Genomic DNA, 144,179 nt, shown 5'->3' with positions numbered 1-144,179 from the left:
CCGACCTCAGCCCTATACTGTTTGCCCCACACCCTCATTCACCATCGACTCTCTTATTCAGACGGCCGTTACTCCCTACCGCAAAAAAGAAACCTCAAAGAGACGCTGTTAATTTTAATTTAGCTAATGACTCCACTAAGGAGAACTTAGAAAGACGGCTCTCCTCGACTTCTTTATCATTTTTGCATTTCAAAAGGACAGAACCTGGCTGTACAGGTCCGCCGGCACACACGGACCCGATTCCGTGTTAACATATTCACGGGTCTGTATGGCCGTGGAAGTAGCTCTCGCTAGAGGCCGCAAACAATAAACACGAATCTCACGTCTTGACGGCGTTTGAAACATCTTTTGTGATGAAATCAATATGAACTCTGACCGTTTGTCGTCTGTTTGCTCTGATTTCTCACACTGATTTAACTGCTATCACGATATATTGATCATAACTATACAAACCTCACGCCGACAGAATTTTGCGGATCTGTTACACTTCTGTTGTTCACAGAAATATTATTCATTTTATAATGATTCAAATGTCCAGATGTCACAAACTGCGCCTGTTCCTTTTATTTTCAAACACGTATTATCTATCAGCCACGGTATCTACTCTACTTGCGTCCGCATGAACAAATGTTCAAATTTAAACACTTCTGTCAAAAGAATATACGGAACATAAGGGTTAATTACAAGTCGAAAATAATTTTTAAAAAGTGACCATTTCGGTTGGGTATATATCTGGACCTCAAGAAATAGTTGATTATTAACAACTTCTGGACGGTTGACTTTTTGAGAATGAATAAGTCCATTTAAGTTTTTTGCTTCCTTCGATCAGAGAAATAATATGAATTATAGAGAAGTGGCCTTGTGTGAGGCCCATTGCCTTAATTCAGCTATGCTTATTACATTTCTCATACAAAAACTTTCTAAGAAAAATTTATGTCACAATAAATTCCTTGTGTTAAAATCAAAATGTTGTCTCACGAAAGTATTTAGATTACAAACTTTAAGAACCGTGCACTGGAAGTACAAGTTGTAAATATCATGTGAGAATGTAAATGAATATATTTAACTTTGTCTTTATGGTTTGATACCCCGTGCATTGCTTTTTTCTAGTGTTGTCATTGTTTAATTAATAACGAGTATTTATTATTACAGTCACCATTTCCATATGTTAAAAGTGTTGTACAATTTTCATTCGTAGGTCTTCATTTTGCTGTTTCAGCAAACCCGAGAAAACAGCGACGAGAGCGTACAACCTTCACCCGGGCCCAGCTGGATGTGCTAGAAGCCCTGTTCCAGAAAACCAGATACCCAGACATATTTATGAGAGAAGAAGTTGCTCTCAAAATTAATCTACCAGAATCACGTGTTCAGGTAATTATCCTTTTTTCCCGAAATTCTAATCTTATGTTCGTTCTGAAGCTAGGAGTGCATAGAACTAAGCGCGACTGTTTTTTTTTTATCATTTTGTAAGGAAATAAAGGAAAGCACAAGTCAAGTATTTAGTTGGTTTCAGTCATAGCTATGATATTTTTGTTATAAAGCTACTGGTAAATTATTTAGTGCTGTAGATGCAGATCCGCCATGCCCCTCTCCTGCCCCTTCCCCCCTCCCCCTGATAAGTATAGCCCTGTTTGTGTATACAGTGTTTATCACCCAGATGTAGAGTCTCGTGCGCTCTAAGTGGACACGTAGATCGGACTATTGACTCTTCCTTGCACAGAACAAACCTATGGGAGGGCGAATGGCGCTCCACCACGCCCACTGTCGTAACATTTTATGTGAAACACTGGCTGGCAGTTTCCGGACCTTAAGTAAAATCTTACATCTTATCGCCTGTCAAGAGGGCAATATAAACTCTAAGCGATAACAGTAGGCATTGCACATCCTCTGTTTTCGAAACGGACTATATGGCTATGGTGGCGGTAAAAAAAAACCTCGTGTCAAAACGGTGGGAGGGGAAGTTTTTTGTAAAAGGAAACCTTATATACAGACAGACAAAAGAATATGAAGTCAGTGGATGAGAAAATGACGTGCCAAACGGCTTGAAATCTCGGGCATTACGTAACACGGCACACATAAGTCACGGGAACAGTACGGCTGGCCTGGGTACAATAGGTCCGGCCAATGTCCAGCAGAGAAAGGGTCAATCCTTGTCCGAGTTGACCAATATGGCCTCTTCCTGTCACGGTCCATTATGACAGCTATTTATGGTCGGGTCGGTGACTTGACCACTACAGGCAAATACGATCCACTACAATGACCACTCAGCGCATCATGCCATGTAACATTCCTCATGTCTGCCAGTATAGGCTTCACACGTGATCGTCAAGAGAAAATGTTATTTTAAGGAAATTATATTATAGACGAAAATTGATAAAATGCCAAGTTGTTAAAGACGTTGATGAAGCTGCAAAAACTGTGAAATTTTTAGGGTGGATATTGGATTTACGGGAAATGATTAATTTTGTCTCGTCGCTTTTTGTCTGGTTTCTTGGCGTAATAGAATTGGCGGGTGCTGTGTGGGATCTGCTTCCATCAGACATTGACAAATCACCGGCATTATCCTTTCACTCTGACCATTACTTCCTTTGGGCGGAACAGTAAAAAGTTTCGAAAACACACTGGCCATCTCTTATAGAAGCTTGCAAAAACATTCACAAACACCTATAAATATTTTATTTTATTTTGTGCTAAGTTCGTGGGAAAGTAGGCGATGATGGTTATTTGCGCCGAGTGTACATAACTTTCTGGTATAGAGCAGTCAAGGGAGATTCCCTCGTTGTTAGGGGCAATGCAATACCCTTACGGGAACATGACCGAAAAGGGCAGTTTAAACATTATTTATAAATGCATAAACTGGATTAATCTCACACGAGTCTTGCATTTGAGACAATGTGAATCTACCAATGGTTGAAAATTATATATAATTTTGTTTCGTCATTGTAGGTATGGTTTAAAAACAGAAGAGCGAAGTGTCGACAACAGCAGAAAGCACAGGAAGCTAAGAGCAAAGGTCAAGGTCCACCTCAGAATCAGGCTCCCAAAAAGTCCAAAACCCCACCCCCACCTACGACGTCGCCGGGTGGTAGCGTGTACAAGTCTCCAGTGGTAACTAGTCCTTCAAACGGTAACGTCAACAGTCCATCGTCCATCTGGAGTCCAGCGTCCATTCCGACCGTCAACGACATAATGAACACAAGTAGCTGTATGCAGCGATCAGCCTACCCGATGAGCAATTCCCACCACCAAGCCCCACCGTACTCAGCCCCTAACTACGGACACTCCGGCTACTATAGCAACATGGATTACCTCCCGCCCATGCAGCTTCCGGTGATGGCAGCCAATCAGATGTCGAATCCGACGACAATGTCGAGCATAACGAACAGTCACAGTGCTCAGATGTCCTCACCCTACGGTCCGATCCACCACGGCAGTCAGGCAGCTCTCTCACGGACAAACCCTGCCGACTGTCTCGACTACAAAGACACATCCTCATGGGGAAAGTTTCAAGTGTTGTAAAACTTTTTAGCGGTAAAGTTTTAAAAGACGTTTTTAGGGGCAAACATTCCAGAGGATGTTGTTGCATTTAATAAATGCTTGTGTCGAGACACAGGCTGTAGGGATGCTCTAGCATGCGCCCTGAGGTCCTCCCGGAATGCGCCATGGGGTACTGGACCCCAGATTTCTGGCCACGGGCTCAAGGACCTTAGCTATTTATACTCACACCCGGGGTGCCGCTGGACCCCTGTCAGGCCCTTGACCCCACAAGACCTCGACGCCTGCGAATTCAACCTCGGCGTTCTCATCAAATGTGCTCACTTGAGAAAACATCATCCGTTCTTGTTGTGGGAAATATCTGCATAATCTTGAACACCATCCTCTGTGTGGGAGATTCCCCCCGCTATTTATATGCTCGTTTTACCATTCCTTTTATTTATCTTGAGGGCATAATTCAGTGTACATAGTCATATTGTTACATGTGTTTTTAGTTCCCATTGCAATATTTCTGACTGAACTTTATTTGAGATGAGTCGGAACAAATGGTTACAAAATGTTTTTGTTGTTGCACCCTGACCCAAGAGAGTAAATTATGTGAGCTCAGTAACTGTACCCTCCGCAGCCTTTTGTTAATATGTCCCCGTACCCTTATAACTGGTGAAGGCGGCGACCTGGCGGGTGTTATAGGTAATAGCTGGCATTTACTGATGATCTCAGTCTACAGGGTCATGCAGGGCAACGAATTGAATTTTATCACTGTATATAAGTATATAGTCATATACGGGCAGTTGTGCATTGAAAATGTCCAAGCTGGGCCTGGAGACAGACAGACAGACACTGGCGAGATAAGCTTGGACCTAGCCTCTTTGCGCATGTGCTCGGGTGCACATGGTTACATATCACTGTAAACGATTTACCTCAATGCAAACAGTATTTTATACACTTGAAAATTTTAATTCCTGTGTTTAGATCATGTGGTTTTAAAATCTGGAATCTTTCTTAATGTTTTGATGAAATCCACTTGCCAGGGTATATATATATATATATATATATATATTTAAAGAGTTTGCGTCGTTTTATCCCTGTTCTAATGAAGTCTGTGTGGATTATGTCAGTCTATCTGTCCAGTACGGCGCAGATGTAAAATGCCATGGTTTTATTTACGTTTAATTTTAGAGTTTTGATTTTGTGTGTGTTGTACACGTGAGCCGGAAATTATTCCTTCGTCTGATATCGGTGAAAAAAAAAACAGGTGGCACATTGCGCTATACCCTAAATTATTCCATTTTTCACCTTGCGATGAAAATTAAATATATATGAAATATCTCTATGTGCGATTTATTCGTCACTGAATAAACCATTGTTTTAAAATCATGTCTTGCTTTGTCTCATCTTATTTGAATATGGACGCGTTTAATCGCTCAAAGATACATTTCTGGCTCTTAAGTAATTACCTATGTCGCATATTTGCCGAAGTTTCTGGTTATACTTATCCCTTATTTTTTGGAAATGTGTTTCGAAACAAAGCCGGGAGTATTTTGGCGGCTGTGAGGTTTTCGTTTGTGATAACACAGGAACTCGCAAGACAAGCGAGTCCGTGCTGTAAGTTGTCTGTCTCACATTTGATGTAAATCGATTGGTTTATAGCTTGGCGAGAGGCGGAGCGTTATCTCTTAGACAGCTAGTGCTCCAGCCACGCTGCATTCATTGGGAGATCCAGTCTGCAGCCTGACTGGCTAACACCCCGCTCTCACAGATCGTAATGCACGCCCCGTGAAACAGGGCAGCCGCCTTTGTGTCAGCCGGCAGTAAATCTTGCAACAGAGCATGAGCAAAAATATGGCTGATCAAACATAAATGATGTACAAACGGTACAAGAAGTTGAGACATTATGTGAATCGTAAACTCGGACATAAATTGATGATGTGTTTTCTAAAATAAATCTGCGTGTCATTATACGTTTTTTCCCCGCTATTTCTAGGAAATGATATGATATTTTAGCCTATTTACTGAGAACAATTTCGGCACATCTGTATTGCTAGAAATGTGCAATATCATGTAATAGTAACATATCAAAGAAATCACAAATTCCTATCCTGAATTTTGTCGGCGATTTCATTCCGCTGTTAAAGGTAACGAGGCTTGCCAAATAGACTAGTGCATCACCCGAGAACAGATGACAACTCAACATCGCTACCTTGCTTGTTCCAGACATTCATTTTCATGTGAAAATTAAACACGTGGGCGAGTTTAAACGCAGAAAATTAGCGAAAAGGCGACTCCCACTTTTTCCAACTTCATGACGAGGGCTTAGTAAACACATTAGGATTTACCCAGCGGATGGTTACGTCGTTTGGGTTGTGTCTATTTAGCACTACCCCAATATGTTTTGACGACGCACGTTGTAATGTACTGCCCACTACCTAAGGCGTCATACACCATCTCTGAAATGCATGATGACATCATATTGATAAAACACTGCATCATTAAATACACACGAAATGAAGTATACGGACATCCCACGTGGTTAGTGTATATATAAAGACATACCCCGCCTTGTGAATACAGCTGTATGGATAGGGGAATGATATTGAGCTAAATGCAGCTGGGTTGCTTTTCACGCTAGCATATAGTCACATTCCCACGCCAGCTGTACCACAAAGCAGATACAGGACGTAAAATGGTGTCCCTAAGCAAAGGGGAAAAAAGACGATCCCAAAATGACCACTATTACGTAGGCCTACATAATAATACCAAACATGTACTGGTGCCACAGCATATTCTTATGTATACTGCACGAATTTTTTATTAAACCTGCAGGCAAAGGTAAAATAATTAGGAAACTGTGTCAATACTGCCACGTGAACTTCAGGGAAACTGACTGCAGTACTACCACGGGAACTTAAGGGAAACTGACTGCAGTATTGCCACGGAAATTTTCAGAGAAACCAGTCACAACATAAATGTAGATCGCCTTCAAAATAAAATAAGACATTGGAAGAACTGGTTCGTGATTAACCCAAGGCATTTTCTGTATTGAAAATGGTTTCTGTAAGTTCGCCAAAGAATACACAATACCATCTACAGCACAGTGCAGTGTTTTAACTACACTCGACAAGAACACTCTAAATGGTGGCACAACATGCATCTGGTGGAAAGCATGTCGAAGAATAATTTCAGATCAGATTCACAGCACACAACAGCACTAGGGATAACGAGCCCCTTTGATGTGTGAATGAACAGCCTCAGACGGTCAGGGTAAGATTATCGGGGCGAACAAGTCTCAGCTTCAAATAGTTATACATCCCCACAAAAAGACCTTCCCACTGTGCTTGTGTTATTTCAAAGCAACGTACTTTCAGCTTCTTCTGTCATTAAAAACAGAAAAGGTGTGACAGTGACAGACATTTTGAGAGCCACCCACACAAGCATATTACTGCTACGCAATTAAGGCGGTATATATAACAAACTACATCTACATTGTGTTATTTTGTACTGTAGTTATCCATATTCAGAGTAAAAATGAAATATACACATTTGTCACACATACTGTATGGTGAAAAAATAGCACATTTGTATATCATCATCTCCCCTGTAATTCTTTGAAGAAACAAAAAATCGTAAACAATACAGATCATTATGTATACTGTGTATACATTATCGTTATGTACGCAATATTGATTAAGCAAAGAAAAGGATGTTGTAGTACAGGCAGTCCTGATATCAAGTAACCTGAAGAAGTCGTCCATGTTAGAAATACCAGGAACTCTGTATACCTTTAGACGATGCATTTCGCAATAACGCTTCTCTGGTCATCAACCTGAACAGGTAGTAAACTATGTATAGAAAACGATCACATAAGTGTCCGTCCGATACACTATCTAAAGAAATGCACATGCATTTTCACAGGCGAACAGATGCCGGTATATACAAACAGGGAAATTTCATAACGTACATGGTCTTTTCCCACGACTTTTACAGGCATACTTTCATCTGTATAAAGCGGACGTAAACCATAACCCTACACGCTTTTGATTTGTTTCGCGTATAAAATAGCTCCTATAACATATAGAAATATACTTAAGTAATGGTTTTGCAAAACCAACATATCTGAAAAAGTCAATGTGTGCTAGAAGGCATTTGTATAAAAACCCGTTAACTTTGCCACACTGACTGAATGAATTATTTTGCAAGCGTCGTTCAATTAACCCTTCCAAAAGTTCATAAATGCATGAGATTAAATACATGTGTATATCTAAGCTAAACTTGTATAGGCTTAGTGTATGTAGTGTGATCAGGGAACAGGGTATATTCCCCACCTCTACTGTCCGTGCGTTACGCCTTGGTAACAACAATCGGTAGTTGTATATATTTGGTGTTCATATCTGCACGTCACACGTGGAAAAGTTCGTCAGTAACTTGTCCAAGGTCGGTGGTTAATGCAGGACAGTCCCGTTTCCCCCACTCATAAAACTGACCACCAATGAAACATTCTTTCATTAATATCTGAAAACTTGCATAAAGTGAAACAGACATTTTCGAGAAGATTCTGGCATGCATGAACACTTGCCATCCGAATCCGATCACATGATTTCTCATTGAAAGCTAAGGTCCTAGGAGAAATCGATCAGAGACTTGCAAAAAAAAACACAGAAAAAAACCCTCCAGTAGAGACGGGTTGGAGGCAAGACTTCAAGCAATGAAAAGTTCGCTGAATTATAATGAAACCCTTGGAGAAAATAATCACATGTAGCACTGTCTTGCCTGACGACATCCATTCATGATGATGTTCGGGAAACCATCCACGAGAGCGCTGTCATGGTGAATTCAAGAAAACTAACTGTTCATGTAAGCTTTCCATGAAAATCTTTTGGGAATTTGAATGTGTTATACATGAAGATTTGACGGAAATTAACCACGTAATGGACTGTCATAAAGACTTGAAGGAGACCAATCAGAGAACTGTCACGAAGACTTGAAGGAAACCAATCAAAGGACTGTCATGAAGACTTGAAGGAAACCAGCCAAAGGACTGTCGTGAAGACTTGAAGGAAACCAACCAATGGAACGCCGTGAAGACTTGAAGGAAACCAACCAATGGACTGTTATGAAGACCTCAAGGAAACCAACCAATGGACTGTCATGAAGTTCTGAAGGAAACCAACCAATGGACTGTCACGAAGACTTGAAGGAAACTAACCGACGGAACGCCGTAAAGGCTTGAAGGAAACGAAACCACGAACTGTAATGGAGGCTAACAAACAGAATGTCATCAAGGCTTCAGGATAACTACAACTGAAAAAAAGCCAAAGAAATTGGAAACTGACTGCAGAACTGGTAGTGGGGGACTTCAGGGGACTGACTGCATTAGTGCTACGGAAACTGCAATGTTGACATGGAGACTTCAGGTAAACGGAATGCAAACTTCCCACTGAAACTGATCACAGAATTGTCACGGAAACTTCAGGAAACTGACCTCAGAATTGCCACGGGGACTTCAGGAAAACGTATGCTGTGCTCCCAAGGAAACGTAATAGAAACCGACTACAGAACTACCATGGAGACTTCAGGACAACATACTGCATTAGTGCTCCGGAAAATTCAGGAAACGGACAGCAAATTTTCCACGGAAACGTCAGGGAAACTGATTACAGTTCAGTCACGGAGACTTCTGGGAAACTGAATGCAGTATTGCCACGGAAACTTCAGTGAAACTGACTGCAGTACTGCCACGGAAACTTCAGTGAAACTGACTGCAGTACTGCCACGTAGACTTGCGGGCAAACTGACTGCAGTACTGCCACGGAAACTTCAGTGAAACTGACTGCTGTACTGCCACGGAACCTTCAGTGAAACCGACTGCAGTACTGCCACGGAGACTTGCGGGGAAACTGACTGCAGTACTGCCACGGAGACTTGCAGGGAAACTGACTGCAGTACTGCCACGGAAACTTCAGGGAAACTGCCTGTAGTACTGCCATGGTGGTTTCAGAGAAACTGACTGTAGTACTGCCCCGGAAACTTCAGGGAAAGTGACAGTATAGTTCAGCAACGGCGGCTTGAGAGAAACTGACTGCATTATTGCCTCGGGAACTTCAGGGAAATGGACTACAGAACAGCCACAAAGACTTTCAAAGAAAATGGTCATAATACAAAAAAAAACATACACATGTATATCTCCTTCAGAAGTCTTACATACAGTACTCACTCCTTGAATCTCAGTATTCGTCGTTCAGAAAACTGTTTAATCTCCCGCCATTATTTCCCGATTGACCTGTTAACTTTAATGTGCTCTCTATATATGTATAGCCTCATCAGAGAAAATCTGACGGGTAATTGATTAAGCGGTTTCCTTTTACTAGAGATATTTGTATATAAGCTGTAGTTCTGGAAAATCTTTAATCATCATTAAGAGCTCACAATGTATGATTGCGCCAATCTCCTTAACAAGTGGTATAAATATGTAAGACTATATGGTGCATTTGAGCCACAGCTTATATATCCTGACGCAAATAGGCCTGTATAAGTACCCAGTACATATGACATAGCTCATTCGAGGGCAGAGAGACGGTATCAACAAGGTAATTAAATAAATTAATATCTTTACATATATAGGTGTGTATGTATTAATCTCTATATTACTGTTAGCCGTCAAGTCCTGGTTGATACTTTCAAAACCGAATAAATATGAAACTAGTTAATGTACAAGTCATTACAGTAATATACTTATATATTCCATATAACATTATTATAATATTACATATTCTGTAATATTCTATTCCACAGCATGTCAAGGTAAAATATCAGTTTTCTGTTTTATATATTGTATAAAAACGTCTAAATTATTAAGAAGGTTTTTAGAGATACAGTGATACAATAATAAAAGACATCTTGTTAGAAATGGAATCAGTATAAGATAAATACCGTAAATGCACAGGGTATCAACACTTATAAACAAGCTATAACTTCGTAAATATACACGAATGTGTAAGAAACGCTGGATAGAAACATGTGATTTCATTCTACAGTATTCTGTTGTTGTTGTTGTCGTTCTTGTTTTTCTTTGATAATATGTATGTATATACCTTAAATAAACTCAAATTTCACTCACAAAATTGCATTTTTACAGGTAAATAAATGTCACAAAATATTATTTTTGGTGCTGAAACTTTCATTTTTCCAGTAGAATATCATCTCATGTTCCAAGCAAACCTCAAAACTCCATTCTGAAATCAACAGAACTCTCGGTTAGTCATGGACGAAATTCATGGGTATATGGACATAAAAAATTGCTTTTGTGGATGTTTTATCACCTAAACTGGGTACAAAAAAACAAATTAAACCTTTGCTGCATATATATGCATTAAACTTGCGTTTGTTTTTACCTAATTCTCCAAGAGATCTCGCTCTACATGGGCAAAGATGCGTCTCTATAGCTGGACAAAACAGGCATTAATTTCGCCAAACGAAATTTCTTTTTCGGAACTACATGCTTGTTTTTAGTTTTAATAGGTCTATATTTTGGTCGAGAGAAAAATAATATTTGTATAGCTTTTAGTATATCGTTTTATACATATATATTGCAAGAAAATGCTATGTGTTCTTTGACACATTTTCAGCTCGACACGTAAACGGCGGATAAATTTTATTCTGATGACATTTCTATATATACTTATGATGGGTGACTCAGTACTACACATATGTTTATATATTCTGGATAGATTCTCGGGTATATTTAACACAGAAAACAAAACATTTTTCTCATAAAACGATAACAAAGACCATCTTATAGCATGGATCAAGTGCACTCTAGTAATCTACAGGGCAAGTTGGTTCACGACCTTTTTAGAAATCCTTCTCCTTATATAATAAACGCTGTACGTTTGTTTTTATGACCCACCTATATATTGGTGTATTTCACTATACATGAGCTGAGCAGCGTATAACGGGACAAATATGCACCCCAAGACATGATCAACCAGGATTAACGTTTCCAGTCCACAAGAACGTGTTATGACCGGCAACAGCCTTTAATCCTCTCGGATATGGATTAACGTTATAACAAATGGGTAACCGCAAATCCGTAAGAACCTGCAAAATGCCCGATTAAAATTTAGAGCAAACTTGGCACGGGCTGGTATTTTTGCCAGGACGATAAGTAAAATCCTAAATTTCTCCGCGGAGACTCTTGGGCTTTGTTATGATCACAGAAAACTAGTCTTGCACAATTAGCCGACGTGCTCGAACCAGGTCTAAGGGCTTAGCAAAAATACCCCAGTTTTATAATGCTTGGGATAATCTGCTGTAATCTGGTTGGGCTGGTAAACAGCAGTTCTCCAGGGATATGGGGAGACATAGGTCAGTAGCGCCTTACAACACCACCCGTGCAATAGAAGGAGTTACCCAAAAGCTTGAACCTTATTCTATTGTTAAAATCACCAACATTTAATTGTATAAATATACTTATGCAGATACCTTTACTACATGAATTTGGAGTAAAAACATCCGGTGAATGTGTCTCCATATACATGCATGTATAGCAAGGAAAGTCCTAAAAAAGCAAGAGTACCGAACATAACAAACCAAATTAGATATACTTGTAAATAGGCACAGGGAAATGGAAATCGTGTGAATGTTTTGATAGATTAAAACAAAGGAAATTAATTGGTTAAGATAACAATTTTAGGAAATACATCAAGTTGATGATATTAACAAATACTTCTCTGTGTAATTAATAGGACGAATTATAGCAGTTTCACTCTCTGAAACGATCTAAGAAGTATTCAGTGTCATTCTTATTTTAATAAATTTTGCAACAGGTATACTGTATATGGACTGTACATGTAGATAAGCATGCAGACATATTGGAGGGCTTTGAAATTTACAAATATATATTGTTGTATCAATAGTACTGGACCTTTAAAAGTGTGCGTGCTTAATAAAGCGTTCATGTACTGTTTAAAATCATATACTTTACCTCAGAAAAGCAATTTCCCGAAAACGTTTCTCCGCGATATGTCCATGGTATTGCAATAACAGAAACTATTTATTTCTTTTATTTATTTATTTGATTGGCGTTTTACGCCGTACTAAAGAATACGACGACGGCAGCATTATGGTGGGAGGAAACCGGGCAGATCCTGGGTGAAACCCATGACCATCCTCAGGTTTTTGCAAGACCTTTCCACATAAGGCGTGAGAGGAAGCAGCAGGAGCTGGACTTGAACTCCTGGCGATCGCATTGGTGAGAGGCTGCGCCGCGCTGGCGTACTAACCCTCGCGGCCACGGAGCCCCCTCCCTCCCATTCCGAAATTGTTGTGAAATAGTAATGTTGTATATATACCATATTTAGGTATACCATGTTTAGACGTTTTGAAATATATCTATATATGTACCGAATTTTGAGGCTTATTATTGACATATGTGTATTTGCCAGAGTGTAGTACGTGTGTAAGAATAACATGGTTTACTTCGGATTCATGGAAGCAGATTGATGGGTTATACACATGTACCTTATACACCAATACAAAGTGATGGGGCGTTCTGGAGACATTCTGGATTATAGAGTGTCCCAGTAAGTATCACGCTTTAGGGATGACGGCAGCGACCGATAAACCATGTAAATTATCCACTCATATGGTTATTTATTAAAACTGTCCCGCAGAACTTAATTTAACAGGTTATTTCATGAGTTTCCCACGCTTCCAAAGTATGCCTCGTGAACGTTGGGTCTAAAAAGTATCATCATCCGATTACCCGATTAACCCTTTTACCGGCACTTATGGGTGAATTTCGCATGTGTGCATATACCCGGCAACTTTGGACAACTCGGTATTTGCATCGTTACTTTCACCGACACTTTCCTTGTTTGATTCCAGTGTAAACATTGTCGGTTACTGAGCGTGTTACGTTACACTGATATTATAAGGTATCGATGTTTACACATGACAAAATGACAGGCGTGTGCTGTCACTTCCGCGTGTAGCCACATACGATGGAACCACTGGCTGGGGGTGAAGAAAGCGGAGAGACCTAGGGAAAATTGTGCAGTGCCGAGTTGGGACAGTCACGTATACCTTGCCACTACCATCACTGCGTGTCACGTAGACAACTGTAGCCTTCCCCGCAACCATCAACCAATCAGAAATCTTCAGCCATTAAGACCAATAAACGTTGTCGTAACAACGGCGCTGCATAGTACTTCATGCATTTTCTTGCAAAAATAAACACAAAAGTGGTTTCAGTCATAAACTTCCATACTATATTGGTGAAAAGCAAATGGGCAATCATCGTCATGACGAGGTTGAACCAATTGCATGGTGAGAAGTCGAGCACCTAAATGCCACAGTGCTATGTCCCGCTACCTGTTTTAGTAGCTGTTAAAACTGCATACACTGAAAAAGCAGATGTTTGGCATTTAAACGCGCGATAAACCTCTCTTTGCAACAGAAAGTAAACGTGCTTAATGTTTAATTGTATCACACTTAAACATTTTTAGTCGACAAGACTTTTAACTTGTAAACATGTTAAGCATACATTCTATTAACACCTATAGAATATTATTCACGTTTATATTCTAAACACTTCAGAATGTTTATTTTAGGCAACAGATAATAAACACTCCCAATATGTTTATTACCTGTGTATAAACATCTAACGTGTAACATACAAATAGCTCATATTCAACATGTTAAACATATAACATTTAAATACTTCTATCCAACTGTAATCTCCAGTCAGGCATCACTTAAAAGTTTTAAACCTCAAATCTATGTGTACTTCCTCCATTATTTGTGGTTTGGTGGTGAACATTCTTAAGCAATATGCATGATTGCATTTATACGATAAATGTAAGTATTTAAGATAAAATAACTGTATGTATTTATAAATTCAAACAATGTATTTATGAAATAAACACACTTATTTACCAAATAAACACACTTTGAACATATCATACGTTAGCAATTACAGTGTATGCCAGTTTTAGAAGCAGTGTTATGGGCGATTTTCGAATAAATTGTCGCCTGTTGGAAATAAAAGACAGCTCTTTCTTTAAGATATTAAACATTGCTTTTTTTATATTGCAAAGCGTCATTCAGTATTTTATCCGATCAAGAATTTCTCCGCTTATAACCACTTGAATGAAGAAGCATCAGCAGATTCCAATAATGTCATGAAGACTTTGGTATATGTCATATTTAGATGCTTCAAACAAGTCTTATATAGCCCTTAATACAAGATGTGTTCACTAAATGCATCGTGTTCGCTGTATTATAGTGAGAGTGAATTATATAATTGAGTTTAGTCAAGTTTTCCTTGTGAATGTGCACGTGAAGCATTCAGAAAAAGCTGGCAGGTTATGAAATAGTCGGTATTCCTGCCAACTTTGAGGTACTTTGAGCGGAGAGAATTGGTTGTAGAACACTTACATAAAATTTCTGCAACAGCAGGAGCTTTAAAACATTTTTACACATAAATGGAAGAATTCAGATGAAATGTTTTTCGCCAGTATAACGATAAAGACATAAAGAGTAGAGACATATCGACTTTTTTTTTCAAAATTCAAAGAGTTTTACAGAGAAAGGCCCCATAGACAATGTTTTCTGTGGTGTATAGAGATAAAGGTTTCGCCTTTTAAAGGTAAGGTGTTTCATCACAGAGAAAATATATGTTTCCCGCAGTCTATATATACAAAGACTGTCTACGTTATACCTTATATCTGTTGAAGGAATGTGGTGAGTCTATGCGTCGAAGCAGACATTCGTATAACAGCCGTCAAGCAGGATCGACGTTGCAAGTCAATAATCACAAGGTCCTTCCTAAAACGACGTTTAACACCAACTACCAAAGTACTAAGAAAGTATATAAAGTACGAAACAGATAGCTTCAAGTAGATTTCCTGAAGAGATTTACATCATTTACATTTTCATGCGGATGCTTAATAATCCGTTTGATGCAGAGTTAACACGATTCAGTGAATCCACATTCTAATTTCTCAACAAATTCTTCTATCGACCATCTTTGCTGGTATGCCATATAGTCTATATATTATATACATGGTTGTGTGTCGTCCCCATTCAAGATCAAACAGGTAAATTATCTGATAACTTCAGTTTAAGTCATAGAGTTCTTAAGGAATTACAAGGTATGAGTCAAGGAAAATGCATCAAGCTGTTCACCTGGAGGGCACTTAAGCGTATAAATAAAAAGCACCAGCTAAAGCTGGCAATCCAAGAGGGATGATAAAGATCTTTCTCTCTTCGGTGTAATTGGTATAAGTAAGGACCGTAATTGGGTTATGAAATGGCCATGCCATTCTGAGGTTAAAATGGACTGTGTAACATCTGCATATACATGTATAACCATAGCTTTACCCGCCCCCATCACACTTCTGACAACTGGCAGATCCATGAGCAAATAAGTGATTTTTTTCATCTGTAGCTCTTTTATTCTATTTCATCCGATTTGTGAGCTGTAAGTCCGACATTCGTATACCACGCGAAAATCGTGCATTCCGAATTGATGATCACATGTCACGGTTCCAAATCCATATTAAATCTTCTCAAAGGAATATGTAAGACATCATTATCTAGTAAAAAGAAATATATGGACTATATATATGGACTATATGGAAAATATATTCACACACACACACACACACACACACACACACACACACATATATATATATATATATATATATATATATATATATATATATATATATATATAGCTATCTCAGTCGCGCTTTGATTGCCACTGTTCAAAAAAGTGTCATTTCTAAGTATTAAACATTATACAGATAGTGCATTCGGACATCAGGAACTGTCAGCTCGAGAGAGGTGATATTCAACGAGGGCCAAGCCCGAGTTGAACATAACTTCTCGAGTGATCACAGTTTCTGATGTCCCACCCTACAGCATGAACTATCTGTACAATGTCAGGAATCAGAAATTGTCAGCTCGAGAGAAGTGATATTCAACGAGGGCCAAGCCAGAGTTGAATATAACTTGTCGAGTGATGACAATTCCTCATATCCCACCCCACAACATGCACCATATGTTTTATTATACCGAAAAAAAAACAGTACCTTTCCGAGTTGTACTTTAAATCTCCGAATTTGTACGTCGATGAGGGAGCTAAAACCACCGCCCGGTTGTTTACTTTGCGAACAAGCAAACACCAAAGAGTTCTCAAAGGGAGATAGCTTCTGTGGAATAAACGCACGTGATCGTTGGATATTAGCACGAGATCGTTGGATATTACGTCGTGAACGTGGGATTGTGAGCGGGACGTTGGATTCCTTGGCGTGCGTGATCATTGTACATCATGTTTGCGAAATATCATGTGACCGTCTGTCGACCAATGGAAACCGAGAATTACCCTATGAGGTATAATAAAGATACTTGCATAACCCCATCCACACGTTTATATATAAGCATCACTGTTGTCTTACCTCGAGTACATATTTTCTCTTCAAGATGGATATTAATATTACACTGAATACCAGTTTTATCTTCATTCACAATATCAAGGAAGGCTGGCCACCCTTAGCTTCTCTTTGCAGTATGATATCCGCATTAATTAAAAACGTATAATACCAAATTTCCTTTATATAATGTATGAAAATGTATTAAATTAAAACGGCTAATTCATTAATTCTCAATTTTTAACATTCATAACTTGAGAAATTAATGTGTAGTATTTCAAAGTTGAAGAGTGACACTGACCGTTTGAGGAGTGACATATACAAATGTACAATTTTACTTAGTTTCCATTTATAAAATTGAGGAAGCCCTATTTTTTCGTGCATCGTGTAGTGGCTCTAGATGTTCAGATAAACATCCGCGCACATGGGATAATGGTGCCGCAAAACGGCCAAACGTATTTGAACAAATATACACACGTGTGCCTTTTATGTCTTTAATGAAATGAAATTATCCTAATTGATGTGGTTGATTGATGATTAAACCACACGTCAGCGAGCATATTGTGCGGTAAGTCACTCCGTCTGTTCCCCTCCGACCAGGTGGGTTGGGATTGTTTGGCAGCCACTTCCCCTGCTTGACGTGACTCGAAAGCATTGATTCCAGAACTAATTTGTTAAAATGTGTAAAACAAGTAATTAGGACAAGATTCATTACCGTTATCAGCTAGAGATCAATACGATGTTTGGCGTTACATGTCCATAACGAGCATGGCGTTTTGAATGGTTCGCGGACCACTGTGCATTGGCGGAGCATCGCAAAGAGCAACATCTACCCGCGTGTGACGGGCACTAACCCGAAGCATGGGCATGTTAGAAACTCTTAACAGAGACGATCCCGTGAGACGGGGATCGGTCAGGAATGGGGCAGAAGAGTCGTGATTACCAGAATTCAGAAGGCGTGTAAAGCTGCTGTACGAGTGTGTAATCCGATGTGATAACGCTGGGCCTTCGCCCGCACATCGGCTCCCCTGAGAGGACGACAGAAATCCTCCGTACTCCATTCAACTGAACGCTTCAGTTTATAACAGAGCATTTGACATTCTGTTAATAGAGACGAGAAGAGGGCTGAACAGATGTTCTCTTCAAACTGATAAGTTAAGAGGTTCTTAATAAATAGGAGTATATATTGATAACGCTGTTAAATGATAAGGGCATAACAAGCCTCTAGCTGTCTCCCTCGGTAGCTCTGATCTTGGGAAGTAGGATGAGGTTGTAGATAACCGCAATACTCCCACCTCAAGGGATCGAGCTGTTTTCGGTAATCAGCAACTCTTTCTCACTCCCTGACTGCATCAGTTCTCTAAGTAATTAGCAGATAACGGTAAGGCGCTGCCTACCTGTCCGTGTCGGCGTTCATGTGTATGGTAATCAGCATAGCTACAAAATCCTACCCGTGTACCCATAGTGATGGTGTTGTTGGCAATCCACATAACACATAACATTCACATACAAGGACATATATCTGACAATTTTTGCTTACGTTTAGCATAAATGATTCTAGATTTAAACAGCCAGGACAGCATTTCAGCAATTTCGTGGCAATAGTTTGTAAAAAATTAACCCTTTATGTTCAAACTCTCTTGATTGTGAGCATGTTGATGCAAAACAGCATATAACAACAAAGCTCTCTCTACCTGGCTGCACCATCTTCGTCAGCAGCATACAGATGCAATAATCTTTCTCCCTTGCGGGTTTAAATGCGTAATCAGCATATAATCACAAATCTCTCTCTACTTGGCAGTACGATCTTCGCCATCGCCATATAACGACAAAACTCTCTCTGCCTCTTCGTAATCAGCATATAAGGGCAAAACTCTCTCTACCTGTCCGCGTTATCTTTGTCATCATCATATAGATGCAATATACTATTTCTACCTGGCGGGGTAATCTTCATCATCAGCATATAACGACAATCGCGCGTGAATTCGTTTTTTCTGATATAAATGTATTTGCATTAAAGATTTTGATATCTTTCAGGCCATAGTCGCCCTGCTCAAACCGTCTGCATTGAAACCATCTTCATTCTCCAGATGAAAACATTCTGTTTAGTTTGGTTGGCTAACAATGTTGCCAACTTCATTTCATAAATTCATCTGTTTACATTTCTTGGTCAGCAAAGTGATAATGGAAAAAAAATTGATGTCTTTGTGTTGGCAAGGAGTTTGTAATTAGTCCGTCTTTAGTCTAATCTGGAAAAAACTCTAAGCGAAGTTTGTGGCCAGGAAGATGTCTCGTGCAAGGGTCATGTGACCTGTACGTCACTGTTTGATCAGTAAACGCTCACGTGAGCTGTCTAATCAACAGGCAAACGTTTTAATTTATATCATCATTACTCGATTTTGTGAATCTTTTGTTGCCAACCAGTACAATGTGTTTTCATTTTCAAATTCTGAGTAGACTGTGTGACTATGAATATATTAGGTTCGTTCAGCAGGCGGGCTTGTTTGGTCAATGGATTTATGAACTGGGTAAAGATTTCTCGCTCCATTCACGAGTCTTGCGTCCTCTTCGGAACTGTTTCTTGACAGCATTTGATACAGGACCAGAATACTTGATTACAGACGTTTGCCAAATTTCCCCACACGTGTGCGTCAGTTCCCATGCGGACAGAACATGGCTGAGAAGTCTTAGGGGCCGCCGTTTTTCTATTTCCGAAACGTATCCCAAGTAAAACCTGTACGACGTCGGCGTCCGTAACTTACATCAACCCTATACCTTCTGATTGCCAGGTATATAGTGGACCAGGATATAGAGCGCGGAAGTAGACAGACTAAGATGTAAAAATCACGCCGATCGGCAACTGTATTCCTGCGAGCGTTGACATTAGAAGATATCCCCTGCGATTGTGTACAATTCAAACATATCATAGCAGACGGACTGTCTAAGCGAGTGGCCGTCCGTCTCTAGCTGGCGGTGAGAGAATAGTCGACGGTATCGCGTGTCCTACCCTCCGACACACATTGTACACTTCACATTTAACTATGCTCCCTATCACTTTCCCTAGGATCGCCTTAAATGGTATTTGTATGTGACATTGGGGAGCGAGGGCCGGGTGAGAAAAAGAAGATTGCCGTCTCCCCGACCTAGGTAAATACAACACGGTAAGATGACACCGTCGAAGAGCGTGTTGTCATACAAAGATAATTGAAGGAGAACGGTAAGGATGTGGAGAATATAGCCGGTCCGAGAGGGAGACTTCATCAATCACGGGGGCCGGGGTCTAGGGTTCACCCATCTGACGACGACACGACAATCAACCTTTAGAAAACTGTCACCTTCGGAAAGCGCTGAGCAAAATGTCCACACAAAAGCATGAAAGGGCGCGGCGTTGTGAGGACGCTTTCGGAGAACGTGATTTCTGTAGGGTTGTTCAGGTGGGTGTTGTGGAGAGAGACAGGTTGGGAGCACCTCTACCGAAATCTACGTCTCTCCACCTCTCAGACGAGATCAATTAAGTCAGGAATAGCAATGAGGTTTGTAGATGCCATACCTTCGGCAGGTAGACGAGCGAGGGTGGGGACAAACGAACCTAACGGAACAGGTATAGAGATCAGAGCCGACATCGCGCGCCTCCTGAAACACGAAGCCTTTTTATCTGTGCCGAGAAAGAAAAAAAAGAAATGGTTTCATTAGGAAAGCTGAGACGTCAGGAATTGCTCTGGGACTTAAACACGAGAGAGACAGGGAGATGAGAGGGCAGTGGAACCGGAGAAAACGGGGAGAGGAGTTGTTCTTCTGATCGACTTGCTGCTCAATGGGGACTCGTCTTCTCGAATAACCCCGCTACTCTATGAGCAGGCTCGCCGAGCACGGAGATTTAATACGCGACAAGGTCTTCAGGGAGCTAACTGCCTTTTAGTTTTCACCGCTTGTTTATGAATATTTCATTGGTTGTTTGGCTGACTGGCTGTAGTGGTGCTCTGATGAGTGGCCTGGATACAAACCACTAACTGAGGATCCAATTAGTTAACGTTTATTGATCTGCCGTAAAATCTCTGCCGCCTCACAGACAGCTAAACACCCATTTTCTCTTCTCCGCTCAAGTCGCAATATTGTAATTGCTTGGGGAATTCAGCGCTTATGGAGCATGTCAAATAGCTCTCTAACAAGCCATCAAACCCCTCCCCCTTCTTTATAGTCTTAAGCGCAGAGAGAAAACAAACCAACAACTCCTCACCAGGTCCTGGTGACTAATTCTCTCAAATATATACCCTATCCCCGAATGATTCGGTACGAGCCCTCTAAATCACCTTCTACAAGCTTCCAAGGACGTTGTACAACAATATATACTGACGCCTTCTTTTGTCTTCTGTTCATCCCCCAGGCCTGGTTTCTCTTTTCATGTTACTGTTATTAAATGTGACGACAACACTGCATTTTCTTTCATTCTAGATCAGTGACATCTAATAAATTGCTTTTATCATCAATGTATTTTTTTTTACCTATAATTTTGCTGAAACCATGGTGCTATGGGGCGTGTAAGGTGATAGTATTCAAGAATTTACTTTAACAGTTGGAATAAAACCTTACATGAAGTAAACTGGTATGAGCTCGTATTTCACAGGTTACGTGTGGCCAAGTGACACACCTGCGTGGCTGCTCTGGTTTTACTTTCAATACTACTGTTTTTATATCACTATCTTACAACTCCTGTTTTTTTTTAATTTGTCTGTAATACAGGATTGCGAGATAATTGTGATCTGTAACTGGCTATAGTTAGACTGGGGCATAACATACATATGTAAATACTTTTTAAGGTTTTGAATTGAATTCAGCAATTCACACTCTGGAAGTGTTTTAGGCATGCAGCACTAAAGAGTTCGCCAATGCAGCAATTTCCCACTTAAGATTATTGAGCAGAACCTAATGTCGTCATCATGACAGTAGGGTAGACCTAGCTCGCAGACCTCCAAGCCAATGTCACATATTGGTGCCTTACGACAAAGATCGCAATACATGCGCAAGATCGAATCCCGCTGGGGTGAGGAAATATTCGATATTTCCCAGCTGGTCATTTCCCGTGGCCTTGGTGACAACAAGCTGTAGACGAGGCTCGAAGGCATCTAGCGCACATTTAGGCTTCTCTGCTTTCGTAAGAGCATCTATGCGATTCTTCTTTGGTTTTGTCCTTCAGCTTTATGACGTACATTAGTATACAACTGCGTCACATGTGGGAAAGTTTCCTTGACAAAGGTTTGTGGTATATAGCGTGCACACCTGTTAGCTGTATTCATGAAACGTACCTTCGTCACTGAAATACTATCGAATCTGTGCGTCGAAATAGACACCGTATACCAGTCGTCAACCAACATAAGGACAATTGTTTCAGGTCAATAATCGTAAGGCCAATTCCCAAAATGACGTCAACACAAACCAGCAAAGAACTAAGAAAGTATACAACGGTCAAAAAAGGATGGAATGATTCAAAGAAAAGCAGTCATTAGTTTTCAATGATGTTGGAAAGACACAAGGTATGTTCTAGGCAAGTGAGTGAGATCAGTATTCAAATCGTGTACCGTACAAGAATATTAGTTGTGGACAACAAAATATGTTTCCCAGTGGCAACTGTTAATATATCCAAAGTCGCCATTTAATTCAACAAGATGAATGTACAGCCCCTATTAACCCGGGTTAAGTGAAATTAGACGCCAAAGGAAAACAAATTGGGCAGTAACTATTCTAGAAGGCAGAATATCTCCCTAATATTACAAAGTTAAAGTGATCAGAATATTTATCTTTGCTTTGAGTGTAACTGTTCATATGTGCAATTATGCTTGGTGATTTAATTCAACACGACAAATATATGGTCTGATAGTAGTATTCCCCTGGCATGTGAATCGTAAATAACGCTGGTAACATGTCAGTGAGAAGAAATCATTAGATTTTAGTGATACACTAAAAACAGTCAGTGAACAATTTCCATGTCAAATATATAGATGTATACAGTATGTATTTCAATGGCAGTTTTGATTGTAGCTTTTCATATAAAACCACCATGTTGATGTAATGAGCATTTTTGTATGTAAAAACTGTTTCTTTTTAGATATACATTCCAGGATTTTTTAAAAAATGTTTTAGAAAGCTTTTACGTCGGTTTCCGACCTCTAGGTTCCCTTCGGCGCCGGTAAACGTACCCCTCGTAGCGATCAGACAACAGACTTTACAGGTATATATTGTTACGTAATATGTTTAGGTCAGTGAGCCTATTTTTATTCCCGTAACATGTCCTTGGTTTGCTCAGCTGTTAGTTTACTTAACATTTTAATACTTTGTTTGGCTTTATACTAATGAAACACATTATGATGTCGTATTATCCACGTAAACGTATTGCATTTCATGAAGTTTTCCAAAATTTGCAACTATGCATGTAATTGCATTTTGTTGAAACCACAAACGCCTTTCTTAAATGTACCCTTGAATTCCTCGATTATGAGACATTTTCTATGACACGGTTTATGTCGCAAAACACTGCCTTTTTGGCTAAAAATACTACATTGAGGTCATGAAATAGTTTTCTTGATACTCTGACATTTAACGGCAGTGTACGCTATCAGAGGCTTTTCCCTAATGAGACCACGTGGCATTTTCCGAGACGCGTAACAATTTGTCGCCGTACAAGATTATCTAAAGGGCCAGCACTCTCGAGCGAGGTAAAACTTTCATTTAAAATCTTCGGATCTCTCCTTTATGGAACTCGGATTTGCTTTTCTGCTCAACGGGCGCTGGCCTGGATTCTTGTGGCCGGCTTGTCAAATTCTGAAAGCAAACTCCGAGAACGGTGAAGGGCAGGACGAAGACTCCAATTCTGCCGTCAATTACAGGCTGTTAGTAACGGTCTTAATCCCTCAGTACACGGAACGGATTATCGGCTGGGGCTGGAAATCGGTGATTGGGAGTTCACAGGGCAGACGGCCACGTGGTGCCACACGAAACCCCCGGGCTACATCAGCCTCCCCTCCTCCCTCCGTCCACCACACAGCCTCCCTCCTTCCCGTCTCCTGCTGCTAGGGATTAAGACATCACTGTGATGGTTAAAAAGGCCTTTCTGTTCAGTTGCCTATGTAATCAATGATTTCCTCTGCCCGTCCGCCACCACCAGGCCTCATCCATGCTCTCTTACTATTGTCCTCTGTGACAGAGCCAAGCCAAACCTAGCACATCTTCCGCTACAACACCGAAGGCTTTCCGCCAACTTATCCCCAAATCGGGCTCCAGGAAATCCACAAATGAATTGTTTACTTAAATCGCTAATTCGCTTGAAATGAGCCTTTTGCAACTGAATGGCTCCATTTGGCAAAAACTTCACGCCTTTCTTAAAGTAACTATTATTAATCGAAATAAAGTTTAGATCAATGGCGAATAAGTGTCTACATATGTATTTTTTGGTATGTTAAGTTACAATAAACCGCTTTGCATATATCCTATTAAAGGAAGCATTTAAACAATTCTCTGAAGAAATACTAACATTCCATCAAATTTGCGTGAATAGAAGGGGAGGTAACTCTGACCATTTTAATCACGTACACATATTTTTATTATAACAGGCACATGTAAACGGCTGCATACAGAAACTTTCATCTTTCGTCGTTTAAATATGTCTACACCATCATATGCATGTATGTTATAGTTGTATAATCGCATGAGGAATTTAAAAAATAATCCCTAACTCGAGTTACAAAGCAAGTATATAATAAATGTATACACAATATTTATTCAATATGTGACATGTAGAATGGACTGTCATTGGTTTTTCGAGAGGAGATAACCGATATTTGCGGCGTGAAATGTAAACAAATTTCCTACACATAATCAATAGCTAGCACCTAGGTCAAACCAAGAAGTTATATTCAGCCACGTTTTAAACCCAACATTCTTGAATACTACCTTTTCCATAAGTATAAGTGAAACATTCATGAGTATTTGAATATTTAAACAAATAAATATTCAGAAATTTTGGAAAAAGGATGGAGTTGTCCTATCGATCTTATTGATTTCTACCGATGCTGACTAAAAGCTGACCAAAACCTGTCTCCTCTAGATTTGAACTGTGCTGCCCTGCCGCTTCTAAGCACAAGCCTACGTCCGTGTTCTACAGTATGAGCCGATAATCACCTATATGATGGACATATTTCAGTGACATCATAATCAAAGATTTGTAATTGACAAAATGTAAAAGACATTACGCTAATATCATGCAACAGTGTGGCAACCAAACGTTCTTAAGGGTGATTGTATACGTCACTGGTTATATAATTCCTGTTACTCTTGAAGCATCCAGATGAATCAATGACATTATTCTATGGTCGTGGTAAGGCTGCGGCTTTTAGTCAGGATTTCGTCAGCCGCATAGGAGACGGGTTTCTTCAGGCGCTGCCTGGTTTCCTCCGGCAATAAAGCTTACCGCTGTCGCATATACTTGGAGAGAAATATTCTTGGAAACAGAGTAAAACGCGATAAAAAAATTAAAAAATAAAAATTATCGTGAAGTTAATTTGCAGAATTAGGTTTTAAGAAATGCTGTGATACTATAAATGCAATTCATTAAAAATCACTGGCCTAGAATTATTCAAAATGCTGTGTCGTCATCATATTTAATAAACAATAACATGAAAACACGAATTATGCTCACACGTAAACTCTTTTATTCTTTTGTCGCTCTTTTGTCTCAAATGTCACATAGCCTTTGTTGTCATGAATTTATTTGACTTAGTTTATTTATTTAATTGGTGTTTTACGCCGTACTCAAGAGTATTCCATTCATACAACAGCGGTCAGCATTATGGTGGGAGGAAATCGAGCAGAGCCCAGGGGAAATTCCTGACCATCCGCAGGTTGCTGTCAGACTTTTTGCCATAAATGTCATTTATGTTACTTCTACGGGCTCTGTATGTGTATATTTCTATTTACATATCGAATTGCTAAAATTTTACTATTTTATTTGCATATCTTAACTAATTTTTTTAGCATTATTCTTTAAGGATTTATACCGGTCATGTTAATATTCTTTATTTAGACAAATAAGTCAGCATGCTCTATACATCCACTATATGTACGCTTTCATGTTTCTAGCTTCGCCTCTTTACCTAGATTAGAGGCAACTAAATATAAGTGTAATGATTAAAGGTTTTAGATTGAGGCAATGTGTTCATATCTCATATAAGTGTGACCATTTGCCAAGAATATATCATTGTCGTCGCTGCTCTGTTTTTGCTCTCTGTGCTGTAGAATGTTACATATTATACTATCATTCAAATAAACATAACCCGTGCACTATGTTAATTTTCTGTTGACATTTGTCAGTACAGCTCAGATATAAATCTAGGGTTGAAAACAGGCATTTTGGTTTGTTTTACCTAATGTTTACCTAAATTGCTACTATTTATGCATTTACATGAACAGTTAGGATAAAACCCTGACTGAGGTAAATTGACAAGAGGCTGTATTTCACCGGTTATGCGTGGTCATTTGCCATTTGTCGTCGCTGCTCTGGTTTTGCTCTCTATACTGTACGTCTTTAATGATATTATTGCACGCGCCGCCAGTCAAAGTAGACGTTCAGGGTTAATAATCACAAGAACAGTTTCCAAACCAACGTTCAACACAAATCACCTAATCAACTTACAATACATATAAAGTAAGAAATTATGACGGATTCATGCATGCAAAGAGATATCCAATAAATTTCATGTCGGCTTCACGCGCGGTCTCGGAATTCATTCGGCATTTTTAGATTGCCCCGCTATCAAGTTCAATGAATAGACAATATGTAGTGAGTAAATAAATAAACAAATAGATCCAATGAAGGCGAATATATTTGATTATACACCACAATACAATAACCCGTTATATAGTCAACTATTCCAGCACCCATCCAATACAACAGTTGGTCTGTTTCGAGTAACGGTCAAAGAATCCTCGCTGTGTTATACTTAAATCAATGTAAGATAAGAATTCAAATTATCATTCTTTTTAATCATGACTTCACTTTATTTAGATGTCACGCCGTGCGATACTTAATTTTAACAATTTAAATCCGTTAATACACGTATTGTCCTTTATTACGGCGCTGGTCAACAAGTTAAACATGGAATTTACATACAAATTCAAGAACAAATTCAGTTAGTTGTTAATATCCAGTTATCGTCAATCAGTTATTGAACCAATTACCGTTTTCTTTACTATATATGATATGTTGATATATGATAACCTAATAATGTGCTACTTGCAAGTTTCTTATTGCGTACATTCAGTGTACATGAATGTGTCACGGTAAAGAACGCGTATACGTGCTCGAATTGTGTGTATACATATCGTACATTGTCAGTGTGACTGACGAGGACTGTGATCAACTCTACCTTAAGCCACTCTGCGGAATCACCATAGCTTAGCTTTGTTCAGTTTATTACTAATATCAGGTAACGAGATTGATTAAGCGACCGAGACTGAAACTAAGCTCTTTTCCTGAATGAAGCACGCAGATGAAATCGCTGCGAAGAGGGCTTACTTTACAAGGCGGGATAATACAACCACCGTTTGCAGAGAACAGGCCATATTTCCGACAAAGAATACTGGAGGGAAATTGATCAAAAATGTAAAATTGTTTTGAGATAAAAGGTGGATCATAGACACTGGAGAGTTCTGCTGAAGAACTAGCTGAAGAATATGAGGTGAGCGTAGAGAAGGAGCTGTTCGCCCGACCCAGTCTATCATTTCACATAAAGAGATCCATAGCTCTCCGTTTTGGGGCTTGAACTGCCATCGATTGGCCATCTTACCCAGTGTACGACTACAAAGGTGATTATTGGGCATGTCATTTTAGCGAGAAGAGCTTAGGGAGGATTAAGACTCTTCGCTCTGGGGTCGGGTGGGGAGACATGGGAGGGGGAAGAGTCTCGGGTCGTATACGCTGTCAAATATGTCACTTCAATGAACAACCAATAATAGGACGATTTCCAGGTTCTTTTGCTTTACTATTTTCTTTTTAAGTTCTTATTTTATTCCGTGTAGATAAAGTAATGGTTTGCCAAATGTCAGTGGAATGACTTATCATAAAACTCTCTGTCCGGTCTCCTTTCACCATAATGTTGACTGCCGTCGTATAAGTGAAATAATGTTAAGTTCGGTGAAACACCAATAAAATAAATAAATAAAATATAATGACAGTCTATAACTGAGGTATATTGACAAGAGACCGTGTTTCATGGGACCGGTTATACATGGGACCATTTGCCAACTGCCACACTGTCGTCGCTGTTCTGGTTAGTTTCGACATGCTCTAAAGATGTTATGTTGTATTTTCTGCTTGAACAAGGATCCTGCTGGTAAGCATCCCCGAGGCCTGGCATCTTGGCATTGTTTTCATGTAGTTGTTGATTGGATGTGAAATTAACACAACATTGCTATGAGTAACTTTGGACCAATCACGTCTAATACATTACTGTTAACATCACTGCATTTTTTTTACCTAATTCTACTTAAGCCGTGGTGTCGGGGAAGGGGTGGGGTATACGTTTCTGTTTTATATTTAACCATTTAAGCCCTAACTGGGGAAAATGACATCAGGCCAGATTTAACCTTTTACGTGTGGCCATTCACCAACTATCCCACTTTTTCCCACACTCCGCCACGTGGCCTGTTATAAATCTCTACAGTGCATGTTATATCTACACATACAGATACGGTTTCTGCTGATACTATACGTCTCTACAGTGCATGGTATATCTACACATACAGATACGGTTTCCGCTGATACTATACGTCTCTACAGTGCATGTTATATCTACACATACAGATAGGGTTTCTGCTGATACTATACGTCTCTACAGTGCATGGTATATCTACACATACAGATAGGGTTTCTGCTGATACTATACGTCTCTACAGTGCATGGTATATCTACACATACAGATACGGTTTTTGCTGATATTATACGTCTCTACAGTGCATGGTGTATCTACACATACAGATAAGGTTTCTGCTGATACTATACGTCTCTACAGTGCATGGTATATCTACACATACAGATAAGGTTTCTGCTGATATTATACGTCTCTACAGTGTATGGTATATCTACATATACAGATAAGGTTTCTGCTGATACTATACGTTTCTTCAGTGCATGGTATATCTACACATACAGATACGGTTTCTCCTGATACTATACGTTTCTTCAGTGCATGTTATATCTACACATACAGATAGGGTTTCTGCTGATATTATACGTCTCTACAGTGCATGGTATATCAACACATATATATAGGGTTTCTGCTGATGCTAATGCCATTCCCTTAGCTCTTATTCACTAGAGAGCCAATATTGGATGGTGCATATGTACAGAAATAGCTTTAAGAGAAAGGCAAGAAAATTTGGGTTGAAATTTCGATATAACTGTAAATGTATAAGATAAAAATTGATGCTGATGATAAAGGAGATGATGTTGATGATGATGATTTGTTTTGATGACACATCTATTCTAGTGAATTACTACAAATATAAAGAATATATATATATATGGTCATATTATTCGAAAAAGACAATTGTTATTTCAAGGCGTAAAGTGTGATAACATGGTTTAAAGATATCAAATTCCTTTGTTTCAGACATTTACTATTGGAATATACTCTTGGCTGTAATTACCCTGAGTGTATGTAGTGTACGGAGATTACCTCTACATTGACATTACATACTGTTAAAATATAACGCAATAAAAACAGGTAGCATCCAATTATTATCGTTGTTGAATACAACTTTTATTCGTGATTAGTTTGACATATATCTGAAAATTATCATAAATTGTTTCCATTGTCGAATTTTAAGGTGCTATTTTATCTCCATCATCTAAATGTGTTTTTTGTGTTGTTTAATCATTTTACCTACTGAATTCAGAAAGATTTTCCGGCTTGTGCTTTTGATATTTTATCACATGCACAGCCTCATTTACGTACAATTTTATAGCCTACCAATATGTAGAGACTGAAAACCTTATGGTGAATTATCAGAAACCGTGTGAAATATTTGAATAATGAAAGGATTATGCTTTTGATTGGTTGGGAAAGTTGTTTCATTTAAATTAGAGGACCATCACATTCAGAGACAACAGATTTTTGGCAACGTTTTCCAAATCGTTCAATGACCTTAAGTAAGTTAAGACCTTATAAGTGACTTTTTTGAGAAATTTCGTGTATATTTTGCAGCTGTAGCGAATCGTTGCCCAATATTGTGTAGAAGATTGTGAGTTGACTTCTTTAATTTAACTTTCATGATGAAGTCCTCAGTAATGTATTAACGTGTTACAACAAAATTTGAATCACAGAGAAGTGGTCTGTTAAGAGTGGACTGAATTACAGGCATTGTGATTTATAAAAGCGAATTGCATGACTTCGTGTTTGAAAAGAGCAAGTCATTGGGCGTGTGGTAATAGAAACAACGCTTCTTAACGAAGCGAAGGATTTTAATTTTTCGTCGTAATAAAATTTGTGATGAATAGAGTTACTATGGAAAGGCCTGGCTCTCTTAATCGTTGAATAGGGAGAGGAAAACAGTGGGCAGGAAATGGACATGGAGATTTCGCGGTCTCGGAGTTAGAACTAATTACCTTATTAATCATTGAGATGTTTCCGTTTTTCAGTCTCGGGTTTCAATGGGGCTGGGAGCAGGGGCAGGGCCAGTCACGGCGGAACACGGGGCTCATCAGTTAAACCAAACACCGCTCCCTGCTGAGCACAATTCATAAACTCTCCATCGAATGGGAGCTTTCGCTTCTAACTGTTGCAGTGTTTAAAAAACAAGTGGCATAAAACTGCCGGGAGGTAATGACGGTAGAGGGTCGAAATGTGACAAAATGTGAGGATTTAAGGCCCCCGAAAAGGTTTCTCTTCTCCTACGGCTGGGCTGGTCTCATCAGGCCGGCCATGACGGAGGGAAACTCGTTCACTGCTCCCCAGGACGCCGGCCAGCCGCTCGAAGCAGAAGCCTTAAGATCGTTGATAGATCTGGCCGTTTGAAATAATGAGTCTGCTTCTGGCGCTAGAATAATATCATTTACTGTCCGCTATTGTCCCATAACCGGACTCCCCTGTCACTTCACTTTTTTTTTATTTCTCTGCTGTCCGGCGTGACGTGTCGAAGAAACCCAACAGGGTCAGGGTGAGAGGATGTGGCTTTTCGGCGGAGGCTGCAGCACACTGATGGGTTGCACTATTTGACCGGGACAAAACTGGTATCTATACCTCGTTAGGTCACCTCACCGGAAACGCTTTCCATTTGAGATGAGATGGGCGTTAAAAGGGAGACAGTATTACAGTTTTAGAGTTATAATTTGCATTATGAATATCAAAGATGATAAATGTGATCGTGCTGTACGGAAGAAATGTTAGGTGCAAACACTTTCCTCAAGACATGAAAATATACCCTGCCCTATATCCATGCATATGCGTGAATAAAAACCAAAGCAGGAAATGAACAACACCATACTGTCATTTAAAAATAGAAGTTGCGGAATTCTTCAGAATACGTCGATGAATTTTTTTTTTCAAAAAGCGCCCACAGAAGAAGGTCATGATTTGTGTAGTAGATCTATGCTCAGTTGAGACGAGGTCAATATTGACGCGTTCTACTGCAGAATAACGTTGATGATGTACGACTGGATCTTTTAAGTCATCGGAAAACTCGTGTCCAAATGTCATTAATCGGTAAACAGCATCCTGTTTTTGTTAATTTTCTGAAGATTTATGTGTGGCACACTTTAAAGCGAAACGCATATACTGTTAGTTTATGGACACATCTTGAGGGCTTCTCTAGCCGTGATTTACACACACCATGTTTACTGACGAGATGTCTTCTTTGTATTTGCGATGGCACAACGCAGAGCCGTGATTTGTAAGTTCGGCATCGCAGAGGGCGCTTGTACTGTTCATTACACCATCTTCTACGGTATGCATTTCAAGAAAGTAATTGTGTGTGGGGGCGAAGCATGACACTATTTCAGAACTTAATTTGAACATAAGTTGAATATGAGTTCATAACTATTTTATGTATTTTCAATGACATATTTAATTTGAATATCGAAGATGACGATTATGTTTGAAAACCTTTACACAGCTTCACTGGTTTGTGTTCCATAATTTTGATGTCACAGTGTTGGAATTATTTTCCAAATGTCGAATTAATTGAATATCGAACTCTTTAACTGAATGGTTTTTACTTCAAAAGTTTAATGTCACAGTTTCAGAACTATACTTTTAACGACGAATATCGGAGATGACGATGACCTTTGAGGTTTTCCCAATTTGACTGGTTTTATTCCAAGATATTTGATGCTAGACATTCAGAGTTATATTCTATGTAATATGAAGATAGAAGTTAATACTTTGAACTAAAACATAAAAGAGTCTTTCAAAACATGCTCTGGGGATGACCTTTAAGACTATTCAATGAGCTTCAGTCGAAATCGCAATTTCACGGCAACAAGGAGGCACGTTGCATGCACTCTGAGGATTCCTTCGTCGTCATATGACTGAACAATTGCTAAATAGGACGTTAAAGCCCAAGCACTCATTCACTCATTCTAATTTCACGCCACTTTCTGAGAAGTGCGAACTGTCATTTTTGTATGACACCCATTGCTGGACTTGTGTCATTGACGGTATACATTCGACTTTAACGATAGCGTAAATGCGATGCATGTATACGCTGTGTGCTATTTAGTTACGAAAAAATATACATCGATCAGGGAAAGGGCTTGTCAGATTTGAGATGTGCTATCAGGGTTCTGACAATTAGTGACTGTAAACATTGTAGAAGTCATGCCAAGTTCTGGATGGCATAGATCGTCAGATTGGTTCTGTAATTGACAAGCGTGGATTTGAATTCGGGTAGATGTAAGCGACAGAGCGATGTGGCAGCGATAACATCAACCCAGCTGACCCGTACAAAATGATAGGGAAAAGATGATCCCCGTCATGTTATCGCTACAAATTAATTGGTGAACTGAATCAATAGCTAATAAGAGTTGTAGCAGTGCTGAAATCCCTGGCTCTTTTGTCGCTGGCCGGTTGATCAGGGCAGAGGCAGGGGGAGATAAGAAGATTAGCTCGTCCTGATAGCCGACTGATTGGGTGCTTCCGCCTGATTTCCTCTCCCCTGCTCCCTACCATGTAGCTGATTAAATAACACACAACAACTGGCCGCAGAGGACACACAGGACACCGAGGAAATGAATTACAACGGAAGCTAAACAGAAACGCATCTCCGACAAAGAAATAAGGAGAACGGAAATGTGCTTATGGCGGGCAGAGCACATCACCCTTACGGTGTCCTTATAACTGCACGACGGCTCATCGTCACAAGGTGGTAGTGTAGCAGTGTGTTGCACGTATATAACCAGCAGTGTGTTGCACATGTATACCTCGTTGTGTCTTACACGTATATACCCCGCAATGTGTTACACGTATATATCTCGCAGTGTGTTACACGTAAATCCCTCGAAGTATGTTATAGTTAATTTCCTCACTGTGGTGCACGCACAGTGTGGTACTTGCACAAACCTCATGGTGCGTTACACGTATATACCTCACATGTATACATCCCACTGTGTACGCGCATATATACCCCACAGTGTAGTATACGTCCAAACTTTATACAGTGCTGCAGATGGTCGTGGGTTTCCCCAAATAAATAAATAAATAAATTTATACAGAATGTTACACTTGTATATGTCATAGTGTGGTACACATATATACCTCGCAGCGTTTCTCACTCATATACCCCACAGTATGGTATACGCATATGCCTTATGATGTTGAACAGATATAACATATATATATACATAACGCTGTTGTACATGTATATATCCAGCGATTTACACTATATGATACACGTAAATACCTCACAGTGAGTAACACGCATGCTCCTGACCGAGTGGTACGCGTCTATACCTTACTGGGTGTACATGTATACCGGTATACCTTAAAGCGAGATACGCGTATTTACCTGGTTGTTTACTACCCATAACCTATATTGCTGTATTTTCCAATTACGAAGCAAAATAATTGGGTTAAAGATTATCTTATTAGTAATATTTATGGAAGGAAACGATATGTACATTATATAACGTTGTTAAAAAAGGATATTGAGACAAGAGCATTGTAATCTTTAAAAAGATGTGATAAATCAATGAAACATCTCTTTAAGAGAAGAGGGAGAAGTACTTCCGAAAGAAAACACCGGTGCTTTGACAGCGCCTTGAAATATAAGATACGCGTTCTACAGATGTACCAGAGAAAGGCGATTCTCGTTTATCACATGTTGTCAAACTTATTGTTCTTTACATCTTTTCTCAGGGTTTGATGGTTTTCTCCATTAGCATGTAACCGGTCGAAGGGAGACCAGACAATAGTAAATGTGGAGCGGCGATAGGTGTAAGAGGAACCTCCGCCCACAGCGCCCTCTCCCGGGATTCCCACAATTAGCGGGTTACATTTCTCTCCGCATATACAGCCACGTGTACTAAGAAGACCTCCCCACTATTTACATCGCTGTGTAATCTTCCTTTATCGGTCCCAAAGTCAGGAAAGTAAAAATTGTTTCTCAGTAAACACTTAATTCGACATAATACACCTTTACGCACTGTAACGAAATCAGCAGTTAGCTATTCTTTGATGTCAGCGATGTGGGCATAGATATCTAAACGGAAATAAAATGTCCTGAAATAAAATATTTGATTACCTCAATATAAATTGGAGAAAAAAAATGGTAAGTTCTTTTTGTGGTGCATTTATTTGATTGTTCCGAAATGTGTACTCATTCGAAAAATTTATAATACAACGACGGCTGTACATTTACGGGTGGAGGAAACCCAGAGTCTGTCATTACGTATTTCACAATTAAACCTTCTTACTTAAAGCCACACTAATACCATCAATAGACGGATTCGAACCCCTGACCTTATCGGTCAGAAGTTGTTTGGCTGCGCCGAGAAGAGTAGCTAACTGAATGAGCCAATGTTGGTCCTGTTATTTTTCACCACAACTCCTTATCAAATGCATGGTTATATCGTGCAGTCGACTATTTCCGCCTTACTATGTGAACAACCTGTATATAAAATATCAGGGTTGTAGTTTTGTTTATAACTTGCGTAATTTGTGCCAAAATGTTACGTATAGAAAAACTTGCGAAACAACCACTTTAGAGATGAACAAAAAATAAAATAAAAGGAAAATCTACTTTCAAAAAGCACATCCTATACTAAGAGCGAAATGATATGCTTGCCAGGTGACTATATATAGAATTTCGTGTGTAGGAGGCCCAGGGTTCAGTACCGATTGTATATATACATGGTAGCTGATCACGCTAGGATATGTGTGAACAATCTTTCTTCACGACATTTCCACGACTTCAGGAGATACATCTTTACCCAGTAAGGCCTTCACGTATGTACTGCATATATCGGCACTAACTGTGATGAACGTTCTGCATAAGCACACCAGGCGCACTACGAGTTGCCAGCGGACATAGTGCGTCAATAACAAACGCTAGCCAAAAGTTATCATTTTGATAACTGAAAAAGGTATTTATAAGAAAAAGCAGTTTATATTCCTCCCATAGTTTAGTCGTCAGTAATCACCTAAAAGCTTCTCCGAATATGGGCACCAGAGCTTCCGGGGTCTGGGCGACCGTTGAACCCTCGCCTAAATTGGACTCCTTGATCGGCCTATAGTCAACACCACTCCTGAAAATTCCTGGCGACGCTATGATCAGCATGGGAATACGTTTTTTTTTTATTAAATCAAATAATAACAAAAAGATGACGTGTGCAATAGGAGGAAGTGCCTTACATTGTAAAAAACATTCTCTTCTGGGAATGAAACCTTAAGTTCTTTCAAATTTAAGTATCGTGTAACGGTTTTCCTCAGAGAATTTATGATATGCTTTTTACTTTAAGGAACGAAATAAATTCCCTGTAATGCAACCTCATTCCCTGTACAGACATACAACTCACTCATATAGACGAATCCGATTCTCAAAGCACCTGTTCCTATAATTCCGTTTTCCGACCCATATATGTGTAGTTGCCTATTTACATGTACCGATAGGTAAAACCGAATTTCTTTCCTACCAAAAAAAAAACCAAAAACAAAAAAAAAAAAAAACCAAGGAGCGGTCCTTACCTATGTCGTTAATGTATTTATATATGTATTTATGTATACTTGGGGTATAACGTCGAACTTAGCAATTTTTCAGTCAAATAACGAAGAGGAGTCGTTAGGTGTGTGTACATATACATTGTCTACTTGTGGCAGGGCGAGTCCATGCGGGCAAAGTGCTACCGCCACTGAAGCATCATGCCGAAGACACCAGGTATGACACCCCACCCAGTCACATTATACTGACACTGGGCCAACCAGTCATGTTTCCTTGTGCTAACGTGTCACTGCTGATCGGCAAGCGCGGCAGTAGCAAATATCATTTTTAAAGTCTTTGGTATGCCTCGAACCGGGTTTGATTCCAGGGTTTCCGTGCATCAGACATGCACAGCTTTTTTATATAAACAGAAGCCGGGGCCGCTACGGTCAACAGGATGGTCTCCCTTTGTTCGCCACTGGGTCACCTGAATATAGATGGCATCCCGAACAAATCAAGACGATGTCAGGTCTGTAATCAGTCGGGATACCCAACTAAAGTCGACATTCCGGGGAGCGGAAATTGCTTCCAAACGCCCTAAAGTTTTCCTCTCGTATCACAATAAATCAAGCACACAAATTCTTTTTTGTCATGCATAGTGTCCAAAATCTCATCTTGGTGCGCTGCACTGGGACAATAGATCAGAATCCAACGGAAGAATACAGGGTATACGATTTCATAATCGACGTACGACATTTCAATTGTTTTTGCCATGCTTGTATATCTGGCGCGGAAAATTGGACGTAAATTAGAACACCCGAAAAATGATTTATCCTATAACTCTTGACATTTTATACAACGCTTGAGGGGCTTCCAAACGCTGTATTATGCACTGAATGAAGGCAAGAAACAATTGTTTTGAGGTCAACTAGGCATAATCATGGCCTGGTCATACCACCTGTACCATGATGTAATGTGATCATTCAACAAACCACACGTTCTTGTAGAAAAGTATAACAGGGACGGTTACTTTTGATTTATTTATTTATTTATTTCATAGGTGTTTTACGTCGTACTCACTTTCACTTTCACCATGGCGGCCAGCATTATGGTCGGAGGAAACCGGACAGAACACGGGGGAAACCCACGACCATCCGTAAGTGGCTCACAGGCTTTCCCACGTACTGTAGAGGAAGCCCGCATGAGCTGGACTTGAGCTCACATCAGCGACTGCATTGGCTCTGTCATTGGGCCGCGCTGGTACGCTAACCACCTCGGCCACAGAGTCCAGCCTTCATTTTTAGGCACAACGCATAAAGAGTGCATGGCGGTATGTAGTCATACACTACGAGTTAACGCTTCTTGCTTCTTGGAGGACCGTAATGTAGTCATACACTCTATGCATGTGTGTAATAGTGTGATCTTACATAATATATATTCTTAGTTATTTGGTGCTTTGTGCTGAGCGTTGTTTTGGAATTGGTCAAGCGATTACTGGCCCGGAATGTCCATTTTGGTGGGGCCTCCGTGGCTCAGTTGGTTAGCGCGCTAGCGCATCGTAATGACCCAGGAGTCTCTCACCAATGCGGTCGCTGTGAGTTCAAGTCCAGCTCATGCTGGCTTCCTCTCAGGCCGAACTTGGGAAGGTCTGTCAGCAGCCTGCGGATGGTCGTGGGTTTCCCCCTTGCTCTGCCCGGTTTCCACCCACCATAATGCTGGCCGCCGTCGTATAAGTGAAATATTCTTGAGTACGGCGTAAAACAGCAATCAAAACAAAAAAAATCCATTTTGGTTGACGTCTGGCTTACGGGTGTCTATTTTGACACCTCGACTGAAAATATGACACCTTCTATTTCCTCTATACGTCACTTTTTTCATTATTTCGTTCATATCACGATTAATTTTCTTTGTATATGCAGCAGGGCAGGCTCAATGGGGACATAAATATAGTACTGCCTCAGTGGGACACCATTCTGAAGACACCAGACATGATGCATCACACAGTGTACTGGTGGCGAGTAGACAGGTACTTGGTCTATCCCTCTTTGCTGAGGCGGCCTATCTAGGGAGAAGGAAGAATGTCAGCTTCAGAATCTAATGTGGTGTTATTCCATTCCGACTTGAATCCAGGTCTCTCTTTTATAAGGCGGAGGGTTCAACAACTCGGCCACAGCATTGCGGTCCATGCGATTTAAAGCGCCCTCGTTAAGACTTGGCTGTATTATTTAATTAATTTATTAACTGACTGTTGTTTAAGGCCGACCTTGAGAGTTTTGTACATGTTACACGAGTAAAGTTCATGATGGGGAAACCGAGGTACATCACCGCCCTTCGTGAACTTAGTTACCCGACAAACCAGCGGATTTAATGCCGCAGCCTAATACAGTCGCAGCGAGCCAGCCCCTTGACCAGCTGAGTAAGCAAAGACACCTGCTGTATGATGTAAGTTGGTATACTGCAAATCATGTCGTATGAATTGGGCTGAATCCCAATATGCATTGTTATCAAGTTATGTAGGTCTATGTTCAGTAAAGTTATACCCGATTGCGGGCTTAATAAAATTGCATTCGACAGTTTATAAACAAAGAATGCAAGAATACTATTTGCGGTATTTTTTAATAAGTGTTTTTAAGGAGCAGCATTAAATGTGTCATTGTCTTTCGCGTTGGGTTTCACGTCTTTGTGGATGGTTTAGTCTGGTGGCTGGCGTAATGAGACGCGTGACGGCGCTTCATCTAACTGGCCTCTATATAGGCACGGGCAATCCTAACACCCCTTGCTGTCAGACAGACTGATGACACGAGCGATAATTCCAGGTAACGGTGTCCAGGCCCGGGGGTGAAGTCTGAGGCTATGGTTGACAGGTATCAGGTAACATCATCCTGACTGAGCCCCACCCGGGTAACTCTGAGATAACGAGCTACACGTACTTTGTACGGAGCAATCCGCCTGGACGGCTGATGTGGCGGAGGACTTTTGTTATAATTATACAGTTACCTTCTATAATCAGGTGTGTCCACGAAATCTTACCTGATAAGATCAGACGTAAGCCCACAGGTGTTAGCTCACATGCCAGCCCATCTACAGGGGACGGTATAACTCCAACACAGGGGCCAACATCCCAGTTATCAGGTGCGCTAATTGACATAATTACAATTAGTTTTATCGGTTTCGTTTATAATTCCTTAATTTTGGCATGACAGAAAATTACTTTAGCTTACTTAATAAAGACTACCCATATATTGTTACCTAAGCCTATGACAAAGCCATGGGGGTTTAAAGGAATAACATGAACGCCATTCCAAACCGAGATCGTCACTATTGACCTGTTCCGTCTATTTGTAACTTCAAAAAAACCTACGCACGTTGACTGAATTAATAATAAAATTTAAGGCGATCAAGCCGAACTATCAATCACCGTGATGGAATATGGTCGTCGTCTCAGACATTTGTATGATACCAATCATATAGGACGTTCCAGGTCAGTGATTGCAAGATAATTCGCTACTGTTTAAATCAATTTAAAATATATCATAATGCAAACAACGAAGTTTGTGATAGTTTTTATTCATGCAGTGCATTGCTTTTAATTATATCGAAATGGTATCCAATTCAAAGGATTAAATATGCCAGGCATACCTCCCTCAGCCCCATTCAAAACATGACCAGTCCAATTAGAATATTTTTTTGAAATGTTCTGTATTTTCAAAAAAAATAATTAATCGAAGTTAAAATTATCTGATTCGAACATTTATGTTCCTCAACGATCTTCGTCCTTTAAGCATAGTTTCTTTTATGTATAAATTTATCAGTGGTATAACCACGATGTCATCCATTGTTGTCGTTTTGTTTTAATGTGTTTATATATATTGTTATCGCACTTTCTGGACTCGTTTCGATGAAATCAAATCTCTAATTTAATTGGGGATAAGTTTATTATGGATGTTATCAAACCAGTATTTCCGTCTTTCAGCGCTGTCAGTCACTTCTCTTGATAATAGGAAAACAGCCTGCCTTGATCGCGTGCATTGGCTCTGGAAATTTTGTCGCGTTGTCGCTCTCAAGTGGCGTCAGAGAAAAACAAAATCCGAAAGTGTTACATCCCCACCACCATGCAGCTTCATCGAGAACGACTTTTGTCAGCCTAACTGTACCATAAATTGTTAAATGCATGCATGGCATGTCTGTTATACAATTAAACTCGGGCACAAATTTGACACTTGCGTGATTGCTTGGACCTTTCGTGGTGTTATCGGGGCTATCTATAGTAAAGTAATAGCCAAATCTCCACTCACGACTTGATGCGCTTCGTCCGGAGAAAACAATAATGTTTATAGCGATTTTATTTTCTGTAATGAAGTATAGTGCCTAGGCGAGAGGATGTCTTGCTACCCCTAGGCAGGTAATAAAGAATAAATCCCATGTGGTTACTCGTCCCTAAAAATCCTTTAGATTGTTTCAATCCTCAATTTGCCAACGACTGCCGCAGGTGATCCAAGTTCGCTATTTTATTAACTGTGTCCGGAATGGCGCCCCGCTTAACCCGGACTGTAATTACTGACGTACCACGGCCGGGTGGCGCGGGGCTGAGCCCGTCCTTGTACCTTCCCACGACTGGACAACACACGTGCCTGTACTCGATCCTAGCTCCTCATACACCAGTCTCATCAAGACACATGCACCAGACCCATAATCTTCACGGTAATTTCAAAGAGATCTTGAACGGGTTAATGCCCCTGATCCACTAGCGATTATAACCCCAGACATGGCCCAGGTTCTGATTAAATTTTCCCCTTCCTCGTCGGTCGCACGCAGGTATAATAAACCCGTCTGTGACAGCTACTGCTGACGTTCTGAGAGACCCTTACGGCGATGCTGTGTGTATCATATCACAAACCGGCACATATCTATGTACACTCACAAATTAACCACTTTGATCATTAGTGTTTCCTTCACTTTTTTTCTTCCTCCATTGAGAGAGCAACAGCGCATGCGTCAGCTGAAGGTGTCTTTTAGGCGTCATTTAAAACTACCCAACGATTCCCTTTGCTTTGAAGCGAACATGAATTCTTAGTTCATATTAATTTGCCTTTTCTTTGGATAGACATCAATGCAATGGCCGAGACGTTATAGCCAGGTGCAAACCTAAGACTTCACAGTTGGCTTTCTTGGTAAATCGAGGTTCATACCCAAAACTTTGAAGTTGACACTTTTGGTAAATCGAGGTTCATACCTAAGAATTTAAAGTTGGGGCTCTTGGCAAATCAAGATTCACATCCAAGGCGTAAACGTTGACACTCCTAACCAAATCAAGGCTCATGCCCAAGCCGTTAAAGTTGACAGTTTTTGGCAAATCGAAGTTTATACCAAAAACGTTAAAGCTGACACTCTTGACAAATTGGAGTTCATGGCCAAGATGTTAAAGTTGACAATGTTGGTAAATCGAGGTTTATACCTAGGTCGTTAAAGCTGGCACCCTTGATAAATCGACGCACATACCTTAAGTATGTACTCAGCAGATAAAGGCATACAATGTTAAACGTTAAACCATAAGCAAACAAACAAAAAGAGACTGTGTTTGTAATTGGAAATATCTTCTGCAGAACATGTCCGCTCATTCGCGATTATAGTTGTACGATCACAAATATGTGTACGTGGCACAGACGCTTGCTAACAATCTACACCTTTGTACATGAGAACATACTAAGCAAGCCGAAAAATCTCATTTATTTAATTATTTGATTGGTGTTTGATATCACCAGCATTGTGGTGGGAGGAAATCGGGCCCATCCGCAGGTTGCTGCACACCTCCGCACGTACGACCGGAGAGGAAGCCAGCATGAGCTTGACTTACTCACAGCAACTACATTGGTGAGAGGCTCTTGGGTCATTGCACCGCGCTGGCACGCTAACCACCTTGACCACGGAGGTCCTCAACTCTCTTTGAGTGAGTGAGTGAGTGAGTGAGTGCTTGGGGTTGAACGTTTTTAATCGTATGACGACGAAGGAATCCTTAGAGGGCATGTAATATGCCTTCTTGTTGCAGGACTGATTTCCACTACTCTTTTATCTATCGCTGCTTCACTGAGACGACTCACCGAAGTCAAGCAACGCGCCCCGCCCAAGCCATTATACTGATACCGGTCTAGTCGTTGCACTATCCCTTCTTGCTGAACATCAAGCAAGGAAGCCGCAACTTATGGAAGACGCATTCTGGATCCGTGTCTTTTAATACACGCGGGTCGAGAACTCGAGAGTCGATGCTTGGGCATGAGTGTGGTTGGTCGAGAAAAACCGCGCGCAAAAAACCGCGGGATTTTGCTTGATCTCGACCCGTGGGTTTTATAACGGGACACGCAAGTCGACAACTCGAGAATGCGACATTATATAAAAATTTTTACAATGAACTGTCAGACTATCTAACATCACTCAACTTTCGTTGACTCAACAGCCAGGTGAATGCTGCACACCTCAGATGGGTCAACTTTGTCCAACACTGCTGACGTGAGTTGAACGATGCTGAGCTGTTTTTTTTTTTTTTCGATAAATTGGAGTGAAATCTCCATATTTTCTCTCCATTGCATGAGACGCAATGGCGGACAGCCGGAAGAATTGTGTCGTGAGTTTATCGGCTGCGCTTATTGACATGGTTGTTCGGCGTTGAAGACGTCTCAGCACGAGACTAGTTTCTCTCTTTTGTCGCCATTTTGCCCAGGTCGACGGTCACGTTATTTCTACACGCCCGCTGATTGGCTACTTTCACTCAACTTCACTCAACTTGTTGACAAAAAGTACACATGCAAATTTCCGATTCAACCGTGTTGGATAGTGTTGAGTGTTGAGGAACCCGTCCAGACTACTCAACACGTCTCAACTTCTTCACTCAACTTTAAGTTGACTCTTGTTGAGTCAACAAAAGTTGAGTGATGTTGGATAGTCTGGGCGGGGCTTAACGTATAGTTATCATCAGTTTAGTGCCTATTCGTTCATCCGCAGCTAAAGTAATTAATTCAGGGAAGTATGTGTTCATAAGAGAAACAGGAGTGTTCTTCCGCGGATAGACTACTCTCGTGCAAATTAAAATAAGAAAAGAGTGTATGGAAATAAATATATATATCCGCGGAGAATTAGGCTCGCTCAATCAAGTGCACTTTATCGCCCATTCGGTCGTGCGCAGCAACAGTTTTCCTGTACTATATTTATAGAGATACAGGCGTGTGCAATCAAGTGTACTCCCTCCCCCCCCCCCCCCCCCCACCCTTCGGTCATCCACAGCAAGAGTTTTTCCCGTGGTTAATGTATAGAGATACAGCCGTGTGAAATCAAGTGTACTTTACAGCCCATTCGGTCATCCGCAGCAAGAGTTTTTCCCGTAGTCTATGTACAGAGATACAGGCGTGTGCAATCAAGTGTACTTTACCACCCACACCACCCACCCCGCCCCATTCGGTCATCCACAGCAAGAGCTTTACGCGTGGTTAATGTATAGAGATACAGGCGTGTGCAATCAAGTGTACTTTACCGCCCATTCGGTCATCCGCAGCAAGAGTTTTTCCCGTAGCCTATGTACAGAGATACAGGCGTGAGCAATCAACTGTACTTTACCCCCCCCCCCCCCCACCCCCCATTCGGTCATCCACAGCAAGAGTTTTTCCCGTGGTTAATGTATAGAGATACAGGCGTGTGGAATCAAGTGTACTCTACCGCCCATTCGGTCATCCGCAGCAAGAGTTTTCCCCGTAGTTAATGTATAGAGATACAGGCGTGTGCAATCAAGTGTACTCTACTGCTCATTCGGTCATCCACAGCAAGAGTTTTTTCCGTAGCCTATGTACAGAGATACAGGCGTGTGCAATCAAGTGTACTCTACTGCTCATTCGGTCATCCACAGCAAGAGTTTTTTCCGTAGCCTATGTACAGAGATACAGGCGTGTGCAATCAAGTGTACTCTACCGCCCATTCGGTCATCCGCAGCAACAGCTTTTTCCGTAGTCTATGTATGGAGATACAGGCGTGTGCAATCAAGTGTACTTTACCGCCCATTCGGTCATCTGCAGTAACAGTTTTTCCCATAGTCTATCTATGGAGGTACAGGCGTGAGCACTCAAGTGTACTTTACCGCCCATTCGGTCATCCACAGCAACAGTTTTTCCCGTGGTTAATGTATAGAGATACAGGCGTGTGTAATCAAGTGTACTTTACCGCCCATTCAGTCATCCGCAGCAAGAGTTTTTCCCGTAGTCTATGTACAGAGATACAGGCGTGAGTAATCAAGTGTACTTTACACCCCCCACCCCCATTCAGTCATCCGCAACAAGAGTTTTTCCCGTCGTCTATGTACAGAGATACAGGCGTGTGAAATCAAGTGTAATTTACCGCCCATTCGGTCATCCGCAGCAAGAGTTTTTCCCGTAGTCTATGTACAGAGATACAGGCGTGTGCAGTTTTTCCCGTAGCCTATGTACAGAGATACAGGCGTGAGCAATCAAGTGTACTTTACCGCCCATTCGGTCATCTGCAGTAACAGTTTTTCCCGTAGTCTATGTATGGAGGTACAGGCGTGTGCAATCAAGTGTACTTTACCGCCCATTCGGTCACCCGCAGCAAGAGTTTTTCCCGTAGTCTATGTATAGAGATACAGGCGTGTGTAATCAAGTGTACTTTACCGCCCATTCGGTCATCTGCAGTAACAGTTTTTCCCGTAGCCTATGTACAGAGATACAAGCGTGAGCAATCAAGTGTACTTAACCACCCCCCCCCCCCCCTCCCCCATTCGGTCATCCACAGCAAGAGTTTTTAACGTAGTTAATGTATAGAGATACAGGCGTGTGCAATCAAGTGTACGTTACCGCCCATTCGGTCATCCGCAGTAACAGTTTTTCCCGTAGTCTATATATGGAGGTACAAGCGTGTGAAATCAAGCGTGCTTTACCGCCCATTCGGTCATCCGCAGTAACGTTTTTCCCGTAGTCTATGCATGGAGGTACAAGCGTGTGAAATCAAGTGTGCTTTACCGCCCATTCGGTCATCCGCAGTAACGGTTTTTCCCGTATGGAGGTACAAGCGTGTGCAATCAAGTGTGCTTTACCGCCCATTCGGTCATCCGCAGCAAGAGTTTTTCCCGTAGTCTATGTATGGAGGTACAGCCGTGTGAAATCAAGTGTATTTTACCGCCCATTCAGTCATCCGCAGCAAGAGTTTTTCCCGTAGTCTATATATGGAGGTACAAGCGTGTGAAATCAAGTGTGCTTTACCGCCCATTCGGTCATCCGCAGCAAGAGTTTTTCCCGTAGCCTATGTATGGAGGTACAGCCGTGTGAAATCAAGTGTATTTTACCGCCCATTCAGTCATCCGCAGCAAGAGTTTTTCCCGTAGTCTATATATGGAGGTACAAGCGTGTGAAATCAAGTGTGCTTTACCGCCCATTCGGTCATCCGCAGCAAGAGTTTTTCCCGTAGTCTATGTACAGAGGTACAAGCGTGTGAAATCAAGTGTGCTTTACCGCCCATTCGGTCATCCGCAGTAACGGTTTTTCCCGTAGTCTATGTATGGAGGTACAAGCGTGTGAAATTAAGTGTACTTTACCGCCCATTCGGTCATCCGCAACAAGAGTTTTGCTGTGATTTATATTAATTCTGGATGTAGACCAACGCTATTTTTTGGACTGTGAAATTACCTTTAATGGTGCCTTGTCCAGGCGATGCCACCTGAAAGTTTCACTCTGACACTAGCATGGACTGAGGTTTTTACTCTTATATAGGTAAACATTATTCTATACAGTTGGAAGCTGTGTGTGTGTGTTGGAGGGCTGAGGGGGAATAATCAGGCTGTATAACGACTGGTGCAAATTGTTTCATTTACAGACACAACTATACGTTCTGGATATGCTGAGATGGTGAGCTACCTGTGTGTTTATGAGATAACGCATATCAAAGGGCTTAGATACGTTTTGCAGATTTGCGTACGTTTGATTTCAAAGTGAAGAGGTGCTCCAATGTCTCAGACACAGCAACTTCAAATGAAGGCACACCTGGAGTAGGATTGCGGCTGTCTATGACATGGTATAGGGGAGACAACTCCGTCGTGCTGTGTTACATTTCCATCAGGAATTCTCGCTGATTGAACGCTCTTCTGGCTTTTGAAGGAAGTCCAGTTCCAGTTTAACTCGCTGAAGCTTATTGTTAGGACGTTTATGAGCTACCTCGTGAGGCAGAGTAACATCCACTAGCGATTCCCAGTTTCGTCCACCGTTATACATTTATTTATTTATTTGATTGGTGTTTTACGCCGCACTAAGTGCACGTCGCTCATACGACGGCGGCCAGTATTATGGTGGGAGGAAACCGTTAGACATGACCAACCGTCATAAAAGCAGGGCGCTAAACAAGAATGATAACAATATATGTACGCAGCACACAGCAGCACAACACAACCAACTGTTTAGTCGTGTAAACAATATTAAACAACGCGAAGGGGAGGGAGGTGGTACAAGTGATGTAGCACTTAAGAAGTCATAAAGCGATGACACCCATGCCTCCAGTACTGATATATATTTATTTATTTATTTGATTAGTGCTTTACGCCGTACTCAAGAATATTTCACTTATACGACGGCTACCATCATTATGGTGAGAGGAAAAGGGACAGAGTCCGAGGAAACCTACGACCGTCCGCGGGTAGCTGACAGACTTTCCCACGTACAGCCATAGAGGAAGCCAGCATGAGCTGGGCTTGAACTCAGAGCGATTGCATCTTGGATCAATAACCAACAGAGCCACGGAGGCCCCTATATATTTATTTATTTATTTGATTGGTGTTTTACGCCATACTCAAGAATATTTCACTTATACGACGACGGCCAGCATTAGGTTGGAGGAAACCGGGCAGAGCCCAGGGGGAAACCCACGAACATTTGCAGGTTGCTCGAAGATGTGGATGTTTGATGTGGCTGAAAATTAAATTTCTTCTCGGGACATAAAAATGGCTTCCCGCGTTCCCAGTCTGTTCGCAGACGACGATTGTCCAATATTTTCGACCTTCGGCGGAAAGATATACATAAAATAAATCGGTAAATAAGAAATATAAAATATGCCTGAAAAATGAAAATATTTGTTCCAATTTTTTGTGGCATATCTTTCTCCATTTTCTTTACAAAAAAAAACATACCCTACGTTCTGCTTTTAATTTATCCTCTAAGCCATAATCAATCGCTCATTGTGATGTGTATGCGTTTTATTCATAGCTGACTTATTATAAATAATATTTCATTTAGGGCTATGCGTTTTTGTCTGCAGTCGCACAGGTTTATATACGGAGGAAAGCGGCAGTTATCCGGATAAAACCACTCCACCTCAGCAAGTATAAAACCTACATGACAAACCTCCTATACAGTTGTGGTCTTCAAAGCGACTCTGTAGAGCACGATCACAATACATATAAAGGCCGGTTTACAATGACGTGATCACATATACAACTATATGCGTGCATGCCATAGACACAGACAGAAAAGCGGAAGGATAAGGCCACTATATATTGCTTAAACTGATTTAAAAAAAATATAACAGACAAGTTCTATCCCGGAATCTCATTCCCAAGGCCTTATATTCTATTTTATCAAAACAGTCAACCGGAGAAGTATCGAAGGAATTGATTGTCCATGTGTATGTTAAACCCACAAAAAATGCTGCACGGACCTGTTTACTGAGTGGCATATTGCAAAACATGCGCGGTGAATACAAAAAGTCTATGTTCAGGATATTTCGGCGCCCAAGGGATATTTCCCTCTTCCTGACGGATTTAGATTATAACCGGAGCAACGTCAGTCATATATCCGCTTGTTCACTCCGGCGTCAGCAGAGGTTTGATGTCGTCACATGTGATATATAATATTCACCGGATACATGCTATATACCATCCGCGTTTTTCGAACAGTGCCATTTGTAACAGGTTGTGATGACTCTAATGTACGTGCGAAGTACACGGATGTGTATCTGACAATGGTATTTATAGAGAAGGGTATAACCTTCTGATCCTAAGCACAAAGGAGTATTTTTAGTATCAACGACCTAGCTGCCCCCATATAAAATCTTCATCTGAACTTAAACTTGAAATGTATTGTTAAAGTCATCGTATTTTGATGTTCACGTTAGTAGTAACGAATTACAATGACTTTCTTCAAAACGGAAGCGAAAAAATATCCAATATCTCTATTGTACCACAATATTCAAATTAGTGGCTGCTTTTGTTTTGTATGGGTATTGCAGGTTCGCCTATTTTATTCTTTGAATGAATACACGTACCATTCCAGGATATAGTGCGAAGCTTTCTCCACCTATATATAGTCTTCACCTCCAAAGGTTATATCCTGTCCCTTCGAATATTCATCGCCCGTGCATGCTCACTATTTTATCATATTGAAAGACACAAAGGGGATTGTTTGGTCTTCCAAGACGAGATCTATATAGCATAGTGTTAACATGCATGTATAGGTCATGCATATAATGTAAAAATGCGTCACGGTTAGAACTAGCCACACGAACCTTGGTATAAGCCTATTAAATATACTTGAAACCCATTATGGAAACTTCGTGTGGGCCTATCATCCCGAGTACAAGGATAGCGCTAGTATCAGACCGTTCAGTCCACCCACACCATGCAGGCCACAACAGTAAACAACCCAATCTGCATGAGGACTGTTCTTCAGTCAAATTAAATGAGAATTTTCGATCAAAACTGTTCGACACCTGCATGCATTATGAGAACTAAATGAAGGCTTCTAAACCAGAACACGCGTATTGGAATTCGCCACTTGAAAACTAGAAAACTCGTATCATTTTTATTAGGTTTAATTATGAGTTAACCCCATTGGGAATTCTGGGTCCTTCACTCATACAAGAACCTATGTTCCCATTACATAACAATAATGTGTCAATGTTGACTTAAATACAAATGCTTGGCCTTCACACAATAAAAATACGCCTATATGCAGGCGGTAGTAAATATTTGCCAAATAAGATGTATTATATCCATATTACGTGATTTGTCAGAAAGTATACATCGGAATATCCGTATTACGTGATTTGTCAGAAAGTATACATCGGAATATCCGTATTACGTGATTTGTCAGAAAGTATATATCGGAATATCCGTATTACGTGATTTGTCAGAAAGTATATATCGGAATATCCGTATTACGTGATTTGTCAGAAAGTATACATCGGAATATCTAAGTTTCGGAAAATCTATGACACACACAAATGATTGCAATGAGATTATAAAGATTATATCACAAGTGACAACTACATAGTTTTATACGTATATAAAAGCATATACGTATAGCGCTGCAGTTCGGGAGAGGTAGATCCAGTGTCAGTCCTGGGTATGGTCACACTTATTACCTTAAAAGAGTAAGTTGTAGCTCCCTCGTGTTAAGCCTTAAGGGGATAGCACAACGACTGGTTGACCCGTATCATTATAATTGTTAGGGTGGTGCAGCTTACTTGACTTCGGTAGGCCTAATTCGTCTCAGTGAAGCAGCACTAGATAAAAGAGCGGTGGAAATCCGTCCTACAACAACGAGGCACATTACACGCACATGCACTCTAAGAACTCCTTCGTCGTCATATGACTGAAAAATTGTTAAGTACGACGTTAACCCCTAGGCACTGGGTTAGAGGTTACAATATTTCAAGTCATGGCTACGCTTACTGCATTCATGTTTCGTTATAGGCCTAAGCATATACTTAAGGATATATATAAGCGGTTTCAAAAGTAAACATCATTTAACACAGTTTTAAATACAGCGCGGAATTATGTCTTATAAATGAAAATCCCCGAATGCTACTTTATTCACGATATTACTCCGGCAACAGTCCTATAGGTTTTATTGTAATCCCTCCATTCATGCTCAGATATTGATAGAGTGGATGCATGCATGCCGCTCAGTTCACATGCGGCTCTGATCGAGCGTCCAACCAAAGTATGTTACACGAACATTTTATAGTTTATCTATACATACGTAGACTCGATTCTAATACATGACATCCGTGTGCTCAGACTGCTCTTTACGGGTCTCGCAAAACAACCTTAGGCCCATATATGGTCAGTATGGATAAAATGTCAACTCATGGTGACCTAAGCAGCGAATAGACATCCTGTTCACATACATGTGTAAACATGCGTGTTGTAAGCAATAAAACTCGGCAAAAATATTCGAAAGTTGTCCACCACGAGTTCGACTTTTACATGAACTGAGGATTCCGTGTTTCATTCAACTAAACAACATGTATACAATATCCTCTTTGAATATTGAATTGCATCATACGGGAAAAGGGGGAGAGGGGGTAGGTTCTTGATTTGTAATGGCGTTTTCCACCTCAATGCAGCGTCATACAGCGCGGAAGACACAATTTGTAGTCCAGGCGGTAATGCGGCTGCCCAGACAGCTGCCAACAGTAACTATTGTCACGTTTGGGCTCAGGTTGATTTCATAAGCCGTCGTGCTTGTACATGTTTTAATTGTGTATGTTGGGGGTAGGGGTGGAGTACGTGAGGGGTAACATACGGCACTTCTAAACTGGAGTAAAGAATGATTTTCTGTGCGCTGCATAAAAAAAAACAACAAAAAAAAAACAAACAACAAAAAAAAAACAAACAAAAAGAATGGAAATGAATGCAAAATTTTTTGGGTCGCATAAGCATTAATTTCTTTCAATGAATATCAACTTACCATATTACACATGTAATCGACACACAAACCTTCAAAGTAAATTAGTCCACTGGGTATAAATAAACACATGTATGCGCGTAGCTGAATTTAAATTGTTTTGTCTCATTTGTGTTAAATTTGACAATTAATTTCTATTAGTCTATTAACTAATACTGGTATTACATTACATTTTGTATATCTCAAAATTTTTTCCACACTTAACAGCCACTTAATGAAGTTGTCCAAAGCCAAAATATAACAGTAGTAGATTTAATTAGTTCATATTTATTATATTCTTACGCAGTTATTTTTGGCCTGAGTGCAAAATTGAAGACCTGATTTTTAACACACAAACTTGCTTCATCAAATATCAAAATCAAATAAATAAATCATAAAAATCAACCTATCAAATAAATAAAATATTTAAGGAGTTCTACCTACGTTTCGGTTAACCTGGGACAAATACAAAAGGTAGCATATCCACGCCAGGTTTCTTTCTGCTGACATGTTATAGTTCCTAACTACGTGAGCTGGATGTTGCTGTTATCTTAACCATTATTGCTTGTGTCTGTGTTTTGACAGGTGTGACGTGAACACGACATGGGCACTTCAAGTGCTGCTCGGTCATTCCCGGTGCTCCGCCTTCGCCAAACTCCGTAGGACTGGTTTTGTATTACTGCGCGAGAGCCCGGATCTTATAACTCGGCGAAGCCGCCAGCTTGCATCATACGAGACGAGAAGGGCAAACGGAAGAGTGCGTTCGAGGGGCTAAGAGAGGAAACATTTCAACAATTTGCCTGATAACTGCTGGTTACCAGGCCCCCGCTCTCCAAAATGGATTCAGTGGTTAACGAAAACTACAAAGATGGGGAAAAACAGAAAATAGAAGACGACATGGCTGCCAACGCTGAAGGAAGCGAATTCGATGATTCAAAGGCCAAATTTTTGAATGGCGGAAAAGGACTTGAGGAAACAACGATTGATGTTGAGATTAAATCTAAAGATGGTGACTCCTTCACTGGTTTGGGAAAAGAAGAACTGATGGAGTATGCGACAGATCCATTTTGGGTACGAACGCGGCTGATTTTATTCATCCTGTTCTGGGTGGGCTGGATAGCCATGTTAGCGGCCGCCATTGTCATCATCGTGTTGGCGCCACGTTGTCCCTACCGACCCGACCAGAAATGGTGGAATAAGGAGGTTGTCTATCAGGTGTACCCGAAATCGTTCCTGGATGGAGCTAACAATGACGGCCTGGGTGATCTAGCAGGTGAACCATAAATTTGGACTTCATACTTATGGTTTAAGTTAACAAGAAATAGTTCAACATCCGGGTACTGCGCGAGCATGTAGTCATTGAGTGCTTTGTCATGTATAATGCACTTGTATCTGTGTCAGATTGTATGGTCAACAGCAGCTAGTCTAAAATTGAGCTAGGCTATTTGTTTCACGTGATCACTGAAGTTGTTAGATACTACATTAGATCCCAAATCTATCTAGGTCATTATACTAGCTGATCCGTGTCCAGCCCACAATGTGCACAAATCTGTGTAATACAGGTCGGAAGTCGTGACCATCCTTTCGTGTCAGAAACAAAACGGCGGCCCAATTTTAAAGCATTAGAGAAAAGTAAAAAAATAACACCACGAAAGCTCTGCAGAAATACTCAGACTATCTGGAATGCTAAAAATTACACAAAACCAACAGATACAGAATCACTGATAATGATTCATAATCTAGCATTTTGCTATACAATAACTTTGGGAGGACCATTTTCTTCACCCACGCCGCTTGTTACTAAGGAAATAAAGTGATCTCTAGCTTCCGATTCGTCTTACAGAAGTAGATGATGATGATGATGAAATAAGTCCAACAATAGACTAGAAGCAAAATTAAGGTAAAGGGCAAAGTCCAATCAAATCTTTATTTCTTGTTTTTTTTTCTTTTTGATCAGGAATCAAGCAGAAGTATGACTACTTTAACAATTTGACGGCCAATGTTATATGGTTGAATGCAATTTACCAATCGCCTCTTTTGGATTCTGGTTATGACGTCACTGATCACAAGAACATTAGTGAAGTGTTCGGAACTGTGGATGAATTGAAGGATATGATGAAACAGTTGCACAAGAAAGGTAAGTGTGCATTTTAATAAACTCTATTGCAAGAATAGTGTTCAAATATTTAGTATAAACTATCAACATATAACTTACTACAATGTAAACTTCAGGGTGGGTTTACTTAGGATTGTTTTTATACATGTAGTAGTCTTGTCTTTCCTGCATTTTTAAAATGGATACACATGGAGATTTCTAATTGCAGGAAAGAAGGTTGTGCTGGACTTTATCCCAAATCACACAAGTGACAAACATCCCTGGTTTGAGAAAAGTCGTAACAAGGAAGGGAAGTATGCAGACTACTATGTCTGGGCACCAGGGACTCAAGGCACTCCTCCAAACAACTGGGTAAGTTTAACATCTACTGGGTATATAGTGCAAATTCTGGATACCAGAAATGTTTGAAATTGTTTGATTACAAAATAGTGTTTTTATTTCTGTTTCTGTTAAAATAAATTTAATAAAACAGTTTGATCCTTATTAATGATATTAATTGATATTACAGAAAAGTGTGCACGGCGGTTCAGCATGGAAGTTTGATGATGTTCGTAAGGAGTATTATCTTCATCAGTTCCTTGACTTTGAGCCAGAGCTGAACCTGAGAAACACTGATGTGATGGAAGAGATGGAGGTAGGGGAGCCTAGTCTTGTGAAAGTATACCCAAAATGGGATGAATTAGCTTATAAACAGTGTACAACAGAGAGACTAATGAACTAGACCAGTAAAAGTTTGGATTGGAGGTTTGTAGCCTTCATTTCTGTATTCTGTGTAGGCTTTCAGTGTCAGCTGCTTCATGTTCTCTCTGAATATTTTTAAGAGATGACTGCTTACTTTGTTACTCTGCTGGAGACAAGCAACCTGCACAACATACTCTCTTATCTTATCTGTGCTCCAGAAAGTCCATCACCATCTTCTCTTTACAGAAATATTAATTAGGTCTTTGGTAATTCAGTTGAAAGACTGAGAGTGTGGCTTAGATGGCTCAAATGCTTGCTAGTTGTGACCATCAGACCCTTGACTAATTAAGTCGAATGTTTCAATCCAGCCCTGGATGTTTCTGCTTTGTATCATGTCAGGAGGTTTGTTACACACCAGGCGACTGTTGAAGGTTTACTCTGGTTTTCTCCACCCATAAGTCCTCATTACATCAGTAAAAAATTCTGGAGTAAGGCATTTATGACCAGTCAGTCAGTAAATTAAAAGGTATTGTGTACATTTATATGGTTTATGTCCTGGTTTTGGGTGAAATCGTTGAGCAAAGAATCTGCTGCTATATTTTGACTTTGTGTGTGTGTGTAGAGTATTCTACGTTTCTGGCTGGAGATGGGTGTAGATGGGTTCAACATCGTTGGAGCGCCTTATCTGGTCGAGAGTGATCAACTGGGCAAAGATGAGAACAGCACAGGTGTTGGTAGACAGGTGAGTGTTCAGATAAAGTACCAGCTCCTCATGGGCAAACTTTGTACAATGTGTCACTTGTTAACCGTGACAATTGGTGTCCAATTTTGCTGTTTATATTTTGCCATCGTCTGTCTGCCGTAGTTTGTAACATGTTGATAATATTTTTGATAATCCTGTGAATCTAGGGATTTATGATTTATGATTATCAGATGTCTGATTTCCAATTTTGTGGAAAATTATCAAAAACTTATTACAGGAGGTAGGATCTAGTATATATCAGTTTAGTTCTATCTATTCTCCTGCCTTGTAAAGGCAGGTCTTATTTAGAAATTTCTAATAGCTTTCCTGGCATTTGTGTGCGGTTCTTGTTTTAAACCCCCTTTTGTTACTTCAGGATGACTACGAGTATGTGGACCATTCTCTCACAGCTGACCAGCCAGAAACCTTCGATGTTATAAGCAAGTTCCGAGAAATTGTTGATTCGTATGTGAAGAAACCAGGCAGTGAAAGGTTAGAATTGATAATGACCTTAAGCCTGTTTTATAATGTGCACTGGGCCCATTTGCATGAAGCCTGTTTTATCTTGAAAAATTAACAAAACAAAAAGGCTTGATATATGTGAGTGTAACATTGAGACATTAGCATGTTGTAATTAGCGTAATAATAGATGTATTGCACTTGTAAATATGGACCAAGTAAAAAATCACCTATAGTGTGCGCCTCTACTGATAACTAAGTCACCATGCTAAAACAAATCTTGGTATGGGGTGAAATGCTAGTGAGATACATGAAACAGGTGTTGGTAATTCTTTTATTGATAATTTTTTTCTTTTACATCTATCTTAACATATGTATTTTTACTTTGTAACAGACTGTTGTTCGCATCTGTGAAGGGGACAGTCAATACCACAAATCTGTATATGGGTACACCAGAGAAGAAAGGGGTTCACTTGGTCATCAGTCAGGCGTTGGTGAATCGCAAACCAGACTGCAATGCTCTGTGTCTGCAGGACCTGATTGACAGTCAGCTGACAGGGCAGGTTAAGGACGGCTGGACAGGCTGGACGGTAAGATAATGCTGTAGTCTTCCATTCGCTATACAACCCATCATCTCTCTTGTATTAGGCGTCTGTTCAAAATACCAACAGCCTAATAATTATGACACTTAAAAGGTCATCCAAATTGTGTTGATCTTTGATTAACAGTATTTGTGTGGTGCTTGTAAGGCGTAATTTGCTCTCGTCTCTGACCTAAGCTGCGCCAACCTTGGTGTATTTCAGTGAAAGCCTTGTGACGGTTAACCATGTTTCATTTTTCTTTGTTCACAGCTCAGTAACCAGGACTCGCATCGTTTTGCCAGCCAAGTCGGAGATAAACATGTCAAGGCTATGCACACCCTGCAGTTACTTCTTCCAGGCACACCTGTCATCTATTATGGAGATGAGATAGGACTAAAGGATGCCCCGGTTCCTATTTTTAACTTAACACAGGATCCAGTGGGCAAAGCCGCTGGAGAGGTAAGCATACTTGGTATAAAGTAGTGAAACAGTTCTATGTCTTAAGTTTTAAAGTTGGACCTTAAGTGCAATGTAGGCGAAGTTTTCAACTGAAGCTTTTTCCAGATGTGAACAATTTAAGGTATCCAATTGAAACTGTTCTAATAGAATTCTTGTATTTGATAGTGTGGTGTAATTTGCACTTTGTCCTTGTTGTAGTCTGGCTACCAACAAGTGTCTAGGGATGCCTATCGTACTCCAATGAGATGGAATGGGAAGAAGAATGCTGGATTCTCGTCAGCCACGCCATGGTTACCAGTGGACACTAAGTCTCAGCCTAATGTACAAGTATGTCACGCTTGCTTTAGTTCCATCAGGAACATGTTTTATGGAACTTGTGGAAGCAAAAATTCGTAGTGTTGGTAAATTTATAGCATATGATCAGGTGTGATCACGATGTGAAGTCAAAATTTCAGATCACTTCAAAGTTGTTATTTCTGATGTAAAAAGGTCAGAATATTGCTTTGCAGCGTAAATTCTAGGTAACTGATAGTACAACAGATTTCGGCTAAAATAACAGAAAGGAAAATACCAAATCTAATTATTAAAATTTGACTTAAGTCTAAGATCGCTTGGTGAACCTGGTACATTTGTTGCGTACCAGTGAAGATGAACAATAGCACTTGTATTTCAATGCTTATTCCATGCTTCCAGTGTTACTTGTATTTATTGGAACAGAGGTACATGTATTTCAATGCTTAATCCATGCTTCAAGGTTATTCATGCCCATTAGATATACCCAGTTTTGCATTTGAATCTTCTGTTAGATAGCCCTAGATTTTTGACATTCTCATGATTTTCTCCATTCTACTTTTGCCTGCAGGCTCAGTTGGCTCACTTTGCTGGCTACACCTCCCTTGAGTTTTTCTTCAAGTTAGCCGGTCTAAAGAAAGAACCATCATTCCAGTGGGGAGAGATGAGTTATTCTGTGGTAAACCAAAACCTACTCTCATTCTTCCGTGAAGCGGAGGGCTTCCCAGGCTTTCTTGTTGCCATCAACTTTGGGAAGGCAAATGTAGTGAAGACCTTCACCAAAGAGAATGGGGAGCTGCCCGAGACAGGGGAAATAGTGGCCCATTCATCTGGCACTGGGGGCGAGTATTCTGGAATCCACAAATTGAAGGGTCATTCTGTCCTCCTAAAGCCAGGAGACGTGGTCATCTACAAGCTGTAACATCTTCATAACCACCAGCAAAGAAGAGCTTATTAACTCAACCGACAGCAATTTTAACATAAAAATAGCATCTCCATAACAGATATTTGTCTCGTCCAGAGTGGTTTAATTTCTTTACTAATAATTGTTAGGCTTGTATGCATTACAGCCTTGTTGAACGAAATACTCTGCGTCGCTTCAGAAAGATATGATATGAAGTATTAAATTCTAACTTTGGTATAATAGTCCTCATACTAATAGTAATGGTATTCATACCAAGTGTTGCAATCACTTTGCAGAAGAGATTTGTTTGAAGGGAAAGTTAATAAAACCGTGCTCTCATTTTAATGAAGGAGTTGACTTGATATTTATAGATGAAGGAAGAAACTATTTGTGGCAACTATTTTGAACGATATTGGCACAATGAGTGCTTTGGCTGCAGCTCTTAAATTCGGTCTCTGAGCACTCCAGTTTCCACAAGGCACTCACGGTTTCCACCGCCGCATAAACTTGCCGGGCGTCATAGAATTGGAAAATGTTGGAATACGGCGTTAAACATCCATCACGTAAAATAACACTAACCAGATATGTTATGAGATCCGAAAAGAGTGAGCAGTAAGTGTTCAAGGAAGGGACAGACGGAATCGGTAGCCACTATGGCCAACTCTAATAAATCTATTTAGTAATATAGAAGTGGGGGGGGAATCACCTATTAGAAAAAATGCAAGCCAATTTTGATGGAAAATACTTTCTTCCCTGCATACAGATAAGGGCATGTTTAAAGTAGACAACATGCAACTTCCGTCGGGAGTTGGCGTTTGTAGCTGTGTGCCGTTTTTCGATATCTCGTCTGCTCTGCTGGGGCACACTTCACGAAATAAATTCTGATTTCAAAGTTTGAATCACTACTGTATAGCCTGTTTTTAGTAAACATGTTGGTCACCCCAACAATGTTATATTAATACAAATGTATAAGAGTTCAACTTCGGCACACACGAAGCATTGAAGGGATCTTAGGATGGCTCTGGGATCGGCTCCTGATAGCGATTCGCCGTCGTGTAATGAGATATTCCTGAATATAATGTAAAACACCAATCAACTAATTAAATTGAAAGCAATCGCTTCCTGGCGTAAATCTGTGAACGTGGAAATATGGGCGGTAACAACATGTACGCATGCGCATCTGATGAACACATCCTACTATCAAGAACCTCATTCCTACATTAACAAAGTTGCCCTCCCGTCATACTGCAAATGACGGCAAACTTTTAAAAGACACAACAAGTTCAAAATTCAGGCCACTCAAGCGGAAGTGTCTCAGTCACGAGTTAGAGAAGGCGAAATTGTCAACGACTTAACCAGCTAGTAATGTCCCAAAAGCACCGTCGATGTCGCTGACCTTTAATTTAAAAGTCACGGGTGGAAAGTAGGCCTTTGTGAATTAAACCCAGTGATATACAGGGCGATTACTTTCCGTTGCCCGAAGCTAATGTGCGTGAATCATGACAAGCGACAAAACAATTGTTACAACAACAGATTTCCAGCATGCCTTTACCCAGAACAAATATTCCGATACCCACTCAAAAGCAGACATTTCCGCTTCAATGAATCGCATCACGTAACCTTTACCCCATCGGGGATATATTATCGGAGTCTACAGTATAGCACATAACTACACTACATATTCCAGTGTCATGTTCTTGCTAGGTGCCATTTTGATTGGTGGATGAACTGATACACGTTTTAAGAATTTATTATCTCATGATATCTCTCCTGATTGAAGTCAAGAAATCCATCAATAATGAACAGCCTGAACTGAGCATATATACCTCAAGACGGGAAAAGAAGAACTGCAAACCGGGACACAAGGCATTTTCATGTCTTGTGTCCTTGTTTTGGCAAAACGTGTCCCATAACAACCACCCAAAAAAATAACACCTGCCGTGGGCCTACAGTTTGTGATGTCGTTTACTGAGGTTCATGCCCTGTAGAACCATGGTCTTTTTCCGAAAATATATGTTTTGTTTTGCTTCAACCTCTTGAAAACACTTCTGCAGCAGTCGACAGTTCCTTCGTCTGACAAAAGCTTTATTGACATATTCTTATAAAAAAGAACTTTGTGATTCTGGGTAGGCTAAATGATAACCCAACGTGTATTTTACATTCCCTCACATACACACAATGCTTCTTTTCGGTAACTTTTGTCGCTGTCGTTGCAGAAAACGGTCAAATTGTCTAACCTTATCAATCCACATATTTCACATATAATCGACGATCACACAAGTTGGTGAGAAGCCGTGGGACCTCCAAGGTGAAAAGAAGAGCACCTCTGGCCTCTGTAAAGAAGCTTGGATGAAAAGGTGCCCAGTAACCATGATAGATCCACATCGTTTTAAAAGGATTTTGCCTTCGATAGGATTTTGGCCCCGATTGTACTCCATACATGGGACAGTTGACGCCTTATTTCCGTAGTTTGAAAGCACTGCTGGCGATGATGTAGTTAAATAATGAAAAGTTATTGTAATTTTATATGGAATAAGGACTACCAGTACATATGATGATATTGTTAAGGTTATTGTACAAGAACAAAGAGTATCAAGACAGGAGATCAACACCTGCTGAAGTGGGCAGAGTTCACATAAGCAGATTATCTCCCTACCCCTGATCTTCAGTAACCTTGCGAGCAGGCAAGCTGAAGCCAAACTCTGACTCCATCGGACGTCGTGCGACGCGCTGTGTTGGATTAGACAAGACAGATTAACACTTAGTGGGAATGTTTGTACTACAAACCACTGTCGATGTTCAGAAGAGACAAGAGTCGGTTTACTGAAGGCAATTAACATTACTGTCAAGTGGAGCAGAAAATGGATCACGAAATGTTGTCGGTTTTGACAAGATGTCGGTTAATAAAGGTGTCGGTTTTGAGAGACTCCACTGTAGTTGTGAGTTTTGAAAGTTGTTTGTTCGTGCGTGTCTATACCGGGTTTAAAAATGTCTGTTTCGTGTTTATACTGATTTTTGATGTCATCATTCTCATGACGAATGACAACTGCATGTTTGTTGATTTTAGCATGAAATAGGCCTACTGCCAATGTTTGGTAAATTTGAAGCCTTCATTCATTAATTCAAACGGACGCGTTTTCAAGACATACAGCGAAGGGACAACGATAATTGCACGTACATGTTACACGGTGGTACTTTCGATATCCATTGAAGAGAAACAAATATGTGCGTTACAGGATTGTAATTCCAAGTATTATAATATTATTTCAGAATATTCACTATCTCATATATATTAAAGAAACATAAATACAACAGTGGTGATATATTTGTTTCAATGAGGCCAACAAGTATATAATCTGTACAGCGTTGGTAACTGTTTGAAGGCAGCTACAGACAACAAAGCCTACTTAGGCCATATAATCATCATGCCATGTGGCTATAATCGCCACCGTTGCATCATAACCGTCGCTGACGTCAGTAGCTTGCTTTGGAGCAAAAATACTCTGTACAAAGGTTTATCACAACAATAGAGACTTAAATCAACCTCTCAGAGGCTTTAGTTCAGCAGTCGCAATACCTTTGTGATCAAATTAGGGTAATCCCACTTCCAGTGGAATATAATAGCTTCAGCCACATGAATGCTTCCATGCAGGCTGTATACTACAAAATCGTACAAATGTTTGCATGTAGCAAGGGAGGAAAAACACTGCTCAAACCAGACGAATACATGCTGGACGCAGTCAATGGTTGATAGGTCTACCAAACTATGACACTATACAGCAGATATCTCACGTATCCCAGACATTCTGTATATTAACAAAATAAAAGTTCCTGTTCTGTTCTGCATTTTATGAGAGCTGAAGTAAATACCGAAGGAATCCGCTCTAGTACACGTTTTGGCTAGCAGTGTTTTGTTAACATAGATTTTAAAGGCATAAATACTCTTGTTTTATTATTAACAGTACATAGGCTTTTAACCATGTACGCACTGATGATAGGCACTCTGCTCCAGTTTTACAGTCTATCTATTTATTTGATTGGTGTTTTACGCCGTACTCAAAAATATTTCACTTTTTTAACTCTCTGTGCTTTGAGTCTTCATATACTGCATAGGTCGAGAGTACCTCAGAATTGTCAGTCTTAGTACTTCTAAGCTAAATTCAGAAATTTTCATTTTTCTGAAATCTTTCTTGGACAAGGAGAAATCCTTCCTAAAAAAGAATAACATCTCATGCCCGCATCACGACCTACACAGACATACCCTGCTTCTTTCAAATTATTGACAACTTCTTAATGCCCATATAGACTGTCAGGATCCTTGTTTCATCAGTTCAGAATATGTGAGTTGTCTGCTCAATGTGGGCTGTCTGTGTGGGGAGGAGGCTGGAGCGTTGCTAATGCCCGGAAGGGTCGCAGACCTGGCACCCAGACTTGTTCCAGAACCCGTCCTCTCTCGTCTCAGTCTGTCCTCCTTCTGGGACTGCCTTTCCCTCTCAGCAATGATGGCGGGTAACAGTAGCGGTATATCTGATATAGATCGCTCCAGCTCGTAAATAAACTGAGATTTTCCACACTGACGACTGCATGTGGCAAACTGGCGGAGTTCGCGGCTCGCCATTCTCAGACTCATTCGGGATTGTTCGCGAGCGTTCAGCTCTTTGGTCGATTTCCTTGGTCTCCGGACAGAGCCGATGGCGATGGGATCACCCGGCCAATACTGGATTGTGTCTCCCAAGCCTGATCTATCCTTGACCTGCTCCGACTCCCCCGGTTTACCTGACGCACAGTCCTCATCACCTATATCCTCTACACTTGACCGTCTTCCCTTGGCACTGGATGACTTCCAAACTGGAGGAAAGCTGATCGAAGAAGCTAACCTTGGTCTAAAATTGCCATCGAATTCCGTCGGTCCATTGTTAGAGGGAACAAGTTCCCTCGAACCGTCTGCCTCAGTCTGTCGGCTTCCGAGTATGGTAACCAATGTTCCTTTGGTTTCGTCCACATTGTCCAGATTCACAAATTTCACTCGACTGTCAGTTCTCACTTGCCGGTTAGAGCTCTTGTAAAGCTTACTATCAAACACGGAATCTGGTGGCTCCGAGCTCACTTGTAACTTTTCATTAGTCCTGTTAACATCCGCTTCTTTCCTGAGATCGAACGCGATTTTACGGTGTTCGAACAGTTGGTCGTCAAGCATTGCTTTTGTGCTGACTTTCCTCAGCTCTAGGTTGGTCAAATATCGTTGCAGTTTTACTTCCTCTCTTTGGTTTTTTGTCCGCGCTTTCAGAAAAGCTTGAACCATTGGATCCACCTCGGCCATCTTGAGGAAGGTTTACCGGCAACGGCAAATATTGCTTGACACCGGTGTACAGTCTTTCAGAATACACTTCCTTCACTCTGTTCATCCATGTCACAAGTGGAAATCAGTTGCAGAATGAATCATAGCCACCATACAAGCCACGGGTGCGCGTGGAACTGCTGTGTTTGGAATATGTACAACACACCACTGGCTGGATAACTAAGCAATGTGCCGCAAAAGAATGGAGGATTACCATAATCACATATATATAAATACAATACACAAACAGGTTGCTTTCATATACGTATTCTCTTCTTAGTTAAATAAAAAAACCCCACTAAGTAACGGATTATTATATAACGGAACGTTAACAACTCTTTAACCTGTTGTGAGTTACGCTTTGCTTTTAATATCTGCATGGGTGTGACGGCTTTATGCGGTTTGATCCAATACCGAAATGCCATGTGGTTCAGTTCAAGTAGTCTAGCTGAAATTGTGATCGCCCGACACAGAGTATAATAATTCCGCACTAAGTTCTGTCCACTATAAAACAACTTCTCGGTTTCCTTTTGTAGATTTGATGCTTTTACAACTGGTTCGGTATAGGCGCCAAAATCCCACAGAAAATCATTTTTCTGTTAAAAACATTAAAACCGTGGTGATATAACTGTGCTAACCAAAGGTGGAAATCTGAATGTAAATAAAATACTGAGATATTTTATTTGTTCGAATGGGCATTGCGCCTTCAGATTAATGGCTGGAAGGAACCGATGGAAGCCACAGCCCTTCTCGTTTCCTCACAAACCTCTTGGGTAACAGCCCAGTGAAACCATTGAGGAAAGAACACAAAATTTTATTGGTCACTAAGCTAATAACCGGTAATAAAGCTGCAGACCGGTCATACTTGACAATTCTAGACATATATAACGCAGTTTTTATACCATCAAAAAGCGAGATATTTGTCAGGAAATGTATTTAGAAGATAAACACTTTTTGTTCAGTTATGTCTGTTATGTGTACTTTACTACAGCATTAGAGGTTTTAACAGCTGTTGTTGCCAGTCTCTACCGCTTAACCATGGACATATTCTGCCATGGTCCACTGGTTGTAATCTTTAACAGGACATACCGTATTTTTTCTCGTCGCGCTCAATTGATCAATGTACAGGATTTGCCTACAGTACCCATGGTCTTTGAAAGTTCTGTTTTCCGTAGTACAACTTGTTGAGTTTGATATTTTGTTGCTCGAAAAAAAACGGTATGTGCTAAATGGATTATGTTATGCTAAACTGACTCGGACAATACAAAATTGTATCTGGGCTTCGCCTCGCTGCAATATTGTATAGTCCTCGTTCATCATGAGCTAATCTATACACATTATGACCAATTATGAACAAGTAAGAGCAGACAGAAGAAAAAGTCAAGGAAATGGGATTTTTATGATTTCTAATGTTACTATCCAAATGAGGTCACACTTTGGACCACCTCTTCCAAAAGGGATAAATCTTTAACGCAGGCCGTAGGGAGAACCATCTACATCAAGGATAATAAAAAAAATGACAAAGTCAAAGTATATTTCAAATGAAATACTGATTATTTTAATCAGTTACTCTGCTTAGAATTGCTGGTAAAACCTGCCAAAATGCACCAAACTAATACTATATCTATTATTAGAATTAAGACAAATCCAAGTAAATTTTCTGCTAAGAGAGAGTATGTGGTTTTAAAAAATACTTTTGTTAAGACATCTAAAACATCACAAAACAAAAAAAAAACTTTGTTTGTACGAATCCTGCCAGAATCAGTGTTTAAAATGAATTCTGGAGGCAACCACCTAGTGTCAGTATCTCGGGCTATACAGTCATAGCTGAAATCTACACAGCCACTTCACTGTCAAGTGTCACCGGTGTCCAGTGCAGAGACCTTGAACTTATCCACCTTTGACCTTCCTCTATACATGATCACAGTCAGCTATAGGTTTATTAGTTATTAAATCTTTACGTTATCTTGATATCGGTTCTGTTTCTACCTCCTGCTTTGGGAAAGTCTGTCCATGTTGAAGTACTTGTCTGACATTGACATTAATACGAGATGATTTCATGTAGTGTTCATACCGCTCCCAATCGTCCCGTTTCACAGATGAGCTAAAGTCGTGCTTTTCAGAATTCTTATCGGAGTTAGAATGAACTTCAGAGTTGTTCAGGCCTTCCTTGTCACAGTTTGAATCTACTACTGGATCTGAGGGGAATCTAGACTCAGTTTTTCCTTTCAATGCCCCGTGTTTTGTGGCTCCAGCTGACTCACTGCGGGTATCAGGCAAGTGGAAAGCCTGTGTGAAACGATGAGCCTCCGCTGATAGGATTCGGGGCACAGCGTGGTACGCTAACCTGGCTTCCTCCATCATTACACAGATGTCACCACTCCTCAGGTAGAGGGCTACAGGACACACCTCCTTTGTCACTCCACCAATCAGGAAGATGGCACTCTGGCCAAAACTACAATGTGTCATCAGGCAGATATGTTTTAGGAGGACATAACACAAAATAATGGTACAAATTTTCAATTAAATGGTAACATCAGATCTTTTAAGTAGGAATTTAAAATTATGGTCCACTGTACAACAATGACTAAATTTCAGAAGCTATTCTAAATTGCACCATGAAAATACTTCTTGTGTGTGTATGGGGCATACCTGTAGGAAATCAGGGGTGCCCTCTTGTCATACTCTGAGTGGTCAGTATGGCCGCATAATGTGGACTCCATGTTGTAGAAGTTGACAATCCCCGACTGGGGACAGAAACAAGGGTAGCCCAGAGCCGCTGCCACATACCTGGTCAGGTGGGACAAATCTGATGGGAACTCTGACACCTTGTCCTCAAAATATACCTGTGTGTATGTACAAATACAAGAAACCAAAATTTAGGGGCTGATCTGAAAAATAAATGTACACTGCACATCCACTTCTATCTTTATGAGTGGGAGGGACTGCCAGCAACTTGTGGATAGTTGTGGGTTTCCCCTGGGCTCTGCCCGGTCTCCTCCCACCATAATGCTGGTCACCATCGTATAAGTGAAATATTCTTGTAAAATACCAATCAAATAAAATTTATCTTTATGACAACTTTTGTTGCCTGGTGGTTAGCATGCTAGCAAAGCACAACGACTCAGCAGCCTCCCACCAATGTGATAACTGACAGTTCAAAATTCCTCTCATGTGGCAAGGACTTGTGGATGTTCGTCGGTTTCCCCTGGGCTCTGCCCAGTTTCCTCCCACAGAAACGCTGGCCAAAGTTGTATTAATGAAAATCTTGAGTATGGCATAATACACCAATCAAATAAATAAATAAATTTTGTCTTTATCAGTAAACAGGTGCCTGTTTAGATATCACCAATACTCTCATTTGCAAACTGGGGCTTTGAAAAATGAAATGTGAAAAATAAATATAGCGTACAATTTCACGTGGCCCATACACATGTTGAAATCTCTCAGGATGACAAACCAGGTGTATCTGTCTTCTTATATATGTGTTGATTAACAGCTGTTGGTCGTGCAGACAATTTCGGGGTCTCGGTTTCATGGTTTCCAACCCACAAACAGCATGGCTCTGCTCTGACTTACCCTGTTGTTCCACTCATAGTGATACCCTAAAGTCGCCCAGCGTAGATGGGACAGCAGGCTACCTTTGGGGAAAGGATTGGAGCTGAAAGTACAAAATAATATTTATGAAACCCTAAACTGTGCTTGTGTCTTCAATTAAGACATTCTAATGCAAGAGAATCTCCTCTAATTTAATATTTGATTGATGTTTTGATTTCTATACCAATATTCAACCACACACCTGGTGGTAAGGCCATCAAGTCAACTAGGCATACTGTCATCGACATATATGGTAGTACATAGTACATCTGGTAAACACACGTCTAGGTACTCTGATCAAGTCAAATTTGCATATTCTCTTCATCACGTGTACTTTCATCAACACACCTGGCAACCATGTCATCAAATGCTCTGGGTGTACTGTCATCAACACACTTGTATGTGCATGTACTGTCAACAACATATCTCATAACACTGTCATCAAATAAACATCAAATAAAACATCACTTTTGCTCTATAGTCATAACATCTTGGTGCATTACCGTTGACAGGCTTCAGTGCCATCCATGGTGACAGTTCATGTTATTATTTGACTGGTGTTTAAATCTGTACACAACTGATATAATACAAGGTCGGTCCGCTTTGTGGCCGGAGGAAAACATAGTGCATCACCCACTTTTGTAAGATATATGTACCTAACAAACTTCCTGCCTTAACACTGAAACAGAAACAGTTTGAACAGCCCACCTCAACCTTACCTCTCCAGGCTGTCATCCTTCCAGATGTTATCCTCTTCAGTTAAAGTCAGGTGAATGTCCAGGTTTGTGTAGTTGGGTTTGACAGGGTAGTCTCGCAAACATCGTCTCACCCAATACCTCTGACTACCTTGCATGAATGGGTTTGATATAAATAGAAACCCTACAAAGTTAGAAGTCTCTCAGAGTACATTTGAAATTCTTGAGTATAGCATTAGAGAATAACACAGTCAATACTTGGTCATACTTTCTCTGCTCTTCACACCTGGCAAAGTAGTAACTTTCCTTATGCTGAACACATGAGACGTGTAATAATAAAAATAATCTGTGTTAAAATCAAATTTTAGCAAGATAACTTATTTCTACAAGACCTATATTAATATTTCTCAATATTTCACAAATAATTCCTGCCTTTTTGAAGCATGAGCATGAAAATGTTTGCATGTTTCAAGATGAAAATTATACACCTTTCTACAATTCAGTAAAGCATGATGAAAACTCCAAGAAAATTTGGTACCACAGTTGACATGCTATCTTAGGTTGAGTAATGAAATAACAATGGATTGCATTTCTATCTCTTTTTTCTTGGTTTATTTTTCTTGAAAATTCAACTGTTGCTGTGCTGTGCTGTATTCTGTAGTGCTTGTAACCTTCCATAACCATGAGAATATAAAACCACTGAGACAAGACATATAAATGGATCAATCTTGGTCTGCAAACTGTCATGGTGAAGAATTGAATGAATGTATTATGCAGTACCTGGATTGGATCGGAGTTGATAAGCTTTCCACAGTCGGACATCTATAAGGCCCTCTGGAACCTTCTCAAATCCTGTTGGCTCTGTCAGCTTAAAATCTTCTACCTGGCTCTGAAATTTTTCATGAGGACAAAGGAAAATTGTATTCCAATTGACAGTTTATCACACCTATTTATATGTACCAATATCGTTAGTATAGTAAAACTCTATAGAGTGTTATTGTAAGCTTCACAATAATTAACGAAAAAAAAAAAAAAAAGCCACAGCTTGACTCAATACTTCACCCAATACTTAAAATTACAAATCCACACTTACTCAAGTTGCTGAAAATTTAAACGTATGGTGTTGACTGTTGTTTCACTGTAGTTTATCCCAGATGATGAGCTCAGTGTCTATCGGGATGATGAGCTCAATGTGTCTATCGGGATGATGAGCTCAGTGTTTGTATCAGGATGATGAGCTCAGTGTGTCTATCGGGATGATGAGCTCAATGTGTCTATTGGGATGATGAGCTCAGTGTTTGTATCAGGATGATGAGCTCAGTGTGTCTATCTAGATGATGAGCTCAGTGTGTCTATCGGGATGATGAGCTTGGTGTGTATATCAGGATGATGAGTACAGTGTGTCTATCGGGATGATGAGCTCAGTGTGTCTATCGGGATGATTAGCCCAGTGTGTCTATCTAGATGATGAGCTCAGTGTGTCTATCGGGATGATGAGCTCGGTGTGTATATCAGGATGATGAGTACAGTGTGTCTATCGGGATGATGAGCTCAGTGTGTCTATCAGGATGATTAGCCCAGTGTGTCTATCTAGATGATGAGCTCAGTGTGTCTATCGGGATGATGAGCTCGGTGTGTATATCAGGATGATGAGTACAGTGTGTCTATCGGGATGATTAGCCCAGTGTGTCTATCTAGATGATGAGCTCAGTGTGTCTATCGAGATGATGAGCTCGGTGTGTATATCAGGATGATGAGTACAGTGTGTCTATCGGGATGATTAGCCCAGTGTGTCTATCGGGATGATTAGCCCAGTGTGTCTATCTAGATGATGAGCTCAGTGTGTCTATCGGGATGATGAGCTCGGTGTGTATATCAGGATGATGAGTACAGTGTGTCTATCGGGATGATTAGCCCAGTGTGTCATTTTCAGATTTTCACCTTCCATCCAACAGTGTTGAAAGTCCTAAATAATTTATAATAGTACACTGAATTGATTTAGATGGACTAGCTAGTTTCACGCTAATTCACCAAGTCCAATGCTCCACTTGTTGGCGAGGGGCCAGCAGTGTTACATAGTTTCACTCGTTTGTATATGTATGTATATGCTTAGGCTTTTACGTACTTAATTTCTCAATTATATGGACAAGCAATCATTCATTGTTTTCAGTATCGTAGCGGAAACATCAGACATAACACCCCACCAACCCAGGTGACCAATCACACAATACTGTAGCCGCATGTGTGTGGCTCAACTGTACTCAGGTACCAAGCTGTACAGCGCCACACGCAACCCTGGCATAAATGAGATGAGACTAAGTAAGAGTTCTCGAGGTCATGTCACTTGGGTATTCTCATGAGACACGTCATCACCTATCTGGCTGTAAATAAGTAGGTAGCTAAGGTAGCAGCTCATACATATTCAGGTACCCAGTAACACAGACTATAAACACATTCTCATGTGGGGAAGCTTCTGTGGATAACTAGAGCAGTTTTGAACATAGCAGAACAACGTTACCAGCTCGCTCATTTAGGAACATCTCTCGGTTAGTTCCGTGTGCAAAATCAGGCTTCCCCTTGAGTCACTGAATGTTCAGGGAAGACCTCCAGGGACATGTCAAGTGATATTACAGGAGATTGCGTGGTTATGTTGAATACGAACAAGGCTTTTTTTCTCTGAGACTGAGACCCTGGCAGTGAAAACACATGGATTTACTGTATGTATTGACCAGAACCTACAAAACGAAGACACAGAACTGCTCACATAGGTTTGATCTCGTTGTAGATATATATCTATATACCAGGTCTGTGATTTTTATGATGCATCTCTGAAATTTTCTGGCAAACTGGCTTCCAGCACAGATGATTTCATCCGAGGGGTGAGTGAAGCTAGTACATTGATAATTCAAGTGTCATCTTCACTCACAGAGCTAATTATACCGACACTGGTGCATCCAGTCCTAATTCCTAGCTCCATGTATCACTACACCTTCCCTACCACTACGAGGAAGAGCTAAACAACGCTCTATTTGATTTTGTTGGAGTAGTGCCGAGTACTGCCAACCTCGGGCACTTTTCTCGTGTTTGAGAGTAATCAAAACTGCCGAGTTGTACCGGAAATGTATGAACTGCACTTCGGCGGTTTCCGTCGACAAACCTGCTCTTAACACAGAAGACTTCAGGACTAGTTCTTAGGCAAAATGGAGTCGCCCACAGCCGATTTTGGCGCTGACTTTATTTATCATTTATTAACTTGACGAACGTATAAGAATTTTTTTATGGCTGCATGCGCGAGTAAATGCATACTCTTTTCAATGGTATTTGTTTGATATTTAATTTTTTTTCTCCTTTAATTGCTGTAACCTATGGCCATCCCTAACCTATCTGTACGACCGCCGAGCGCCAAGCGACTCAGCAGCAAGTTAAATTTTCAGTTTTTGATATGACCTGTGTTTGATACCGGGCCTCCTGACCTCGTGGCGGACGCTCTACCCACTATGCCACCGATCAATCGTCAGGTCAGTACTAAATGACTGAGCGAGTAACTGATGATGACAACAGCGACAGGGAATGACTAACATATTGCCAAACCATGTGCAGAAACACACTTGTCATACCTCAAAATCGTTGGCCCTGTCGAAATCAATAACATCTGACAAGTCTGGCGGAGGTCGTCGCCGTTTGTACCTCTTAAACTGATCTCTGAAATGATCAGTTGTATTGTTTTCACCGTGGCCTCTGTCGTTCTCTGTGTACGTCGCCATCTTGTATCAATAATATCATGTAGCCACCTGCTCGAATATTTTCATCATGGCTAATAAGAAAATGTCAGATTTATGAGTTTTTGTTGACATCCACAGTCGTACTCATAGAAGAAATAGCCGCGTAATTTGCTCGTATCAAATGAAATGGTTCTATTTTATTTTTCTCCAAAGTAATAAAGTGCGAAACAGTGGCGTGTTATTTGATATTGGCCATGACCCACGTGGCTCACTGACAGTTGATGAAAATGGCAGCACACGCGAGATCAACATTGAGGCTATTTGTGGGGAATTTGCCATGGACAGTATCCAGGTGTAAGTTTAGCTTTACTCATTGACTGGGAAAGCTACATGAGAGTGCATATTTCAAAATACCCCAAACATGACGTTGAATCTCCAAACCCTTCAACGCAATGTTATACGTTAACTGCATTGCCATTAATCCGAATTTTCTGACTAGAACTTGCAGCAGATATTGTGATAATAGTCAGGAGTCGCCACATTTAAAAAAAATGAAGAGTTTCCAACTTTTCCAACGCTAAATTACCCACCTTATCTTCTTCTTTCACCTATACATCCAAACACTTACAGTCATTCTCTCCTCGTCCACAGTAAATGCTCTAGTAGAGGTTACGGCATGAAATCTCAAACCATAGTACCTCTGTGGGGGTAGTGATTATATATTCTGTAACAGCCCTGTCTTGTTCAGGAAGCTAACCTTGAACACCTCAGTATTTTGCCCTTAATAGACTGAGCTTACATTGTCATAATGAGAGCCCTACATATCCAGGACCATTGGTGTTTTTATTCATGTGTAATGGCTCTCTAATTTGCCCTATGTGTGTACCACATCAAGCCAAGCTCTGCTTAGAACATAGCCACATGAATGTGGCTCAGCTGATCTAACGATGCACTGACGTGCTGAGCAGACAGCTTGGCACTGTTAAATCTGCTGTCAGCTCGTAGAACTTGGTACATGTTATCGTTCTGACATGTTTAAAACCAAATTAATATTAGAACGCACTCAAGTAAAAGTAAGAGAAATTTTCATGCTGAAGAACATAGTTACTAGATGGGTTAAAATGTCTGAGCTGGTAGAGATCTGGTAAAATCATGCTAAAACAGTATGAGTAGTTTTCTAAAGTAATGAATGTTTATGGCAACTGTGTCTGCATCACAATGGTTTCATGTATTGTCTATGGTGTGGTGACCGACAAAGAAAACATTGTTTGTGACTTGATCAAGAAATTTACACAGATTATGACTGTTAGGATTGGGAAGGTGAAGAGAAAGTGTCTGTGAAGGCTAGATAAAGTTAGTTGTGGAGTGCCACTATGGGGTAACTGTCATTCAATCTACACAGTTGTGAGAGTTAAGGATACAGACAGCCCCAAATGTGTCAGATTTAGGATAAGAGACATTTACATCTGTTCACGCACACATTAATATTTCAATCTGTAGCATCAACCATGGCCAAGCGAATCTTCCTACAAATTGACTAGCTTCTTCTTTGGCTGAGCAAATCAAAAACAGTCAGAGTGGTAAATCACACATTTTTACAGTCTGCCCTATTTGGGTGGCCACCATCTCAATCTGGTTGTCATCGCCCTGTGATCTATGAGGCTATGTCATTCAAAAGAGATAATCCCTGGAGTCTTGAGCATACTCCTTTCTGCATTTACATTAGGCAAAGGCTGACAAACGTCATGACCTCAAGGTTAGCCTGGCTCAAGCAGCATAATGGTGGCATGCTCATCAACTACTGTTGTGTATGATTGGAAAATTATCACTTTTTTTTTTTAAACAGGTGTGATTTAGATTGCCGTGGACCCTTTTGGTTCAGCTTATCTCAAACCAGCTTTGTTAATTACAGAGACCACTCAGTCAAAGGTAATTTATGCGAGAGAAGTTTTAATACATTTGTGAACAGTGGTAAATGGTCCTTACCATAAATCTGACACATTTGGGGTTGTTTCTCTAACTCTTGCAGCTGTGATTGAGATTTAATCAATCAATCAGAATGAGATTTACCTGACTCTTTATTTTAGTTCAAGTTTGCTCCATTGTCATTTTTTTCATTGCTTTCAGATGAACTTCGTGAATATTTTCAGATGTTTGGACCGGTGAAACAGGCATCAGTGTTATTTGTAAGTGACAGAAAAAACTTCATTACCGTAACCTTTTTATTACTTATCCAAGCCTATTCTGAAGGCATTTCTCTATGTCCACTGGTAAAATTACATTTTCTGTGAAGCCCAGAAATTGGCCAATCCAACCAATTTAGTTCTGTCTTCAGAAAGAACTAAAAAATGTGTATAAATTGCATTGAAAGTTCATCTTTCATATGCCAAAAGGTTGAGGAATTAGGATAAGTTGTATTTTTAAAATTAATGTTACAGTGCTCATGAGGTATAACTTAAAAACAGGCATTATCTTTAACCACAGGTGCTATAAAAATTCTGAAATGTTATAAATATATTTGTGTTTTTTATGTATTTAAACCAATAACCTACCGAGTGTAATGTTGTATTTCAGGGGTAATTATTAAGGTGTACAGTTCTTCACTGTTTCCTTTGCTGTTTAACAGAATAAGGAGACTGGGATGAGTCGAGGCTACGGGTTTGTCCAATTTGGCAGCAGAGAAGCTTACACAGCAGCCATTTCTCAGAATGAGCATGTGTTGGATAATTATAAGGTACTGATTTTATGAGTGACGTGGTTACTCAGTGATATGATGCACTAATATATGGTGTCAGTAATCCTCGAGATGACAGCCGTGCCCAATATAAAGGTTACTGACACTATATATTTCTGTATCCTATCACTGAGGAAACATGTAATGAATTCATCCTGCAAAGACACATCAAATTAGTGCAGAAGACCAATGCATGGGTGAATTGCTCTGGCGATGGGACCATTGTATTAACAACTGAACAAAGGGAGATAACCATATCAGTAGACACATTTGACAGGACTCCAGAAGATATCTGTGCCCCACGTGACCGTTGTTGTCCATTGAAAAGCAGAGTATTTTGTCTGATCCTGGATAATGGTATGTTCAGAGTATTGGGGTATTGCCTTTTGTCATAGAACATGGGCCCTACTAATCCTATATCAGTGTTAGTTGTCCCCCAGCAGGGAGAGTCAGACAACATAGAAATGGCCTGTGCGTGTCCGTCAGTCAATTTGACTCTCCTTCACCTGTCAACAAGATATCTTGAACAGTTTTCATTCAGTCAAGTTTATTCTTACACAGTGGCTTGAAGTCAATGAGGGGACAGTAGGAAGAAATTTTTGTTAGTCTAGGTAATTCAGCACAATTGATGTTTGCCATTTTGGATTTCTTGTCTGTCACACCTTTCTTTATTATTGGTTACAAACTACTAACATTTTGTTTCCCAGTTACATGAGCTTGAATTTTTTCCAAAATGTAAGTACTTTTTATGATCAGCTGAAACATTTTTTTCATCATCTAAACCACTTGGACTCCTATTTGGTTCTGTATTACTATAATTAGTAACTAGCCAAAGGCTGTTGTTTACCCAGAGAATTCAAGCTCCCGACACCCATATATCTGCCCCAAATCATATAATAATTCTTAAGATTATCCTTGAAGTAAACAAATAAATGAACAGTTTGCTTGATATATGATCAGAGAACTGTTTGGTTGCAGATTCTCATAGCAGCTTCAGGGAAAGGAGCATCTACAAATGCCTCTCAGGGCAAACCCAAGGATGACTAACTGCAGCCTGGGACAGATTTATCTGGAGACTGATTGAGGGTGTGATTGTGTAGGTTTTGGATGGCCTCTGACCTTGGAAAAAGATGTACAGTGTATCTTGTTACTTGACACCGTGTGAATGAAGATACCAGGAAAACAGAAGCCTGTTGCTTTAATAACAACTGAACTTCATTATAAAGACAAGAGATACATGTCAAAGTTTTGTTGTTAACAGTTGAACTTTATCAGAGAGACAACAGATAGATGCATGTCATAGTTTTGTTGTTGACAGTTGGACTTCACTGGAGAGACTGCGTATATTTTCGGTACTTTGGCAGATGAAGATAGAACGTCAAGGGTATTCTGAAGGGTACAAATACTGTAACCGCATCCTGAAAGTAAACTTCATGTGGTTTGGTTGGATTGTGACACTGGGGTAGACATTATGAGTTTACTTCTACTTGTAAGCTTTTTGGTGAACTTAAAAGTAAGTTTTAGTAGTTTTCCCTTTTCCAGGCACTGAGGAATTTGTTTCATTTGACATATCTGCTTTTCCAAAAACTTGCAGTAGAACTACTCGAGTCTAGATATCACCTACACCAGTTTGTTTCTTCTGAGCAAAGTCAGTAACACCTGTACATGTTTATACATGTATGTCTAATACAACAGTGATTTTACACAGAAATGCGTGAGTAGGATTGTACTGTGCTGTAGCAGCAGTTGTTAAAGGATTAGTGTCCAGTTTCTTTATTTATTCATAGTTAGTTAGTTAGTTACCCCTGTATATATGGTTATATTGAGTGTAAAAAAATATTGGAAAACGGTAATTCTTTTCGATTAAGATGGCTTTAAAAATCACTAGGTAATGAGGCTGGTTTTATGCAGTTTTTCCGCCAGTCTACCCTTGGCAATCTACGCCGAATTACACCTTACAAGTGAAACCTTTACGAGCTGGCGGTGCTTCGCCATTTAGTTTAAATAGTGTTAAAAAAAGCTACAACAGGGACTAGCATATCGCATTTCTTCACGAAGTGGTTTGCTGTTCTGCATACGGTTGTAAAAACAGGAAGTCGAAGAACCTTGGAGTTAAGGTGTTTTGAAGTTTTCAGATGATTTGGCCTACAGGAAGGCATGGATTTAGTGCACAAGATGGAAAGATTTGGTACCCACCCAAAACACATGTATCTGCTGTCGTCATTTTATTGCTGAAAGCAACGAGAGGAATACAGCTGAATTTCCACAACGGCACACAGTAGTTATAAAATATTATTAACGGAAAACTGATAGATACCCAATCTCTGTACACTAAGATCGACGCCCACAACGTACAAGTATTTATAATGTACGCGATTATATGCTCCTGTAAGCAGAGGTTATTCGGAATGCCGAAAATAACATGTACCGGTCATTGCCATAGAGTATTGGCATGAATTTAGAATCCACCGGGGAATAGAATGATATTTATTGTGAAGTGGACAGAGGGAAAGAGTAGTAAATAATAATTAAATATTAAGATAAACATACAAAATGTACAGTGTAACACAGGACACAGCTATAGCCTACCGGTAAGTATTGCCAGTTCGGTTGGAAATGCCTGGACAAACATCGAATTCATCGAAGTCTGAAACTCGGAATCTGGAGTCTGGCCAGAGATGTCAGTGTCGTATATCGCAAGTTCAACGTGATCCACTGTGGGTTCATAATGATACGTGGTATATTTACTGTGGTGTAGCTAGAATCCATCTCGAGAATGACATCGTTTAGATACGAATTCCCAGGTTATTTAGGTTAGGTAGACTTGGGTTGGCCATCTGTGACGCCACCCGCTAATCCCGACCGCTGTACCAAGCGGCTGGCTGGAGATGGGCTTGGGCAGTTAATTTGTTGCTTTTGGTGGACTTAAGGTCCCTATTACGTTTCTCAGATGCCCCCACCCTCCCCTCCCGCCCGGTTATATACTGTTCAAACAGGTTATAATCTTAATAATTAGGACCAGTCGGTAAATATGAACACTAATTATTTAAAGATATCTGGTATGATGTACCACCAGCAACTAATCTGATAGCGTGAAGGCCACACACGTGCTATCAAAAACATAATGTCTGTCTAATGTCTGTGATTTCCACGTCTCTACATTTAATGCGTACAAGATACATAAACATACTTAAATCGTGAAATACGTGTGGCCTTCATTGTTTATTCATTATTTCATGTACATGCTATTTGTAAATGACTGGTGATGCGGCTTAGACTGTTAAAGCACTAACCTGCCCAGAGTGTCCAGCCTTTGGCCAATGATGTCTTGTGTTCAAATCCAGCTGGTGCTGGTTGGCTATGGTTTAAACTCAGGGTACTCCAGTTTCCTCCAATCAAAACCAGTCATTAAACTCCAATCAAATAAATACAGGTATACAACTTTAATAGTCACACCTCAATGGAACTGTCTCGGTGTTCCCATGACAGTAAACTGCATTGCTTTGATAATGAGGAGAGGGACGTGGCTCGGTGAGACGAGTCACACTCAAACCTGTCATGTGGCACTCTCTGACACTCAATGCTTATTGGACCTAGATGACATAATCTGTTCATGGTGCCCGTGTTTTGAAATCACTGGGTTCATTGATAAACACTTCTCAACTGTGTATTAGTTTCCCTAACCACTCCGGTTTTTGTACCAATCGTGTAAAATCTTTGCTGTTCATCTCGCATCCTCCCGTAAATGACTTAGGTTAATCAATATGGACCTGACTGGTATGGCAGAGTTGTAACAGCATTCAAGTCCGATCAAGGGCAGTAAGTGACTGCATCGTAAAGGAGGCTCCTGGCTCCAAAAATATGTTATTTATCCCCAGTCAAGTTAAGCCGACGATATCTTGTCATGTTCTCGCTGCTAAGCAAGGAAGGGCAAATTCCTGATGAAATTCTGTTATTATTTTTCTTTGGGTACGTTTAGTAATTATATTGTCCAATGTTAAACTTGATTGTATACCACGTTATATGGGAGATATTTAATGTTGATGTCCTTTGGAAATACCAATTGCCATAGCAATGCCTAATTGCTAAGAGATGTTCCATTGTCAGTCGGTAATGTGCCTTACCCAGTCTTCTCAGAATATTAGGCTAGTTATTAGTGAATAAATGAATTTGAACTTGAGTTGAAAATGTTCCCTCCCGCAGACTTTCCTATACATTATATCCCTCCCAATTACTTTTTCTCTCTCCCAAAAGTATGCCCCATTAAAATTGCTGACATTGCCATTGTTCAGTGAAGTACAGTTTCTCGCATAAGGCGACTCGCTTCCTAGTTGACTTGTCCGTTGTTCTATGGGATACGGTTTCCCGCACAAGGCGACTCGCTTCCTAGCTGACATGGGGGCCTCCGTGGCTCAGTCGGTTAGCGCGCTATCGCAGCGGAATGACCCGGAAGTCTCTCACCAATGCGGTCGCTGTGAGTTCAAGTCCAGCTCATGCTGTCTTCCTCTCCGGCCGCACTTGGGAAGGTCTGCCAGCAACCTGTGGGTGGTCGTGGGTTTCTGCCGGGCTCCGCCCGGTCTTCTCCCACCCTTATACTAGGCGCGGTCATATGAGTGAAATATTCTTGAGTGCGGCGTAAAACACCAAATAAATAAATAAATAAACTCCTAGGCGACTTTACCATTGTTCAGTGGGGTACCGTTTCCCGCACAAGGTGATTCCCTTCCTGGTTGACTTGTCCATTGTTCAATGGAGTACCGTTTCCCGCAAAAGACGACTTCCTAGTTGACTTGACCATTTTTCAGTGAAGTACAGTTTCTCGCACAAGGCGACTCGCTTCCTGGTTGACTTGGCCGTTGTTCAATGGGGTACCGTTTCCCGCTCAAGGCGACTTCCTAGTTGACTTGGGCATTGTTCAATGGGGTACGGTTTCCCGCACACGGCGAGTCGCTTCCTAGCTGACTTGACCATTGTTCAGTGGGGTACTGTTTCCCGCACGAGATGACTCGGTTTTTAGTCGGCTTATCCATTGTTCAATGAGTACCGTTTCCTGCACAAGGCGACTTCCTAGTTGACCAGCACGTTGTTCAATGGGTTACTCTTTCCCACACAAGGCGACTCACTTCCTAGCTGACTTGACCGTTGTTCTATAGGGTACAGTTTCCCCTGCAAGGCGACTCGCTCCCGAGCTGACTTGACCATTGTTCCATGGGTTACCATTTCCCGCTCAAGGCGACTCGCTTCCGAGTTGACTTGATTATTGGTCTCTTGCAATGGACAATGCAATTACGTTATCAGTTTGCCCACTAGGCGTCTCTGATACGCAGGAATGAACAGCAGATTACATAGTCTACTCCCGAAGCCAATGTACAAGAATGAAATTACGCACATGCCTGCCATATACCAGTGTGTTTTGGATTATCTCCTCCGTCAAGACTTGGTCCTTGAAACTAGCTACAAGATATGTGTATGTGTGCCTGTATAGTCATTCTTCATACATTTGTCCGTCAGTGAGCTCTCTTATAGGTACACGAGGTAGTAATATCGTAATCCTTAATTGTGTATATTGAAAGCCCACGCGGTAAAGGCTATGTATGGTAAGTTCACTTATTCAGTTGTAAATTGCTCTTCGCAACTCAGCAGTCAAGAGAGGACGTTAACCAGTTATACCTGTTAAAATATATATCGTATGTTACGACCCAAACTGTCTGTATTATAAAGAGATGGCTTGTTCGAAATACACGACAATTTAGCCGCACAAAAAGTAACCAAAACCAGCAGATTTTATTTTACAACAATTTATTGGGTTTAACAAGAACAGATAACAAGGCTTTTACAAATATTAAAGTACTTAAGTTTAACAAGAAAGGATAGCAGTATCTATACAAATACTAAAGTATTTACATGTAGGCCTACAACGGTGTCAAGTTCAAACGGACGCATATATTCCACAATGCTGAAAACCATACAGGCATAAATGCACAAATAAGAGGGAAAATCCACAGTATAACTGAGTGTATGACGAAATGTACACAAAATTCCACAAACAGGGTCCGTGTACTAATAAGCACTGTGTACACAAGAGCACAAATTAAATATACAAGTTCAGCCTGAACAAGTGCTCGGTGGAGATATGATATAACAAAGCCAGAGGCTATAAAGACACCAAAATTCAGCACAAAAGGCCTACTAAAGTAACACACAGCGAAAGCATCCAGAACTCTCAATTTTTTTTCCCTCCTTGACCTGCTTTCATAGGTCTTATATAGACTGGTGGAATTTTCTACAATAAGAAAACTCCTGAACACTTGTAAACAAACAGGCCCCGAAATGAGCGTATTCTGGAACATTCTAAGGCAGAGGCAGACACCAAGCCCTGAACTCAGCATATGTAAACAGTGGCAAGCTAAATTTAGAAGCTGACGGCAGTCGTGCATATAACACGTATAAAACAGTATACAAAAGAAGTACATTATACTATAGTCACATGCTGCAAGAACATTCATGCTGAAGATTACCGTACAGTTTTCACAGAAAAGTTGAAACATGTTGAAGAAATTACTATATTTCATCATGAAATATGGTTACTGTATTTCACCTGAAGCTCAGCTAATTTCAAGTGATTCATCTACCTTATCAGGACAGGTAGATTATTTTTTTCGAAGTTTAATTAATTTCTTATCCCCAAAAAACGTTTTCCTTTTTCAAACTTTTTGTGTCTTCATGAAAGTGTTGTTTTTTTTTTTCATGTACGTTACTAAACGTCGGGTGAAATACAGTATGCGCGAGAAAGTAAAATGTGTCATCTGCGCATGCTATTGATTTGTCCAGGAAGGCTGTAATGCCGACCCCTTCCATCCTCGTCGACTGGACAGATATCAAAGTAAGACATAAGACTATAATAATGTACGAGGCGAAATAAAAATTAAAAAAAAACAAAAAAACCCCATAAGGATATAGGGACATAGGCGTGAAACAATAATCAAACAAATCAAACAAATAGACTACAATTACTGCATACAATTTGTAAATTGCGCAAATTTGACATGGAATACTTGTAAGGTTAACTCTACGTTAACGTATTTTCATAAGAAAGGAGCTAAACGAGCTCTATCTATATTAATTAATTAAAATGATTAACTTAGTTTTCCGACCGACGCAATCAAATTAATTGTGCAACCAATATAGGCCTAAATAGAAAGCGTTATTTTAACCCTGTAGTATATAGGCCCCTGTCACATATGGAAACCCCAGAAAGCGAAAGACTTTCACATTGAAATACTGAAACAACAGTAATTACATCATTGGTTTTACAACAATTTACAAACAAGCGCAATACACTGATCGCATACGGCAAAATTTTCACTGAACCGAAATGTTAAAACCGACGTAAACTCTTACTTGTACATAAAATTACAGTAGTAAATGCATCTTATTTACAGCGCTCAACAATTACTGATCTACATCTAGGGAATAGCTCTATAAGCTCGAAACTGCCAGCTTCCAGGACCGCTTAATTTTCTTGGTACTTGCGATTTTTATTACTGATTTCCTGTGGAATGTCGAGAAATAGTTGTCTCTGACATAGAATACATTTACGTTTGTCTTTCTTTCTCTCTCAGTTACAGCTCTATGTTACAGCTAACAAAATAGCAACCAAAAATGTTCATGGGATACAATTTCGGAATGCGCCTGATCCAGCCAGGTCCAGCCATTCTCACTTGTAATTTGTACGTTGTAAAGCAGGTAACATTCATGGGTGTCGTTTTCCTGCTAAACAAGGTTTTAATTTTTGTATATTATATTGCCGACAGCAGTCCGGGACTATCATCCAAGAAAACTCGGAAACTTTTTACAGTCTGGCGATGTTCGAACCAATGTGGTTAGGGTACGGTATTTCGAATGGATTGTCGACAGTTTGGTCCATGTGGTTAACGCAAGTGAAGGTTTCATCGAGCAGGCTCTCTGTTGCTGTCAGCCCAATGAATCATCCCAATTTTCATGCTTTAATACAATCTTAGAAATCATTATATAAGAAAATGCAACAATGGCACACAGTAGCCAGGCTGGTGGCTAAGTATTTATTTTCAATGATTAAGAATTTTAAATCAGGAAATTATCATGCAATTCAGCTTACGCTGAGGGATTTCCTTTTCTACATGCATAAAAAGTGTAGCTTCTCTGCACAAATGAATTAATATCAAGCTGTGACGGACATTAACGTTGTAACAAAGTAAACGGTAGGCCCTTCATTTAAATAAATCATGAACGTTTCAGTTGAACTTCTTTTAATACAATCATTCTATTGTTTGTGTTAATATACCCAATACCTCCTTGGTGCATATCTGGATCAATAAATTCAGGTGGCTGTATAAATATATTATCTGGGCCCGTACTTATCAAGCAACTTAAGACTTAAGTCAAAAATTGCAAGTGCTTAAAAAGCCAAACTGATAACAGAAAAGAACTCAAATTGTGACTGGTACATTGTTCTGCAGTACAAATTTTAAACTTCCTAAAACAAAATATTTTAACTGTAGCTGAGTTTGAATTTTTGACTTAAGACGTTTGGTAAATACGGACCCTGTAATAAGTTCAGATAGTCTGATATCAGATGGCTTTATATATCCATAGTAAGTTCAGATAATCTCATATCAGACAGTTTTATATATCTATACTAAATTAGATACTCACATGACATATAGATTTTTACATCTGTAGTAAGTTCAGATGACATGCAAATAGCTTTATATAACTAAAGTAAGTTCAGATAATCCCATATCAAATAGCTGTATATATCTGTAATAAGTTCATATAGCCGCATGCCAGATAGCTTTATATATCTGTACTAATTAAGATAGTCCCATGTCACATAGCTTTTTACATCTATAGTGAGTTCAGATAATCCCATGTCAAATAGCTGTATATATCTGTAATAAGTTCATCAAGCCGCATGCCAGATAGCTTTATATACCTGTACTAATTTAGATAGTCCCATGTCACATAGCTTTTTACATCTATAGTGAGTTCAGATAATCCCATGACATGCAGATAGCTTTATATATCTAGAGTAAGTTCAGATAGTCCCATACATGATAGCAGATACCAGGTCTAAGTATTCAGATGTGTGGTGTCAAAAACCCCGCTCGATCATTGGACTGAGATAGTTCGCTCTGTCTAATGAGTTCAATTAGCTATTTTTAACTTCAGATAGTTCTCTCTCGATTAAGTTTACATTGCTCAGTATAATCGGTTTATGTAGCTTTTTGTATATACAATTGGTGTAGATAGGTCACTGTCCGTTGTGTGACAGATTGATGGTAATTCTCTCTTTTGAGTTGGAATAACTGATTACCGGGGTATCTCAATGTTTTTTTATTTATTGTTTTCCGGTCAGATGAGCCATAGAGGTAGCCCTGTATTTACTCTAGAGTGTGACAGTCTATATACATATTCAGTTGAATAATTCTGGCATGCACGTTTATAAGTGTTTTCCCGTTTGTCCCATGTTCAGGGGTCGGTTCTTCAAAGAAGTTATCTAGGTTAAATTAAAAATCTTAATACCAATCTTGTGCCAATAATCGAACTTCAGTCTAGACCTAAGATTATATACCAAGACTTAACAGTCTAGTCGCACTTTTAAGGAAAGTGTCAACAATAATAAATATGTACGCGAACATTTAGCTCTTAAACTGTCAACGTTTCTCGGTGGCATGAGATTTCTGTAATAAGTACGACAAGAAAAAAAAACCTCAAAGAAAACTGATAAGGTACATGTAGAATGGTTCCTAAGTGACAAACCAGAGAAATAATACACCAAGTGTATCAGCAAAGACTTTAGTCTATATGTTCATAACCAGGTCTACGCTAAAAGTATAGCTCCTTCGTAATATCGCTAGGGCGCTTGGGCGAAAGGAAGTCAGTATTACACCAACGTAGTAAAATGTGTAAATAAAGAAACACCAAAAACGGTTTTCGTCTACTCATGCACTCGACCAAATTAGGTGGAACCAGGATATTGTCTATCAAGTTCACCAAAAATCCTTCATGCAAGAAAATGGTGAAAAAAAAAAGACCGTTGGGAAAACTAATTTTTACCAATCCCAAACTCTTCCAAGCTGCAAAAGGAGGTTCGGGAAACACTGATGACACTTAACCTTGCCTAGTCGCAAGGTTAAAAATCCAAATCATCGAAGCCAGTGTGCAACTAGCGGAAAATTTCTTCAGACAACAACGACTGATGTTGAGTTTAAATGTAAGGATCGCGATTATTTTCACCAGGTTGAAGAAAAAAAACAGATTGTTATCATTGTCATCATTGTGTTGACACCACACCCGACTTAATGGTGGAATAAGGAGATTGTCTATCAAGTTTACTCGAAATTATTCCTGCGTGATACAGCAGGTAAAACATGAGCGTATAGAATATTTGGTCCATTTGAACATTGTAAACTCCAAATGGTTCTCTTATATGGTTCCTACAAAAGCATTAGAAGGAATAAAGATTAATGTAACTATAACGTCAACAGATGGCATTTCCTTCGGTTAATGGCAAGAAGAGAATATCATTAATCAGTTCTCTGAGGGAAAAGCAATGTTTCGTCAGCGGAAAGGGACTTGAGAAAACAACAATTCATGCTAAAGTTAAATCTAAAGATGACAACCCCTTCACCGGTGTGCGTAAAGAAGAACTGATGGAGTATGCGACCGATCCATTTTGGGTTAATGGCAAGAAGAGAATGTCATTAATCAGTTCTCTGAGGGAAGAGCAATGTTCCGTCGGCGGAAAGGGCCTTGAGAAAACAACGATTGATGCTGAGATTAAATCTAAAGATAACAACTTCTTCACCGGTTTGCGTAAAGAAGAACTGATGGAGTATGCGACCGATCCATTTTGGGTTAATGGCAAGAAGAGAATGTCATTAATCAGTTCTCTGAGGGAAAAGCAATGTTCCGTCGGCGGAGAGGGCCTTGAGAAAACAACGATTGATGCTGAGATTAAATCTAAAGATAACAACTTCTTCACCAGTTTACGTAAAGAAGAACTGATGGAGTATGCGACCGATCCATTTTGGGTTAATGGCAAGAAGAGAATGTCATTAATCAGTTCTCTGAGGAAAGAGCAATGTTTCGTCGGCGGAAAGGGCCTTGAGAAAACAACGATTGATGCTGAGATTAAATCTAAAGATAACAACTCCTTCACCGGTGTACGTAAAGAAGAATTGATGGAGTATACGACCGATGCATTTTGGTTTAATGGCAAGAAGAGAATGTCATTAATCAGTTCTCTGAGGGAAGGGCAATGTTTCGTCGGCGGAAAGGGACTTGAGAAAACAACGATTGATGCTGAGATTAAATCTAAAGATAACAACTCCTTCACCGGTGTACGTAAAGAATAATTGATGGAGTATGCGACCGATCCATTTTGGGTTAATGGCAAGAAGAGAATGTTAGTAATCAGCTTTCTGAGAGAAAAGCAATGTTCCGTCGTCGGAGAGGGTCTTCAGAAAACCAGAAAACAACGACTGATTCCGAAGTGATATCTAAAGATGACAACTCCTTCACTGGTTTGCGTAAAGAAGAATTGATGGAGTATGCGACCGATCCATTTTGGGTTAATGGCAAGAAGAGAATGTTAGTAATCAGTTTTCTGAGAGAAAAGCAATGTTCCGTCGGCGGAGAGGGTCTTCAGAAAACAACGACTGATTCTGAAGTGATATCTAAAGATGACAACTCCTTCACCGGTTTGCGAAAAGAAGAATTGATGGAGTATGCGACCGATCCATTTTGGGTTAATGGTAAGAAGAGAATGTCATTAATCAGTTTTCTGAGGGAAAAGCAATGTTCCGTCGGCGAAAATGGGCTTGAGAAAACAAAGATTGATGCTGAGATTAAATCTAAAGATATCAACCCCTTCACCGGTGTACGTAAAGAAGAATTGATGGAGTATGCGACCGATCCATTTTGGTTTACAGCACGGCTAATTTTATCATGCTGGTGCACGAGCATAAAGAATATTTGGTCCATTCGAACATTTTAAACTGCAAATGGTTCTGTTAACGAAATGTGGTTGAGTATCTACATGTAAAACTATGACCACCAGTTTGTGTAAAAAAGAAAACTGATGTATACAGAATTTTTGTAGCGAAGATGGAATAAAGAACTATCGGCAACATAAAAATCCAAATTGTTTGGTTCACAGCAGCATAGGTCAATAGTGTTTTACTCAGTCTACAACTCGTGTGATGAGATCGCTGCATTCTGACGAGATCAAGCAAACTGGCGATATCCTTACGAGTTTCAGGCGAGAATCATTGCTCGGCGCGAGATATAATCGAGCTGCAATGGAGATTTGGTCTACAATTGAACGAGGGAACGAGATTCAATGGAATACGAGATTTCAGATGATGGTGCGAGACATGCAATAGACTCTTGATCGATTGTCATTGCAATCTTGAAGGAATCTGGATTGCATCTCGCGCTGTTGTCTCACAAGGCTCTCGAACATCGCCGTTTTTTGATGGTTTGCAAATAAATGTACAAGTATATGTAAGAGAGAGCAAAACCGCATTTTATATGTAAACTTCTTTATGTTTCAGACGGACAACAGTGCCGAAACAATATAAATCTAACCCTCCAACTGCAGCAGGCATAGGATTTAGCACTGCGTGATATATAAGTAGGGCTAATACCCGAGTAGACATAATGTGTAATTGGAACATTTGACAGAGTAGAGAGCAACACACAAGCAACATGATATCAGGTGGTTTATATGCCTAAGTACTTTATACCACTATTGATACCGGCCTGCTCTAACATAAATAAAAAGTAACTATCAGTTATAGACCTAAATACGGCATAACGTATATAACGTGTCAAAAAAAAAAAATAATTATAAAAAAAAAAATAAAAAGCTTCGGCTGCAAGCCAGTTGACTTTTGATTTCTCTCCACATTGTTGATTACCTGTAACAAACAGAATGAATAAACTAAATCGACATGTATTCAGACCTTTAGCTCATGGAAGAAGTTACTACATCTAAGTACATATTCGTTACCAGGCTTATGAGGTGTGAGGTGGGTGTGCATGGGAGCCTGTCAAACCTGTCATTTTGTTGACGTCAGATGTTGCTTTCCCAGCTCATCCTGGTGACGTCACAGAAAAGGCAGTACGACGTTGTAATAGAAACTGGCACATTGTATCATTGTGGACGAGGCGCTACAATCCACTTTTGACAAAGGCTAAAGGTCCTAAGGTCGGTTTCATGAAGCATACTTAGTGCTAAGTAGCCCTTAGCTATCTCTTAGCCCTTGCCCTTACCTTAGTGCACTTATACATGAAGCATACTTAGTGCTAAGTAGCCCTTAGCTATCTCTTAGCCCTTGCCCTTAGCTTAGTGCACTTATATCTCTACAACATACGTTGCCATGGTAGTTCAGGGCTTTCCTAACTAAGTGAGCTTCATGAAACCGGTCCCTGCTTCACACTAGCGTCACCTCAGAGGGTTACAAAATATGCCACATTAAAGCAAGGGTGAGCCGTTTTAAGAGATTCATGTGAGTAAATATGTTACCAGAGGAGACCTGGCTAACTCACAGGGCTATAGATACTTATCACCACGTGGAAATAGCTCCTCTGTGGAATACACGAAACTCCGCTCCAGTACGTGGTGCTGTTAAGAATTCCAGATTTTTTGTTACTGGTTAAAATCATTCTTGATTGGTCAAATTGGTAAGAAAACTCTTAGCTTTTGGTCCACGTGTAAACTTTTGCAAAGCTCCGAAATCCAACACATAATAAATGACAAACATCCCTGCATGGCTTGACAAGACTCGAAAGATGGAAGAAGAATACGTAAACTAATATAGGCCTACCTCTTAGAACGAAAGACTCAAGGCATTTTACCATCCCCCTCGCAAACACAACACGGTGGGCTTGACGGGCATTTCGTCGTTGCACATATACCTACCATTCCGTACACAACACAGTCTAAATGGCAAATTGAAATATATACACACTTTATTCAAAACTAGAAAGTTCAGAAGGAGTTATGGATGACAAGCTGCCTTTACTACAACAGTCGAGTGATTATGATGTTCGCCGTGTAGGTAGTAACAGCACTCTTAACAAATAAACCCTCGGAGTCAGGAGACCAGGGATCAAATTTGGCCCGGGTCATACCAAAGATTTTAAAAACGGTTCTTGTTGCTGCCTCGCTTGACGCTCAGCATTGAGAGGTTAGATCAAGGAAGCAGGACTGGTTGGCCCGGTGTCAGTATATTGTGACTTCAATGGCAGCAGCACTTTGGCGGCATGGACTCGCCCTGCCACAAGAAGACAGTATATGTTCACACACCTAATGACTCCTCGTCGTCATATGACTGAAAAATTGTTAAATACGACGTTAAATCCCAAGCATTCATTCATTCGTTCGTTGAACAAATAATGAAAATAAATGGCGAAATTTATTCCTGTTTCCTCCCACTATGAGGCTGACTTTCGTCGTAGAAGTGAAAAGCAACTATCAAATAAATAAATAAATCGTACCAGTTCTTCGTGCCATCGTACCATCGCAATACCGCCTGACGAAAGGTGGTACCGTGCGATGATGGCCTCATCCGACTTTCATAGTGATTTTAATTGTGTACAACTTCTCGAACATCTGTTCACTGCTTCTCGAACACACATACACAAAATAATTGAAGTATCACAAGAAAGAACAAAAGCCTCGTTTACACTACACGTTTTCAGCTGGGCTTGGCTCGGATGGAGCACGGCACTGCAGAAAACTGGGTACTGTAAACGGGACAAGCGTGCTCTGCAGCCGGTCAGACTGGGCCGAACCCGGCAAGAAGTGGTGAGCTCGGCCCCGATGAAGCATGGCCCTGCAGAATTTCCGCTGACCATTCACTTCCGCTCACCCTACCGCTTTTTTTTTGCAATTAATAGGCCTACAATGTCAACAATCCGCGGCGCTACCTGGACAAAAGAGGTAACAGAACAGCTTGTTGCTATTTGGAGTGACGAGACAGTGCAGACTGAACTGGAAAGTGCTCGCCATAACCACAAAATCTTCGAAAAAATTAGCACATCGCTGGCTGAAAAGGGATTCGACAAAAGAGATGGCAAGCAGTGCCAAGAAAAAGTAAAAAAAAAAAGACTGAAGAAGAAATGCAGGAAAGTTCTGGACAATAACAAGAAATCAGGCCAAGGACGCTAACACTGGGAGTATTTTGATGCACAGAACAGAAATCGAAGAGTGGGTACCGCCATCTTGGCAGTAGTGTTTGTACCTCCAGCGGCTGAAGAGTACTACTTAATTATAAACCGTTTAATTGCTAAAATAATAACACACTAAGAGAGATCTCCTGGTCGTAAAATTAAGATCAGGATCTCTCTGACAGAGCAGGCTTCGGTGGCCTAAGAATTAAAGCGTCCGCACCCAAGTCTGGGAACCCCCGGGATCCCGGGTCTGGATACCAAAGACTTTAAAAATGGTACTTGTTGCTGTCTCGCTTGGCGCTCAGCATTGAGGGGTTAGAGCAAGGAAATAGGACAGATTGACCCGGTGTCAGTATAATGAGACTGGGAGGGGTGTCATGTTTGATGTCTTCGGCATGATACTTCAGTAGGGGTGGCATGGACTCGCCCTGTCACAAGAAGATACTATATATATGTACACACATTTAATGACTCCTCGTCGTCATATGACTGAAAAATTGTTAAATACGACACTATACGCCATGCATACATACGTGCATGCACTCTACAATACATTTTTCAGAAAGCTGTGCGTCATGTGAATTGAATGTGGTTTGACTACTTTTGAACAACAAGACCGTACACATGCATGGCAGCTAGGCAATTCACTCTTTCATACGATGCAGAATAAACCAGATTCGATTACCATAAATTGTAGTTGTGAGCCATGAAAGGTATCAGATAACATCGGGACTGGTAATCCTCTTCGCAAGTGGAAACTGAAACCTAAAATGTGATACCATCTTTGATCTTCTTCAAATGCATAAATAAATCTGAGCCTTCAACCTTGTAGTGTTTTAAAGTCACTCATGGACCCACAAACGGTAGCGTAGATGGGAAATAAGAAAAATTACGAAGACATTCTCCTTTTACGGCTCTTCCGAACGAGTCACTAAGACAGGGAATTGCGTTTTAGGAACAAAGTGATGTTTTGGAGCATACCTCAGCAGCTTACAGATGGCAAAATCGGTTATAAATGGCGGAATATCTAAATCTCGAATGTCGACACATGAACAATCATTGAACATTGGTTTTAACACATAATACATACTACCCTTTCCAAAATCGTTCATGTGCTAATTTTCAGATTCAAAGTGTGTGGCTAGTACATATTGGAACTTTGATTAATATAGACATACTTTCAAACCAATTGCTCTTTCTCCTTTATGTTTTCTTTCAGGGCAGTTAGTGCCAAGAAGGGTAGGGGACTTCTGAAAACTGGGGTATAGATAGGTGAACAAAGATCTGGCACCGCTCAGGATGCAGTTTACCGTGAATTTCACGAGAGGAAAACTCACCTTGCGATGATTATCTGGTTCCTTCATCGTCTTCATCGTTGAGAAAACACTAGCAGATTTCTAGCAGATCACATGATTCACTTTGAGGCCAAGTACTGTGCTTGTCTGAACCAGATCAAAGCTTGTGCTGTTTTGTTGGTTAGGTTGACGAGATTTTCCACACACTTTTTTAGTATGAATTTCCAACCCTTTAAATCACTTTTCAACCGTAGAGTCAAAATTCATAGCATTTTGTACCCCGATTTCCTAAGACCATACATAATACTGGCCGTCGCCTGGAACGGTTCGGCGGGTAACGTCAAAGGTTGCCAACCCAAGTAGTAGATATATTTGATCCACGTCCCAGATGGTATTTTAAACCTGGTGCAGTACTAAATTAAATAATAACAGGCCTTATAAATATCTGTATTCAGGTCACTTACATGCACCATACACCCAACTGTAATACAACGATTACGACATGCCTACATACATGAATAACCATGCAAACCGCAGCTGTAGCATTCAATTTTCATGGAATGTTTTCCAAGAATTGTATTCTTTTCATATTTATCTAGTCTATATTTAAGGCCTTTATTATATAAATTAGCCAACGAAACCGGATTGTGTTCCGTGAGAGAGGAGAGGAACAATCATTGGTGACCATACTAAATTGGCCTCTTAAAAGAGAAACTTTTTCGAGGAAATAGTCCCGAACTTCAGAGAAACTGTGGGGTAGTCACTTTTCTGGTATAGTCTACATGCCTAGGCATGTTGCCTGATTTGTCAACATATGAAGTTCTATAAGGGATGTCTTACTTGGTTATGTTTAATATATGCCAGTATTCCCCGCTAGACACTAGACCGTACAAGTAGAGCAGAGTTGTATAGCTTTATCTACGATGCATGGTATAATGCCTACGATGAAGGCAAAATTTACAAAAGATGGGATGGCAATGCGAATTTCCACATCCCATGAAAAAAGGAGTTACACTCTTTTAAAATATATCAGATATAAATAAGTCTAGTGAACTCGCTTTGTTCAAAGGCTAAATTTTAGAGCATTTTGTCATGAAGAATCCGTTTTCAAACAAAGTAGAGTATTAAAAGCCAAAACGGCGCTTCGTCAATTCATTTTCTATGAATTAATGAGCTTTAATGAGTTTCATTTGGTTCATTCATGCCTGTGTAACTAGAACATATACTGAACAAGGTTCAAATACAACCCAAGTTACACAGGCAGCAAGTTTTGGGTGACATAACTTACCATACACACTTTTGTCTTTCAGATATGCAAAACCCAGACAATGTATTAACATGAGCTGCAGTAGTTTGCATACAAGTTAATCTATATTGTACATGAAATTATGTTTTCGCAACAGCGGGTGTGGAAGCAACGGAAACAGCAATTTCTAGTCACATTTCCATACTGTTTTACCCCTCATTTCACAGGTTTCAACGACTGTCCAGGTGTCAGCAAATGCAGTTTTTGGCCACACCTACTCCTCACGGCGTAGTTTTCAACGATTGGAGTTTTCGGCCACAATTTCATAATCACAGCGCTGGTTTCAAAAAACGAAATTTCCAGACATACCTCTATGCTCCTTACAGTGGGTGCGCCATTCACAAAACTGGTGAATGTCATTTGTTGTCTTTGTTGATGCTGAGAGGGTTACAGGATTTGATTGTATAATGTATTCATAGCAGCAGATGTGGTAGGGAGAAGTCCACATTATAAAACGAAGCTTTGTAGAGCCGGACAAGTTGACTGCTATAGCTAAACATATCTAAATACATGTATGTACCACAAAAATAAAAACAACAACACTTGATGAATATGTATTTTTTTGTTTATTTATTTATGTTGGGTAAGTTAGTCACACATTGGGATAACCATGGGCAAGAGTGAGCCACTAATATTGGAACTTCCTACACAGCAGAGAGTTGGATACATTATTAGGGTGGGCTCTAATATAAAACTCACTGCCTGGAAATGAAAACCTTGCACTGAAAAGACTTACAAGGACATCAATATGGCTCTCTGAACTTTGTAATTGGAAAGGCTCAGCACTTTCTCATAGTATGGCTCATAGCATGTTGGGTAGTTACTGTGTTTATACTTATTGACTGATTTTCTCACAAATAAAATTGTCTGTAATTATCCATTATGCCACAGGAATGTTTCCCTTCAGACATAGCAGTTTAAGCATCTATCCAACGATGTCTTGTCACAAGCCAGTCTGAAGAGGATATCACAATTTAAACCAAATACAGTTTTCTGTGTTTGCTTCCACCAACACCACAATTCTGCTTTGTGGCATTCAGTGTCTGAGAAGTAGTTCCTAAACCACATTGCCTAAGCAGTTATTGCTTGAGCAGTCACTGTTTAAACAATCATTGCCTAAACTGTCATTGCCTAAGCAGTCATCATTTGCGCAGTTCTGAGCAGTCACTGCCTAATCAAAAATTGCCTAAACAATAACTGTCAGAGCAGACACTGTCTAACCAGTCATTGCCAGAGCAGGCACTGCCTAACCAGTCATTGCCAGAGCAGACACTGCCTAACCAGCCATTGCCAGAGAAGACACTATCTAAACAGACATTGCCAGTGTAGACAATGTCTAAACAGTCATTGCCTGAGCAGACACTGTCTAACCAGATATTGCCGGAGCAGACAATGCCAAGCAAGAAATTCCCGAACCAGACACTGCCTAAACAGTCATTGTCAGAGCAGACATCGCCTAAACAGACATTGCCAGACCAGACACTACGTAACCAGATATTGACGTAGCAGGTAATCCCTTTACAGTCACTGCCACGCCAGGAAATTATGCCCTATCACCTGACCAGTCCTCGTGATCAAGGTTCTCAGACTGGAGGATCTTGTAGGCATCGTCTGAATCTTCGCTGGTGTCTGCCACTGTCCTTAGACGCTGTAAACACAGTTTAGCCACCTTCTCCAGATCAGGCTACAACAGAAATCGATGGTCCTTATTGATTGTTTAGTCGTGTAATTGAATGTTATACAAATTTACTTCATCATGTCATACATTGCTCACAATTAACACAGAGAGCCCCTGAATTTGACTTTGGATTGGTGTTCTACTCACTATATAAATACTGCCCATGTAGTAAACTGTAATTACTTTGTAACTGCAGAGCTCTCAACCAAGGCAGTACTAAGGAAGTAAGAAAAACATACAACCAGATTCCCGGTCAAATTTGTTGTGGTAGTGGTGGTGGGACATGCGGGGGTGGGGGGGGGGGTGGTGTCAGCTAGCTCTCAGGGTAAAATGGTTTAGTGTATTTTCAACAGCATTTTGGATGCTTTTGCTGGCAAGTATATGTGTCATTACATCATCATTAAGCGAGATTTCACAACATTATGAAACACTGTTGTACAACAAAAGAGATTTACTACATTGACTGTGAGATTGAAATTTTCAATTGAAAAACATAACCGTCGGAATTAGGTTCAGACAAAATCAAGTAGAGGCTAGAAAAAACCTACACAAGTACCAGGTAAAATTCATGACATAAAGTCAGCGATGATCAAGCATGAGCCAACATCTGAACAAAATCTGTTAGCATAAAAAGGAATCCTTTGTTTCAGTTCACTAGTCTATATTGTCAATGAACTACATCTTAGTTGGTTTGAGAGCTGTGATTTATGCAACGGTACATATGTAAATACAAGGCCAGAGAAGTTTCTGAACCAAATTCTTTACATGTAGTTCCTTACCTGTAAAATATGCAATCCTTTGAGAGTAACAACAGCTAAATCTTCCAGACCGTCACCCATGATGTCAGCATGGTCCAGCGCTAGCACTGGGTATGCAAAGCTCCTCTTCCACAACAGTTTGTAGTGATGATGTCCCCTGCTCAGCACTTCCTCCTCCCCACAGGGAAAGCCTTTACAGTCTTTGGGGGTGGGGGCACCGCTGCCCTGTGTCAGCCGTGACCTTGAGGTAAGATCCTCCTGTGACTTGGCTCGTCTCTGAGCCTGAACATTCTCCACAGCTGACTCAGTCTTGGTCTCACATGACCGATGCCTAAGCTTGCTGGACTGATCAGAGTCTGTACACTGGTCACTTCCTGATGACAGTTCACTAGACAGTCTGCTGGCCTTAGGGGTAACGGAGCTGGCCTGAGTGTTACTTCCTGTACTCTGGTGACCCAACAGAGGGCCAGGCTTGGACATGGGGTTTGGTGGGTGGTACTTATACACAAGCAACTCCTACAATGTACAACATGTTCCGAAACAGTTTCACAAAATCAATGTCTTTAATATCAGATATAGGATGCAATCAATGAAGCTGTTACTAAAGTGGTCACTGCCACAAATAAAATACCAAATAAAATACCAGATAATCAGACATTTCACATTTTAACTGTAGGAGATTTAATATTCAAGGTAAATGTACATGCACTCAGTGGCTGGATCAGTGGTGGTATTGATGTCCATTCCAGATATCACCAAGCCTATGATTATGTCAACAAGGGGCTATTGCTGGCTTTTAAATCTAAGGAATTTTTACCCTCCATACAGATGAAAATCTTTTGACCAATGAGGTCACATCTACAATTTATTTTTCATTTAGCGTTGTTTATTTCAACCTATAGGATGACAGTGAGTTTTATGGGTAAACCACAAACCTTTTTGGCCAGTTACTGACAAACTTTTCCACATGCGACACACAGATTTGCACACCATACTGGTGGAAGACAAGTGGTCTTCAACAAACTTTACACTGCAAATATGGACGAATGAGCACCGTCAGTTGTTTACCAATGAATGAAAGTAGGGAATCTACAAATTCCTTGATTAAGGCCAGTTTTACTGAACTTTGTGTGTCCCTGTGATTAAAAGGTAAGCACCCCTATTGAACACTAAACCACAGCCTGCTCCCCATATGTCATTAGGTTTGTCAGAGACTTGAGGAAAGGTTCTCGGTTACACTTGGGTTCGCCTAGTTTCCTTCAATTGTACACCACCCTCATTTCCTTCATCTGGCCACCCTCATACACACTGTATGTGAAACATTCTTGAGACTTTTATAGTACAATGTAAAATTCCAATCAAATAATTTAATAAATATGTGAACAAAATGTATTTTAAAGACAAGATCTAATCGTGCAAATCTCACCTGTCCATAGGTGCCGAGGATTATTTCATTCTGTCCATCAAAGTCCACATCCATGGCACAAGCACACATCACTGAGTCAAACTTGTTACTGTCTGGCAGTATCAGGAAACAGTTCAGTCCATTTGAAAGCACATCTCTGTAATGTGACAAAGAAACAAAAATTTGCTCCATCTACTGGACTGTTAAGACAACAATATAAAACAGAAACAAAATTTGTTCTATCTATTGGACTTTTAAGACAACAATATAAAATAAAAACCAAATTTGCTCCATCTATTGGACTGTTCAAGACTACATGTTCATAACAAAAAAAGAAAAAAAAATTCCATCTATTGAGCTGATCATGTCTATAACATCAGAAAACCCCAAAAATTTGTTCCATGTACTGGATTGTTCAGGTCCATAACATAAAACAGAACCCCAAAATTATTTAATGTTCATGTGCATAAGAAAAAAGTCGAAAATTGGTTGCTCTAATGTAAAATCCCCCCATGTTTCTATATTTTAGGAAAGAACCAGAATAACTGTCAATGTATTTGAAACAGCACCTAAAACATTAGAGCACATATGTACACACACAAAAACTGAGGCCAATTACTATTTGTAAAAATATGTTTTGAAATGTAATTTTCAATAGTAGCTGCATAATTGAATACCAGTATTAAATGGAGGAATTATCCAAACTATCAAGACTGATGCCTTATGTCCATCAGGATGGGGTCATAAACAGCCTGTGACTTACAGATGAAGTCACATTTGTGATCATGAATGGCTTCAACTTACCTATATACAGTAGCTACCTCCAGAGCACTGGTCACTAACAGGTTTAACTGGGGATTCCTCTCGTCATCACCATCATCCTCATCTGTGCTCTGACTACCTGTACAAATAAGATCAAGATGTTCAACTGGGGATTGTGATCATCTTCATCCTCATCTGTGCTCTAACTACAATAACACGTACAAATAAGATCAAGAGGTTCAACTGGGGATTCCTCTCATCGTGATCATCATTCTTATCTGTGCTCTAACTACAATAACACATACAAATAAGAGGAGGAGGTTCAACTGGGGATTCCTCTCATCGAGATCATCTTCATCCTCATCTGTGCTCTAACTACAATAACACATACAACTAAGACCAAGAGGTTCAAATGGGGATCCCTCTCATCAAGATCATCATCCTTATCTGTACTCTAACTACAAATAAGAGGAGGAGGTTCAACTGGGGATTCCTCTCATCGTGATCATCATCCTCATCTGTGCTCTAACTACAATAACACATACAAATAAGACCACGAGGTTCAACTGGGGATTCCCTCATTGTGATCATCATCCTTATCTGTGCTCTAACAACAATAACACATACAAATAAGCCCAAGAGGTTTAACTTGGGATTCCCTTCATCGTGATTATCATTCTTATCTGTGCTCTAACTACAATAACACATACAAATAAGACCAAGAGGTTTAACTTGGGATTCCCCTCATTATGATCATCATTCTTATCTGTGCTCTAAATACAATAACACATACAAATAAGACCAAGAGGTTCAACTGGGAATTCCTTTCATCGTGATCATCATCCTTATCTGTGCTCTAACTACAATAACACATACAAATAAGACCAAGAGGTTCAACTGGGGATTCCTCTCATCGTGATCATCATCCTTATCAGTGCTCTAACTACAATAACACGTACAAATAAGACCAAGAGGTTCAACTGGGGATTCCTTTCATCGTGATCATCATCCTCATCTGTGCTCTAACTACAATAACACATACGAATAAGACCAAGAGGTTCAACTGGGGATTCCTTTCATCATAATCATCATCCTCATCTGTGCTCTAACTACAATAGCACATACAAATAAGACCAAGAGGTTCAACTGGGGATTCCTCTCATCGTGATCATCGTTCTTATCTGTGCTCTAACTACAATAACAAATACAAATAAGACGAAGACGTTCAACTGCGGATTCCATCCTTATCTGTGCTCTAAATACAATAACACATACAAATAAGACCAAGACGTTCAAATGGGGATTCCTCTCATCAAGATCATCATCCTTATCTGTGCTCTAACTACAATAACATATACAAATAAGACGAAGACGTTCAACTGGGGATTCCCCTCATTGTAATCATCATCCTCATCTGTGCAATAATTACAATAACACATACAAATAAGACCAAGAGGTTCAACTGGGGATTCCTTTCATCGTGATCATCATCCTTATCTGTGCTCTAACTACAATAACACGTACAAATAAGACCAAGAGGTTCAAATGGGGATTCCTCTCATCAAGATCATCATCCTTATCTGTGCTCTAACTACAATAACACATACAAATAAGACCAAGAGGTTCAACTGGGAATTCCTTTCATCGCGATCATCATCCTTATCTGTGCTCTAACTACAATAACATGTACAAATAAGACCAAGAGGTTCACTGGGGATTCCCTTCATCATGATCATCATCCTCATCTGTGCTCTAACTACAATAACACATATAAATAAGACGAAGACGTTCAACTGGGGATTCCTCTCATCGTGATCATCATCCTTATCTGTGCTCTAACAACAATAACACGTACAAATAAGACCAAGAGGTTCAACTGGGGATTCCTTTCATCGTGATCATCATTCTTATCTGTGCTCTAACTACAATAACACATACAAATAAGACGAGGAGGTTTAACTGGGGATTCCTCTCATCGTGATCATCATTCTTATCTGTGCTCTAGCTACAATAACACATACAAATAAGACCAAGAGGTTCAACTGGGGATTCCTTTCATCGTGATCATCATTCTTATCTGTGCTCTAACTACAATAACACATACAAATAAGACGAGGAGGTTTAACTGGGGATTCCTCTCATCGTGATCATCATTCTTATCTGTGCTCTAGCTACAATAACACATACAAATAAGACCAAGAGGTTCAACTGGGGATTCCTCTCATCAAGATCATCATCCTTATCTGTGCTCTAACTACAATAACACGTACAAATAAGACCAAGAGGTTCAAATGGGGATTCCTCTCATCAAGATCATCATCCTTATCTATGCTCTAACTACAATAGCACATACAACTAAGACCAAGAGGTTCAACTGGGGATTCCTCTCATCGTGATCATCATCCTTATCTGTGCTCTAACTACATTAGCACATACAAATAAGACCAAGAGGTTCAACTGGGGATTCCCTTCATCGTCATTATCATCCTTATCTGTGCTCTAATTACAATAACACATACAAATAAGACCAAGAGGTTCAACTGGGGATTCCCTTCATCGTGATCATCATCCTTATCTGTGCTCTAACTACAATAACATGTACAAATAAGACCAAGAGGTTCAAATGGGGATTCCTTTCATCGTGATCATCATTCTTATCTGTGCTCTAACAACAATAACACGTACAAATAAGACCAAGAGGTTTAACTTGGGATTCCCCTCATTGCGATCATCACTCTTATCTGTGCTCTAACAACAATAACACGTACAAATAAGACCAAGAGGTTCAACTGGGGATTCCTTTCATCGTGATCATCATTCTTATCTGTGCTCTAACTACAATAACACATACAAATAAGACAAGGAGGTTCAACTGGGGATTCCTCTCATCGTGATCATCATCCTCATCTGTGCTCTAACTACAATAACACATACAAATAAGACCAAGAGGTTCAACTGGGGATTCCTTTCATCATGATCATCATTCTTATCTGTGCTCTAGCTACAATAACACATACAACTAAGACCAAGAGGTTTAACTTGGGATTCCCCTCATTGTGATCATCATCCTTATCTGTGCTCTAACTACACTTACACGTACAAATAAGACCAAGAGGTTCACCTGGGGATTCCCCTCATCGTGATCATCATCCTTATCTGTGCTCTAACAACAATGACATGTATAAATGACCAAGAGATTAACTGGGGATGCCCCGTATCGTGATCATCATCATCATCCTTCTCTCTGCTCTGACTACATGTACAAATAAAGCAAAAATGTTTACCTGGGAATTCCCCTCATTATCATCATCTGTGCTATTACTACCTGTACAAATAAGGCCATTTCTTCAAGTAACGTTTATTTCCTTATTTATTTTTTTATTCATTTATAGACTGTGTTGTTTTCAGACACACACATCGTCCATAGAAAAAATACAACATGAATATAATGGTGATATACAAATAAACAAGTCATACACAACATAGGGTGACTACATCAGTCTTACAGGAACAAGAGCACAGTTGCTGACAGTGCAATATTTCAGATCATTTAGTCTGAAGAGGGGACTACCTCAGTATATCACCGTGAATTAAACGTTATCAGAGGCCATTAATCCTCTCTTTAACTGGAAGACAGATTTTCTCAGGAAACTGTACACTTTTTAAATGCATATATACACATGTAATTATTTATTTAGCTGGTGTTTAACAATATACTCGAAAAGAATTTTTTGGTATTTACACTCAACTTATGCTCAAGTTGTGTGCCATGCTGGTGGAAGACAAGTTACTTCCCATGAAATTCATATAAGACCGCACAGACATATTTACAGGTGTAGTTGACAAGAGGGCAATGAAAGCTACCCAATTAACAATCAATTAACTGGCCTTTAAAGTCACACTGAACTAATTCACTGAGTTGTTGTGAATTACACACTACCATAGATACTTCACATCTCAAGGTAACCTTTTATCACCTTTAATGACATCCAAATTTCTCAACCATTTCGCATATGAAAGAGTAGCTTTCAATGCAATTTGTTCACAATTATAATTTGATTTTGGAGACAAAACTACATAGGTTGGATTGGCCAATTTCAGGGCTTCACAATAAGTATAATTTTTTCAGTCTACACTGGATAATGCCTTCAGAATATGTTTAAATAAACACAACCACGTGAAGAGGTGGAAAAATTACAGTAACAATTTTACAATACATCTGTGCGTGTCAACAGCAAAGAGCTACTTTGTCAGAAACCAGAAAAGAATGCTTTGACTCAAGATAACATGTAGACAAACAGTACAAGTGTGTGGAGTTGGTGGTGTGAATTTATGTAATGCAAAAGACCAAATGACACTCTGGATTTGGTTTGAGTCCACTGATTAGCATTACAGCGAACTATTTGCAACAACGGGCCTGACATATTCATATATTAATGAATGGTACTTTCTCCATTTTTGATGTGTGCCAATATGTAACATCTATAAATACTGTTGTTATCAACCTACAACAATAGAAATAACTCATTTACAGAATCTATTAAATATCACCTACTATTAAATCATCGCAGCATCAAATCTTACTTGATATGTTATCTGTATCAATGAAGGCTGGACAACTGAGTGAAGTGTCCTGAGAGAAGAACTTGACTGTTGTGATCGGGCTGTCCAGCTGGACTGACCAGGACTTCTCCACAACTGTAACAGACAACACAGCAACTAAAAACACAAAGACATCGCCCCAAATCCCCCACTTTCCTTAACAACATTGTCAAAGCCTTCTGGCAAACCATGAAAATCTAATACTAAATTAGACCCTCACTTAAGGAGTAACAAGTCACAGTTATGCGCTGGACAAAATTTATTGTAGTCCAAACTTTAACGAGCCAGTGTTTACAAACTGAAGAATGTGTATGTGTATGTCTTAGGGAAGTGTACTGTATGGGAAAAGCGGTCACCTTTAGATGAAACATTGATTAGACTGACCACAACCAGGCCACTCTCTGTCCCAAATCCTGTCACCCGTCTGATGCTGCTTACATACAGGATGTCCATCCACAGGATACTGCAACAAAACAATCGTTCATGCATTTATTTATTCGTTTTTTAGTATTATATTATTAATATATTATAAATACTACTTAATTTTATTAATATTTTTAGTATTTATCTTCTGTGAGCATGGTCAGATTTAAGGGGCCTCCTGACTTAAACAGCAGGGTCCGATTGTTCACAACTGTCTTAAGTGTCTTAATACCAGATTTAACTTTTAAACCAAGTTTTCAGTTTTGTACTTGGCCCCATAATAATTGAGTAAATTATATTAGATATAAACTAAATCTGCTGCTGTTCCATTTGGTCTCTGTACAACTATAATGTATTATAAATGTATACTGTATTTTTAAAATTGCAAATACATGTATATAATATGATTTAATGCTGGTTTTAGCTAATCCACTTTTGAAACACTGGGCCTGGAAGTTAGATGTGAACCGATGATCTCCATGGTCAAGGGCTAATCATCTTCCAAGAAAAGCTAGCTTGACCATTTGCCCAGTTTAGGTTGCCTCAGATGATGCTTCTATATAATCAACTGACAAACTCACAAATTTTAACCTTCTCTGAAGTCAATGAACCTCTTCCTCAATTGTATTCATGTGTATTTTCTTGGTTTCACTTTGATTTCCACCTTACTCTCTATCACATTCAGACTATACCACATAGTTTTATATTTAATGTGGAAATAATGTTTATAATGCTAAACTTGTCACAGAGTGCTAATTATTTATGAATTGAAGGTTTCATTATCAGTTCTTGACTATGTACTACTTAAAGATTCCAATATTTTTTACCACTACCAATTATCCTAACACACGAAATACGAGTTCACTATCAATAGATTTACCTGCTTGAAAGATCACCAAATTCTGGGAAGTGTTCTAAACTTGGATACTCCACAAATGTGTTCTGCTGTCTGTCCTACAAGACAAGGACAAAATAATTCACCTCCACCTTTCATAGCACTTGCGGTGATCTGTGAATCAGTGCTTTTTGGCAGCCAGTAATGAATACCCATACAGATTAAAATTATACTTCTGAATGTTCCTTGAAGTCTGAATTGACCTTCAATATAACTTTGGTCACATCACAATAGTGTTTTCTTCCATCAGACTGCCCCAATTGTGGTCTTTTCAACAGGCCAAAAGACACCCAACACAACAGTCCACCCAGTCGCAATATATCAATGCTAATGAACCAATTAGTATGTGTATTAGGGCACATGTCACTGGTTTCCCTTACCTCTTTATACATGTGGACTTTGTTGTCAGTTCCACTCAGCAAAAACACAGTCTCCTTTCCTTTCTCACAAACCAGTCTGAAAACACAAAGACATCAGTAGAGTCAATGAGTTCTTAAAATGACATGAAAAATGACTGGTTTGCTGTCTTGTAACTCTTCCAACAGTATATACACAAATTATTAGAATAAGTGTGAAAAATGTATCAAAAAGGGATCATGTACAATATGTGTCTGCTTCAGGGAATGCAACTCTATATATCACACCAGAAAACCACATGTATAATTTTTATTCTTTAATCCCCAAGAATCCTTTTTGTTGAAAAAGTCAGATCCAGCAGCCTCTGGATACTGGCTTGTTACAAATCAGATCTGACAACAGAGCTACACTCAGCTAATTGTTCCCTGTTCATCCAATCACATTCTTGCTTTCCTATTTTAGGCACTGAATTCAGCCCTTTCACTAATCTGTGACTTGAAACCACCACTTCTGGACTGTACTTAAATTCGAACTCTCTAACTGAAGTAGGCTTATCTGATAAGATGAGATCAGGAGTAACTTCAGATCTAGTTACCTACACGTACAGATCAGTATAATGACGATCTACTAGTTGCGACTTTGGTGAGACTTATTTTGTTATTCTTTTGTGACATTTGTTCAAGAATGGATAATCCTTAAGGCTTTTTATTGTTGTAAAATTATTTATTTGCTTGGTATTTTACGCTGTAGTCAAGAATATATCTCTTATACGACGGTGACCGTAATTATGGTGGAAGGAAACCGGGCAGACCCTGGGGGAAACCCATGACCATCCCAAAAATCTGAGAGGAAGCCAGCATGCGCTTATTTTAGTAGAATTCTGTAATCACAGATTACTTCATATCAATTATTAGACTTGCCTCAAATGGAAGGACACTCTTTTGAATCAACTTTAAAAACTGAACGTAATGGTTGATTCTATGGAAAACATAACAGAAAGTACAAATGACAATGTATATAAACCAACTTACTCTGTATGAGTCAGCTGATAAGGGACGAAGTCCAGCTCCAACATCACACATCCGGCTTAAACAAGAAAGTTACACATATGGCAATCAACTGCTGTATGAATGGTTTCCACACTCATCCAATCAGAGGACTGCATAATTTAGACAGAGACAGCTGAATGGTGAAAGGTTACCTGAACGATATGTGGAAGAACACTTTGTTAACCGGATTCATTTGTTACACCTGATTCCCTACAACTAGATGCACCGATTTTCAGCTGTAGCTTAATGTGTCTCCCAAAAAGTTCATGCTTGACCACCTTAAACTCGTAAATGGTTTATTGCCACCATGCCCCTAAGAACTAAGGACAGGGTTGAAGCCCGAAAATTTTCTAGAGTCCTTATTTGATTTCCTATAAAAAGTAGGCAGGGTCAAGGGGCCGCCCAGGCCCCCGAAGTTCTGGGGTCCAGATTGCTGGAGATGCATTCTCAGCCATATCTGGCAATCTGACAGAGAATATTATGGGTTTTGCCTATTTTGTACATAATAATTGTTGAAATTTTTTTCACCAGAGCAACATTTGTGAGACTGACGGGTCCTCTGACCAAGCCTTTAAGCCAAAACAAAAAATAAGTACCTCTATACTAACTAGAGGTGGGTATTGCCCCTAAAATCTCACTGCAATATATTGCGATAGAGGAAACCTGTATTGCGTTATACGTCTAGCTACAACACTTTAATAAAAGAAAATTAAGCAATGCATAAGACGAACATTTTTTGAAAGTCCTACATAACTGATATGGCTTGTATCAAGATAACTTTTTTTTTTAACTTGTTGTTCAGCGAGTCAATTTATTTGGGTCAACTTTAAGCAAACATTAAACTAGTAAATATCACATTCAAATATTTATTTCCACTGTAGAAATATACTTCACAATTAATAAAATTGCATTGCAAAAATAAATTCAAAATCTTTATGATGTGTATTTTACAAATGTTTAGAGTGAGATAAACATCAGGGATTCAAATCAAGTCCAAATTCTACGAACAAAAACTCAAAAACTGAGTTTTTTGAGAGGCTAAATAGAGTTTTAAAAAATTTTACCGGCCAATTTGGAGTCGAGATTGAGTTAAAATTTATTTTACAAACCGAGCAAATTTGCACGTTCAGTTGCCACCGTATGAAATTTTGTGAGAAGATACAAAATGAACATCTATGATCTTTGGCATGACACCACGCAGTATTGCCCCTGGAACTCCAAGACTAAGGATTATTTGCATTTCATACACAGAAAAATAATTAAACCAAAAAAAAAAGCAAAAACAAAAAAACAAAAAAAAAAAACAAACAAACGAAACAAAAAACAAAAAGCAAACAAACAACTGCAAGATCACCACTGTGGGTAATAACATCCTTACTAACTACAGGCAAAAGTGTCTGGTACTGGGATTGAATCAACACTTTGTGAATATGAAAATTTGAAGAAATGTATCTCTACGTTGCTAAAACCCAAAAAAAAAAACATCTTGGACATATATGATCTGCAGACTCTCACTTATATCATTAAAAATAGAGTTTGTCTGGCTTTAATCTGCACTTACTTGCAAAGCTATCAAGGTTAAATTCAGTGCCCTGCTGCCAGAATGAGTATATGTTTAGGAACTGTTTCAAGGGCCTGCTTTCATTCTCTTGTAACTGAAAGACAAAGCAAAAAGACAAAACAAGCCATTGTTTTAGAAATCTACTGGCTTTGTAACATTGCTATTTTACTTGTATATTACTATTACGTAATTCTCAGAGAGTTGCTTGCATAAAATTTACATGCACTTCTTTATTAAATTTATTTGACTAATAGTACAGTTTTACCCGTAAGCTGATATGTAATATGATTCACCAAGAACTAGTAATCCTTAAATAAAACATAATTTAGCTCCCTTTGTCTTTTTTATCTATAATTATTTAGGATCATTTTTTCATTTAACTTCATATTCTCTCCGTAGATGTTTTCTCTGCCATCTTAGTTATTCTACGTACCTTCAAAAATGTGATGCCAACTGTCAGTCCTGCACCATGCTGACTTTTAGCAAAAGCATCAAGCGACACAATCTCTGCATCACCTGTAAAAATTGCAACAATATATTTTAACATCTTCTACATCTAAAAATGTATAAATCAGCATGTCATTCCTCAGTGACAGTCACATGTTATACAAATCCTGAAACTTATAACAGACAATCATTGCTAAGGCTGACCATCAAATGGACTCATAATTAACAGGTTGAACACGTTTAGATTCCGATGTTCAAAATTAAGTGACATTAATTTACTAATAATAATATTTATTATCACGTACCACCTTTACTTTGAGACTAAAGCAGCTCTTCCTGATTTAAATTTAGTATTGGGGCCTCCGTGGCTCAGTTGGTTAGCACGCTAGCGCAGCGTAATGACCCACAAGTCTCTCACCAATGCGGTCGCTGTGAGTTCAAGTCCAGCTCATGCTGGCTTCCTCTCCGGCCGTATGTGGAAAGGTCTGGCAGCAACCTGCGGATGGTCGTGGGTTTCCCCCGGGCTGTGCCTGGTTTTCACCCACCATAATGCTGGCCGCCATCATATAAGTGAAATATTCTTGAGTACAGCGTAAAACACCAATCAAATAAATAAACAAATAAATAAATTTAGTATTTATGCCAAGAAGTTGAACATGTATGCTGAAACTTCATTTATTCACCTGGGATGTATGTAAACTGTATGGCCCGTGACGATGGATTGAGTTTCTCATGAATTCTCTGATACTCCATAGCAACCACTTGACCTCGGATCGGTGCCACCAGAAGTTTATTAGGGCCATCTGACATAAGGATCTTTGTTAAGGCATACACATTGGTTTGGGAATGCAGACTGCAGAAATGTGCATCCACCCACTTGGGGTCCATCTGTGTCATCAGCTGTAATGGTAAGTTCTACACAAATGAAAGTGCTTCTTTATAGGCCTACATTGGATTCACATCTTGATGCTCCTGTACATCATCCTGCGTACATCTGTTTGCAATAAGTTGCTAAAAAAAACCCAGCAAAATGGATGAATTGCATCAGGCAAATCACGATTCCTTGTTTCACATCACCTGCCTGGGTCATTCTACCACTGCACTGGAATTCATTATGTCAAGTATTACCAGAAATATTCACAGAATGTGAATGCACTCAAAGTTATACTGAAATATGAAAATTGTTCGGCATCTTGCACCAATTTCCAAAATCTTCAAACTTTAAACATGCATGGAAAACATGCATCACTGGCCAAATGTCTTTCCTTGTTAGGGTTGTGCCGAAGTTCTCTTGGTTATTTATTTATTTGTCTATTGTTGCTCAACACAATACTCAAGGATTTTTCATGTATACAATTTTGGTCAATTTTAGGGGTGAAGGAAACTTTCACACCGTATTGTTGGAAGACAAGTGGTTTTCAACATTGTAAGAAAGCGCAAATGGCAACACGTGAGCTTCATGAAACATTTACTGTCATAAAGGTTCCAGAGTCGGTTAACTCTCCTTCGAGCAATGCAGTTGCAAGAGTAACGGAGAGAAACAGCCACAAATGTGTCGATTTTTATTGCTGTTCACATGTGTATTAAACCTTCCTTATCATCAACTTTGGCCAAACAAATGTTCCTACATAATAACTAACTTGTTCCTTGACTTGCCTAACTGAAAACTATCCATGGTAATCACACAAATTTACAAAGACATTTTCAGAGTCTCCCCTACCATGGCCACCAACTAGATCTGGATGTCATCATTCAAAGGAGATAATCCCCAGACTCATAGCCATGGATCTGTCTGAGGCTGACAAAGGTCATGACCTCAAAATGAGCCTTGCTTCAGTAGCATGATGCTTGTGAGCTCACCAACTGTTGTGGTATTGGCTTGGAAAATTGGGTTATTTTTCATAAACAGGTCTGATTGCCATGGACTAGTGTCTAACACAAGTTAGTTAATTACATAGACCACACAGCTAACTTCGATTTAAGCTAGGGAAGTTTTAAAACACGTGTGAGCAGCAAGGTAAATACCTTACCGTAAATCTGACACATCTGCACCTGTTTCTCTCTGTAACTCTTGCACATGCATTGCTCGAATGAGAGTTGCTCCACTCCGATAAGGTGGAGGCTGTCGCAAACTAACATGGCTAAAAGACATGATTTTACAGTACCTGATAAAAATGCTATTGAGCTGACAGGCCTGACTTTGAGAGATGCATATTCAGTCTAGCAAATACCATGAGCTCATGAGACACCTGAAATGCCAATTTGGCTTTTACTCTTTGTTATTTCTTCCCCAGTTTGCCTAATGTTATATTTCACAGGCAGTTGTTCCCTTGAGCCAATGAGTACTGCTATAGCTCTCAGTAAAGTAAAGAAACATTTTGATGTCGAAGACATGTGTAGCATTTAAATTTTTTTTGGTGACATTGCTATAGTTTGGCAATGCCCACTAGAATTTGTCACTGAGTGTCAGGTGATTGTGTAAACTGTACTATATAAATATAATTAAGAAATAAAACGTAGTTTGCCATGCTCAAATCACCAAGACAATGCACAGCAGACGGGGGCTCAGCAGAGCAGCTCTCATCTGCTGTGCATTTTCTTGGTGATTTGAGCACGGCAAACTATGTTTTATTTCTATTCCATTATGAAATAATGCAGCCATTAGGGAGTGGGGGGGGGGAATAACACCGAAAACAACAACGCTCTCCTTTTTTGTTAATATGTAAATAAATAGTTAATTAATCATCCAATCATCCAATCAGAGGGAGGCAAGTCACAGTTATTGACCAATAAATGTACATTTATTCATGTTTCCATTTCAGTCCGGGCTCTAAATTTGAACATGACACTTTTGCGACATCAGAGGAATGATGATTTTAAGTCAAACTAATAAAAAAACTGTCAGAAGTGAACAATTTATTTCGCGGAGAAACTTGTAGATTCATTACAAGCTTAAATGGAAAGTACTTCCTGAGATGGTACCATTGCCGAGAATTTGAAGACTATGTCGAGCCGAATTCGGTCAACAGCTTTTTCAACTCTGGTTATGGTGGCTATGGAGCCTGGCGCGCTGACACAAGTCACAGAGGCATCCGACAACTGGGAGGAAACAACGGTTGAGTGTAAAACACTGCTCAAAGGGCAGCGTTGTTCTTTAGACGGCCTCTCACTGTATGTACCTCCTCATGCTGGACTTGTCCTGGCGGCCAGTTATGGACATTATCCCGTATATTCCAGCACCCGCATGGCTCAGAACAGTGGCTACAGTGGCACAGAGACAGTAGTTTGTGTACCGCCGACTGAGTCCTGCATCACACGATATATCTGCCATCGACAAGCACAAGCTATTCACTCCCATCACTTACTTATAATACCATCAAATCCTCCACTTTTGGAGGTGTTACAAGTATGACAACTTTGAAAAAATGCATCACTGTCCATGCTGCGCTTATCCAGATACATTACCTGGATGCTTGTGGTCTGGTGCCACCTCTTAATATCTCATGCACGGGATAAGTGCCTCAAGGCCACATGATTTCGGTAAAGGTAAATATTTCAACTTTAAACTTAACTGCCTGACCAGTTATATGTAAATTCCTTGTGCCACTGTCCTCGGAAAATGTGAGTTGTCAAATTTTGAAGAAAACAGCACGACCAGTTCCCCCACCACCCACCCCCTATTTTATTAGCAAAATGGAAGCGTCCCAGCGTCCATGATGAGGACGGCAAGTATGTATAGATTGTCAATTTGAGCACACTTCGCTCACCATTGCTTTTAGTGTTAAAGTTTTTGGATGTATTAGCTGTAGTCAATAGGCCCTAGTTGCATGTCGAGTTGCATGTCGAGTTGCGGTGAGCAAAGAGTAGGCCCTAACTGACGTCTGAAGATGCATCAATCCATGCAAAGAAAGCAACTGAATCACTCTATCCCACGTTTGAGTTGTGCTTCGTTCGACAATAGGACAGGGACATACCAAAAGATGAATTGCAGAAAAAGTGAAACCTATAGATCTCCCATCGTACTGTTGCATCTCAGACTGTCATCTTTCATATGATTACCGCTTATTACCTCCACGATGTAGAGAGTTCCACGTCAAAACAAAAAAAAAACAACAAAAAAAAAACAACAACAATCAAAAATCTCTACTGTTCCATTGCATTGTCACATGTTCGTTCCTATATATTTTCTACGCACATATCTGTAATATGCAGTTTGTTCTTTTCAAAAAGAACACACTCATTAGAAACAGTTGACGTACAAATTACCTCCCTTGAAGGGAAATCTGTCTAGTGTTCTTTTTCGTCACCACGTGAAAATGGAAGAGACGGACACAACGATGGTTCCTCAAAACACTTCTGGAGAGACCTCACAGAATGAAGCTTTTATAAAAGTTAAAGGCAAATCTCGAAAAAGAAGACATGCACAGGATGATAACAGCAAGGAATCTCGAATGGAAACATCAGAAACCGCTGTCAAGAGACCTCACTTTGCCCCGATCAGTGGTGAAAAACTAATGGTAAGTCATTAACGAGTGCCTTGATTTCGCCAGGAATAGACATAAAATTCAACCACGTTAAAATATTTCATATTTCTTGACATCCATTCGGTGGGTAGACCGCCAAGGGTAATGTCAGAATGTTAAATAAGGAGGGAGATCATTTATCTCGCTGAATTAGGAGTAGACAGAGAACTATTTCAGTTAAACAAAACTCGGTCTGTTTTCAATAATTTCTGATTTTTATATGCCTAGATATCAGAGAGTGTTGAAAATAGGTCTTTTTCTCAGCTACATTTGGTGGGTGTGCAAACCCAATGTGAAATTACATGTCTTCTTGCTAACTTTAACAGTCTAGCCCTACTACCTCGCTATGCTTTAAGCTAGCAGTAGGTGAGATTGCAGTAAAGTGCTCGCAGCATTCCATTAATGTTGTGCTGGGAGAGTTCCCACGTGTAGTCTTAGTAAAACCCACATATTATTTAGCTGTTGGCCTTCCTTCTTAGAAAGAAACTGGAAGGTAAACATCAAAACTTTGGTTCAACTTTTTCTAACACCACCATGTTTGGCAAGTGCTTCATTGTGATCTAACCTATTGGTAGGTTAAAGCATAGTGAGTTGGTAGGACTAGAATTATGCTACTTGCTACAGGGCTTTTGGCAGGTACCTATTGGTGTGAGAGCCACCACTTCCATTAATGAGAAACTCGCTTGAGCCATATCTGTTACCACTAATCCGCAAAATTCCTTGACGTTAGCGAGACTTCCAAGGAACTCAAATTAGCCTTATTTATGTATTTCATTGTTAGTAAACATCACCTGCCTATGTGTAACATTCTGTGGAGTGTGAAGAGGGAAGCTAAATGGGACACAGGTTGCATTCTAAAGCTTTTTTTTTTTTTGTTTTATGTTTATTTTCTTTTAGGGTGGAAGGTCAGAGTTAAGAAAGATTCCTGTTCCAGCTAATAGGTACACACCATTGAAGGAAAACTGGCTGAAAATTTTCACACCCATCGTGGAAAACCTGAACTTACAAGTGCGATTTAATCTAAAAACCAGGAATGTGGAAATAAAGGTAAACAGTCTGCAGTGAAGGGAGCAAGACTACGAGTAATGCAAGAGAATACCCAGTGTTGTTAAATATGTTGCTTCCTGAGAAGCTTTTTCTTGTTTCCTGGGAAACAAGATGTTTTTTATTTTCATTTTTCTGACTTTGGAAAAAAATCATTTCAGTATAACAGATTTATAAAGTTTGACTGTTTCATTTTAGTAGTATTGCTAAACAATAAAACAAACAAAGGTACAAATTCACAAGAATTAATTTATTGTATTTTTTTTCTCTGTTTCCTCAGACTTGTAAAGAAACATCTGATATTGGAGCTCTACAGAAGGCTGCAGATTTTGTGAAGGCTTTTACTCTGGGATTTGAAGTAGAGGTAATGTGTTGCAGAGGAGACAAAGCCCTAATCTATGGCATTTGTGTATTACCCTAAATGACCAAAAATTTCACCCATTACCAAGTTGCTCATTTTTCCAGATTCTGGGACTTCTGTTGATTTTAGAAAGGTGCTTTGAGAGGTGTTTAAAAGGTAGGATGAAATCCTACTGGGGAAAGTGTAAATTTTAGCACCAGAAGTAATATCTCATGACATATTTGCCTCCAAAAATGCTCTTTTGTGGTCAAATTTTTAGGTCATTTAGAGTATTTCCTGCTTATAGTACTATACATACATGTAACTAACCATATGTTGTAGAACTGGTCTCAGAGTTTTGTAGAATCATGTGCATCCATATGACATAAAATGTGAGTAAATGTTTTAAGCAGTTTTCATATAAATATACACCAAAGGTTAAAACTCAAGCTAGGTTTGACCTGGCCTTTGTGATTTCAGTTTTGGATTTACTCTGCTAGAAACCTTTTCTTTGTCAGTTTGTTATCATATGCTTTGCTCTGTTTCAGGATGCTTTGGCATTGGTCAGGTTGGATGACCTATATTTAGAATCTTTTCAGATACAAGATGGTAGGTTTTGTCTCATCAATGATATCTGTGTACTTTCAATGTTGGTGTATGTGTATTTGTAAGACAGTGTACGTAGGAAGGTCTACCAGCAACCTGCTGATGATCGTGGGTTTCCCCCTGGCTCTGCCTAGTTTGCTCTCACCATAAGGCCGGCCACCACTGTATAAGGGAAATACTGTGGCAATGTGGCAAAAAACACCAGTCAAATAAATAAAATAAGCCAGAATACAAAATGTAGCGAATGTCAGTATAAGTTTCTAAAGCTGACCCTTTAATCACCAATACCAGAGTGTTAAGGATTCAGAATCAAGGATTGCTGCCTTGCTTGGCTACTTTGTCACCAGCCCTTGACCAGTGAATGAATGACTTTTGGGTTGATGCTAAGTCAGCAATTTTCCAACCATATCATGGCAACATTTGACGACTGAAGTTATGTGTTAGAATCTTGCACATGCAAGCATTGCTAACAGCACAGCTCATGTGAAGGAGTTGTTCTGGTACCTCACTGTACTCTGCCTGGTCCAATGATTTCCTGTGCACCTGTTCCATAAGCTTGACTGTGATGTTGTATTTGACTAAGTTGCTCATTTTGCCTGATTCTGAGATTATTTTGATTTATTTATTTATTTGATTGGTGTTTTACGCCGTACTCAAGAATGTTACACGACGGCGGCCAGCATTATGGTGGGTGGAAACCGGGCAGAGCCCGGAGGAAACCCACAGCCATCCGCAGGTTGCTGGCGGACCTTCCCACATATGGCCGGAGAGGAAGCCAGCATAAGCTGGACTTGAACTCGCAGCGACCGCATTGGTGAGAGACTGCTGTGTCATTACACTGCGCTAGCGCGCTAACCAACTGAGCCACGGAGGCCCCGAGATTATTTTGAGCCTAGAAAGGTGTTTTAAAGTGACTTTGTGGCGTAGATGTCAGTGGCTTTAATTAATAAATCGGTGTTTTGAAGATTGTTTGGAAGGTAGGGAAATATCCTTCTGTGAAAATATTTTCTTCTTTATTTTCCACTAAAATTGCTCTGTTTGGTGGCAGAATTATATGTAAAATAGGAAAATCGTTCATCGAATATATCAGATACATTTTCCCAAAATTTTAGTATTTTGCAGAATCTCTTTAGTGTCATGGGATTTGACAAATACTTCAATTTTTTGCAGTCAAACCATTGAAGGGAGATCATTTAGCAAGAGCTATTGGCAGAATTGCAGGTAAAAACGGGAAGACGAAGTTCACAATAGAGAATGTGACCAAAAGCAGGATTGTCTTAGCAGACAGGTGAGTGATCTGTAGTTATCAGAAGATCAATTCTCTTCTGGAAGATGCTGAACTAAGCATTTTGCTATAGTTAGAGGTTAAAGCCTCATGGCTGGAAGCCCTAATGTAATTGTTCAAATTCTTCTTATTATCAGGGGTCCACGCAGGTAGTCCTGCGGGACACCTATTGTTTTTGTTCGGGTTATTAGGGGTGCACGCAGGTAGTACACAAACCTTGCCCTCTTTACTACACGTTAACCAGGCCTGGCGATTGACAGATATGTACATGTGCACCAGTCCAGGTGGCCCTGGTCCTTTCTGACAAGGGCTGAGCTACCAGTAAAGCAGTCAGTCTGTATATAGGGCGGTGTGTGCATTCAGACTTGGAAGTATAAACTTGCTGTTACACAGACCATTTATTTTGCATTATTTCTTACAAATAAAGCTTTCAAAGTCTTAGACGGGATCGCTTTTTCTCATTGGGCATCGCGCAGCATCATCAAACTCACCGGTCTATCTGCGGAAATGCAAATGACCGGACAACTGCCTCAATGTTGAATGGTGTAAGGTGGTGCTGGAAATTTCATAGCTGTGTATCTGAAGTGAAAATTGCGACTGCCTTGTGGACCTTGTCACATATATAATAGAGTGGATTGTAAGGGAGGTGGTGGCAAAATTTTCGCTGAAATTTTGAATTTCAGGATTTAAATGCTAACTGTCTCCCGGCTGCATGGTATGATGCAAATGTGTCTGGGGCAGTTGAACGGCGAAGATGATTGACATCGGGAAATTGACATTAGGCAGATCGCGCCGGGCTGGTATCGCTTACGCCAGTCAGTCATGGCAGAGTTCGATCCCAGCTTACCGAATTTCTCATGTGATTAAAATTTTCTGAATTTAAATATCTGAAGTATGCTGCTTGTCATAGTCTGATGTTCTGATCACGAATTTGGTCTTTTTCAATTGGTCCACAGTTTTGTTGAGAATTGCCATTAAAGTCCATAAAGCGCAATTTTCACCCATATTTGGACGTTGCGTGAAACAAAACCGCTATAGCTGTAAAGCTGAAAATGACTGAGAGCAAAGGGCTATATGTGTACTGTATGTGTGCGTTAATTGGGTGAAGTGTCTTAATAAATGCGGGAGTTGCAGTGCTTGAAAAATCATCCAAAGGCCGATTTACTATATTTGACACTTAGACGTCCCCATGTTATATAGTGCATTTTAAATGCATTTAGGTCTAGGATGAATGTACAAAGGAACATGCCTGCCTTCAAATATTGCCCAAAGGTCGATTTACTCCATTTGGCATATCTACATACATATGATATACACTGTACTTACAATGCACTAATGACTACAAAGAACGTAGGCTTTCTAATTAAGTTGGTTATGTATCTGTACATGGACACCGTTAAGGTAACTGGAAGTGACACTGCATAGGCCGGCAATACTGACTTGAACCCCTGGATCGCTGCTTTAGCAGCTATATTTCTTCTTATAAAGGACAAAGTTGTTTTGAAAAAGATTTTTTTATATATCTCCCATGTCCAGGGATATGTGAGCTGTGTAACATTAGCTGAAGTCCCTGATTGACCGAGGTATTTGTCCATTGAGGTTGCTTACCAGAGGCTGTGACTCAGATGGGTCTTTACATCAGGCGGTTTATAAGGTGCCATCAGTGTGTGATGGCTTTCTGTGGAATTTCTGTGTGCTTGGTTTCCTTCACCTTATATACCTAAACTTTCATGTAATTAAGAATTTGCAAGAGACAAAGTTTACAATTTTACATTGCCTGATAAATAAAATTTGGTTGATCATGGTGTAGAGCACCAAGAAAGTAAATATATGCATATCAAATAGGTAAAGACAGCTGATGTCATATATTAGATATTGTTTTCTCTGTTTCAGTAAAATCCACATTTTAGGCTCATTCCAGAACATCAAAGTGGCGAGAACAGCCATTTGTAATTTAATATTAGGTACGTGGTGGTTTGTTATATCAAGCATGATGCTATTTATAAGTGTAGAACCCAAATACCCAGTGGGCTGAACACACTGTTAGTTTCGTATTTATCCAGTGATGCATTATGCTAGTTGGTTGTGAAGGCTCCATAACCATAAAGACAGGTATGGACAAGCACTAATATCATTCAAGTTTCTTCATCAGTGTTCAGAGACAAAGCGGACAAGGAGTGTATTGAAATTTGTTTATTGTTGTATCAGATCAGATATGTTTTGGTGCCATTAAGTTTTGATCTTTGTTTTGTGCAGGAAGTCCTCCCTCCAAGGTGTACGGAAACATGCGAGCAGTGGCAGCCAGATCTGCAGAGAGATTCTAAATAAATTATTGCATTTGTATCTGTTGACTTTGTTGATCTGTGACTGTACTGTCTACCACATACGAGTCAGTACTGTGAACGTAGTTTTAAAATTTTCTCTAGAATGGTGACAAGATGCTTTTGGTGAAATTCTATTGTTCAATTTATTTCATTGATTGATGCCATATTCAAGATTTTTTCACTTACACCCTTGCAATCAGATTTAAGCCTGGAGCGTCCTGGCCCCAGGATCAAAAAGTGTTTGATACTTGCATAAAACTTTGATAAGGAAATTGACAGCATAAATTCTGATGTGGAGAAAGGCCTAGTTACCGTTCATTCCTGGATATGGAAGTGTGAGGGCATTACTATCCAAGAATGTACAGTTACAAGATCTTTCTCCCACTTGAACAGTTGCGTTAGTGGTACATTATACATGATTTCTGTGTTTAGTGGGGATACAGGGTGTGCAGATAGCACGGAGGCTTTGTTTTAGTTCTAATTCTTTACATACGGCAACATGCCCAAGATGTGCAAATTTAGGAAAATACTGCTAGAGTACTTTCCTGAGGGGGAAATTACGTGAAATTTGACTTCATGATCCCCGGAACTTTTTACCCGTTAGACTTCCTAACTTTAAGCCACCGCTGAAGCATTGAGAGCTGGATTTGAACTTTAACCAAATTTAAATAATTGCTGATCATAATCAGATGTATATACTGATATTTCCAAAATGGAAGAATTAGAGTTGAAGTGCCTTGATTCCGGACGATTCTGAATCTTAAGCTGTTCTCCATCACATGTCCACGCTGTGAGGGCACTGTCAGGTATCTTCAGTATGTATTTTAGTGAGGCAGCATTGCAAATATGTACGCACTTAGTCTGCACTGATTAAATGTGGAAAGAGACCTGTAACTCCAGGCTAACAAACATACTTTTGTCTTCGAATCTGGTAGATGATTAATGTTGGCCCAACGAATAGTTCACCTAAATGACATGTAGGATTTCTACAGCTTTATACTTCCACCTCCAAAATGACTTGCTTAATTGTTAACTTCGTAATATATATATATATATATATATATATATATATATATATATAAATACCGGCCCCAATGGCACGCTTGGTAGAGCGTCTGCTTCGGAGAGGTAGATCAAAGGTCAATCCTGGGTCAAGCCACACCTACGACCTTAAAAGAGGAAGTTGTAGCTTCCTCGCTTGGTGTTCAGCATGAAGGGATAGTGCAACGACTGGTTGACCCGTATCAGTATAGTGGCTTGGGTGGGGCAGCTTACTTGCCTTTTGTAAGGCTTATCAGTGAAGTAATAGTTTTTAGATATTTTTAGAGGCCAGAAGGCCTGGCTGTTTTTGATGTGTCTACAACTCTAATTTTTGCACAAAGACACTGAGTGTTCCCTGTGTTTGTGTTGGGAGAGGAAAATCTGCCCATACCCCATTGGATTACGTATTCACTATTTCTTAGGCTCAGATGGTTAGTGCTAGCTCATTTGCGACTATTGGGTATTTGACCAATGCTGCTTTGAGTAAAGAGGTTTGTCAGGTACTAGAGGAAGGTCAGTGGTTGGGCATTCAAGTTTCCTCGAGCCTTAAATCTGACCTCCTTTATATGAGAAAAAAAAAATCTTGAGCACAGCGTTAACCCTGATTAAACATTCCTGAAGTATTCAACAAAAATCTAAGTGTACACATAGAGTACACGAATAGTTAACATTTCACTCGTGTATACAGTTGACGTGGATAGAAAATGACATGAGTGACGTCTTTGCTTGACTGTGTAACTTAGTGTTGCGAAAAAAAAGGTTATGTTCCCTGTATATTCTACTTTTTACCGGAGACCACCAGTGTGTGGTGTTCTAGAGCAGCAGTGAAAATATCACAGCAATGGTACCGTCGTAACACATAAAGGTAATGTAATGAAATGACTGAAATAGTTAAGTAATAAAATCTTATATATAACCTGGGGCGGTGAGTGGCGGGGTGGAGTTAATGGGTAATAACTGTGGCCAGAGGATAGAAGCAATGAAGTTGCCTGCTGCTTGTCGTAAGCTACATACTTTATGTTGTCTTCGATCTTATGTTGTCTTCGATCTTCTTATGTCTAAAATTCAAAAATATTGTTTGCCGCAGAAACAGTCATGATGTTACCTTGTTAAAAAGACATTCGCAACTCCGTGAACAAATCGCTTTTTCTGGACACGATGGAAGAGTTACATCCCCCTGTATTCGTATAACGACGACAGTACGAGGTCTTTCACATACTTTTATATGTAACGTCTGATGATCTCCCAACACATGCTGTTCATGTAAACGGCACCGTTGTACCACACTGAGACGTAGTAATGAATTATTTAACTAATTGTGTTATGAGGGGGTCTTCACCATTGTCTTAAGTTATTAAACCTGAAACAATTCTTTACGGGCTCGGCTAAAGGGGGATAACTGTGATGAGGTGGTGGAAGCCAAGCAGTCGTTAGTGTGTTGACCTGGACTGTTGTTAACGTAATTCTTCTATAATTTTGGACGCTCTAGAAATTCGGACACTCAAATATCCCCACCCCACGAATTATAGCAACCGTACCCAAAATATCACCTGTATAGCCGTGCCTGCTACCTATCATCTGAATGAAACAGCGGACTTTGCAATTCAAAGCCGTTCATTATCAGCCCAGAATACGTATACTACAGGTACTATGGTTGCAGCTTAAACTCTGCTAAAAAGTTTTTACGAAGAAACTTACTCCATACTGGTGCAGACATTTTCGTTCAATCCTTGTAACAAATACGTGCTGTACCTAATCACACTGAGAAAAGGAAGTGGGACATAATCCTGTTATACATTATGGACGATCTAGTACTGGAATTGTAAAAGAAGTGCCCAACCAAGCAGGTACCCAGATGATAAAAATTCATGGAATCAAAATGCATTCCATAAAAACTCATCGAGTGTGACAAGCTGTAATCCAGACATAATCATGTGGATTATCGGGACTCTCAGACAGGTGCCTAATACATCCTGCCCACTTTGGGTTAATAACGTCACCCACAAATGACGCATTTAGCCACAAATGACGCTCTACTTTCAGACGCACTTAGCATTATTCTGATGTGATTGCCTTACTCGATCTCGCATCTGCCTGCTTCAGCATCACATAAGGTAGGCTATCACGTTGCACCAGGAATACTACCAAAGATTTTGGTTTTCAGGACTCTTCAAGTTAAATAATGTCATTAATCATAAATCCTTTTGAACCATTCTGTTTCATTCCATTCAAGAAATTAATATTTCAGTTGTGTAGTTTGGTTGTGATGACCTACCTGAATAGTATTTTGTGATAAAGTGGTATAGGAGATTTGCTGGGCTTCACAAAGAGGTGTAAATTGCAGTACAAAACACACCATTTCCTTCTGTAATGCTGCAGTACTTGCAGTGATTACAAGCACACATACAGTACATGGCTTTGGATTACTTTGTTAATGGCAGGAAGGAGTGTTTCAAGTTCCCCATTTGATTGCGTTTAACCAATTACTTTCCCATTTTTGCTTTCAGCTCTAGTGAAAACACTTTAGGCGTACACATGTAACATTAAAAAGATGCCGAAACTAGGTTTTATTTGGTCACAATATATACATTAAATAACTGTGCATGACCACATTCATTCAACTATCATATCTGTTCACTCATTCACAACTGTAATGTTCACACTTGGTCTTTGATACCACACTCAAAATAAGTCACGTATACCTTGTATAATACAACAGTGTACCTGACATACATGAATTCACTTGAGTAAGCTTCAGATGTGTGAGTTACTGAATATCCACTCATCACCAGTCTCTCCACTCTTAATGTGTACATATATAAAAGAAGTTTACTTCAGCAGTTGGCTAAAATATTATCTCATTAAATCCCTATGTTACTATTAGCACATATTACCCTCTAATACACCATGTTTCATTAGAGTATAGTTCTAATTTCAAGATCATTTCCACTGAATACAATTCATGAGGCTAAACCATAAATTTCACCTTAAGTAAGCAAAGGTTTTATCCACTGAATTTATAGCTGAATTTTGGTCAGAAATACGTCATCCTTAGTTCCCAGGTTTCTCAACACCTATCTATGCACATCCTCAGTTTTCACAGGTTTATCAAGGCTACTACTGATGAGTTCTACTTGCTTCCTAAGAAAAAACAGCAAAAAATGACTATCAGAAAGTGCTTTTCAAATATACACTGTGTTTGGACATATCCTCCGACAATGTTAAGTGATCATACTTTCTTTAACTATTTATTTATTAGTGTTTTATGTAGAACTCAAGAATATTTCACAATGAGTGAATAAAATTTACAGCTATGACCAATAAATATTAAACGGCGATCAATGACATCAGTTATATCACAATAAACATAGCTATTTCTATTTGCCAATTTATTTATAGATGTTACCTTATTGGTGATGTATGCCACTAACTAGCTTCTAATGAAAAACACCATTCTATGAAATACCGGATTACCACATATTCATAACCCACAGCAAATAGAAATATAAATAACGGATGGACAACCTGTTCCTGATATGAAAGCGTAACTATTTCTGACAATGAAATCCACGAAACCTAGGTATATTTCGTTTTCAGAAATAATTAAGCATGTCAATAAAGTATTCCCTGAAATCATTTAACACTATTTTCCAGTTCTCTATTTTCAGTAGTTATAAATTATTCAGGACTTACAACAAATATTTTATACCCATATTCATTTATTTCATTGGGATTAACAGCATACTCAAGGATAGGTCTCTTTTACAATGGCGTTCAGGTTTACAGATGGTAGACATCAGGCTCTCTACCCAGAGAAAACCATCTTCCTTTGGCAATTACCTGACTGCCCTGACTTCAATTTGAATACGACATCATTTGTCAAAGGCCCATCAACTACAGAGAAAATGGCACCGAATGAGCTGGCAAGGGCCCCATATTCATCATTACACTGACTATGAATTTTCACCCCACAATTCCTATATTCATTTTGCTCTAAAATTCTTTTAGGATACATGTACAATGTAGTTATTCACTGACACTATAAATTGACAATTATACTGTATTTTAAATTCTTCTATTGCTTAAAAAGATTCTTAAGAACTATGTACGACAACATGAAAGTCTTGATAGGGTATTAGCACTCCAAATCTACCTGTGTTAACCGTTGTAAATCACTCAAGCTCCACTTCAGTCACTCTTTTCACGCCACATTCAGTCAGTATATTCTCCAAAACCTGTTAAGCTACCGTAACGGGGTAACTATTCACCACTTCCCTCTTTTGCTCCAATCTTTGGGCTGCCAATGTAAGCACTTAGGATCTATCGTTATCAGTTTTTTCGCCATGGCTTTAGAGTGGGACTCAATTTGATCTGCTGACATGGTTATGATATATTGTCCTTTGTAGTAATTAATGAGATTCAAGTGCTGAAGCGTGGAAATCACATCTTCCTTCTTGATGCTGGTCATTTCGGAGATCTCACTGTGAAACACAAGGAAACATAGTTCCAATTTGAAAAAATCTGTTCTCTCATGCAAAATTAGCATTGTTGTTTACTTAGGCTCAGAAAATCTTAAAAAATATATATACTTATCAATACAGTTCATTTAATACACGAATTGCATACACATGAAGTTTTTAAGTATGGTGTTTGGTTCGGATTGTATTTTGGTTTTTTTGGTATTTAAGTTTTCCTGATAAGAAATTAATCAAATTCAACAAAAAAAACCCTCAAGTGGCCCTATAAAGTGGGTTTCTCAACAGATTCAAGCAAAAATGTGTCACTTGAAAAATGGTGAACTACAAGTTTATTTATTTGTTTATTTGATTGATGTTTTACGCCGTACTCAAGAATATTTCACTTATACGACGTCGGCCAGCATTATGGTGGGAGGAAACCGGGGTGAAATACAAGTGAAATACAGTATATTGAGCAGATACCAGATCTAACTTTGCTGGACTAAGTCTGTGAGTGGCTTACTTGATGGTGATGATTGGTCTCTCTCCAGCTTCATTGGGTTTAAGGTTGAGTAAGATGTCAAGGATAGTCTGTGACCAGTAACTTCTGTAGGATAAGAGGCCTAAATCTGACAACGGCTTTTCTGGGGAACCTGTCTTCCCTTCAAATTTAGACAGTTCATAACCTGCAAAACCACGAACTCAGCTGTAACAGATATCATTACATACACGTACATCGATACAAGACAGGGTGTCGTCGTGTACTTCCAATTTTTCCCCCCAAAGAATTGTGCATGGGCGTTGCTACTTCTTACAAGCAAAACATTTGTTCAGAAAAATACTGTATGGCATGCACTGATAAATAATGATCTTTGTAAAGAGTACAATGTTGAATCAAAATTCTACATATAGTAGACCAGTTCAATTTCATGACAAAAGTGATGGGACGTGAAACTGAATGTCTGGCTTAGCAGTTAAACCAATCCTGAAAGCTACTTACTAAACTCTATCAACAATTTTCCATAGCCTCGTCTCTGGTAAGGGGGTAATGTTAATATACAAGCCACATTGTAATCCTCTGTCGATTCCTTCTCCTGTAAGAAAAAAAAAAACACGAAAAAGTACAGTACTTGACAATTAAAGGACATATTTCAGTCGAAAGCAAGATACTCAAGCTTTCTAAAAAATATCATACTTTGCTATTTTACCGAATAACATGTAGAACAAAATGACAATCCTGCACAAATGGCTGGTGTGAATCAAGGCAGACATCTTGAGAATTTTACCCAACACACTGCTATCAGATTGCATGGCCTAAGCTGTGATGAAGCCTCTACCCATTCACTCTATGAAGTGACATATGATAACAGCGAACTACTGCATAAAACATTTTGAGATCGTTTAGAACGATTTAGTTACCTGTACCCGAAGGGCCATTTTACACAGTGTGTGGGACACGTGTGCATAATTTCAGACCACCACAGGCGTAAAATTAGTTGATTTACAAGTCACGTAATATTCAACAACGGTATCACAAATTATGTCAGGCAGCAGCATACCGTCATGGCCCAAATTGCATCCATCTCCCCAAGAGACCCTAGGCCTACTCAGACATGCTGTTCAAATTATACAAATACATTATTGTTCGTACCTTTAAGCAAGCAGTTCAAAATAACAAATATCAGAGTCAGTGAAAAATTCATTAGGCATGCCAAAGGTTTATGCCCTGCTCTCATCTTTGAAGCTACCACCATGAAGTTGAACCATAAACTTTAGTGACAGTTGAATGCCTAGATCAGCCTCAGTGGTGCTTAGATTTATGTCCATTTGTTTCAGAATTGAGCATGAATCTAATTGTACAACAATAATTTTGTTATTTTGCAAAACATTCAATAGGGGTCAAAATCACCAGCACATCCCCTCTGGAGGCAATGACCTGAACTAGAAACACCCCGCCATGCATTAGCAGCTAGGCTATTTAAACACAGTTGCTGGAGTTCGTTGTAAATGATGTAGTAGGCTTACTGTATCAACAGTTCAAGCAGGGGAAGAAATATTCTTTAAGTGTCTCCAATTACCAAGAAAACTATATTTGTCACTTACGCCTTCATCGTCTCAGTCCACAATTTTTATCTACCATAGACTACTGATTAGACTATTATACGAAAAATACCTTCAACATCAGAGACCTAGAGTAAAACTGATGTCACCTTGCTCTTAACAACAGAGAAGTGGTGTCAAGGCGGAGTTTCACTAATCTTTTGCCGAGTTAAACAAAATCTAACAAAAATATCTAATGACTAATGACGGTTTAACACTCTTTGAACGGAAGTCTTTCAATGGACATAATCATTAGTCAGGTGCTGTCTTTCACTTTAATGTATCACGAACAGTTAAAAAAATGATAAATGCATGAGACAACATAAAGTATTGAACCCATTTCATGTGTATTTCTCGCACATTCTCACTACATAAGCCAAATACATAAATGTTACTACACATCAAAGAGATAACCTCACAGTAATGAGTATGATCATAACCAATAGGTACTTTTCACAAAGGCTCAAAAAGAAGCCTCTACTGTTTGGCACCTGCTGAGCACTATGTGCCAATCTCCCATTAGCTACCACACGGTCATTTAGGTGAATGGTACAATTTACTTTGTGGAAACTGCATGGTGCAGGACAACTGCTGAGCAAAAAGGTTACCAAGCACTACTAGTATCATGGGGCTTCTGCACAATACCACAAGCTTAAAACCAACATGGTTTTGTGTATATGAAAAAAAAAAAAAAATGAACAAAAAAAAGAAGAAAAAACAGTCTTACCTTAGAGAAATATCCAACTATATGATAGCCTTTATCATCATGCTCACACAGAACATAGAACAAAAATGGATCTGTGTCATAGTACAGTGTCTTATGGTCGAGAAACAGCTTTGCTAGGAGGCAGAGATTCTGAGCATATGTCTGAAAGTAAACGTATCTCTTGTTGATAATTCTCATACCAAAATCAAACAGCAGCAGAGAGGTCTTTTGTTCAACACTGAAACTAATACAACAGTATAGCATAAACTGACTAATGACCTGTAAACATAGCCTGATGGGCCAGTCAGATTGGTCTGAAAATTATGACATAGTCTTGAAGTCTGGTGCTTACTTTGTTTTTCCTGCCATCTATTTCAAAAAATGAGACTCCATCCTTCCTATAAATTTCATTTCCGGGGGGATGTCTAAGCAAGCACTTCATCTGAAATACAATCGGAGCGTTCTCATAAACTGTACATTACTGGAACATTTTCTAATGGCTTCACAGCTATGAAACCAGTTCAGAAACTATGTGATTGTATTATATACTTCATGTTAAAATAGACACATGTATACACATATAACAGACAGAAAAAGTAAAGTTATTATATGTGGTATTATATGGAGAAAGACTTACTTGCTAAAGCCAATGTAAGTAATTGCCCTATATACACAAATTGAAATTTGACACATGGTAGAAGACCAGTAAGGTATAGTATCACAAAATTTCACTTGAAAGACAGATCTTACTTTAATCCCCTTCTTAATTACAACTGTAAACTAACTTGCGAGAGAACTCAAATATTGCCATAGTAAATAGCTACTTACTAAGTGCCTTTCTAAACACTTGGCACTCTTCAGATACTTCAGACAAAATTCACATATATACACTATTCTCACATTCGTCAATTCCTGTCAATGAGAAAAGAAAAAGACAATAATCCATTTTGAAACAAATAAATATGCTTAGCAAGAATTCATTTTTGTACATGCTATTTCTTAAGTGGAAATAATCATGAATGCAAAATTATTTTGAAAAAAACAAACATTCAAAGACATTGGTTTAAGATTGGTTAAAGACATTGGTTTAAGATTGGTTAAAGACATTGGTTTTATGACAATTAAGAATTTACACACAAGACAAGCCCCCTAATAGTCATGTCTGAACCGATTTATACACTGACAGTAAAGTTTACGCTTCATCAAGCATTCGCTTTTTTGTCAGTACTGAAACTATTGCACATTTGCTTTGTAGAATGTATACTGCTCAATGATGAACACATGTGAGAATGATTTTCAAAAAGTTCCATTTATTTATCTATTTAATTTGTGTTTTACACTGTACTTAAGAATATTACACTTACATGACTGTGGCGTGCAAAAGGGGAAAAGGGGAAGATCCCCAGGGAACCAATGACTATATGCACGTTGCCAGTAGCCTTTCCCATGTTCAACCGGAGAGGAAGACAGCATGAGTTGAACTCACATCCACCACATTGGGGAGAGGCTCCCACGTTACTGAGCTAGTAGCTCAATCCCAATCACATAGCTATGTTCTAGTTCTACAAAGACTCTCACCTGAGGGTAGGGTGAAAAGTACCAAGGTTTAATCCTGTATCTGCCTAACTCTATCATCTCTATATTCTTCATCCTGGTGACAATGTCGTCATGGTGAGCCACCATACTGCCTGTCTGGCGTGGGATCTTGGGCAGTGGCTCTGGCTGGCCATCAGGCTGCAAGATAAGAGCCTCACTCTGGAGGTGTGTCAAAACACCACGATTAATACACAACACCAAACAGCTACAAGCATAACAGAAACATGCAGCAGAAAAAAAAATAAAACAATCCGACACTTTACCACCATGACCACAGAGAGCAGCTATCACAAGAACTCTGCATCGGTACAAAACAGCAGCATTACATAAGACACAAGAAAGACACTAGTGTTCATAGAGTAAGTTTTTAAAAAGTATATTAATCCAAATGAAGGTGGGTGCAAACTTTTGTACAGAAAAATAGCTTTTCCCTACCTGTTTAGTCAACCTTAGTTAGGATTTTTAAATATCACAGGTATTATTATTTTGCTATCAAGTGTATGTAAAGCTAAAAGCATTTCATCAAATATGCACTCCTGGCTAACTTCTTCAGTTTGCACTGGTAAATGCATCTCCTTCAAGAAATAACTGCCCAATAACGACTTTAATTTCTGACATAGTGTACAATGGAAACCATTATCATATATCAGTGTTTGATATCGATCACAGCAGGGGGTCTTTCGAACCACGAGGACCAAAACAATGTCACTAACATAACATTGGATATTATAATTTACAACATACAGATCAATATCACCATCAAAACTACATTATACTATGTATCCATGCAAACTTGTATAGACACGAACATGTATAGTATGTCCTGGTGTGCATACATATATATATATATATATATCACTTGCTCCTTAGGTAGACCATATACTTTGTTGAAGGTGATAGGTTACCACCGCAATGTCAGTGATGAATACACAATTTTTCCAGTAGACCAGTCCTATGATTTTTCTACATTATACACAGATAACATCATGTGTGGAAGAACTTTACAATTTTACAATTTACTTTACAATTTTCTCAGATTAGGTCTAAAAATGTCAGAAGCACTTGAAGGTTTAAACTGTGGGGTGATCATTATACTTACATCTTCCTCGACTGTTTTCCTTTTGCGAGCAACCAGTGCCTTCTGTTTCTGGGCGGAGCCATTCTACAAACACAAATATGATGATCTGTGAAATCCATCTGTTGTTGACAGATCCAACATATAAACCTGCACTTTCCTTTACAGAGCTTTTCCTTTTTTTCCAATTTACAAGCCAAACAGTACTTCAAGAACCACTGTCCGGCTGTTAATAACTATCCTACATTAGCTACAACTGTGTTCATGACTTGAAAAAAATTTGCCCGATGGAGTGTTACTTACAACCAGCTCTCTGTCTGGACTGCTGGACCTTGAGGTGGTCCCATTCACAGCTTTTCCTTCTTTCTTTGGGGTTTTGGTATCTTTGCGAGGCAGTTCCATTCTACCAATGTCCATTCTGTCCTCTGACACCCACTCATCAAGCCTCTTGTTAACTGAGGGCAGATGTAACATAACATAAGACACAAACATTTAACTTGGTGTCAGTTTCAATTTCGCTGTGTACAAATGTCGAAGTCTGCTATGCCATCAACAGTCAACAAAACATCAGAGTTGGAATTTCAACGCGAATCCCTTCACGTAAAGATTGTGGCAAAACAGCTTTTGTGGGAATCTGGGTGGATTTGCCTAAAAACTGGCAAAATAAATGGTATTTCAAGCCTGAAATCAACATTAATGTGTAGACGGCCGGTAACTTGTGACATTGTTGTTGTACAAGTGCACTCATTCTGAGATGTCCATGTTAACAGTTTAGCGTAGTACAGCCGAACATATTTATATCAAGAAATTCGTTTGGACAGTCTCGAGCTATCAGCTGCTCGCCTCTCATAATGTGAGGAAGATAATTAAACAATCAGAAACTTGGACACATTAATGTTTTAGGCTTGTATTTGTAAACTCAGACAAAGCACGCAAATTATCTCTGCCAAAGATGATTCACTCCTGCACACGCTTTATATTTATTTATTTATTTATTTGATTGGTGTTTTACGCCGTAGTCCAGAATATTTCACTTATACCACGGCGGCCAGCATTATGGTGGGACGAATCCAGGCAGAGCCCAGGGGAAACCCACAACCATCCGCAGGTTGCCACACGCTTTATATTGGCATGCCTCGATAAACCATCGGTTTAAGAACGCTATCTCTATCAACACATAAAACAGACAACTGCAACTTGTTTCGTACGTTTGTTCGTTTTTTATTCTTCTTTGTTAGTTAGTTTTACAACACATGAATTATGACTGGATTCTCTGGATTCCCGTAAAAACTGGCAATGGGAATCCGCACCTATGCACAAAATTGTAACCCTAAACATTTTCATTATACTCACAGTCTTCATAATGTATGTAAAATATATTCCTTCCTCCAACTTCCTTCTTGCTAAGAATCTCTGCCATGTCTAGAAAAGAAGAAACAAAAAACACCACTGTTTACTTAAAGACCCATACCCGAGAACCAAAAGAAAAAAGAAAGGAAAAAATCTCTGTCCTATAACATATAATAAAATAAAGTTTACTTGAGTTTATTCAGTGTATGAAACATACAGTTCATCCATAACTGGACTTTTAGATCTTCATCAGTAACTTTTGTCACAATATGGCTGATATATTCGCGCTGTGATGCTAAATCATAATCACTGATTCATTCACCAGTAACTTTCTGCTTTCAGTAACATGCATATAACAAAGGGAGATAACCTACACAACGAACAGCCATGGCCTATGAGTGCTGCAGTAAACACACAACAGCAGACTATTTCCAAAAGGTAGCTCGTTGAAAATCAGCATAGCAGAAGCGCTGATCTGACTGTTCTGTGACAGTGTTCGATTTTCTCGTGTGTGCAAATATGTTGTAAAAAATACAAGCCAGAGTCAAAGGGAGATAACCCTTTCAGCGATCCACAATCTTCCAAGTTCAATGAGAGCAACACTGTTTTCCTGATTCCGGTATATGTATTGTAATGTCCATTTAACAAAATCCCCAGATTTAAGCCAACTGGCATACCTGCAATTAGGCAGGAAATGACATGACTCGTCTACATGAAAAAGAAAAGAATGAAAAGCTAAAATTTAACCGGTGTGCCGCGTTATTATTTCAACCGGAAGTAGCAACCAGTCACATCAAGACACTCCATTTTGAATTTGTACTTACGCCATTCTTCCCCATTACTGAGCAATACCGGGAGCCTGCAACCTTCGATTAAGTCAGGCTGGAAATAAATGAAAACTTTGTGTGATTCTGAATCAAGAATATATAAAAATATACGTCTTTATGATTGAGTATAGTCTAAAAACTGTCAGCAATAATAACAACATACCCGACTTTCCGCCATAATCGTCATGATTAGCACGCTGCAGTGAAGTTCACACTCATTTAGTTTGGATAAAACTATTTTTGTATTATAGAAAATATAAGTTGTTTTTAATGTACTTTTTGTCAACTTTCATGCTCACTATTCAAGTTTAATTGTTGGTCGCGAGGGTATTTTTAGCAAACCATAGCATGCACATTATTTTTTTCGGCTCGATTTTTTTTAACAGACCGGAAATACCACATGGTCGTTGTTGACATTAGTTCCAGTTGTGAGATGTGAACTGTGGGCTGTTATATGAGTTCGTTGAGGTATTGTCAGCATGGCTGAGGCTACCGTCGTAGTGAAACAGGAAAAAGTTGATGCAATAGATCTAGAGAGCAGGTGAATAGAAAAATGGCATATCCTATGTATCCGCGAGTCTGATGTGCTGCCTTGCAGTTGCACTGCTCTTGCAGGAGACCTTTCTTACATAATTTAATGCTGGCTGTGTTGAATTACAGGCACTGATGAAAAAAAAAACTTTGCTGTTGTTTGTCATCGACACCCTTCTCAGATGTTCTTTTTGAAAAGCAAATTCTTCAATAAACAGACATGTTCTCTGAGGAGCCCTCGAGGTTCACATTTCTATCGGCGCTGGCATAGTCATGGCTAGTGCTAGCTGGACAAGTGAAGCTGACAGCAGAAGTAGCAATGTACTATTGTACCGAGCTGCTATGTCAGTCTGCTCGACCTGTCAGTGCATTGTTAGATCAGTTGAGCCACATACCTGCGACTAGGATAGCTGTTATTCATTCCTTAGAAAATTTTAGGAAAACAATTGATTACTGACCTCCCGGGCTGGTCTATCCCAAATTTCAGCTGGCTGTACTTATAACTTAGCGAATGAATGTTTGAATATTAAGACATCTAAAATCAGATTCCTATGGATTCCTTTGATACGAATTTGTGGGAATCCATTTGGATTCTAGCAAAAGTTAAAAAAAGATGACCTCCGATCAAGCCATGAGAGTGTGAAGCTGAACTGTCTATTCTGTTAAAGTGAGTGTCTAACACCAGAATGTTCTACAGGCCATCAAGATAGAAAGTTCAGGAAAACTCATTTTTTCCATGATGTCCATGTTAAGTTATCTACATTCAACATGGGTTGTATAACCTGGTGTGTGTCTTTAACAGGGGAGGCTTAGATTCAGCACTGGCTTATTCATTTGTCTTTTCACAAGGTCAGCAGGTGAAAAATACACAACTTGTCTTAGAATCAATAATAACCGAATGAGAACAGGCGTTTGGAAATCGTGTCAGTACAGTAATGATTACCAGTAAGGTCTTTGAAATTAATTCCTGTTTATTTTTTACGATATCCTCTGACATCTGTCTTTTTTCCAATATATTGTCACTTAATTGTGATCTCAGAATCTTGGAGCTGTGTCAGAGATGTCCCAAAGGAGTAACTGATGCAGATTTAGTGAGTGACATGCCAGATTGTGATGCTCAACAGCGGGTTCAAGTTGTCAACAGACTTTTGTCCACAGTGAGTTTTTATATCAATACTTTCTCACCAAAAACAATTACAATTGCTCCTTCTGACTGGGATGAGGCTTGAAGTGCTGCCAGTGGAAACTGGGTAGAAATATTTAGATAGTTTCACGGAAATTCTATGGAACAGAGTTAACATCATGGTTCAAAAAGATTTACAATGATTAATGCTATTTAACCTCTATAATTGTAGAATAGTCAAAAGCAAAATTCTTTAGTAGTTTCTGTAAAATTTTCATGGTGTGAAGTGATAATGTTCTTTTGTGATGTTGAAGCAGACTTACTCAGTGTGATATTGAGTATGGAGGCTATGCTAGAATGACATCTTACAACCATTACATACTGTAAATCATTTGTGGGTATGTTGCCGTTCATGTGTGATGTCACATCCAAACTGGGTCGGGTCATACCTAAGACATTCAGCGCTTAGAGGTTAGAACAAGGAAATATGACTGGTAGACTAACTGGTCAGTATAACATGTTTGGGTGGGGTGTCTTGTCTGGTGTCGTCATCAGGATACTCCAGTCGTGGCAACATTGGCCTAGGCGCCATTACATTATAGAGCGTTATGTGATCTTGTAGCTTAAATTAATGGTGTTTCTGGCATTAGTTAAGAGATGACTTCATAATGGAAATTTTTTTTTTCTAACAAAGATGTGCAATGCACTTTGCCTTCAACATTTGATACCTTCACCTGTTTCCCAAAGATAGCAGCATTCTGAATATTTCATGAAGTATTATTATATTCTACTTGTGTGTGATGCTTTAAGTCACACCAAATTTGAAGAAATGAAACACCTACATATTGGGCTGATCATAGTTCTAAAAAGTATTTTATTAAAAATCTTTTCAGGGTAGAATTGATCTGTTGAAGAGTGGAAATCAGCTGATATATCGTCTCAAGGATAAAGAAGCTGCCAGGTAGAGTATGTTTCACATCTGCTGACCTCAAACTTGTACTAATCTACAGAAGTTAAATTTCACATTCATGACATTGTGTTAAGTGAATGTACGCTAGTTTTGATATTTACAGCTTGGCCATAGTCACAGAGGAGCATTTTGTGTGTGTGAATATCTCCCCTCGGTGTCACCTCACCGATGCATGGAAATTTGATCAGAGATGCTCAATGATTTAAATCTGACCAGTAAGGTTTCTACATGCCTTTAAAGTACCTGTTTCTGGAGAAATTTCTGGAGGTTTTTCAAGCTGAAGTTGAGATACTTACAGTTGCACCTTGCTACAAATCTAAAACACTCTTTGAGCCTCTGCTAGAGGTCATTATGAACATCTCAGTATACTATATATAATGTAAGTGATGTTCAAGTGCTGTAAATAATAGTTTGCCCATCACTTGATTTCTTATTCAGCCAGGTGAAAGGTGCAGATCAACAGGAAAAAGTGATATACCAGATAATAAAAGAAGCAGGCAATAAAGGTCTGTACACATCCCTATGGTTTATGTACTGTAATTCTTCAACCTTTTCACATTTTGGCAAGATGTAATATTCTGAGTACATTATTCTCTGTAGACTGATAGAACTATACTTTTTGTGAAGCTTTAAATTGGCCAATTCAGCCAGTGTAGCTTTGTCTTCAAAATCATATTTAAAAAGCTAGTGCATAAATCCCACCAGTAGCTGCTATTTTATGCGTGAAAAGGTTGAGAAATTAGGACACGTAGCAACAGAAATTATCTCCCCTTAGTGTGCTTGTTGTCACCATTGTTGGCCTTTGCAGGACCACCAGACAGGCATTATTTGCAATGGGATTATTCAAAACTTCGGCTTTAATTAGGCAAGTTGTGGATCGCCACCAGATGGCTGAAATATTGCCGATGTGGCATTAAACCATAATCATTCATTCATTCATTCTTCTGGAGACCCTAGTCATGTCATCTTGCAACTACATGACACATGACTTGTTGCTTTTTGTAAAATGTGAATGGGCAACAGTAATGGTCTGATAGTTAAAAAAAGAGAAAGATAAACATTGCAGGAAATATTCATGGTATTTTGGTTACATCTATACATATTTTTTAACATAAATCATGTCATTAACTACACAGAGAACAACGGTAGCTGTCACACTCTTGAAACCCTAGCAGCTCACCTTCAACTAATTATTCTATCTTCCATTCACAGGAATATGGATTCGAGATATACGATACAAGTCAAACCTTGTTCTAACTCAAGTGAACAAGATTCTGAAAAATTTGGAGAGCAAGAAGTTTATTAAGGCTGTAAAGTCTGTGGCCGTAAGTGTTACTATCTGATTTTACATGTGTCATATTCTAGCCAATGTCATTCTTCCACAACTATTAATATTCACTGTTAATAACACTAAGACATCTGATAAAGAAAACGATATGCAGACAGGTTTTAGTGGTGATCTAATTAGTCAAATACCTGGAAGCTGATTCATATGAATTTAAGAATGCACCCCAATCAGGCTCAAATGCATGTCATACAAAACACCTGCATGATATTGGTGTGTTCTGATGGTTATCATCACAAGTTGTGATCCTCCAACTGTATATTTATTCATTCACATTTATATAATCATATTTTCTACAAATATCAACACGAACTAGAATATCCCCTATTTTCCTTGACCAGTTTGTTAAACACCACCACACTCATCCATGACCGAATGGGCGTTGTATCAATATAACATAGAGTACTGTGTAAAAAAAAATCTAGTTTTAATAAATTTGAAAAAAGGAAGGTTTTATTAAAGTACATATTTTTGTTGAGTTGTGTTTGACTTTTGCCTTGTCTCAGTACAAAGAACTTCACAGAAACATGTTCGTATTTCCTTTCTTTACTATGCACCAAATTCTGAGTCTTCGAACATCGTTTTTAAAGACAGTAATCGTGACCAGCGCTCAGTGACCCAATCACTCCAAACAATCAATCAGTAATCCTGTGTCTGTGTTTATATTAGGCCTCCAGGAAGAAGGTGTACATGTTATATAACCTTGAACCTGACCGGACAGTGACCGGCGGGGCCTGGTACAGTGATCAGGACTTTGAGTCAGAGTTTGTAGAGGTCCTCAACCAGCAGTGCTTCAAGTACCTCCAACAGAAGGTAGGACATTCACACCTCCTGATTGTCTGTCGCTCTTTATAAGTCTACATTGGTGTCTTCTTGTCTTGTTCTCCTCTTGTATAGATGTCTTTATTTTGTGGTGGTTGTGTCTTTCTGTCGTTAGTGTCTCTGAAGTGGAAAGGAAGAGACAACTCCATTGTATCAAAAACTTGATATAGAAAGTAAGCCTCATCCGTATTTTGATATCTGTCATGAGTGAGAAGAATGTGGTGAATGATAGATTTGTTATCCCGGATGACGTTTGCAGACCTGTGGACATGTACATTCTAGTTTTCTCTTCATTAAATAACAGCTGATTGGGTTTTAGCATTGCTAAAAGCCTTGCTCTTCCCACTGATTATGAAACTCATAGACTGTTAATACACCAACTATGTTTGTACCTTAATCAGTCTACCTTTTTGCAAATGAAAGAGCAACTTTCAGTTCAGTTCAGGCACATTTACAATAAGATTCGAAGATAAAGCTACATTAGTTGGATTGGCCAATTTCACGGCTTCATAAAAAGTATGATTTCATCAATTAAAACAGAATAATGCCTTCAGAATGTGCTTAAATAAACACTTTGCAAAGATGCAAAAAGGTTGAAGAATTACAGTAGTTAATTCGCATTGATTTGGATCGATTCACATTCATTTGAAATAGATTTTGTTTTGCCACACCACTTATTTTCATTGCACATCGATGTGGATTGACCTGGACAGACGGGATTTTGTTTTGACACACCGCTTACTTTCATTGCACATCGATGTGGATTGACCTGGACAGACAGGGAATTTTTTTATGACACACCACTTATTTTCATTGCACATCGATGTGGATTGACCTGGACAGTCAGGGGATTTTTTTATGACGCACCACTTACTTTCATTGCACATCGATGTGGATTGACCTGGACAGACAGGGGATTTTGTTTTGACACACAGCTTATTTTCATTGCACATCGATGTGGAGTGACCTGGACAGACAGGGATTTTGTTTTGACACACCGCTTACTTTCATTGCACATCAATGTGGATTGATCTGGACAGACAGGGGATTTTTTTATGACACACCACTTACTGTCATTGCATGTCAGTGTGGATTGACGTGGACAGACAGGGGATTTTGTTTTGACACACCACTTATTTTCATTGCGTATAGATGTGGAGTGACCTGGACAGTGAGGGGATCTTGTTTTGACACACCACTTTTTTTCATTGCACATCGATGTGGATTGACCTGGACAGACAGGGAATTTTTTTATGACACACCACTTATTTTCATTGCACATCGATGTGGACTGACATGGACAGACAGGGGATTTTTTTTTATGACACACCACTTATTTTTATTGCACATCAATGTGATTGACCTGGACAGTCAGGGGATTTTTTTTGGACACACCATTTTTTTTCATTGCATATAGATGTGGCTTGACCTGGACAGTCAGGGGATTTTGTTTTGACACACCGCTTTTTTTCATTGCATATAGATGTGGCTTGACCTGGACAGTCAGGGGATTTTGTTTTGACACACCACTTTTTTTCATTGCATATAGATGTGGATTGACCTGGACAGTCAGGGGATTTTGTTTTGACACGCCACTTATTTTCATTTCACATCCATGTGGATTGACCTGGACACACTTCAGTATGGTTACACAACCCCTGTTTGTTAGTAATTGCTTTCTAATGGCGTCACTATACGTCCCACTTTCCATATAGCTCGTGGTTTCTGTCTTGCATATATATGCAGTCATCATCATATTGAAATACACTCTTTAAAAAAAGAAACACAAAATGAAATTCAAAAATGATTCTTACAATTTTGTACACATATGTTAACTCAAACAGTTTTGTAGGGTTGCACATTGTTACTGGAATGTTTCAGAAGATCATCCTTGACCAAACGCAACCAAAAATGATTTTGAACGGTTTTATCAATTAGGATTGTTATGATGTGCGTTGATGTCGTGCAGCACAAAGTTCAGGCACAATGATTGTTTGTCACATCATGAGTACAGCATGTGACTATAAAAGACCCAAATGAATCTCACAATTTTATCCAGTATCTTTGCAAGTACTGTACACGAAAATGGGATGTCTCAACACTGCCGACTGAAATCAGGCAATTGGATGATTGCAAGCTGGCGAATCAAAGAGTGAGGTGGCAAGGATCTTCAACGTTCATCCCAGCACAATAACTCGGTTGTGGGATCGATTTCGTCAAACAAATTTGACAAATGACCGTCCAAGATCAGGAAGACCAGGAGTCACCACACCTGCCCAAGATCGGTACATCCGGGTAACCCACCTACGTTACCGCTATCGTATCGCCCGGGACACAGCACAAGAACAGTTTGGAGCTTGAAGAGTGTCCGATCAGACAATCAGGAACCGTCTCCGAGAAGTAGGAATATGTGCCAAACGTCCAAAAGTTGCCCCCTCCTTGACACGAGTACATCGATGTCGACGAGTGAGATGGTGTACCACGGTGCTGCCATGGAACCTGGCAAACTGGAGGCGCATATGGTTTAGTGATGAATCCTGTTATCTCCTCAGGCGACGTGATGGTAGAGACCTTGTCTTCAGACGACGTCATGAACGTTTTGCTCCTCACTGCATCAGACAGGTGGACAGATTCGGTGGAGGGAGTGTTATGGTGTGGGGAGCGATCTCATACACCCGCAGACCGGAGCTTGTGCTTGTCCAAGGCAATCTGACGGCCAGTCAATACATCGACCAGATTCTCCGCCCACACGTCCTTCGCCTTGTTGACCTTCAACGGCAGCTCTTCCAACAGGACAACACCAGGCCCCACACAGCACGTGCCACCGTGGACTACCTGGCCAATAACAACATCAGTACCCTTCCCTGGCCCTCCAAATCCCCGGATCTAAACCCAATCGAACACCTTTGGGATCAGATCGTCGACAGGTGCGTCGACGTCGCATTCTACCACAGAATCTTCAACAGTTGTTCCACAGTTGCAGGAGGAATGGAGAAGGATTCCACAAGAAAACATCCAACGACTGATTCGATCTGTACCCAGGAGGTGTCGGGCAGTGGTAGCAGCTGGAGGTGGTCATACGAGGTACTGACTTCAACACTGACCTGGTGGACAGCAGTAATGACTGTGATGACTGTTATTCTCATGAAATATGGACAACATAGTAATGCATTGCTCCACAAAATTTCATTCATGTATCTTTGTTTTCGGCTGATCTACACGTCCTTGAATAACATCAAATTTACATTGATATTTGGGTTTTGCGTTTCTTTTTTTTGAAGAGTGTAAGTGGAATGGAACTCTATTCCCGTTGACACAACACATAACCGAACCTGACAGAATTCAATTGAATTTCTTAAACCTGGATGGAAGTTAGTGTGTGGCAAAGCAAATTTGTCATCGAATCTGATGTGTCCACAACAGTATTCACTGCTAGTACATGCACACTCTGCTTTGGTATTAGTGATATTATATGTTAACACAACCAGTTTCAAAGTCATGAATCAATAAAACAATCTTATTCATGTACACGCAGCTGATGAAACAACTAACATATATTTTAGGTGTTAAATCTTTAACACTATCATTAATTGTCTAGAGGAATTTGATTTACATTGTGTTCTTGTACCTCTTAGTAAAATAATGGTCTATTAGTTGTATTTATTATATTATGTTTGTGCCATGCTAAGCTTATGTTTGAAAGCCTTGGGTTAATATCGTGCTTTATGTATGTTGATGCGTAGGAAGAATTAGATTGATGTTGTACTACAAATACCCCAAGTCTTCAACCTGTTCAACTGCCTTTGCGGTCAGTATTTTGAAACATTCTGAGAGAGCTATGTGGGGTAGAGAAATAATTTACACAGTTTTATGAAGCTTGCATGTTTAGTTATCAAACAGTTCATTTAAGTGTCATTTTGACAATAATCGGATGCATAAATTCCACCAACAAAAAGTGCTTTAGAGGCCAAAAAGGTTGAAGATTTACAGTGTGTTCTTGGTATTCTGGAAGTTTTAGGTTACTGCTCTGCTTGAAGATGTCCTTGAGGATATATTGTGCTGAGTTGAGTAAAAAAAAACCTTATGTTGATGTCATGCGCAAGGTTACATGCAAATATACGTAATGAAGTAAAGCAGACTACTGTTGTCGTGTGTATTGCTGACACTGCTACTGTTACCCTACACATTTATATTATTCTACTGTATGTTGCAGGCAGACTCTGCATGTGAAGCTCAGACAGATCCTATTGTACAACATAACAGTTCCTTCTGCTCGTCACAGGAGGTCTGGAAGTTCATATCAGAGCTGGGAATCAGTAAGGTGAGCTGATAGAGGTGTGTCAAATATGTTAGCAAAACCAAGCTGTTAAGAGTTGGTGTCGCATTAGTTTGTATCTTTGAATCAGCTTTCTTACACTTCTCCCTCTCATTTTTTTTCTTAGTTGACATTTACTGAACAAACCTGCTCATTCGTGTACTGTTTTTAACACTGCGCTACATGGTTAAAAGCAGACATAATTTCTTAGCATATGTACATTCCTAAAAATGTATGTACGGATAATCAGTTATTTTAAGCATGATATAAAGACAGATTAAGCGCATACATGTACATATGCTTGTAAGCCGCAAAATTTGGTACATGTAATTTTTAATACACAACTGTATTCACAAACCTCTCAGGGTTTACTTCTAATGACCACAACCGTAATACATGCCTGTGGAACCTGGCTTTATACATGTATTTATACACTTTAGAGTGGCATCTAATTTTAAGTTAGATGTCAGTGTCATTGTACAAACCAGGCTAGTGGCCTTCAAATCTGTTTCAACTGCTGCTTTGCATCAAGAAGTTTTTTCTTCCTCCTTCATTCATAAACGTGACCCTTGTCAAATCAGTCAACAAAATATATCCTTCAGTTAATTCAGTAGAATGTCAGGGACGGAAGAAACCATTTTCAGTCAGCAATCTAATGATCAGTCTGAAATCTCCTGTCCTGAATTAAACGCCTGCTGCCATGAGTTATTCATTGCATGCCAGGTTAGATACTAAACTTCAAATCACCACTTTGACTTAATCTCACCCCTATATTTGTATAACAAAGGAGAAATAAGAGAACAACGTTAAGAAAACAGATCTTGATTCACAGGTCCAGTTATCAGTGGAGGACATAGAGACAATACTGAACACCCTTATCTATGACGGGAAGGTTGAGTCCATTATTGTGGCCAATCCAGGGGGGTCTGAGGACAGTGGACAAAAAAAGCTGTACAAATCTGTAAAGCCAATGATAAAGCCAACTGGTTTAATGAGGATGCCATGTGGAGCTTGTCCAGTAAGTCATTAGTGAACTATTTTGAATAAGTGTTCATTTTTAAATGCTTTATGTTAAAGCTACTTTCATTGTTGTCTATTTTTCAGGACAACGAGGATAATCAGTAACATGTATATGTATTTAAACAGGAATCAGCTGAATATTAATAAGAGATTCAAGGCTTTGCTATTGGTTTTTACAGTGAATTTCGTTTGGAAGTGATCTAAATTCTAAATAAAACATGTGACTTCTGTAACCTAATGTACACAGTTACAATGGGGAGGGGTCATATCTTTTATCCCATGTGCTGCTAGTGTGAAGCAGGGCATTGATCTATGCAAAAGTTGATTGTAGCTCAACATGCACAGTGTTACAAAGTATTAATAGTTTCTGTGTGACATCATAATGATGAGCTGGAAAAGGAATATGTGACATCAATAAAATGGCGGAAAGATCATGCAGCTGGGCATTTGATAGGTGCATAGCCTCTGTCAGCAGACATCAGGTGATGTGTCATTATATAGTCAGATATGTGACAAAATATTAACCCCAAACCCTCATAGATTCTGTCAGTTTTCGTCAGTCATTATATTTTAGTACCAAAATACCTCACCTCCTAAGAATCATTAAAGGTGATCTATATCCAGGCACATATTGCTTCTGCGACAGGTGAAATACATTATTATGGGGCTTGTGTATTCCTGACACAACAAAAGCCAAGCTTAACTTAGGTCTCAACTGACCTGTATCTTAAAGGTGAACTGCAAACAATGTTGATCTGGAACTCAATCTGAAAGTTATCGGAGTAAATACATGGCTATGTGCAGTGTGTAGCTTATGTTTGGTCAGAAATATATGGCACAAACATGGAGATAATTGGCCAAACACTCCACGGCTTGTTTCCATGGGATTTTTTGAAATATTTTGATTCCAAGGTGCATGTATCCCTGGCCAACCCGTTAGCAATGTCGTTTTCTGCCACATTTAAAAAACAAAAATAATGACAAGCATCTTTAATGATGTAAAGAGAGATAAACAATGGACATTTTCTGTACATTGGACAATTTTGAAAATTTTATATTAAAAGTATTTAATGAATTATTTTCACAAATAGAACCTCTAAAGTCTTACACAATAACAGAGGACACCTCTTTGACAAAAGTGTTTGCAAAATTTGAAAGCATTGCAGTTCACCTTGAAAGTGTGACCTCCAGGCCTGGAGTGAACAAACAACCTTGTCCGGTATTAACCTTGTCAGATGAAGACGGGTTTGCTTTACCGCAATTGATTTGATTGTTGTTTAATGCCACTCTCATGTTGTTTCATGTTGTTTAATGCCACTCACATGTTGTTTAATGCCAATCTCAGATTGTTGAATGCCACTCTCATGTTGTTGAATGCTACTCTCATGTTATTTAATGCCACTCTCAGATTGTTTAATGCCACTCTCAGATTGTTTAATGCCACTCTCATGTTGTTTAATGCTACTCTCATGTTGTTTAATGCCACTTTCAGATTGTTTAATGCCACTCTCAGATTGTTTAATGCCACTCTCATGAATTTTTTCTCTTGGTGGTCAGTAATGGTTAGTTTTATGGATGGAGGAAATGAGGGCGATTTGGTAAAACCACCAACCTTCAGCAAGTTACTGATAAAAGTTCGCCATATCTAAAATACAGACTTGCAGGGTCAAAGACAAGTGGTCTTCACAAATGGCCACATTATTGTCGTTGACCACTTGTTGTTACCAAGGACACACTAACAGTGAGAAAAAGACCCGCTAATTATAAGGTTATAATTAATAGATGAAGTGTTTACCATGTTCTCTGTTGTCAGGTTCTAGACGAATGCCATGAAGGAGGGCAGATTTCTCCATCCTCTTGTGTCTACATGAAGGAATGGCTGGATTATTGAGTTGCCAAGACAACGTAACGAGGTATTCACAGCTTTCATACCTGGTACTGCAATGTGACAATTAAGTTACCATGGAAACTGCGCAGAGAGAACAGCTGCCTCACTCCTTGGTAACAAGTGATAATTGTTAATTTATTAATGTTATGTAAATATGACTTACTGTTATGAGTGGAAATAAGGTGAAAGGTTCATCTGTACTAAAACTGAAATAAAACTTTTTTAAGGTAATTTACTTACTTAGTTTGTGTTCCGGCTTTGTCAGTTCCATTTGTGTCAGATCTGTAGGAATACATAATCAGTGATGATTGGTTGCCGGTGGAGGAGGGATTTCCTAAGTTAAAGCCTACGTACATATGTACATCGGTGACGCTACTTGAATAACTGCCATACCTAAAATTCAGCTTTATTTAGGTATATCCTGTACTTGCCCAGCACAACTAATCAGTGACGATTCTTCTGTATCCGTTTAAAACTTGAATGGCTAAAGATATAAATTTGCATGCAAACAATATTAAAAAGTGGCATATAAGCCTTTCAAGCCCCCCTCCCCCCCAACAAAAAAAAAATAATAACAAAATAAATGAGAGTGGCTTCAGGATTACAATGTGAGAGAACGGTTAACTTTTGCATGGTCCATCAATTACCTCCCTTGATCTATGTCTTGTGGTAAAGGACAGACCCAACAGAGAACTGACTTTGGAATCATCAGTTGCATGATAAAGAGGGATAGTTTTGTCAGAAGTGTATAAAAATGCACCATTTGTGAGAGGCTCCAATGGGTATATTTCTGGTGTTTCTAGTATGGTTGCTCACTCTGTTCTTTTTTTGTTCCTCTATTCCACCAGCAGCATTACGGTCTATGTGTTAATCTGCATCTAAACTTACAAATTTTGTTGAACTCCAAGCTTCTTGCTATACATGTATTTTCATATTCAAGAATAAAAGCCCTGACCATAAAGGCATCTGTTGACATAAAACACAAATGTTAGGGCTACTGTCATGCGGATTTGTGGGGTACCTCAGGTTTCTGTAATGTAGAGTAATGGGGTACCTCTGGTTACTATCATACAGATTTGTGGAGTACCTCTGGTTACTGTCATACAGATTTGTGGAGTACTTCAGGTTACTGTCATACAGATTTGTGGTGTTCATCTGGTTACTGACATACAGATTTGTGGAGTACCTCTGGTTACTGTCATACAGAATTGTGGAGTACTGCTGGTTACTGCCATACAGATTTGTGGAGTATTTGTGGTTACTGTCATACAGATTTGTGGTGTACTTCAGGTTACTGTCATACAGATTTGTGGTGTTCATCTGGTTACTGTCATACAGATTTGTGGAGTACCTCTGGTTACTGTCATACAGATTTGTGGAGTACTGCTGGTTACTATCTGGTACAGATTTGTGGAGTATTTGTGGTTACTGTCATACAGATTTGTGGAGTATCTCAGGCTACTGTCATACAGATTTGTGAAGTACAACAGGTTACTGTAATACAAATTTATGGTGTTTTTTGGTTACTGTCATACAGATTTGTGGGATACCTCTGGTTATATTTCATACATATTTTTAAAGTATCTCTGGTCACTGTCATACAGATTTCTGGAATACCTCTGGTTACTGTCATACAGATTTGTGGAGTACCCCTGGTTACTGTCATACTGATGTGTGGTGCTCATCTGGTTACTGTCATTTGGATTTGTGGAGTACCGCAGGATACTGTCATACAGATTTGTGGAGTACCCCGAGTTACTGTCATACTGATGTGTGGTGCTCATCTGGTTACTGTCATACAGATTTGTGGAGTACCGCAGGTTACTGTCAAACAGATTTGTGGTGTAACTCTGGTTACTGTCATACAGATTTTTAAAGCATCTCTGGTTACTATCATACAGATTTGTGGAATACCTCTGGTTACTGTCGTTCAGATTTGTGATGTACCTCTGGTTACTGTCATACAGATTTTTGGTGCTCATCTGGCTACTGTCACACACATTTGTGGAGTACAACAGGTTACTGTCATACATATTTTTAATGTATCTCTGGTTACTGTCAAACATATTGGCGGAGTACCTGTGGTTACTCTCATACAGATGTGTGGTGTTTATCTGGTTGCTATCATACAGATTTGTGGAATACCTCTGGTTGCTGTCATACAGATTTGTGGAGTATATACATAGTTTTTTTGGTTACGGTTACACAGATTTGTGGAGTACCTCTGGTTACTGTCATACAGATTTTTAATGTATCTCTGGTTACTGTCAAACATATTGGCGGAGTACCTGTGGTTACTCTCATACAGATGTGTGGTGTTCATGTGGTTACTATCAATAATCATACAGATTTGTGGAGTATCACGGGTTGCTGTCATACAGATTTGTGGAGTACCTCAGGCTACTTTTACTTTCCTACAGATTTGTGGTGTAACTCTGGTTACTGTCACACAGATTTGTGGAGTACCATGGGTTGCTGTCATACAGATTTGTGGAGTACCTCTTAGTACTGTCATAAAGAGTTGTGGAGTACCTAAGGCTACTTTCCTACAGATGTTTTGGTGTTTATCTGAACACTGTCATGTGGATTTGTGGAGCACCTCTGGCTACTGTCATACAGATTTGTGGAGTACCTCTGGTTACTGTCATACAGATTTGTGGAGTACCTCTGGTTACTGTCATACAGATTTGTGGTTTAACTCTGGTTACTGTCATACAGATTTGTGGAGTACCTCTGGTTACTGTCATACAGATTTGTGGTTTAACTCTGGTTACTGTCATGCAGATTTGCATAGTTCCTCTGGCTGCTTCTGTACAGATTTGTGGAGTATCTCTGGTTACTGCCATACATATTAACGGTTTAACTCTGGTTACTTTCTAACATAACTGAATAGTCGAAATATTTACACAGCGCAGTATTAGGTGGAAATTTTTGTTATGTCATATTAACAAGTTAAATTCATGTGCAGTTTCAAAATCTTATATTTAATTTGCTGTGAACCAGTGTCTGTTTCCAATAACAAATAGTTTAGAGTCACATTTCATTACTTTGATTAAAACTTATCGTTATTGTTAAGATCTCCAAACCAACTGCAGGTAGCTGGCAGATTTTTTCACACATTGATCAAAAAGGATGAACCGAACTTGAACGTATAGCAACCACATTAGTGAGAGGCTTCTGGGTCATTGCAGACATTGGAGGTTGTAAATTGCCTCACTCTTACTTTTCAGTGACAAAGACGGGGTCAAGAGTGCACATAGAGCAATCTTACATTAGTACAAGACCACTTGTCTTTCAGCACCAAGCCTGTCTGTCACACATGGGGAAATTTGTAAGGTATGTACAAAAGGTTCATGCTTTACCCCAGCTACTCCAATAATCTCTAGGTAGAAAGCTGACCTCCATTATGATGATTGTATAAGTGAAAAATTCGTAAATTGGAGTAGAGGGAGTAAACCACCAGACTTTGGAAAGTAGCCTGGCTGTGACAAACAAATCTTTACGTACTAGTACAGATTTGTGGAAAGTGCATGATCTGAGATGAACTTCATGTAAGACATACTGAATGTTGAAAAAATGTGACAAGTGGTTATTAATGCGGTTGTTGTGAGTTCAAGTCCAGCTCATGCTCGCTTTCTCTCCAGCCGTACATGGGAAGGTCTGACAGCAACCTGCGGATGGTCAAGGGTTTCCCCTGCCGTCATATAAGTGAAATATTCTTGAGTATGGTGTAAAACAATCAAATAAATAAATAAATAAATTAAGGGGTTTTTGCTAAGACACAGAAGAAGGAATCCCCTGGAAAGGGAAAGAATAAATCCACAGTACCCAAAATTCAGTTAACCTGGGTTTGCCCTTTCTCTCTTTGGAGCCAATTAGCTAGGACTACACCCCTGTAGAATAAAAGGTGCCTGGGTTCAAATCAGAAGTGCTGATGAGGCGTTTCAGAAGCAATTTGAAAGTGGTATGGCCATTGGTCGACTTTCACAGCATAAAGGGC

The 144,179-nt window shown here is 39.6% G+C and overlaps 8 protein-coding genes across 14 annotated transcripts in view; 5 read left to right on the top strand and 3 right to left on the bottom strand.

Moving 5' to 3' along the window:
• LOC135468806 (homeobox protein OTX2-like) overlaps positions 1–4,522 on the top strand; it is a 13,636-nt gene extending 9,114 nt beyond the window's left edge. Inside the window, exons 3-4 of one of the 2 annotated variants that reach the window (XM_064747236.1) lie at positions 1,220–1,371; positions 2,947–4,522. In XM_064747236.1, the coding sequence (XP_064603306.1) occupies positions 1,220–1,371; positions 2,947–3,519 (725 nt within the window). In that variant the 3' untranslated portion in view covers positions 3,520–4,522. Of the gene's footprint in view, positions 1–1,198; positions 1,372–2,946 lie in introns of both variants that reach the window. The other variant, XM_064747234.1, reaches the window with a different exon arrangement.
• A 47,006-nt stretch (positions 4,523–51,528) lies between these two features.
• Positions 51,529–57,390, top strand: LOC135466511 (alpha-glucosidase-like). The gene is made up of 10 exons (XM_064744033.1): positions 51,529–52,085; positions 52,770–52,949; positions 53,137–53,279; positions 53,437–53,562; positions 54,232–54,351; positions 54,728–54,843; positions 55,205–55,400; positions 55,662–55,850; positions 56,049–56,177; positions 56,713–57,390. The coding sequence occupies exons 1-10, from the start codon at positions 51,650–51,652 to the stop codon at positions 57,061–57,063; spliced, it is 1,986 nt and encodes a 661-aa protein (XP_064600103.1). The 5' UTR covers positions 51,529–51,649; the 3' UTR covers positions 57,064–57,390.
• Positions 57,391–63,817: 6,427 nt separating this feature from the next.
• Positions 63,818–70,439, bottom strand: LOC135466995 (nucleic acid dioxygenase ALKBH1-like). The gene is made up of 6 exons (XM_064744748.1): positions 70,293–70,439; positions 67,456–67,564; positions 66,700–66,859; positions 65,963–66,044; positions 65,036–65,229; positions 63,818–64,838 (listed from the first exon to the last, which is right to left on the bottom strand). The coding sequence occupies exons 1-6, from the start codon at positions 70,437–70,439 to the stop codon at positions 64,346–64,348; spliced, it is 1,185 nt and encodes a 394-aa protein (XP_064600818.1). The 3' UTR covers positions 63,818–64,345.
• Positions 70,440–70,665: 226 nt separating this feature from the next.
• Positions 70,666–77,323, top strand: LOC135468101 (SRA stem-loop-interacting RNA-binding protein, mitochondrial-like). The gene is made up of 4 exons (XM_064746164.1): positions 70,666–70,751; positions 72,525–72,583; positions 73,024–73,131; positions 74,110–77,323. Exons 1-4 carry the CDS (start codon positions 70,679–70,681, stop codon positions 74,176–74,178), a joined length of 309 nt encoding a protein of 102 aa, XP_064602234.1. The 5' UTR covers positions 70,666–70,678; the 3' UTR covers positions 74,179–77,323.
• Positions 77,324–91,501: 14,178 nt separating this feature from the next.
• LOC135468522 (KICSTOR complex protein kaptin-like) lies at positions 91,502–108,923 on the bottom strand. 2 transcript variants are annotated; one of them, XM_064746818.1, is made up of 13 exons: positions 108,866–108,923; positions 105,575–105,791; positions 104,878–104,960; positions 104,445–104,538; positions 102,866–102,920; positions 101,858–101,933; positions 101,463–101,536; positions 100,516–100,622; positions 100,142–100,255; positions 95,600–95,696; positions 94,817–94,952; positions 93,412–93,906; positions 91,502–92,638 (listed from the first exon to the last, which is right to left on the bottom strand). In XM_064746818.1, the coding sequence occupies exons 1-13, from the start codon at positions 108,920–108,922 to the stop codon at positions 92,498–92,500; spliced, it is 1,746 nt and encodes a 581-aa protein (XP_064602888.1). In that variant the 5' UTR covers position 108,923; the 3' UTR covers positions 91,502–92,497. The 2 variants fall into 2 exon arrangements, with proteins under 2 accessions (XP_064602888.1, XP_064602889.1); XM_064746819.1 differs by lacking the exon at positions 108,866–108,923 and adding an exon at positions 108,659–108,709.
• Positions 108,924–109,206: 283 nt separating this feature from the next.
• On the top strand, positions 109,207–115,032 carry LOC135468451 (RNA-binding protein PNO1-like). The gene is made up of 7 exons (XM_064746717.1): positions 109,207–109,408; positions 110,312–110,461; positions 110,739–110,822; positions 111,347–111,407; positions 112,575–112,692; positions 114,583–114,653; positions 114,946–115,032. The coding sequence occupies exons 1-7, from the start codon at positions 109,208–109,210 to the stop codon at positions 115,011–115,013; spliced, it is 753 nt and encodes a 250-aa protein (XP_064602787.1). The 5' UTR covers position 109,207; the 3' UTR covers positions 115,014–115,032.
• Positions 115,033–118,613: 3,581 nt separating this feature from the next.
• LOC135466830 (histone acetyltransferase KAT5-like) lies at positions 118,614–128,352 on the bottom strand. Of its 2 annotated transcripts, none has more exons than XM_064744545.1 (12): positions 128,329–128,352; positions 128,163–128,220; positions 127,342–127,410; positions 126,292–126,443; positions 126,013–126,075; positions 124,896–125,072; positions 124,146–124,229; positions 123,670–123,759; positions 123,339–123,479; positions 121,512–121,605; positions 121,035–121,197; positions 118,614–120,535 (listed from the first exon to the last, which is right to left on the bottom strand). In XM_064744545.1, exons 1-12 carry the CDS (start codon positions 128,350–128,352, stop codon positions 120,319–120,321), a joined length of 1,332 nt encoding a protein of 443 aa, XP_064600615.1. In that variant the 3' UTR covers positions 118,614–120,318. The 2 variants fall into 2 exon arrangements, with proteins under 2 accessions (XP_064600615.1, XP_064600616.1); XM_064744546.1 differs by having other exon boundaries at positions 124,896–125,051.
• A 227-nt stretch (positions 128,353–128,579) lies between these two features.
• On the top strand, positions 128,580–143,477 carry LOC135468415 (DNA-directed RNA polymerase III subunit RPC6-like). 4 transcript variants are annotated; one of them, XM_064746667.1, is made up of 10 exons: positions 128,580–128,706; positions 129,736–129,853; positions 130,713–130,780; positions 131,228–131,295; positions 132,002–132,114; positions 132,804–132,947; positions 137,170–137,277; positions 138,104–138,289; positions 140,105–140,204; positions 143,410–143,477. In XM_064746667.1, exons 1-9 carry the CDS (start codon positions 128,645–128,647, stop codon positions 140,180–140,182), a joined length of 945 nt encoding a protein of 314 aa, XP_064602737.1. In that variant the 5' UTR covers positions 128,580–128,644; the 3' UTR covers positions 140,183–140,204; positions 143,410–143,477. The 4 variants fall into 4 exon arrangements, with proteins under 4 accessions (XP_064602737.1, XP_064602736.1, XP_064602738.1 ...); XM_064746666.1 differs by lacking the exon at positions 143,410–143,477 and having other exon boundaries at positions 140,105–140,350; XM_064746668.1 differs by lacking the exon at positions 143,410–143,477 and having other exon boundaries at positions 128,601–128,732; positions 140,105–140,350.
• The last annotated feature ends 702 nt before the right edge of the window (positions 143,478–144,179 follow it).

The sequence above is a fragment of the Liolophura sinensis genome, chromosome 6 (assembly GCF_032854445.1).
Source record: "Liolophura sinensis isolate JHLJ2023 chromosome 6, CUHK_Ljap_v2, whole genome shotgun sequence".
NCBI lineage: Eukaryota > Metazoa > Mollusca > Polyplacophora > Chitonida > Chitonidae > Liolophura > Liolophura sinensis.
This window is presented reverse-complemented; position numbering and strand designations above follow the sequence as displayed.

What these genes read in the sequence shown, in the direction of transcription:
- LOC135468415 (XM_064746667.1), top strand. Translation starts at nt 128,645, where the DNA reads ATGGCTGAGGCTACCGTCGTAGTGAAACAGGAAAAAGTTGATGCAATA. An exon ending in TCAACAGACTTTTGTCCACA is followed by an intron (nt 129,854 to 130,712) that starts GTGAGTTTTTAT and finishes AAATCTTTTCAG; the next exon opens with GGTAGAATTGATCTGTTGAA. An exon ending in TGCCATGTGGAGCTTGTCCA is followed by an intron (nt 138,290 to 140,104) that starts GTAAGTCATTAG and finishes CTCTGTTGTCAG; the next exon opens with GTTCTAGACGAATGCCATGA.
- LOC135468522 (XM_064746818.1), bottom strand. Translation starts at nt 108,922, where the DNA reads ATGCAACAGTACGATGGGAGATCTATAGGTTTCACTTTTTCTGCAATT. An exon ending in ACAGTTTACATACATCCCAG is followed by an intron (nt 104,961 to 105,574) that starts GTGAATAAATGA and finishes CAATTTTTACAG; the next exon opens with GTGATGCAGAGATTGTGTCG. An exon ending in AAGTCCACATGTATAAAGAG is followed by an intron (nt 101,537 to 101,857) that starts GTAAGGGAAACC and finishes CTTGTCTTGTAG; the next exon opens with GACAGACAGCAGAACACATT.
- LOC135466511 (XM_064744033.1), top strand. Translation starts at nt 51,650, where the DNA reads ATGGATTCAGTGGTTAACGAAAACTACAAAGATGGGGAAAAACAGAAA. An exon ending in GAAACAGTTGCACAAGAAAG is followed by an intron (nt 52,950 to 53,136) that starts GTAAGTGTGCAT and finishes TTCTAATTGCAG; the next exon opens with GAAAGAAGGTTGTGCTGGAC. An exon ending in AAGAAACCAGGCAGTGAAAG is followed by an intron (nt 54,844 to 55,204) that starts GTTAGAATTGAT and finishes ACTTTGTAACAG; the next exon opens with ACTGTTGTTCGCATCTGTGA.
- LOC135466995 (XM_064744748.1), bottom strand. Translation starts at nt 70,439, where the DNA reads ATGGCGACGTACACAGAGAACGACAGAGGCCACGGTGAAAACAATACA. An exon ending in AAGGATGACAGCCTGGAGAG is followed by an intron (nt 66,045 to 66,699) that starts GTAAGGTTGAGG and finishes TTGTACTTTCAG; the next exon opens with CTCCAATCCTTTCCCCAAAG. An exon ending in ACTATGAGTGGAACAACAGG is followed by an intron (nt 65,230 to 65,962) that starts GTAAGTCAGAGC and finishes ACATACACACAG; the next exon opens with GTATATTTTGAGGACAAGGT.
- LOC135468451 (XM_064746717.1), top strand. Translation starts at nt 109,208, where the DNA reads ATGGAAGAGACGGACACAACGATGGTTCCTCAAAACACTTCTGGAGAG. An exon ending in ATCTTTTCAGATACAAGATG is followed by an intron (nt 111,408 to 112,574) that starts GTAGGTTTTGTC and finishes AATTTTTTGCAG; the next exon opens with TCAAACCATTGAAGGGAGAT. An exon ending in CATTTGTAATTTAATATTAG is followed by an intron (nt 114,654 to 114,945) that starts GTACGTGGTGGT and finishes TGTTTTGTGCAG; the next exon opens with GAAGTCCTCCCTCCAAGGTG.
- LOC135468101 (XM_064746164.1), top strand. Translation starts at nt 70,679, where the DNA reads ATGAAAATGGCAGCACACGCGAGATCAACATTGAGGCTATTTGTGGGG. An exon ending in AACAGGCATCAGTGTTATTT is followed by an intron (nt 72,584 to 73,023) that starts GTAAGTGACAGA and finishes GCTGTTTAACAG; the next exon opens with AATAAGGAGACTGGGATGAG. An exon ending in ATGTGTTGGATAATTATAAG is followed by an intron (nt 73,132 to 74,109) that starts GTACTGATTTTA and finishes GTTTGGTTGCAG; the next exon opens with ATTCTCATAGCAGCTTCAGG.
- LOC135466830 (XM_064744545.1), bottom strand. Translation starts at nt 128,352, where the DNA reads ATGACGATTATGGCGGAAAGTCGG. An exon ending in CAGTAATGGGGAAGAATGGC is followed by an intron (nt 127,411 to 128,162) that starts GTAAGTACAAAT and finishes CTTCTTTTCTAG; the next exon opens with ACATGGCAGAGATTCTTAGC. An exon ending in AGACCAATCATCACCATCAA is followed by an intron (nt 120,536 to 121,034) that starts GTAAGCCACTCA and finishes TGTGTTTCACAG; the next exon opens with TGAGATCTCCGAAATGACCA.